The 119,553-nt window shown below is 39.8% G+C and overlaps 2 protein-coding genes across 4 annotated transcripts; one reads left to right on the plus strand and one right to left on the minus strand.

Annotated features, from left to right (window-relative positions):
* Positions 1-2,296: 2,296 nt before the first annotated feature.
* Positions 2,297-100,137, minus strand: khdrbs2 (KH domain containing, RNA binding, signal transduction associated 2). 2 transcript variants are annotated; one of them, XR_004500874.2, is made up of 13 exons: positions 99,723-100,137; positions 82,882-83,009; positions 62,440-62,556; positions 53,725-53,871; positions 38,394-38,521; positions 35,381-35,564; positions 19,499-19,581; positions 18,684-18,742; positions 14,006-14,102; positions 9,906-9,958; positions 6,303-6,391; positions 5,190-5,246; positions 2,297-3,077 (listed from the first exon to the last, which is right to left on the minus strand). XR_004500874.2 is itself a non-coding variant. In XM_033612812.2 (9 exons), exons 1-9 carry the CDS (start codon positions 99,811-99,813, stop codon positions 14,008-14,010), a joined length of 1,032 nt encoding a protein of 343 aa, XP_033468703.1. In that variant the 5' UTR covers positions 99,814-100,136; the 3' UTR covers positions 11,017-14,007. The 2 variants fall into 2 exon arrangements, 1 of the variants encoding a protein (XP_033468703.1); XM_033612812.2 differs by lacking the exons at positions 2,297-3,077; positions 5,190-5,246; positions 6,303-6,391; positions 9,906-9,958 and having other exon boundaries at positions 11,017-14,102; positions 99,723-100,136.
* Positions 100,138-107,296: 7,159 nt separating this feature from the next.
* On the plus strand, positions 107,297-116,555 carry LOC117248003 (isoaspartyl peptidase/L-asparaginase). 2 transcript variants are annotated; one of them, XM_078160851.1, is made up of 7 exons: positions 107,297-107,395; positions 109,208-109,404; positions 110,919-111,061; positions 112,942-113,105; positions 113,358-113,476; positions 114,737-114,847; positions 115,142-116,555. In XM_078160851.1, the coding sequence occupies exons 1-7, from the start codon at positions 107,358-107,360 to the stop codon at positions 115,348-115,350; spliced, it is 981 nt and encodes a 326-aa protein (XP_078016977.1). In that variant the 5' UTR covers positions 107,297-107,357; the 3' UTR covers positions 115,351-116,555. The 2 variants fall into 2 exon arrangements, with proteins under 2 accessions (XP_078016977.1, XP_078016976.1); XM_078160850.1 differs by lacking the exon at positions 107,297-107,395 and adding an exon at positions 108,891-109,007.
* The last annotated feature ends 2,998 nt before the right edge of the window (positions 116,556-119,553 follow it).

Here is a 119,553-nt window from a genome sequence, read left to right on the forward strand (position 1 = left end):
TTTGAACCAAACAAAATCTTGTGCGTCAAAGCAGCTCTGTAATTCTGGAGACGTTTTGTGTCCTCGATGACCTCATCAGTAGAAAACATAGTTAGCTCAGTTCACTTGCTGCTTTGTTTATCCACATGCACAAAGCAGCACAACATGTCAGAACTCATCATCTCTCCAAAAAACAGCTCTAATGAGCTGGAGGGGGCTGTTTTTGTGCACAAAAAGGGGAGCTAAGATCAGATATAGTAGTCCTGTCTACAGTAGCACATAACTTCTTTAAAACTGCAGCTCAAGCTATATATCCTCACCTTCTGTCACCTGGCTTAGATCCCAGCCTGCTGTCGCAAGGCGAACAACATGAGAATCATCAAAACACGTCAAGGACTCTGACTCTGCACACCATTTCATCACAAGTGCTACGCCGGTGAAGAGGCCCTTTTCGACTCGGGTGATTATAAGTCCTCATTTTCTATTCTGGCTCATCAAGCAGCTGTCTAAACAGAGCTGAGTTTGCTCAGGTACCCGTCCCTGGCTGGGGGGAAATGCTGTGTGTTAGAGTTATAACCATGCACTGTTTTGCATCATTGAACATTTCTGGGTACTCGCCTAGATCCTGACCCACTTTGGTGTCTTTGTGTTTCCAATACTTAGATCAAGTGATATCGAGGAAGATAAACGCTGCGCCGGCTGACAGGCTGCGTGGAGTGTATGTCATGGAGCAAATGAATTAAACAAATGCCAGAATCAGGGGTGGGATGTTTTTGATGAAATGAGTCTGCTATACAGTTGAGCAGATTCATGAAATCCCTTTCCACCCAAAAAGATAAGCAATGGATGATCTTCTGCCTCAAATCTGAGTCGTTAGCCCTGCAAGCTGTTCAAGTTGAGCGTGTTGCGAGGAGCTGAGATGTGCCCAGTTTACGAGGCCATCGATTTATTGTTTTGTAAATCGAATATGAACAAACAAATTCAGAAAGACGTGATTTGTGAACATTTATTTGAACAGTGGGATACTTGTATTGCTTCTATCAATCTCAAGTGTTAATCACTGCATACCATATGTAGAGATGCAGACGGCGCCATCCATTATGACTACCACTCAGAAACTGACACGAGGTGTGAGCTGTGTCTGGCTGCTGAAGTATATTCCGGCGGCACTGACGGGTTGGGCTCGTAAAGAGCTGTGACAGTTGGCCAGAACGCCAGCAGTGGGCTCGACTTGCTTAATGAACTAACATGTTCATGTTGGCAGCACTAAGTGAACCATTTATTAGTGAGCTGGGAACAGACACAGGGTGCACTCGGGTTGGTAATGACAGCAGCCGCCAGATGACAACACGGCTAGAATAAGGTGCAGTCGTGTTGAGATGTGCTTGTATATTTCCAGAGTCAAGTGCTTTTACTTGAGGCCATAACATCGTACAAGATACAAAATGTTGCGATAAATGTGAACATAAGTGACATTATGCTAAAAACACATTTCAAACATCAGAGGAAAATATTTTTTTTCTGCTGCAAGGACAGCATGGATTATTTGTGTGCTCCATTTGCACTGGGAAGTTGAAATTTCCAAGTTCCCACATCGATATTTCAACTGAAACGCCCCCTGAAGTCAGATGTTATGACACAGAAGGTGCATCAACAGTAGTAAAAGCTGCCGTAATACTGTTTATTAGCACCTTTGCCTTAATTGTATCTCATTTAAACAGTCATACACACAGTACTGTCCAAATTCTATCTCTGGACATGTTGCTGCAGTGTTTGTACGCACGAATTACAGCGTAGGCTAATCATGTGTTATCAACTGGAATTGCTAACAATAGCTAACATGGCTAGAACTGCTAATGCTAACAACATCTTGGTTTTTCGACCTCTTGTACTGGAACGCAGTCAGCTCAGGTGTGACGACATTACCAGTGAATATTTGCTAACCTGAAGACATTATTACAAGTCAAGAAAATATAACACTTAAATTCTTTAGCACAAGTTTTTACTTTTATTGGAACAGGAACAGGAACGCGACCTGTTGTTGTCTTCATAGCATTCAACAACCTGCAACACAAAAAAGAAAAGAGAAACATACACTAGAGCAACATAAATGTAAATATTTAAAAGAATAAGGAGACATTTTGGGGAAATATGCTTATCTTCCTTCATGTCATGGATTAATTGAGAAGATCGACGCCACTCTCGTGACTGCATGCTAAATATGAATCTAGATACAGGAGATGCTTGCTTTAGCTTAGCATAAAGACTGGAAACAGATAGCTTAGCTCTGTACAAAAGAAAATAAAAACTGCCTACGAGCACCTCTTAAGCCCACTAATAACACATTGTTTTATTTGATTAAGTCCTACAAAAATAGGTGTTAAAACAACAATTTGTGGTCCTATAAATGGTTATGTGATGGTTATTTCTTGACTATTCTATATGCTAAGTTAAGCTCCCTGTCTCCAGGCTGTAGCTCCATATTTAAAGGTCAGATCTAAATCTTAGCAAGAAAGCAAATCCAAAATGTTTATTTCAAAATTCTATTTATGTTCCTTTCAGTCTTTATAATAATCTGCAGACATATTCATGTGACAGGCATGTTGTCATCTGTCTGAATGGATTCTGAGGATGTATGACAAATGACAGTGTGTCCTTGGTGCACAGTAGTTTGTATATGCAGCGAGCCTTTGAGCCCCGAGTCTGACATTTTGGCTGGGTGTGCATCAAATGCAGTACAGTAATTCCCCTCGATCCACCGGCTGTCTCTTTATGAATCCCCCAGTTATAATCTGTCAACACTCATCTGACATCCAGGGTGATGTTCTGTATGGAGATGCAGCTCTTAGCCAGAGACAATCAGCTCGTCCTTGAGATGGAGATGGAAGCAGATAGACCTTCCCACTCTCACCTCCACCTTTTCAAATGAGCTTTTATTGTCTTGTTAAGAACAAATAGGTGCAATTATTGGAGAAAATAAGGCACTAACCATGGGAGTTGGCAGCCATCATTTATTTGTTCACACAGCCGTTGACTGAATTAGCGAGTACAGCGCGTTGCATATCTGAGTTTGTCTCTCCCCCTCTTCCTCTCAGCCACTGTGAACCCACAAGCAGATGGTATCATTACATGACTGCAGAATGTGTTGGTGTCAGCTCAAGTTGTGCAACCTCTTTTCTCAATCATGCATATTTATTTTTCTATTTTTCTTGTCTCATTACTAAGTCAGTGACAGCACCAGAAGACAGGGCTGGGCTGAATGTCTTCTATTCTCTCTTTCTTTTTTTTAACATTCAAAGCTTCTATTGAGGTTTTCGAATAAAGCTTTGAATGTCTTTTTTTATGTCATCACCCTTAAAAAACCCCCAACAAAATCCTCAATTTAAATAAAGCAATTTATCACATTGTATGAGTCAGTCTTTTTTAATTAAATCAACATTCTTTAATGAATAAATGTTAGTTATAGTGACGTCCTGTTAATACAGGTCTGTGCTTCCCTTTGTGTGCAACAAGTGGGAGAGCAAATGATTTTGAAAGACTAAACACCCAAAAATATGAACTGAAGCAGAATATTTAATTAAATTAAAGCATGTTGTGAATTTTGAAAATGATTATATCTATCTTTTGTTCTCAAAAATTTGACTTTTGGACTTCACAAATGTCTGGAGTTATTGGAAATGTTTGGATCACATTAGAAACAATCCTATGCTGCCACCACTGGAATCAAATAGTGTAATACCAATGATAGTGTAGTCTGATCTTTATCTGGAACTGTGCAGGAATACCAGGTATGAATCAACATGCAAAAAGCTGCACAGCGTTTGAATGTCAATGTGACGATTGAAACTTGAAAGCTTTGAAAGTATTCAGTACAGCCCTACTAGGAGAATAAGATTTAGTGCCATACTTAGGAGAGGTACTGTTCTACATTTTGGGAAAAATCTAGAATAATTCATGTTCGTCTAACTCTGCTTGCTCCCATGGGAAATTTTTGAGTGTCAAACTTAATTTCCTGCATTTCAGTGAATATTGATCTTCTCATCTAACCCCCCCCCCCCAAAAAAAGAAACCAAAAAAACAAAAAAAAAAATATTCTCTTGAAGTACAACCTTTTTTCTAATAATACATAGGCAAAGATTAACTGCATGTATGTTATTTTAATAGTCAGTAATAGGGCTTTCCCCTCATAGTTGACCAAACCTCAGTCAACCAGAAAGATTATTAGAAAGGCAAGATTTCACTGGTCACTAAGTCGCAGGAAAAAATAAATAAATCAAAACCTATATGACTAAACCATGTGGGAATTTAATTTGAATGGACAGACACAGACACACGTTTATTCCACAGGCTAGTTAATAACGTATCGGGCAGGAAATCCAAAGTGTGGGATCATTTTGAGAAGGTGAAGGACGAACCCAAGGTGATATGTAAACTCATCTTCATTCGTCGACTACAAACATGACGTATCATCTGAAACATGCAAGTAGCTACATGCCCATTAGCCACTTAGCACAATCATTACTTCTTTACTTCTCTGTAATGTAGCACAGTGTTAACAATGTTATTGATACTATTCTTTCTCACACCTTCAACTCAAATATTTGTGGTGTGTGTGTGTGTGTGTGTGTGTGTGTATATAATTAAATAAATTAATATCGGAAACATGTGGGCAACTAGTCGACTAATGGCCCTAAATGACTACTGTTGGTTGACTAGGAATATTTTTGGTCGGGGCAGTTCTAGTCAGTAAGCGATGTGTTAATTTGTATCAGTGGGAAGAATGAACATGAAAGAATTGGTCCACTCTTGATTCAAAGCTCTGTTATTACCGTCTACTTTTCTCTTTTTAGAGCGAGCCATGTGAAATTACTTTTCTGTGACTCACTTATTCTCTGACTGTTGTCTCTTGTCTCGTCTCTCCCGTGTGTTTGTATCCCACACACTGACTGACTCGAGTTGCAATGTTTATCACCTTGCACAGATTTAATTGGCTGAATCACATCATGTGAGATGTCAAAATTTAATAATTCTCAGTAATTTATAGGTGGTTCCATCTATTAGTGACCTCGAGGGACATGGCAGGTTAACAGGGGGGATGCATTTTGGTCATTTTAATAACGAGAGGGATGGCATCCCTCAACATCCCCCCTCAAATCGCCCACTGACTAACAGTGAAAAATAAGAGCTAATACACACAATCACCTCCTTACCTGCGAGTCATTTGTCTTTGCCATCATATTTTCATGTTCCATCATCTCTCCTCGCATCTGCGTTCAATACATAAAAGTTAATATAACCAGAGTTTATCTTTATTTTCCACAGGAACAGATGCATAAGCAGAGAGTATTCACTAAATAAACTAATGTGTATTCTATTAAGAGTGTTGTGGCTGCATAAACAACGTTGCCAGAGGTGATAAACTTGGCAAACCAACAAAAACAAACAGCTGCCAGTTTTTTTATTGCGCCCGAGGCTGCAGCCCAGGACTGCCTAATGGACAAGAATCATGGTGGATCCATGTGTGGACTAATGGCAGAGAAATGTGAAGACAGCTGCAAAGTCTTTAAGCACCTCGGACTCTATTCTTTGTGGAAAACAAGAGAAAGGCACAATGAGTAATGGATCCCCTTTTTGTAATCTGAATGTGAGAGTTTTATCAGTGGCATTCACTTTAAGAAACGCATCAACATCCGCAGCAGGCTTTGGGATTTCGGCTCTTGGCTGGTTTCGAGCTGGCGGCGGGCTTGTTATGAAAATGGATCTGAGAGTGCTTCTGGCAAAGGCTGCATGAACATCACTGGCATACACTGAGTTTCAAGCAACACTGATCACTTCCAACTCGTAGGTGCAAATAAACATGGGAGTTAGTTTTGAGAAAGGGTGGGGGGAACACTGAAAATAGGGAATTATAATTACAACTATTCACAATTATTCAATTACAGTTATTTAATCACCATCCTTTTAATTCTTGGCAGTTTTATAATATAGCAGTGGACTTGGATTGAATCACTGATGATCCTTAAATGACACGAATCTCTCCAATTAGCCGTCTGAGCTGCTTTGTTTTTCCTTGAATATGTTGTTTTCTTTATATTTGTTTATCAAATTGTTGATTTACAAAAATGCTACCTGAGAAAACTGCCCTGAAAAATATACTACATGATAGTGTGACATTTCTCATGAATCGCAAACTCTTTTTGCATCTTTGACTCAGCAATTATTCATGTAACCTTAACAAGTAATCTTTCACAACTCAGTACTAAGGCAAAATGCAGACAGCTTTATAGTTAGATGCTTTATGTAGAACAACTTGAAATACGCACCGAGTTGCTTTCCTGACTGATGAAGGGCCCGAACATGTCTGATGGCTGAGCACAATCTTCAGTCCTCTGGGAGCAGATTCCCGTGCCTTCTGCTCTGGAAAGAAGCACAAGTACAAGTAGAAAATGCTATTTTGCAGAAAGGCAAAGGGAGCATGATGTGAGTCGTGTTACAGAGCTGCAGAGTTAGGCTGTCCAGTAATTGTACTATACAGCTGAACAGCACTCCAGCTGCCAGTGCGATCTCAGCATTACTGTGGGGGGAAAAAAAACAAAAAACAAAAACCTCAACCCACTATGTGTGTCTATTATTTTGGCCACCATGTTAAAGCAACTGGCCCATCATTATATAATAATATAAGGAAAAAGTCTGTTGGATATAAATGGGAGCTGCCATGCTTTCATCCCAGTTTAAAAGCACGATTTGTTTTATAAAGTTTGGAGAAAAGTGCTTTCATTATATCTGAAGTTTTGTGGATTCAGACAAAAACAGATTGTTCCTCCTGAACTTGTTCGTTAATTAAAATTCTGTTTCTTTTGCAGAAAGTAATCTCTTTTGTTTCCCAAGCTGAGAATAACTCCAAAGTACACACGCTTTCTCATGAGACACTTGAGACTGTAACGTGTTCATGTTTGCAGCTGACTATTGACTGACTGACTGTCCCTGGATGAAGTATTTCCAGTGAAACCTGCTAGAAAACAAAAGTTCCCAGCTCTACATTTGTAAGCACATATTCAGGCATTTTAAGGGGGCCCTATGCGAAATTGAGAACACATGAGTCGTTTGAGTTCGACACAGTTCTCAACATGGAGGTGGCTGAGTCAGTGGCTAAGAGTTAACTCTAAACAGTGCTAAACAACCAGGCGGAATGGGGTAGTGGTGATGATGCCGTCCTGGTACCAACACATTCTCCTACTTTAACCTAAACAATAATTTTCAAAATAACTTGTATAACAAGCCCCACAACGACAGAAATAAGCTTTTATAATAGTCGCTTTTTTAAACATGTCGTTTAACATTATGAAACTGTTCGGTTCCAAAACTACCTATTACCTGAGTTTTGTCACTTACATCTCTGTGACGCATCTCATGTGACATACCGCAAAACTTCAGTTAAAAGCCTAGTCCCAATTAAACACCCAGTCCCCTTTACTAGCCCGCTGTGGCTACACATTTTGACAAATAAAGGCTTGTCTCAATTAGACGCCTGGTCTGGTTGTCAAGCAATAGAAGTTCTTCGAAGTTGTTGGCTACCTCAAATTATGTATCCATTCCTCGATTATCCTGTAAGTTTTTATATTCCTTTAGTCTGTTGAGGGTCCTTGGATCAAGAGAATCAAAAGGGTTCTTCATAGAAATTAATCCAAGTTCTGAGTGTTGTTTTAACGGGATGAAGTTGTGTTGTGTCGGTATGCTGGGTGCCATAATGCTCGAGTGCCATAACGCTCTCTTACTCTGATGCTCTGTCTGTCGGAGCTGGATCAAATGAATGTTTCATAATTAATATGTTATGTGAAGCCTTATTTTTATATAAGTAATATTCATACTGGTTTAAATAAACAATTTGATTGTATTTCCCATCTTTGCTGAGCAACGGTTTTGTGTGAAAGGAGTTAAAGGCCTGTCCCAAATAGAGGCCCGCTGATATCAGTGATTTAAGCAAATAATAGTCTGGGCTACTAATTGAAGTTTTACAGTATGTCACATAAAACCTGTCACTAGTGTAGGATGCTACACCTACTAGCATACTAGGCTACGTGTTATGTGAAGAAGTCAACGTTGACCCCTCTCACACAATATAGATAGAGATATTTGTATGTTATTCAGATTTTGTCACGTCGCTTCCTCCTCTACCTCTGTCACAATTACTACAGCCTTACAATAAATGGAAGTATAGGTATTAATAAGATACTCGCACAGTTGACCTATGTCTGTGTTTTCAGTGCAAGCAGGCTGTATAAAAGTAACCATCCTATGAGCACAGTGCAGAGTAGTGGCGACGAGCACAGTGTAGAGTAGTGGCGACGAGCACAGTGCAGAGTAGTGGCGACGAGCACAGTGTAGAGTAGTGGCGACAAGCTAACCTGTGGGATACACACGCACTAGCATGCACGCACAGTTAGGCAGGTTTACTACAATAAACCACAGAATAGCTCAGACTATAACATTAACAGAGGTAGCGTGACTTCACTCTCTGCTCAGGACGCCATGACTCCCCTATATCTAGTTTATGAATGTTACATACAGCACCTAAAAAAAACAAAACAAAAACAAAAACAAAAAAAAAAAACGGATCAGAAGCTATTCAAGTTAAATAGTTTGGAAAGAAGTTACTTTAGCTTTAAGAGGTGCCTTGCCTGTCTCAGTCAATCCTATTAATATGCTTTGCAGCCATTGCTACAGCCCATTAAGAGCGACGAGTAAAAAATAAATTATTTTAGGGAAAAATCATAGCGTATTTGTGCGTGTAACAAATGAAAAATCGTGATTTATTGCTGCCTCGCAGGAGAAATCTATCTCTTAACAATTAAGCACCAATATAAACAACTATCGGTGCTGTATCTTGCTCTTCTGGGTCAGCTTTGTTCATAAATCTTGTCATGCATTAACAGCACAAGTGTGCAATTAAGGTGTTATGCCTTTGAATACATTTTCCAAAAGAATTGCACCTTTGGAACAATGTCAGAAGAGGAGCATGAATTATGAATAGACCAGCAGGTATGGTATCTGTCCTTTGGGATTAAGTGTATCCGTGTTTGCACAGCTATGAAACACAGGTTGGGGTGAAAAATACACACAAATAGGATTTATAGCAGAAACAGCAGGAAGAAAAGATGCAAATAAGTGGTGCAGACGAAAGAAGAAAAACACATTTGTTTGACAGAAAAGAAGGTTTGTAATAATAGCTAATGTAGGTACAGTAAATATCATTAATGCTTACTAGCAGTTTGTTTTTCTACATTATGTGTGATTAATCTTAAAGTCCTCCACACTGCACCCCAGCTTCATATAGTCCCTACTCTCCTGTGTTAATCAGATGATTGATTACTTCTAAACACACTGCAGTTTCAGTAAGATTTCCTTTCCTTTATCCCTTTTGTTTCCATTATTTTAATTGCATGTCTGTGCTTTATTATGTTTTTAATGAGATGTCAGAGTTATGAAAACTTCTCACTGTAACACTTGTAGTTGATGTAAATGAGCTTTAATGGTGGATTCATGAGACTGTGCAGCGAGGTGGAAATTATATTTCACTCCTTTGACAGTGTGCACACAGTGAGACACAAGAAAGTATTACTCTTAATCACAAAACATAAAATGGACAAGTTCAGCTGTAAAGCAGGATTAGTAATAACACAAACTCATACTCATTAACACAAAGGAAGTTTCAGGCTGCTTTAAACTGTTAGCTGTGAGTCTTTGCTAATTGGTTGGAAAATGAAATCAATCAAGGAGGCGGAATGAGCCAAACTTGCTCATTTTCTGTTAATAATGTCTCATTTAAATGTTAAAAGTAAATGATTTCTACAAACCTGACCATGAGTACTGTCATTAGCATACAGTGTGACAATGTAAGAACATCTCTGGTGAATGTTTCCACTCACCTGCTCCATTCGTCTCTGCTTTGACCAAATCACACAATTGTGTGTTTCTTTAACTACAGAGAAAACAAAACAACATGTCACTCCGATGTATCGTCAATAATAAACAACACTGACAGACTGCATGCAACACGTAGCACACAACAGTCATTACATTCCATCACTGTGAAAAAAGTAAACCAATTCAAGGTGTTATAAATATGAAATTTTATGAGAAGTTTTGAGCAAATTTTTGGCATTTATTTATATCACTGATGTGATGTTTAGTTTGCCGGACATTATTTTAGTGTCTTTTATTATTATTCCTTTTATCACAGTTTAGCTGAATTCCTTATGGGCTATTTAGTTAGCGACATGAAGGGATTTTATTTGGGGTTAAAAAGGGCAGGTTTACTTTTTTTTAGGTGGAAGTTAGCATTGTCCGATTAAATTAGCATTATTATTAGGGTTACCTGCTTAGTGTTTAGTCTTCCTTTCAGTCCCGTGATCTACACTCTTAATGAGAGCCAGGCTTCAGGTGTACTAATCACAGAAGAGAATTCAAATGGCTAAAATGGACTTCAGCTTTGATGTTTAAAGCACGGAAAGTTGCAGTGCATATATATATATATACAGCTTTCTCAGGTTAAATGACAGAAATGCAGAAAGAGGTTAGCAGAGACATTGATGAGTCGCAGATAAAAGACACAGCACACTGAGTGCATACTATCAGAGGGTGAATACCAAGATCTAGTACATCCTGTATGGCCCATTATGCTCTTCACGAGCCAGCTTCAAACGCCGAGCGCATTATTATGATAATATATGAGGACTTCTTACCTCTTTTTACTCCATATCATTCTCAGAGTCAATCAGTGTCTGTTTAATGATGTAAAACGTCACAGAATGGATTAAGGAAAGAAATTTATTAGTTTCCAAATAAGAACGTGATGAAAGATTCAAGGACGATTGAGCAGGAATATAAATTATTTAACAAATGAGTCATTAGGGACCGGTTGGTGGGCTTTCTTTATGAAACGAGTTAGCTGTTACCTGCAAGCAGATGTTAATGTTAACAAACAAAGACCAATTTATAGCTCCATAGCCTCCTATTTAGAGAGTCTTACACACTGTGTTGAGGTTTATGTTGTTTTTATTAAATGCTTTATGTACAAATACAGATTACACACAGAACAAAGCACGCATTATAAATTACACACTGTACATTGCTGATTGCTTTCAACCCAAACAAAGAAAATTTTTGCACGATTACGATCTCACATCTTATATCATTTAAAGTCACAATATAACTTAGGCTAACTTTAGTCTGTGGTATCAACTCAGTTTTACCATGAAGTCATCAGAGGTTCATATAGCAGTCAGTTATGGGGAAACTCGAGGCTCAATTTAGATTTCTGAACATTAAACTTTATTTTTTATAAGAAATGTTCAGATCATCTAGTCACTTGGTGTTCAGGTCTTCAATCCTGGAAAAGTTTCCATTTGTTGCCTTTAATAAAGTGTATTAGGTCATTTGTGTTCAGAGCAGTGGGCATGAATCATGCAACAAGTTAAAGTCACAGTTGGAATTAAACAGGATGTGAAGCTTCTGCAGACCAAAACAGATCTGCAGACGCTCCGAGGGACAAATTATCAACCACGAAACTGCTCTTGATTTATCTTAACTAAGCAAAATAATGAATACATTTGCAGAAAACAATTTTGTCTTAAAGAAGTCAGTCTGAATCTCACAAGGTTAAATCTTCGCCATAAGTGTTAGTCTGGCAAAGATCCACTTAAACCAGTCAGCCCTCAGCCACACAAATCAGTGAACTGTGGAGAAAGGTGGTGCAGGTTGAGAAAAGCTCATTTTAAATTTTAAGTCACATTTGCTCTGCGGCTCTGGCTGGTTAAAGACTCATCCTGCCTGGAAAGTCATTTTGGGTGAACCACAATGAGCCAAGCCGTGTGTGCGCTATTTTCTTAAACTATGAAAGATAAGGGGAAAAAAAAACTGCCAATATGTTTTAAACAGCAATTAAAAAACCCAAGTTCATAAAAGTCATTTCTACCTGCTTTTCACCCTCACAAGGGCGCACTCTAGGGCAGTGGTTCTCGAATGGTGTGCCGTGGCCATGGGATTTTGTGATAACCACACATTATTATTGCAATATTAAACTGGGCCTATACAAAAAGCCATGAGTTGATTTTTAATTGACTGTATGTATCAGTATGGTATGCACACCAATTTTCTAATAAAGAGGCAAACTCTAATCTAAAGATGTAATTTAATTTTAAAAAAACCTTCAAGGGGAACCTATTTTTTGACGTTTGCACGGGGGCATTATCAGTGTGTGACACGTCACATTATCTTACATTGTCTCACTTTACGCTTTAAATGGATGGGTTATTGGTGCTTTGATGTAATTTTGAATCATTTCGTTGGTGAATATTTCATAAGTAGTAGTTGGTTGTCAATTGTATTTTGATATTAGTGAATAAACACTTATGTCGTGATTAGACGCACATTATGGAGGCTGTTGTGCACAGAAATAAATACAGGTGTGCCTTAGGATTTTGGCACGCCCTTTGGTGTGCCTTGGCCACGAAAAGTTTGAAAACCACTGCTCTAGGGTATTTGTCAAACTGCAGGGGCCACTCAAATGTAAGAAAAATTATAATTTTGCTTGTTTTGTGGGTCTTGTCGGTTCATCGTGAAAGACAGCTCTGCCCTACAAAGGCTAACTACAGGAGCTACGCTAACACTAAAAGTGAAAAAAGTGGCTACACATTTGTTTGCCTGTCCAGTCAAATGTGTTATAGGTATACAGTAATGTATTTATTAAATAGGTTTATTTATAGAGTAATATTTTTGTCTAAAATCTAGGATCAGTGATGTAACCTATAATCCCAAAAATGCACTAAAATTGTCAGTTTCACTTTAAACAGCTAATTAGGTAATGCAAGAGTAAAGTGCAGTGACTACAGTTTTAGTGTCTTATCTTTTTAGATAAACTGTTTTTTTTTTTCCAAGAGTCAAATTTGTATTTGTTTCATTTATAGATAACGGAGAAAATTTTAAACAACCCTTAATTATCATTTTGTTCTCGTCTTTACCTTCATTTCATTGGGTTTGACCTAAATTAAGATTACATAATCATCATTTTCATTGCTAATCTTGCTATGGTCATTGTCGTCATTCACATTCTCACAGTCTCCATTAGCTTAAATACATTGTGGTTTTCCTTGGCATGACAGAATCCCAAATCTCTGGGAACCCAAGGCAGAGCGCTGTAACTCCATTTACTGCGGTTTACCTTGGATTTTAGTTGGATTTTGGAGTTACTGCAGTTTTTGAGTCCTATTTTCTCTACATCAGAACAAGAAAGAACCAGGAAATTTGGCCACAAGACAGAACAGATATCCAAATGTTTAATTTCAGTCATTACTCATTTCTGACCAACACTGTACTGTCATTAGCCTTTGTAGGACAGGACTGACATGGATGTCTCACAATATCCTGACAAAAAGAAAATCATGTCAGAATCACAGTCTAACAACTGCAAAGATGTGCTCTGTGACGCTGACCCATAGGATCAAACGAATTAAAACTGTGAATGCCTGATCTGAGCATGTCGAAGGGCAAACATCTTGCTGCCGTTACAGCGCTTGGCTAGTAAGCTGTGATAATCATTGCATTAAAGACAATGAATGGAAACTAGTTTGTCAAAGTCTGATACATAATTTATAAAAAAAAAAATCTATAGTTTAATGTCAAAAATCTGAAATAACTACTTTTTTTTGTGGGGCAGCAGAGGGGGAATGAAAGGCATTTAAACAGCCAATTTTAAGAACAACCTTCCTGTACATGGATGAGCATGGGTGAAAGTCACTTTTCATTTCCTCACTGTATTTTTCAAAAAAATGACTCTTTCCTGAATGAATAAAGCAATCTGAATACTGCAGTAATGTTAAGGTTTGTGGTTTTATGCGCTTTAATGGGGTTATTTTTTATTTCAATTTCTGAAAGAGATGGAACAAAAGAAGCAAACGTTACAACATTTTATGAGGAATTTAAAAAATATATAAAAAGTTTGAAATTGGAGGTCACATATCTGGAGCACCTTCAGTATCTACCATAGGGATGTTTTCTGTAGCCCCCTCTTGTCAGCCGTAAAACTGGGGCTTTGAGACTGGGACGGGTAGTGGCCCACTCCTCCTCTGCAAAGACAGTTAAAAAAACACATTGTAGAAAGCTGCTGCATCCCCTGTGCTATCACAAAGTCAAACTGTGAGCTCAGGTATCGTATACTTTCCCTCTCACAACCCATTTAACCAAAGACAAGAAAACTCAAGCGAGCAAATTCTATCCCAGCGACTATAGAGGTTTCTCTCCACAGAAAATGATTTTCATAAGCACTTTGCCCTCTGTTGGACCAGTACGGAGATGTGACTGTCAGCAGCTCTTTCCTTAGAGCCAAATTACATAAAGATAGCCACCTCTGCTGCATGGCACATTGCACTGCTTCCAAATAAGAAAGTGTTTATGGAGCAGAAAATCAAATCATTGCCCCCTTGGTTTTTGGTTTGGTCCGACCTCAACACCCCAGTGCACAGTTCATTGTGCTGAAAATGAATGAGCCTGCAAACCGGCTGTGGCAACCAGCTTATCGCCGCCGTCATGTGACAACATTGTAACTCCACTCATGGTGATTTTCAATTTTTTTGCTGCAACTGAAGCTTTAAATGTTTTAATCAATAGTCAGATGCAATTTGAATACCCCTTTTCTTTTGAAACCTAACACAGTCTTTGGAGGATGGAATAAAACTTCCAAAACAGTAGGTGTTTTTGGAGATAGAAGATTGTGTTTACCTGACAGCAGTGTTGTGTGCACAGCAGAGGTTACTAAGCCAATAGTAACAGCTTTTCTGGAACAAGCCTACGAGGGCACATATCCAAAAGGCAAAACACTCCACCTTTACAACGGGCATCGGTTAGCCCCCTGAGCTTCCACTGGCACATTTACTGCTCTAGTCAAATGCAGCTCATGCAGGTCATGTGGTGCATGCAGGAGCTGCCCCCTGGGTGAGGATGATTAGAAGTGGGTTGGAACCACAAAGCTTTTTCCTTTTGTTCCTCTGCTTCACAACATCTTTTAAATATCAGTGCAGCAGCAGCCAGGATTGTGCGGCCAAGACTTTTTTTCTGGTCAGGAATGAATTTAAATACAAGGATGTTTTTTTTTTTTTTTTTAAAAAAGTCTGCTTTTAAAATCATACACGCTACAAATGTGACTAATTACCTCCAACAAAAGAGGCACATTACTGTTGCTTTTGTAAAAGTACTGGTTTAAAGTTTGGTACAAGGATGGCACTGGGAAAGGTTTTAGGAGAGGAGTTGTTGCTACTACATATTGTACAACCAGTGCTGTCCTTTTCTAAGTAGTGTGTAGAGCTGCAACTAACATTATTTTCATTTTTGGAAAAACCTGACAATTATTTCCTTGATTAATTTTGTGAAAACATTAAAAGAAAGTTAAAAAAAAAAAAAAAAATACTATTTCCTAAAGCCAATGGCAAAACCTTGTAATTGCGTGCTTATCTGACCAACATTCAAAACCCCAAAGATGTTCAATTTATAAAAAGTGTTTTCAGACCAAAACGTTCTGGGGACTCCCTGAGAAGAAATGCCTTCTGGAGAGCTCCCCTAAGAACAGGCGATATAGTCTATAGTTTGGGGTGTTGGATGGGTCAAACAAAAGCAAGACTATGACCCAGGAGACCGGGGCCTGCGTGTCATGTGAAACCAGAAGTTAGCATTGAGCTGTTTTAAGTTGCATACACCCATAACATCGCGCAATCACTTCATCACGTTGTCACATCACCATAATTCTTTTCCTATACCTAATCTAACTGGTAGGGGCACTAATTCATAAGATATCATACAAACTATGCCCTTCTGTGTGGAGTTTGCATGTTCTCCCTGTGTCAGCATAGGTTTTCTCCAGGTACTCCGGCTTCCTCCCACAATACAAAGACATGCAGGTTAATTGGTGACTCTAAATTGGCCGTAGGTGTGAATGTGAGTGTGAATGGTTGTCTGTCTCTATGTGTCAGCCCTGTGATAGTCTGGCGACCTGTCCAGGGTGTACCCTGCTTCTCACCCAATGATAGTTGGGATAGGCCCCAGCACCCCTAACCCCTAAGAGGATAAGCAGTTGCGGAAAATGAATGAAATGAATGTGTGCATGACTTTTTGTAAGATTTTACATGAACTGTAGTGTAATGATACATTGGAGAGCTACTTACCCTCAAGGGCTTATTTTTCTATTAATTCAAACAACCAATAGAAATGGTGAATTGACGTAAGCCGTCCTATGCCTGTTTTGCTTTGGTAAGTCAAAATCATGTATTTCCCCTGCTGCATATAGGCTTAAGGCCCAAACATACTCGGGCGTTTTTTCCTGTCACAAACAAACAGTTGTTTGTGTTTTGCGTTTTTAAAAAATGGTGTTTGCTGGTGCTGCATAGGGCTGTCAACGAATATTCTAAATTCGAATTTAAATTCGAATTTGAAAAAAAATGGACCTTCAAATGTGAAAATTGATATTCGATTGTGGAGAAAAAAAAAAACAAAAACACCATCACAGCTGTCCTCTTTGTGAGTGGGCGTTGGCCTGGGCCGCTGCACTGAACGCACTGCATAAGGCCACACCACCCACGGAGGTGCTGCTAAGCGCAGCGCACCGAAATTCTCGCACGAGCCAGAGCACTTCCGTTCACATCAGATGCGCATTTCTCCACACTGGTCGACAAGCGGTTCTGCTCTCAGCTGTTGTCTCCGTCACCCGGCTTGACACATTCGGAAATTGGCTTTGCTTCTCGGCGGTTCGAGGCTCTTCGCAGCACTTCCGCGGGCAGTGTGGCCTGATGAGTCAGAGAGGGGGCCAGCGAGAGGTCCGCGGCCATTTCTAACGTAATGTTATAGATAATTGTTTTATGTGTTTTAATGTGTAGGTATGTTAATGTTTTCAAAGACGTTTATGTTGAAATAAAAATACCTACAGGTAGTTATGTTTCCTTGTATTAATACATATACAAGTATTTTCCTTGTATTAGTTTGCCCTCTTGTGGACATAATGCGGAAAAAAAAAAATTCAAATGGTTCAAACCTATGAGTTATTTTTAGAAGGAATATTTGAACGTCATTTTTGAGCAATTTTGACAGCCCTAGTGCTGCATTGGCTCATGTGTTTGACCAATCATCGTACACTTGGGTCAATCGCAGTTGCACATGTGCTGGGAGTGTACCTACTCTGAAAAACTCCCTCAAAATGGCGCTTTACAATAATTCATAGTTCTTGCGGAGCAGAAACAAGAGAAAAGGGGGTTCTCTGGTCCAAAAATGCCTAATGATGTAAAACAAAGAAAATCTGCTATGCTCACAATTAAAGGGCCAGTGTGTAAAATGGGTTGAAAACAGTGACATCAGCGATCAAATTCTAGATTGCAGGGCTCACTCGCTCACCCCTCCCATCGGGTAAATGACGGTGGCCTCATAGGGACGAAAAGCCTTGCACAGACATGAGTTTTTCAGGAGTAGGTCTATCTAGCGACGAGGTGAATGTTTATTTAGAAATCTAAACCATGTTACGATATTGTAATGAATCCCTCTTGAGCAGGAGACCGGAGTAGCGTTCGGGAAAAAGGCCCGTTTATTTGAGCACTCCAAAAACTCCGGTAACACTCCAGGGGGTAAAAGACTCCGTCCCAAACTCTGACTCTTCTGGCGTAACACACACACTTCATACACACATAGTCGTTTACAGTACCTAGCGGGGCAGCCCTCCCCTCTCTGCTCCACCAATCTCCAGCCCGCACACTGACTGACAGCGTAGCCTGTAAACAGAGCTCAGCTGTTTATTTAGCCTAGCAATATCTCCGGACTATAGTAGCTGCAATGGACGACTTTGAACACGATTTTGAAGAGTTTCTTGTAGCGGACACAGATCCAGAGCCATACCTATTTGAGCCGGAGCATACAGATGAGAGCCGGAGTACACTGAGCGGGCGAGAAGAGAGGCTGAATCCTTCGCTCCCATTTTGCTACACAGAATGGGATTTGGTGCTACCATCATTGGGGAGATATATCATCAGGAGGAAAAGCGTCGCAGAGAGTGCATCACAAGGAGTGAAGTTGCGTCTTCTTTTCCTCGCAGATGACGGTTCGGGTTCATTCTCTCCTGTTGCGTGGTAAGTGTGGTCCATTCGCAAACTTTATAACTAAAAAAACTTTTCACTACTCTCCATCAACGAACTACTAACACTCTCTGCTGTTTCCTCCTCCTTCTTCCTTCCTCCCGCTGTCTTCGTTGGTTTATTAAACGCGTTCTCTGGTTCTCTGGCTTTTATAGCGATTATACACTTATATAAACATATTAATGGGTAGAATATTCAGATTCAGATTTGACAATAAACCATTCCAAATATTACACACTGGCCCTTTAAGAAATTGTAATCAGAGAATATTTGGCATTTTTGCTTGTAAGAAGACTTAAAATGGTGAATTGGTTATCCAGCTGCCAAATACTTTTCTGTGGAATGGCCCAGAATGATCAACTAATTGCTTTGGCTCTAATATTGTAATTATGACTGTTGCCCTTTTGCTACGATAGACAACTGACAGTGTGAGCAGGTAGAGAGAGGATGGACGACAAATGAAAAAGAGTGCGACTCATGTTTGGATCAGTGTTCAGGTCACAAAAACAATGTTCTGCCAAACAAAAAATAAGTTGTACTTACTGTAGTTGTTGTAGGATTCATCACTGGTTCCATGTCCGTATTCATAGTAATCTGAAATGCTAAATCAGACAGAGAGGAAGGGTAAAAATAGGCTGGCACTTTTATATGTTTCTTATCAAATACCATGTTTAAAAAGAGGTCACATGTATGTTTGTTTTTGTTTTTTTATTATATTAGAAAGGACTTTTTCCTGTAGCAGCTGGGCACTGTGGTTTATAGCAAACATTGCTCAGACCAGTGTAAATAGCACATTTGTTGGGGACTAGTTTTACAGTAGCTGCGGATGTATACACATTCGGTGCTCTAGTGAGTATTTACAGCAGCAGGACGATGTATGTGGCATTAACTGCAGTGCCCATGTTGCTCACTGATATGTTTTTAATAGTTCTTGGATGACAGTGGAGCTTTATAGTCACATATCATGATACACTATCAGGCTATGGATACACAGCTTGTTACATGCCACTTGTTAGTGGGATCAGTTCAGTGTTGGTTTGGTCTTTTTATGAGATTTGTTGACAGTAAGAAAAATAGAAATATCATCAGACTTGTCCTTTTGTCAAATTAGAGATAAAGGTGTTAATTCATGGTTCAGGTTAAATGTTGTGAGTAAACAAATAAAGTTAAGTGGATATCTTAACTTTTTATTAATGAACATATGTAAAGCTGAAATGTAAAGCAGGGATGGCCCATATGACAGCTGCTCACAGTTGACCCTTCACATGCTGTATTCTAGGTGACAGCAGACAGATGGTGATTAAAATAAAGTCCCTTTTTGTTTATCCAGCATTTGTGTGTACGTGTATAAACATTACCTCTTTGACTGATTGCTGTAGTTATCCTCATAAGCTTCGTAACTCTCGTCATCATATTCCCCACCATACCCATCATCATAGCCCTGCGAGGAAACACGCAGGAAGCATTAAAGTCTCCTCATCTCTTTGTCTCTTCGTCTAACTGGTTACAGATGAATATAAAAACAATCAATACTCGGCTCCACAGGCAAAGTCCATTACTTTGTGTCTATAATAGGAGAGGAAACAGGAAAAATTCATGTCCAACAGAGATTATTGATTAAGGCTTGCAGGGGAGCATGTCTCACTAGTGGAGCCTAATAGACACCTTCTCAGACTTAAACTGCAATATGGATCTCAACTATTGATAAGTCGCTGCTCGAGAATGAAGCAGAAAAAGCCAGCAAGTAACTACAGTCATGATAAATAAAAATGGCCAAGCAGCATGCAGCACACAGTAAAGACTTGTGAGATTTATGTACAGTTGTATAAATGCTTTGCAGAATGTCTCTCCTCCGACGTTTCCTCCTGTAAGTTTTAGTAACCACATTAAAACAATAAGCCTCCATTCTGTGCAGCTGTGAGGCAGGTGAAGCATCGATTTATTACCCTTGTTTGTATATTTCTCATAAACACAAAGCACTATTGTCCTTTTCCAGCACAGAAGGAAGATCCTTTATTGTGTTTGATGGTATCAGTTCTGCAGTGTACTGTAATAATGACAATAAGCTTTCAGGGACAGAACTGTCTGTGCAAGTAAACGTGATAACTCTTAGAAACTTCGGTTATCAGCAGATGTGAGGGACTCGACACTTGAGACAGTTGGCTTGAGAGGACTTGACATTTTTTTTTAGTAAATACTTGAATTTTTCTAGATATTAAAAAATTATGTTTTCTTTTTGAAACATAATTGGATGATTTATAGTGCAAACCTGGCAACCAGCAGCAAAACCAGTAGAGGCCAAAGCATGAGGCGGCTATCATGGAGGGGGCTAGTCTAAAAAATACTAAAATTTGGGTTCAATGATTCACTGATGATGGTAGTAAGATGAGGACAGCAGTGTGCAAGGTCTGCAGCTCTAAAATCAGTGACAGGACCACCACAACATGCAGCTTTATCCATCACTATAAATCCCACAAAGAAAGGCACATGAATCTACAGTATATATTTAGCTAGCTTATTAGCTTATTAAATCATCAGAATTTCATATGACTTGTTTTGCTTGACTAGGAGGAACTCAGTTTGCTTGATTCTCAATACACTAACTTGGGACTCGCTTGATACTGGAAGGTGAAGGGTGCTTTCACACCTGCCCTGTTTGGTTCAGTTCAATCAAACTCAAGTTCATTTCCCCCCTAAGCGCAATTCATTTGGGCAGGTGTGAACACAGCAATCGCACCTGGGTACGCACCAAAACAACTGGACCGAGACCTTCTTGAGGAGGTCTTCTCTACAAAGGAACTCTGGTGCAGTTTGTTTGTGGTGAGAACATGTTCCGACCTCGATCCGAACCAACTGCAGTCACATTACAATCTTTGCTTGGGTTAAACATGAGCATGTTACTGTCCTACTTGCACATGTGTGACTTACGCCCACCTCTGATGGTCAAATATTCTAGATAAAGCATTTTTTTGAGAGTGGTGTCAGTTTGTGCAGATCATAAGAAAATATATAAAAATAAATAAGGAAATTATTGGTAATATACAAATGCAATATGAAAATAATTAGTGCATTTACAAAACTGATACAGACGCCTAGTCTTTTAGAATATATAAAAATAAGTAAAAATAGAGAAAAAAGGAAAAAGATAAAGCACCCAACCCACCTTACCTAGACACCCAAAACAAAATTGAAGGATCCCACATTAAACTGTTAACAAGAATCTGCAAATGGCATTACACTGATATCTTCTCCAGATATTGGATAAAGGTTTGCCAGATGGTGTCAAATACATTCACCTGCTCAATTCTAATATATCTGATCCTCTCCAACTCAAGAGTACTGACAACATCATCAAGCCACATGTTCAGATTAGGGATCTTTTTACCCCTACACAACATCAGCAAGCATTCCTTAGCTGACAAAGGGAAATGGTTGATAAGTTGTCTTAGGATATAACAGTGTATTAGAGCGGCTAATACCATTTCTCTCTTACATGAGAAGTGTCCACCTTTTCATCTTGCACAGCTGTATAAAGGATAGATACCAAGATGCATGTAAACATCTCACTCCTTTCACTTTGTTTTGCCACCTGCATAAATATTCACATAATCTCATCAATTCAGGATCATCAGCTCTTTCCCATCACATATTAGACGCTGAGAAGATTGCTGCTTCTTTTCATCTTTTTTTTATCACTGGTGGACTCAAGGGTGTCATTTCCACAGGGTATATAGGGAGGACATGTCCCGCTCGATTTTCAATATCTATTTTTGTCCTTTGTCACTTTTTTTTTTTTCAGTTTGAGTTGATTTACTCCAAAAATCGCTGTAAACAGACCAATATCCTTTGACTGTCCAGCTGCCAAAACCCTGATCAGAGAGGAGAGGAGGTGATATGCTCGTCAGAGTTGCTTTCAATTACACTCACAGCAATTAAGTTTGATGAGCAGAAGTGAGCGCTGCGGTGTTTTTTTTTTTCTTTGAGATTTTAAGACACTTTCTGATTAAATAAAGGTTTAATAAAGAATAAAAATAAGGTGTGGAAAGCACAATAACCAGCTTCATCATAATTTGTTTTTACTAGATTAATATGAATGCAGGAAACAGCGAACACCTGACTTCATTTGATTCGCCCCACTGAAACTAAACCTATGCCCTTGTGTGGACTGATGCGTCCCAAGAAAGTACTCCACATAATATTCTGTTAGATGGTTTATTCATGACAGCGGGAATAATCAATCTCAGCGGACCAAAGGTGCACGTAAACAGCTTAACCTGCATAACACCTTAACTGGAGTGAGGCCAACACGTGTGCAGAACAGTAAGATTTTGTCTGCTCTTGTAATTGTTGGATCTCGCTCATTGAAAGATATTTAGTGGAGTTTAAAGTGCTCATGCGTCTTTCTCATTATGATCTAATCTTTTCTAATCCTCTGCGAGCTTGCTATTTCAAATCAAGCTGATGCATACAAGTGTTTGGTTAGAAATCGAAATCAGCGAAATGAAATGTGTGAAAGCTTCAGTGAAGCTGGTTCATGCCTGAAGTGACCTCAGCAGTGTGTTATTCCTGTCTGCCTTTAACAATAGAGTAATGTCATCTTGCTTTTAGTGTGGCTGCTATTGGAAATGCTTTGTGACACCTAGGCAGACACATCAGTGTGAAGGACATCAAGTGCAGCAACACAAAAGAAATTATATTTAAGGCGCACTCTCCCTCTCTTGTCGGGTAACGCCGATACAACCAGCTCTGGTTTCTGTGTGCCTCTATTTGTGTGAACATGAATTTGACTAAATTAAAGTTAGGGATTATGTCAGGGATTAAGTTGTTCAGAGGATCCAATACTTCTCCTTTTCTTGCATGAGTCTTACCCGACAAAGGCTGAGTCAGAGACCTGCGTATCTCAGTAATTGACTGTTTTGTTAGCAATCCCATATGACAAATCGCTCCACACTGGACCATAAATGTAAAGCAATCACTGGATTAATTTCAGTCACATGTATTATAAAAATAAACCTTCAGTCATGATAAAGAATTACAGCAATGAGAGGTCATGTAAAACTTGAGTTCCTCACAGTATACTTATTAAGAGGGTGAATTTGACCAATGACCTGTAGTAACATTCTGTGCTGCCTTAAGCGGATAAAGATGTTGTTGTCCTTAGATGTGAAAGAAGAACCGACTATATAAATGATAGAGACACTGAACTCATTTAAACCTACTGTTTTTCCAGCACATTGTTTGTAGCTGTTTGTTTACTGGAATGGTGTGTGTGTGTGTGTGTGTGTGTGTGTGTGTGTGTGTGTGTGCTCAGCTCACCATGAGCAAAGTATTGATAAAGTTATCTGTGTTGTGATGCTGTTCACACTTTATAACACAGCAGCTGTCTGGTTTTTACTTTCCCATCTAGAAAATGTTTAAAGTTAAACTATGTTTTTTAATAGTATTATTCGTGTAACAATAAAGGTTCTTCTGAAGAAGCTTTGTGTCATACTGTTGAGTTTACTGCAGGATATGTGACGGTCAATTGACTGTGGGCCTATGGAGCTGTAGACAGAGCAATACTTTGTACAGCTAAAATTTGAAGGGTGGTGTCTTTCTGAAACCAAAAGCATGCAAAACAAACAACAAACAAACAAAAATTTAAGGACCGATTTAAACTGTGTTTATCTGGTCTATTGTAAGCCATTATCACGCCCGGCAAAACAGCTGATAGGTCTACCGGTGCTCTGTCAATATGTGCTACCTATCGAGATGAGTTACTTAGCAGTTCTGCACGTTTGTAGTATTACATGTTGTAATATCAAATGACTCTGTAATAGGAGCATTATTGGATATTGGCCTATCAAAAAATGCTACCCCTGAAATCTCAAAGATATTATAATGGAGCGAATATAAGGAGGATTTTTTTAACAGTACACTTACCCGTGTTTGAAATCATTTTTCAATAGTACAGCATGAATCTGCTATTGATTTGTGCTTGGTAGCATTTTTCAGCAAGGCAGCATAAACCTACAAAACACTGATTAACTAGCTCACACTAACAGAACTAACCTTGCATTACAAAAGAACTTTGTGTTTCTTTGAAAGTCATGAGAATATCATCAGGTTGCTGTGTTATTAAGGTTACAGATTACGTTAGGAGAGGCCCCATTCAAGAACCACACATCAAAATTAATCCACAAATTTCAACTAAGTCACAGTTGGTGTTAATTAGCTGCTAGCCCAACGCTGTCTCCTCAAAATCACGTTTTTATGTTACTAAACTACTTTCTTAATCAGCTACGTAATCGCTGCCTGAATTATGTGCAGAGATTATTTTTCCTTCAGGTAATGAAACACTACATTCATGTGCTGTGTAGGCTTTAGAAGGAGGTAGCTTGGGAGAATGGCGGGCGTACAAAGTGCAGGACCCTGACACCAGTACCCTAGGTTCAAGACCAAAGTTCAGACCAAAGATTCGCAACAAGACAAGTTGAAACAAGCAGCTACTTGCAATACGCCGTTCTGCAACATTCTACAAACCTGCCACCAATGCAACTAGATGAGACAGCTGCATATAATTTGTAGCTTCTTAAAATATGAATGAGGATAGTGATAGTGAGATACTGGCTACAGTTGCATTTGTAGTAGTGATGAAACGGCAAAAAACAGAAACAGAATGAGGATCAGAATTGAGCAGAATTGACCCACCGTCTGACACAGGCACACCGCGAGGACAGGAACAGAGGGCTCAGTGGGGATGGAGGAACTGCTGCAGCAAGTGACACAACACATTTTGACTAAACCAGCCAACTTCACCACAAGCTGATTGGCTGTAGAAAGTGTGAGTGCTTTACGTTCTAAAACCAGCCGCTGGTGATTTGAGCAGCTGAGTTGCAGGGTACACCTTTGCAAGGTCTTAAAACAGTTTTGTCTCATTGTAAATCTTTGTTCTGAATTTGATTTTAAGTTAGGCAACAAAAGCATTTTGATCAAGGTTAGGGAAAAATCCTTTATTTGGTGAAATGTTAATAAAAAAGGTAATAAAAAAATACTGCTCGTCACTACAAGTGGATCCTGTATTGCAAGACTGCCTATTTTGGCATTAAACAACTGAAATACTTTGCCAGTAAACATTTTATTTGTTTAGTAGCAGATGCATTAATTAGAAACAGTTCCTCATCATGTTAATAAAAAACGTGATTCGTTCTGCATTTTGTTTCCCTTAAAATGTATTTACTGTTTCGAAACAGTTGTATATAAACACCATTTCTAGGAGTTGACTAGCCACAGCTGATGAAATCTTCTAGACAACCTGTTTTTGATTAGTTCTGTGTAAAATAATAGACTAATTGTTTTAAAAACTGGTGTATTTGAAGTGGTTAAGTGGTAAGTTGTCTGCCTGCTTTTTTGTCTGCAGCGCCAGTTTATTTTTAGCGTTGTGCTAACAAGTGCTGCATGACTTTTGGTCTTGCATCCATTTTTTAAAGTAAATGTCAGATAAATAAGTATAAGTATATGTTTATGCATGTGTGATCACACATTAAAGGAGCTATATGTAAGAAATCTAAAGCAAATAGTCGTAAAATCCTCCTAATATGTCACAGAGACTAAGGAATAATGTTCACATAACATACTGATCTCACCGACAACAATAGTACAGCCAGAATATTCGCATTTAAAAAAATATTTTACAGTCCGCAAATCATGTTTATGTTTTGAATTCGTGTTTTAGCCTGTTGCGCCACCCACCGCCGTCTACCAGTCACGCAGTCAGTAGAGTCTCAGCATCAGTTACAGTTACGACTGAGCTACAGCAGCACGGCAAGCAGCATTAGCAGTGTCCCAGTACATAGCATTAGCAGCCGGCTCCTCCTCAGCTGTATCCCGGCAGCAGCGTTAGCAGCAGAGAAGCCGGACTTGCTCGAACTGTCCGCTGGAAAACCGAAGATCAAGGACGCGGCGACGCGGCCCTGCCACGGCAGCCACCCGTGGGCAAACAAATCAGTCTCCAGCGTGCCGCTGTCCAGCAACCTCGAATCTGTAGGGGAGGGGGGGCGGACACGACTCGCGGCAGTATTTTGAATATGAGTGCAGTAACCGTTTTGGCCACATTCTTACATACAGCGCCTTTAAAGTGGTGGCATGTGTGATGACAACTGAGCTATCTCCATGACAACCAAGCAGCTGTCAGACTGAGGAAGACAATGCAGCTGAAAACTCAGAAAAGCTATTATAAAGGTTGGCCTTGAGTTACATTTATATTTTTCAAACTATATATGTATGGTTCTAGATGACAGGATTTGTGTTAAAATTAATTTTGAAATTGTTTATTTATTTGTTAAATTGTTTAACAGGGACAATACAGATAAGCATGGTTAGGGAGAAGCCATACAACATATGTAATGAATAATGAAGCCTTTAATACGATGTCAGCGTTCAACGTTCATCACACTCTTGCTTATCTCCCCCGCTGGCCTCAGTATTAGTTTGACCCACAACACAAGCTGCATTCATATTCGACAAGGTGCCGTGTGTAAATAGTCCAGCCCCTAATTAATGAGGCTTGATTCCTCCAGTTTGACTCTCATCTGTAAAAACAATTAACACTGGTCCTTTTTAACAAGGCAGAGGAAATAAATCAAATGTTAACACAAGGGTGGAGAGTCCTCGCTCAGTGTAATTAGGACAGCGAGAACCTAAAGGCCCTTAGCACTGTGCTTCATTATCAATTGACAACCTGTATGTCCCCTGACAGTGACTGATCTTCATAGGGAGCTGCCTGTGAATGCCTCTCCACGCTGCAGAATGGGGAGGAAAATGAGATTTGCAGCCCTTTGTCTCAGTGAATAGATGCTGCTCTTCACTGCTTTTACCTGTGCAAATTCAATCAGCAGGCGCCCTTTGTTGTCGGTTACACACTTAAAATATGAGTTTACTTTTGAATATAGCATTTAGTCAACTTGCGTTAGGGTTGAATATGAGAAAAGGACAAATTTCACCACATGACATAATGACAAGATTGAACCTTGATTGCTTTCAAGAATGTGACATTAAATAGTATCATGTTTGTCATATTGACTGAACGGAGGCTCAAGAATAAAATAAACTCCAGATGTTATTGTTGTACTCGGTGTGCTCATTGGTTTAGCATTAAATATAACTGCATCTGCTTTGTCCCTCACACACGGCTCCAGTCCCCGGTGATACGGCTGAGGCCATTATGCATTCTACCTGAGTTTTTCTTCTATTAAATAATGGAGTGGAAGTGTATGTCATACATCTGTTTTAATAAACAGGAGAGTTCTGCATGGAGAATTTCCATAATTAATCAAACAAATGTGAACTCAGCAGTGTCTGAGCCCATTGTTACAAAGCAATTACAGCAGATGTGCACAAAGGTGGCCTGAGAAACCGCTCTCCTTCAAGAAATACACAGAATCTCACAAATCTCACGCATCTTTTATGTTCATGAAATAGATGATATAGGGAGAATTTCCCCCCCGTTTCAAAAGGGTGTCCTTTTGCTTTTTCCACAGTAGATAGATCAGACTTTTTTTTTTCTTCAAAGCCTCCCAAAGCTCTGTGTTTAATCACATTATGGCATTTCCCGCACTGCCTCGGTATGGTTGCAGGGCTCAGGTTTAAAAACCAAGCTATGCGTTTCAATTTTTACCAGCAATTTGTACGACTCATGGTCTGCTGTCAGGGACCGAATTCTGCATCACTCCCCAGATTCCTCTCTTCTATCATCAGCCCTGACATTAAAAGATAAGATTTGATCCAGATGGGAGTTGATCTGTAACATTAAACTGAGGCCATGGTCCCAGTCTATACAAAATGCCATCAATCACATCTTTAATCTCCCTCTACTCTCCCTTTGCACTTCTCTCATGGAGGAACTTAGGCTGATGATTACAGTGAAATGTCTCAGTGCTGCTCTTTCTGGGGCATTGGCAACATTCCATCATTAAAGCTTGTTTAAAAGTCACAAAATCCTGGTTAACAGTGGTAATTTTAGCACCTTGGCAGCATCACAAACTGTGCAAAGCTAAAGACCTGCAACAACTGTAAGTACTATACCTATTCCAACTGTGTTTGAAGGCATAAAATACACACATTCTGAAAAGTCGTGCCACATCAGATCGAATACTGTACTTTGAGAGTTCAACATGAGAGGAAATTTAGTCTTGTGCAAATGTAAAACAATTGAAAATACAATTTCACACAGAAGAAACTGGCTGACTGCTGAGCTAGCATTTCACTTATCACTTGAAAACAGATGTCTTTTCACTCGATGACAGATCTGCTTTTCAAGCACTTTCACTGTCAGACAGTTAAGAGACAGTCTCGTGCTTAGGTGGCCCACCATGTGTTTGTGAAAATATGATGTGTTTCAAATTATTAAGTCCTTTAAAGGACTGAATTGAACATTTTTCTATTTTCATTCACATTTTCAAATTAGCCTATAATCAATTGATCCTTTATGGATTAGTAAATCACCAAAAGGCTTATCAAATTATCTGAAATGATAACATCTTTCCTCACAACTGAAAGCCTGACAGCAATTAAATTCTAGATGAGGTGGATTTTATATGACACCATGTGAAGAATCTCTTACAAAAGTGTATCAGCCCCAAACAATGAAACTAACACAATAATGCTGACTTGAGCTTATAAAAATATTTGCAGCACATTGCATGGAGGTGACACCTAAATTTATACCCTGCAATCCACTTCTCTTCCAAATCGCTGCTATCCTTTAAGAAGTACAGTAATGGTCACTGTCATTGTATTAGTTTTACAACACTGACAGTGTGACAGAGTCCATTAATCACCACAGTCTCCAGAGGAATCCCTGTTACATGATGACCTGCTCCACAGCAGAAACACAGGAAGTGTTTATGGGTACCTCACCTCAACTGTATAAATAGTCCGTCATTCATTCACTAAACACAATGACTGCGAAGATGCATGCGTTACTGCATGCGCCGGTTAAAGATAAGCAATCCTATGCAAATCGGAGTCTGGCAGAAGATTGTGCAGCCATGTTAATAACTTGTGTTGACTGCATAAAAGGATGTGGGACAATACAACTCCAAAATGCTGAACAGCGTCTGATGTTTCTTTTATTATTTTATTTGATAAAGTTAATCCCTGTTCCGTATACTGACAAAACCCAGTAGTAAAACATTATTCAAACCCTTATAAAGAAAAGCGAAAAGTGTTTCCTAAAACATGTATTTACATAAAGCTACCAGTGTTTAGATACATATAAGTAGAAGGTGGAAAAGCAAGATATCCTCCACTAATTATGGACTAATGAAAATTGTTCATGCAAAAAATTACTTATTGTTAATTACTGGTGATTAACTATTTACAAACTGCCAATTAGTGTGCTGTCACAGAATTTTAATAAACCCTAATTTACCTGATTCCTACCTCTCAATAACTCTGCTTACAGTGAGTGCCATGAGTGCTTGTGAGACACTGGTTGTCACCTTCTAAAGGATGTGGCTGGTATTGCTGTGTTTCTTCTTATTGTCAAGAAATCCAAAAGAGAGACCAAAACCATTTATTTACAAGTCCACATTTCTCAATACTTGGTGTATTTCCTACAATCTCCCGTGGCCCAGAGTCTATTGGTTTTTACAGAAAATGTAAAACTTCATATTTTGTTTTTTTGAAAAGGCTAAATAATTTATTAGAACAGCTAGGCACTGTTGTTTTTAGCAAACACTACTCAAACAGGAGTAAATTGTGTTTTTGTTGGGAATCATTTTCAGCTGTGGATTAACACACATTTGGCGCTCTAAAGCCCCGTTTCCACCAAGCAGTATGGTACGGTACAGTTCAGTTCAGTACGCTTTTTTTCCGCTGTATCCACTGTGAAAAGTTGTGGATGGTACCAATGGAACCGCTCTGTACCGTTTCCATTTTTGGTCCCCCCTCTGTTGGGGTACCTAGCACACAGATCTGGAACTAAAAGGTGGAGCTGTGAACACTGCAGTCTGTTGATTGGTCAATAGCGGATGGTCACTCTGCTCAGGGCTGAGTTGTGGCTGGTTTTGAGGCTCATGTAACCATTGTTCATATTGTGGAGAGTTTTATTAGCTGTAACTATAAAATGTTTTGCTGCCTCTTGCAGCAGCTGTAGTAAAGAGCTGTGAGAAAAATAATTCAGTGGACCGACTGCCGGCAACTTTTAAGGTGGAACATTTACTTGAATGTTACTCAATGCATGAGTTAATGACGTGAATCCATCAGCACACCTTAAATTTCAATGTGTCAACTTTGACCATTCCATTAGTTTTTTTTGTCTCTCTTGGATGGCATACACTTTTAGTAATGAGTGGCTCTTCAAGCATTTAAAAATATTAATTTCCACTGGGTTATGTGAATGGCATATTCTACTCCTCAGTCGGAGAAAAAAAAAGAGCATAGTGGATGTCTTTCTGTGGGCTCCGGCAACACTAAACCCCTGAGCTTGGGGGCGCTTATTCGAAAAATCGTCAAATAGTTGCCATGGTTTTCGAATAGTGTTTTTGCTTGTGCTGCCCATCCCTAGTTTGTGGTGGAAACGCTAGGGTCTAGGTGCTATGTCTGAAGGGTTACTTTAGGCTCCAAAGGTACCATACGAAAGTGTTTGGTGGAAACAGGGCTTAAGTTGCAACTAGTGTTGCACGGTATACCGGTACTAAAATAGTACCGCGGTACTAGAGTATTCCAAACGGTACTATACTGCATTTGGAAAATACCGGTACTTTGAAATTGATTCAATTCATTAATTAATTTATTTTACTCAATTATGCACACAAACACCTTTCTTGTTCCTATTGGAGCACAGATTGCGCAAGTGGTGTGTATGACAACACCTGAATCAACATTCGCAGCTGGCGCATGTGAAAAAAGACAAGAGAAAGTCTGCCTCGCAAAGGGAGACAACACGAGACAACACAAACTTGGTGGGACATTTGAGTTACCAAACCGTGACGTCCGTACTGAGGTACTTACCGAACCATGATTTTTTTTGGTACCGTTACACCCCTACTATTTATTGTTCTAAAGGTTTGTATCCAAAAGGACTTTTCCTTAGGAAAAGTACCAAAGAGTATCGAAAAGTATCGAAATTCATATTGGTATTGGTACCGAAACAAAGATTTTGGTATTGTGACAACACTAGTTGCAACAGTGTGGCTCACCGATGTGTTTAACTACTTTTTGGACAACAAAATAGACTGTAAAAAAATTAAGGACGTAGCTACCCTGATGTCACCCATTGGTTTGTGGATTCCTTGTTTGGCATTTCCTCTGTTGCCATCTTGTTTTTTTGTGTTAGAAGCAACCACACAGATGATTTTGGTTTTTCAATGGGATTTGTTGACAGCAACACAAAAATAAAATAGCCTTATCCTTAAACATCCATCAGATCTCAGTCAGTTTGGCCTTGGATTTTTCTTACAGTTTAATATAAAATAAGACTTGGGAGTGCGAATCTGTCCTTGCTTTTGGCAGGGCTGCTTTATGGTTTAAACAGTGTTGGACAAGTGAAGTCTCGCAGCATTCTGCACCTGAATGGTAAAGCCCACCTTCAGTCATTGCATAAACAACTTCACTCTGAAGGGAACGAATAAAACTGAGAATAAAGAGTGCTGATGTAAAGGATATAGCAAGGTGAGATTTGTGGGAGAAAGATAAAAGTTCCATTCATAAATTATAAAGCAAAAACGATACATGATAACTAGCAGCTTTCCATTGAAGTTTTTAAATCAATACCACCCTCGATTAGATACAATTATGGACATTCTCACAGTATCACTTTTATGAGACGGACTGACAGTTTGACAGAGTCCATCAATCAGCGGTCTCTGGAGACGGCGACATGATACCCATCCACGCTACTGTACTTTTTTCCCAAAGACAAATACAGGATGTAGCAACAAAGACCCATCAACCGCCGCTGATCTAATATTGTGTTTCAGCAGACTGTACAGTGCAGGATGCTTGTAGTGGAATAACAACATCTTGTATGCTCAGTGTTGAAAAAAACAAACATACCTGGACCTTTGTATAAAGAGGCCGTGCTACATTCTGGAAACATGCTCAAGGAAAATTATGTAATGTAGAAGAAAAAAAACTAGCAAAGTGAGATATGAGGGAAGAAAATGTTCAGGACAAACTCATCTTTCCATAATCCCCTAGTCTCTGTGCTCCCACCCTTCTTTCCAACCTCCAATTACAAAGAGAAGAAATGCCTCGCTTTTTACTCCTCAGAAATACACAGGCTCTACATCAGAACTCAATTTGGTTTGGTAATGAGACTGCGCTTGTGCATTTCCCCATGCAGACAGCCCAATCTTCAATTGCCAGCACACATGGGGGCTTTGCTTAGCAGGAAGGCTCTGAGGAAATAGACTGGTAAAAGTGTTGCTTTTTTCATTTTGATGAAACTTAGAGCTCACCTTGTGTAGTCTTTTCAAAATGACCTTGAGAAATTCCCAAGATCTGAGTACAGGCGCACTTTTAACTAGGGCCTTGAATATTTTTTGATATGAATCCGAGCGTTGTTTAAAGTGATGTGAACAAAGATTTTACAGACCACTGGTCAAGGCACTGACGACTCTTACAAGTGGAGTATTCTCTTTATGCATGTAAATGGTGCAGCTCTTCACAGTGCGGAGCCTCGTGGGTGTGCCATTACACAGAATAACTTTATATTTTTATGACTTTTTTCCTCAAGGTGACCTTTACTCATTACTCACAGCACATGTTTTATGTTTATAATACTTGTATACTTGTATAGTATTTGTTTTCTTTGCAAATCCCCATGGAAACACATTTCAGCCAGTGTGATTAAATAAACTGTAAATTAATGTAATACACTTTTTTTTTTTAAAAATAATGACGTAATACGTCAAAGAAATGAGAAACAATGCTAAGTCATTATTATGAGAGTTTTTATTACTTTGAGATACCATTGTTTTGAGATGAGTAAGTTATTTTTAAGATACTAATGTATTATTTTTAATATTTAGTTATTTTTTGGGTACTAGTAGTATTAAGTAGTATGATTTTGAGATACTAAGTCATTTTGAGACAAATAAGTCAGTATTTCTCTGAGATCCTAAGTCATTACTTTGAGGTAAGTCATTATTTTGATATACTAAGTCATTATTTTAACATTTGTGAGTCACTATTTTTGATATGGTAAGTTATTTTTGTCAGTTTTTCATCATTTTTGAGACAGTAATGCATTATTTGAATATTAAGTCATTATTTTGTGGTATGTACTAGTAGTATTAAGTAGTATTAATTTGAGATACTTAGTCAGTATTGAAAAACGTTATTATTTAAGATACCAAGTCATTATGAGATAAGTAAGTCATTATTTTAAGAAAGCGTCCCATTATTTTGACTTAAATACCAGTATCTTTGAGGTACTTATTCATTTTGAGATAAATAGGTCATTATTTTGAGAAAGTTTCTCATTATTTTGAGATCCTAGGTCATTTCTCTGAGATACTAAGTAAGTTTCTTATTTTTTTATTATTTCAAGATACTAAGTCATTATTTTGAGATAATTAAATTATTTTTGCAAGTTTTTCATTATTTTTGAGATACTAATGCATTATTTGAAAGTTTAGTCATCATATTGTGAGAAGGACTAGTAGTATTGAGTAACCATTTTTTGAGATACTAAGTCATTTTAAGATACATAAGTTAGTATTTTGAAAAACTTTCTCATTGTTTAAGATACTAAGTCATTATTTTGAGATAAGTCACTGTATCTTAAAGATACTAATTCATTTTGAGATTATGATATTATTTTTGGAATGTTTCTCATTATTTTGAGATACTCGGTCATTTCTCTGAGTCATTATTGTAAGGTAATTCAGTCATTAATTTTAGATACCAAGTCATTATTTTTACTCTAGTAAGTCATTACTTTTAGATAAATGTGTCGTTATTTTGAGATAAGTTAATCATTATTTTAAAAAGGTTTTCATTATTTTGAGATACTTACTAATTTTTTTTATACTTATTTGAGGAAACTTGTTATTATAATGATTCTCAGGAATTCATTATTTTCTTTATTTGTGTTTTTTGGCCACACTGGCAGAAATGTTCTTACAAACTATGGTCCCCACTGGCGTTTTGTAGGATTTAATAAACTACAAACCACATTCACTTTACTGCAGCTGCTACTTTTCAGGCAGCCATATTTATCCATTTAATTCAACACAGAATGAAAATTTACCAGCTATGAGCAAGGACTTTAAAGCTTCCCCCAGGCACTGGCATCTGGTGCAGGTGCAATTTTAATGCATAAGTGACCATATTCTCATCATACCAAAACATGTTTGCTCGTCAGTCATCCTATGGAGTTGACTCTCAGACTTCATAATGCAAATGCTTTGAGATTAACCACTGGCTTTTCAACTGCCATTTCACACCGTGGTTGTATTTTACTGTATCAAAAAGTTTTCACCACATCAAAAAGTGAGGTAACATTCACATTTACTGCATGTATTCAGATGGGCAGCTGTCAGAGGAAATAACGGACAGATTTGCCACAGCAAGTAGAGCTCAGAGCTGATACATCACAGCCCTCAGTGCAGTCGAACCTGCAGATTCTGCATTAGGACAGTGCCAAAATAAGAGTTTCTGCACAGTTACAAAAACTGCTATCGACACAGATACAGGAACCTGAGCCAAGCAATAAAACTAAACTCTGGCTCTACAGTGGAAGATATTGGCTTTCAGCTTTTTGTGGAAAGTGAGAGCTAGCTGTCCCACAACAAAGTGCCTCATCTGTGGGGCAAAAGTGGCAACTATGGTTTTAGAAAGTTTTAAAAGGGGAAGAGAAATTAATTCCTGCACGCAAGTACATTAGACTCAATGATACCCTAAACATTCTAACAAAAGAAGAAGATGATGTATCCTGAGCAACATTTAAGTCAAGTAAATTGATTTAACCTGATAGAATTGGAAACCAGTGGCTGCCTAGAAGATTCAAAATGATGATAAAAAGTATGGTATGCTTATAAAATCGAAGTTAATTAAATAAAAATAAATTGTAGTAATTTTCTGCTTGCCCTAATTTTTCAGCCCCGTGTCCCTGAATGCCCTACCTCTCCATGTAGAGCAGGACTCATCCAGATAACATGAAAGGGGATTAAGCCAAGTCATATTTACACATAGTTCAAGTAAAATTACTATCAGCTACACTTTTCAGTCTGAGCAAAGAGGATTGGACTTACATAGTCGTCATATGATTCATGTGTGACTGCTAACAGCGGGGGCCTGTACGCCGCGCTCCCCGCTGCCCCCCTGGCTCTGGGAGCTTGTGCCTCCCGTGTTAAAACAGTCGTGGGAAGTTTGCTGTGTGTCGCTGCCACTGTCCCCCGAGGCGCTGCTGCACTCCTTCCTGTGCCTCTGTGGCCCCTGGCAAAGCAAACAAGCAGACAAACATGGCGTCAATTTGCCTTAAGAATCTTTACTCCACAACATTTGCAGAATAAGCTGCAGTGATTTCAGCGAAAAAAGTGGAGTCAAGACATTAAGGGATGTGTTAAATCCCTCTTATCGCTGCATATGTGCGGGCTGCCTCAGCTGGTGGTTGTCGTACAGTGTGCTCGGGTGAAACGCAAGATAAGCATAACCTCCGCTGGCACTGAGGTAGATCTTGTAATGATCACAGGGCTCAAGAGTGTCACTTTGTGTCTTTCTCAGCTCTGCAAACATGCCTGTGGGACACAGCGTGGATATTTCAATAGCACGATGGAGCAGCACCTAGCCTGTGCTTGTACAGAATCACACCTTCATCTGCCTGAAGCTGCAGAGTGCATTCAGGTTAGTGAGATACAAAGACTTATTCACCACTGTCCAGTAGAGACACATTAAAGGCCAAAGGACTCGGGCAGCCACGAGGAATTTAAGATGGATTATTTCTTTTATGGAGGTGTGACTGTCCAGTAGCAGAACCACATGAACACCACAGGGATTGAGGGGTGGATTTAGTATCGTAAAGCCGTCTATTGTCTGCTAACTTAGCATTTTAACAGCAGCATGATGTAGGTGGGCTAGGATACCCTTTCTTCCTCTGGCACATCCTTCACTAGGTAGCAGCCCATTGTGATCCAAAAATACAGACACTCAAAGGGGAATTACTGGTGCATATTTTTCATGGAGATTTACAATAATCGCTTATCGTTGCGCCATAAGGAGAGAATCTAGGTAGGGAAGTGGTGGTGGTGTTGACTTAAAATTGGGAGCGTCCAATGTTACCGCAGGATTTAGCTCATATACATGTGGTGCCTGAATTAGGCCAGGCTGTCATGGAAAACTCTACCTGGTTACTCCCGAGGGACCGCCACGGCTCAGGTAGATTACAGACAATTTGCTCTAAAACTAACTTAAAAGGAGAGTGGAAGAGGCAGGCGTCTCACACCAGCAATTGCACGCATGGCTAAGCCAATCAAATGCTCTCTAACAGTGAGTTTTTTCTGTAGCTTGTCCAGCCTGCATCCCAAAATCCCCTTAAGCTACAGTACATGGAAATCAACTAATACTGGAGTTATGAAGGAGAAGACATAGCTGGAAAAACTGAAAAGGAACCACTGTTCGAAACTATTAAATTCAACCTGAGGAAGAGAAGTTAGAACAAGTTTATGTGAAATATTGAAGTGTTTGCCAGTGAACCAATTAATCTGAAAATTCACCATGACAGTGGCCACTTCCTTCTTTATTAATAAAATATGTATTTGTAATTCACAACACTGCACACCAAGATTTAGCTTTAGTATGCATCACATTGCAGTGAATCACAAATGAGTGTAAAGTTGACTACAGAACACAATTAAAGGGACATTCCACAGAGTCAGTATATATTAAAAAGGGTTGCCAAATTTTGTCTTACAGGATCCCCTCAGAAAGAATCGGATCCTCTCAAGCCTAATCCACTGCAGTATCTCATGAATCCATCTATCATGAGCAGGAGGAGAGGAGTGCGTCCATTTAAGGAGAATGAGTTTCCTAGCAAGTAAAGTGGAAAAAGTAAGGATTTGTTGTGCTATAGAAGCTTGGGCATCGCTATAATTACACCAGGGACAGCTTTTTGTGCTATATGTTTAAGCAGAAGGGGTCTGCAGTTAGGTTTAGGCACCAAATGATAGGAAAAGATTGTTGTTTATGCTAGTAAAGTCACAAAACGACATAACAAAATAACACTGCTGAGGTTTTGTTTCACACAGGACACATACACTGGTGCTCTGGGTAAAAGTCCTGTGTTTGTTGGAACCATCCACCTCCCCGCTAACCTAATTTCAGTTTCAATTTGATTTTAAATTTCATTTTTATGTATAAAGTCCAATATCACACGTCACAATTGGCCTCAGAGAGCTTTACAGCATACAACTTTCTTCTGTCCTTGGATCCTCACAGCCGGAACAGATCAAGAGAGAGATGCACGGCAAACAGTGATGACAATAGCTATAATAATGTTTATTTAGTAATGATATTGTAATGATAACAGTAATTTTGGTAGCATATCTTGTAAGTTTATTTAAATATACATATGTTAGTATATGTATGTGACAATAATAATCATATGTGGATAATAGTAGAAGTATGACTAATAATAGCAGTAGTAGTAGTAGGTATCAGGCAGGACCACGGCAGCAGCACAACCACGACCCTTTGATGTACAGGACAGTTAAGTGTGAAAGGGAAAGAGAGAGAGGGAGTGACATGCAGCAAAGGGCCACAGGCTGGACTCGAACCTGGGCCGCTGCGGCGACAGCCTTGTACATGGGGCGCCTGCTCTACCACTAAGCCACCGGCGCCCCAACAGTAGCAGTTTTTGATGCACTGGGAGTGAGACCAGGCTGTGAGTTTGCACATTTAGATTTGTGGATATAGTATTTTGCCAATATTATGATTCAGTTAATTAAATACATTTATTGTTAGTTTTGTTTATCATCATAATTGTTCTTTATCGGCAGTAAAACAATTTTAAAAAGGAGCTTTCTAAAGTCTGAGAAAATAACCCCGGTGATTTTTTTCCATTATGTAAACTGCAATTATAACTGTAAGTTGTCTTAACCTGCAAGACAAAAAAAAATTATTCAAAAGTTTCAAAATTTCCATTTTTTTTTTTTTTTTTTCAAAAAACCTTCAGAATTTAACTTCAAGGAGCCCTGATTATTATATTCACACAAAAACTCGACCTCTTCAGAGCCCTTTCCTTTCATGCAGCTGTATTTAGTACTTCACCTCGTGGATATTGTGGTTGCTGGTCGTAAGCTCCTCCCCGGCGCAGTCCTCCCTCTGCTCGACTCGTCAGAGCCATTCAGCAGGGAGAGCTCTCTCAGTTGCTCCTGTCTGATCTCGTCATTATAGTCCTGTGGGAAACAAAATACAGCATGTCTCAAAAACAAGGACATTTGTCTTCTGACTGCAACAGATGCTCCGAACAGCAGTAAATGTCATCTAATCAAAATTATCTTGACGCCCACAGGAAATGTGCGGCATTGCTCAGTGTTGAATGCTCAATAAAGAACGTCTTGTTTTGCTTATGTTGAGACAAAAAATGCAGGGAAGAGATTAAATACAAAAATATTTATGAAAAGAGCAGTGGATTCAGTTTGTGTGATAACAAAAAGGGAAAAGAAGAAAAACTATTTTTCTGATAAAAGACAAAATAACTAACAAGATCAGAACAAGATTTCCAGATAACTTCCCAAACCTGTATGCTGAGAAGAAAGAGGACATAGAAGGAAAACTAAATCAAAAACCCTTCCTCTCACTTTAAAGCAACATAAAAAAATCCTTACTTTTTCAGCACACACGGCCCATAATTGACAGTTTCCACAACTTTGTGTGGAATATCGTTATCTTGTGATTACAAACCATTTTTCCTCAACCCATTATCAAACATGATACGGATCATTACGAAGCAGATAAGGGAGTGGACAAAGCAGTATTCATTATCTTGTCATTGCTGACAGATAAACAGGCTTATTTCTCAGAAACACATGAGCAAAGCCCAGAAGATTTGGTACCCCGGGCAGAGTGTTTTTGTAATGACAACAAAGCAACAGAGGCAGAAACCGAATTCTTTGGTTATCGTCTGTGTTTTGTGACAGCCACAGTTTGTGACTTTGTTTGGCTTTTCTCTCTCTGACTGTATGACTGGGTGTCAGTGAACTGAAAGGAGAGCAAAAAGCCCAAAAATCTTGTGTCATCCAGAACAGATTTTCAAATAAAAAGAAGTTCATATCATTTCAACTTAGACCAGAGGCCTGTATTGTGATGCAGGATTTGGAGTTAGCGAGGTAACATCAGGGTTAACTCTGGGTTTTCAGCACTATGAAGCTGGCTGTCTTTTTACCGGGATAAATCACCATGGTAACTTGCTATCATCGGATCACAGTCTGTCAACACCCAGACCTCTGATCAAGCTGATCACTGAAGAAAAAAGTATCCATTAACAAAAGTCTCAGGTAAAAAAAGAGTGTAGTCTATATACTGTTATCGGTCAGCAGTGTCATTTCATTGTTCCAGGGCTGTATTTCCACTGGTTTTAAAACAGCTTCTAACAAATGCAGAGATCATTTACAACACTAAACAAATTATTTTAGCTTCAATTTAACTTTTGCAAAGTTTATTTTAGTCCACAGTGATAGTGTTGCTATTTTACACTCTGATTCCATCACTGCAGCTCAAAATTACACGAGACACCTGTATCGTGAGAACTGGAAAACAAGGTAATACTTTATTGCAGAAATAATTCACACACTGTTAACTGGCTCCCGCTATTATCAGTACAACATTTCAGTCAGATAGACCTCATCAGGCTTTAACTTGGCTACTTTTCCAGCCTTTACTTCGGTAGCAGAAACAGTGTGGCATTACTTTAAGTGTTTTATGTGAAATATTCATAATTATTCAACTATACAGCAAAAAATACTGTGTCAAATGTCAAATATAGCCTAGTGATACCTAAACGTAATTTAAGTCTCAGCTGACGGTGAATTTCTGGATGGTATTTTCACTGTTTCTGCATTTTCCGATATAGGATTACAGAGTATCTTTTACATCCCACGCCACTGACATTTTACTGTCTCACACTCCCTATCATATGAAGTGGCCTCCTTCATTCATGGTTGAGATGATGTCGCTTGTAATTACCACCCCCGCCTCTTCAACACATTCTCACTCTGACCTTGTCACATATTGACGTTTGGTCATGGACTTTCCACGTCCACATACGACATGAAAGGTACCCTGGGTGCGTTGGTTGTTGACATTCTCGGACGCCGTGTCAAGCTCTACCTGTAACATGCATTGTCTTCTTTCAAGATACACTTCAGTTTTCACAGGAACTTTAAACACACTACGTCAGTACAACAATGCGAACTGATGGGGGTTTTTTTCCCTCCAACAACAAAAGCACGTGGTTGGGTTTAGGAAAAAAGAACTGAGTTTGATTTTATAATCTTATGGGACACGAACACCTCTCTCCTGGGTGAAGTCGTTAAACTATAATGGCAACTGGCCATGTATCATGCAGACATTAAAGGACGGCTTTTCTGTCAGTGTCTGATGCCGTGAGTCACTGCCCAAGCACCGGATTTCGACAACTATGAAGCGAGACCGGCCTCACTTATTTCACATGAACGCGCTTGTGTCAGGATAGGAATAACCAGAGTTGACTGAACTAGTTGATCACCAGCTTTCCAAACGGCCAATGTTAGGGTTAGTCAAGCCAGAGAAGATAAATAGCAAGCTCCTCCCAATGGCACATTTGTCTAGTGTGCCACTAGGTGCACACACTCAGTGTAATAATTCATCATCATCACTGTCCGTGAGATATGACTCTGTGTAGAGTGCATTGCTAATTAAGGACAGAACATTAATGGGTGTGCAGGCCCTGCATGAGTCAGATTACAGCTCACACATACAGTATAATCTCTTAATCTGGTGAATTGTGTCACCTTTGTATTATCCTTACACCATTTTTTCATGCTTCTATTTCCATTATGTTACATCTATAAGCCCACCTACACCACACCACTAAGTCGTAAGGATATCACAGCAGAGTGTTTGCCCACTCTGTGATTTGCATAGTTTTGACATAGAATGTAATCAGATCTTCAATAAAAGCCTATTATTAGATTTGAATTATTCCGTGGGAGCAGCAAAAACTGTGTGAAATTCATTTATTGCCTAAATATGTGGAAAGTATAAAATTCTTGTCGACTCATTATCAGGCGACAACTTTAGCAGCCAAATGTGCAATCACACGCTTAGTGTAATAATTCATCAGTTTGATAATGTTGGTGGCTTGTTACAGCATCAGCTGCTCATTTACAACTTTTGCCACGATATCTCAAAAAGGTTAAAGTCCCCCTCCACTCAAACATGATTTAACTTTTTTGCTACTTCACTTGGATGTTTGACCTTAACTGTGCCAAATGATTTTCACTTTGACACTTGAAGGCTGTTTTCACATTCATGTGCTGAAGAGGGAGAGCTCCTCTGTGATTACCTTAAAGGAACAGTGGGGTTGTATGGGGTACTTATACAGACAGTATATTACATACAGTAGATGTCAGTCAGCACGCCCACAGTTTGGAGGAGCAGGCAGGAGTCCAACACAGAAACTAAGCAATCTACTGCTGTGGAGGGGTCAGCAATAAAACGTATTTTAGCCTCCTAAAAAGAGTCCAACTGAAAAAAATAAATATCAGTATAAGTGTGCCCTATTTTGAGAATATTTTCAGCGCTTTACCTTGCACTCAGATGGCGATTTCCACAAGAACATGAAGCTGTTATATTGCTCTCTTCAAAGCCAGACTGTGAAGGGCAGCAGGGATTGGTGTGATGTGGTTGCGTCTCTCAGAACAAGTTAAAGGTTTTGTAAGAGTTGGAATCTTTGGATGTTTCACCTGCCGATGCCAGAATAAAGTACATTACAGTAATCAAGTCTGGAGGAGATAACTGCCTGGATCACCTTTTCTAAATCTGCAGAGAAAAGAAATGCCCTGATCTTTATTAAATGTCTCAGATGGGCAAAGCAGGACTGCACAACTTAAATCACCTGGGCATCAAAAGAAAGTGCTGAGTCAAAGATGACTCCCAGGTTATGGGCCTCTTATTTGATGTTATTAGATAGGGCACCGAGACTACGAGATATATTGGTAATGGTCATTGCACTGGGACCAGAGGGGGTAATTATAATTATTCCAGATTTAGAGTCATTTTATTGAAGCAGGACATAAAACCAGAAACATTGGTGGTGTCAGGCTTTAACAGGACGTACAGCTGGGTATCGTCTGCGTAGCAATGAAAATCTAAAGGGAGGCTAAAGTATGTTTTATTGCTGACCCCATCCACAGCAGTACATTGCTCAGCTCCCGTGTTGGACTCCTGCCTGCTTCTCCAAACTGCAGTCGTGTTGACTGACATCTACTGTATGGAATAAACTGACTATAGATAAGTACCCCATACAAACCCACTTCAAAACATCCGAACTTTCTCTTTAAACCTGAGTGTAAGTTGTGTACATAAGAGGATGATTTTGTGACATCAAAACTAGTTGGGTAGCCAATTACGTTTTAACATCTGAGTGCGATGTGGAAACTCGCCCCCCCATAGATATAGAGTGAGATTGGACTTTTCAGTAAAGTAGGAAACATCTTGTATCCAACAGTTAAAGGCTCGCTGTGGAGTTTTCGACCACTATGAATGCTATGGAGAAATGTTTTTATGTGTGTGTGTGTGTGTGTGTGTGTGTGTCCACCGTGGCAAAAAAGGCAGTGAGAAAGAAGCCTGCGAGCCAGCAGACTGGATGCACACAACGGTTTGCAAATGTTTTATGAGGATGGCAATGCACTCAACATGTTTGTTTAAATCTCGAGGAGACGCACAGTGTGTTGTGACTAACGCTGAATGTAAACAGAAATTTTGTTTGTTTACAAGAAATCTCTGCAGGGCACCTTTTAAATTTTCCATATTTTAGATTCAGAATGTTCACTGAGGAAGAACTATAACTGACAAATTACTGCAAACAGATTCATTTCAAGCAGATATATGTCCTAAAACATGCCTGGAGGGGATTTTTAAGATCTCAGCTTTGATCGTGGACTAGATGATACCACAACGGCATATTTTTGGAACTTCAACTAGCCATTTAGAAACATTTGTACATGTGTTTCAGTTCATTTTATTGCCACAGACAGTTTAATATTCTGCTACACAGAGCAGAATCATGGTTCAACAAAGCCAAATTATTCAGGTACTAATAAAGGAAAACACTTAAAGTATCATTTCATAAAATACAGTATATTTTGTCACATGAATATATTCCAAAGTGTTTTTTATCCAGTAGAAATGTAGATACGTAAAAGAAATGCTGGGCGTGAGAGGGGAAATGAGAGGTCCCCAGCTGGAACCAAACCAGGGACATCAGAGTATACTGTATGTGATCTGCATCTTAACCACTAGTCCACCACAACGCTCCAAGAACTGCATATTTGTGCACCATGCACATAACACCAAACTTCATCATCATTTTCCTCATTCTCCTGTCACGTTGTCGCAGCTCTCCATTTACAGTAATAGGATATGTGTCATACAGGCACCATATGAAGAACAGATTTTGACACCCACATGTCACAGAAGAAGACGACGAAAAAAAAACCTCCCCACGGTAGATGTCTAAAACACTTGACACATTGCACACATGTGCAGCTCTTGTAAATAAATTAATAAGGTCTACAGTGTTCTGATGGTTTGAAGGAGACTGGCAGGGCTTTTAATTGGAAAGCTGGCAGCTTATCCAAAGCACAACAAATCTGCCAGAGCTTGTAAAAGTTGACTGTTGACAGAGGCGTTAACATGAGTATACAGAGATAAACCCCACGCTGAGGCTTCTCGGGTCAGGCTGTTTACTCACTGAGATTAATTCTGACCATGCATGACCTTGTACACACGATGCCCTTCACAGAGCTAAAGTTAGACTCTAAGGGGCCGGCACACGCAGTATGGTGATACCAATCATTCTTGTGTTTGGGTCTACCTGCTACACGTCTCTGTTGCTGGCTGCGTTGACTGATTTCTTGCCTTGTGCATTTTATCTTTCATTTATCTCAGCGATACGAGTGTGTTGGCTACAGGACCATTTATGAAAGAACTGCTACTATATTCTCAGACATTTTTTCTGGCCACAATGCCACATAAAAATGAGTTCAGAATTTTTGGAAAATCAATCTCCTGTCTTGATCTCCTCCGAGACCTTCAGACATCTAGTGACATGGTTTTACTGGGTAAATAAATCTTCCAATGGAAACAAAATATAAAGGAGATAAGCAAAGACAAAAAAATCCATCCCAGTTTTTGAATCGGTCTTATGGCCTTTGTAGGACTGCTATTACGCTTAACTCAAGGTAGCTGCAGGGGCAAGGACATAGGTTTCCTTTTAAAATTTAGGGGGCACATAAGAAACACAGTGTCTGCCAGAGAATTTTGGCCCTTGATCACTTAATTTCCTGCTTTCCGGTGAATTTTTATGCAGCAATTTGTGGTGTAAATATCTTTTAGCTTGTCAAAATAAATGTTTTCTGCTACTTTTTGACCCCAACTATTAAAATCACTATACTGAGATCACTAGAGAGGATGTCAGATGGATGTGTGTCAGGAGATGCGTTGGTTTCTTTGGAGTTCAGAGTTAAGAATTCAGTGGTAACACACAGCATACTCAGAGATTCAGATTTATGGCACCTGCCGATGTGAATGAACCCATTTCAATTTCCAGGAGCTGACAAAATGTGTGCTGAAATGTATCTTGTGTTAGATCAGCAAACGCAAAGGACTCACACCATCTCCATCCGTCTAGATGACCTCACAACCCTCTCATATCTCATAAATGGGATGTTTCAGAAAAAAAGCTCTCACAAAGTGTCGTGTTCGCACTGCTGGATGGGCAGAATTTAAGTGTGTGATACATCATGCTCCCTTACACAGCAGGCACACGGGTCAATTTGCAGGGACATATGGCTTTACAAACATGCACTCATATTGCAGAAATGGGCCCCTCGGACGATGAGTTTGTTTCACAACCACCCAAAAATATTTAATCTGCGTCAACAGGCCACATTTTATTATTTATCAGAAGACCAGTGCATGGTGAGTGTATTGCTTTTAGAATGAGGTGTAAGACAGATGGTAAAATCAGATTTTTCACTTCACACCTCTTCAAAACAATGTAAATTCCTACAGCACATGCTGCGTCTAAGCACTATTTTTCTTTTTTGAAAAACCATTACAGTACATGCTGTCCTGCATAACAACCTACTGAAAGATGTTCTTCTCCTCCCAAAGCACATCAAGCCAGTTGATCCAGAGGCACAGAAGCAGCTGCAGCAGCTGTTAATCTGCATCTTGATATAATGTTTGTCAAGTTTTGTACTGAACATTTTTCAGCATGAGCTACTCACATCAGTTCCTGGGTGCAGATCAGGACTTTAATTCTGTATTTAGTGTTACCAAACTTTTACATTTACAAATGGTTATTACTTGGGCCTCTGCCTGTGCATTTCACTTTATTGTGCAGCTTCATGGCCATGGGTGGCTTAGTACTGAATACAGAGAAGACTGAGGCCTCAGTCAGTCAGAGTGCATTTTGTAGGTTACAAAACACAAGGCGCACCGCGCTGCCTTTTTGTTGAAGCCTGCACCAATCATACACAGAGCTTTTTCCAGTTTGCTGTCTTTTTTTATTGTTGCTAGGCAACCATCAAATCACCTGTCCTTAGCTTAACTTCTATTTTGCTGCATGGATCTGTACCTTAAAATCTGCATTAAAAACATGGACAGGCAGAGGGCACTTGGAGACTGAACACAGGGAAACAGAGATCTGTGTGTGGAAACATGAGACCCTCAGAAAGAGGAGAAATCCTTGAGAGTACCACCTGCTGGTCCAGGAGCTTCGCCTGGATAATGGGGGGTATTTTAGGATGAGTTGGGGACAGTTTGACAATCTGCTGTGAATCATCTGGCCTAATTACAATTGGTCAAACATTAGAACCTAGTTGAGGCTACAATTTGTTCAGATATGTCTTGCAGCTTGCCCACAGTCATGCTGAAAGTGAACTAACGTCAGCTTCACACTTGTCATCATAGCCACCACAGAGGGCTCACAATTCATCTAACTGGATAATGAGGAGAAAAAAGTTGATGACGTCAAGCGCTTTTCTGCTCTGAGTTACAATTTTTTCAACACAAGGTGCCCTTGCAAACATGCGAGGCACTCAAAAATGCAAAGGCGGCGAGCAAAATGCCTCACTATTGAAAACAATTACAAAAAGCTGCCCCAAGCTGCTAAAATGCACTCTGTCTGATTGGGGTCTATAGTAAATGCTACTGTCGAGGTCCTGATGCAGCAAAGCATAAGTAAATCACTACCTACACCTGACAACTGCATATACGTACAGTGTGATGCACTATTATAGAAAAAAAATAACTATTTCATACTAAAAAAATGTGCTCTTTCGTTGACTTCTTTCAACTCAACCTAAATTGCACCTACCTCACTTCCACAGTTGAATTGGCCCTGCATTGTTAAGAACGCCTGCGCAGTCTTGATCTTTGCTGAAGCTAATAATGCAGATGATTGTACATAAGTGCATACCTCCGCAACACCAGGCTAATCTGCAGCGATAGTGCTCAGACTCATTCTTTGGGATCACATGGATCAAATAGCTTACATTAAATTCAAACACAAAACAGTCAGTTTTAATGGCATGAATATTTCAGCTTGACTTCACGTTTGACTTTATGCAAAAACAAATTACCACCACATGTTGTTCGAGCATCTGTGTCACCCTCTGTCTGCCAAAATGCAATGCAGTTTGGCCAGAGATGAAGGCCACAAACTCATCCAGCCAAAAGCAGGAGCTTGTGTCCTTCTCCAGAGCTTCTCAGCCTGCATGTATAGTATTCCACTGATTAGGTTCCTGTTTGCAGCTTTTTATTTCTTTCCTAGGGTGCATAACTGTGAGCTGACAGCGCTGACAGTATTTCTGTAGTCAGATTTTGCTTCACGGCAGATCTGAGGGTTTCCGTTCAGACAGGCTTTCTCTCCTCAGTCGCTTCAGTGTCTGATAAAGCCCACAGACAGACAAACTGTACTTCTTGGCGGCCTGTGTGTTCTATTTCTGCTCAGGAGGACTAAATGAATAACACAACATACACTAATTATGCATGTGAAATTGTAATTGGAAATGGTCACAAAGTCTGCTTGTGTGATTGTGATTTTTTTTGATAAATGTGATTATATTAGATGAGATGTGCACACACCACATACGGGGAGTTTTTTATATCAGAAGAAAAGAAATCAATATTATTTTTTCCTGTTTTGCAGATATGGGCTCAGTGGGAGGCAGGTTTTGTTAAATTATAGGGCTAAGACATTTATTTTCAGACGTCACAGGCGTGATGCCACATTAAAATGGATTTTACTTTGGTGGGAGATGGAACACATTTGAGATGTGAAGGATAGATGAGAACGGAGAGGAGTGTAAGTGAAGGGAAAAAATGAGAGCAGTGTACAGTCACTCACCTCAGCTCACATGCTCTGGTACATACTTAGATTTTCAGCTGCAACCAGCAGCGTAAGTCACTTAACTACACATGTGGCATTGTGGGAGACAGCTACCCATCTCTGTGATCCTGCCGACCGCATCACTTTGGTTTCTGAGGCATAATGTCACACCAGCAGGGGTAGGCTGGCCACAGGAACAGTGCTAGTTTTCCTGGTGGGCCGGCAGAGAGAAGCAATAGTGTTGCACACCAGCTGGCTTGAATCAGGCATGTTTATATCTGGATCATAAATTCAGTCCATCTTTCCTCCTGGGCCACTTTTGTTTGGTGCATTCTACATTTCACATGCCGAGCTGACAGCAAACTGATGTCTTGTACATCAAAAAAAGTGGTGCACCACTTTAGAATTGCTCTCTTATAACGTTATCGAACTCATGATTAATCAAACACATTCTTTCATCCTTGTCATACCTTTTGCCTATATTTCCCACCATGCAACTCGACTGCTGGAGGTTTTGGAGTGCAGTGTGTGGCAGTAATACGTTTCTACTTTTTCCAGTAACAAGTAGGGTAACTAATTACTAATAGAATTTCAGTGGTAGTATTACAGTTACTCCAATACCAGACAACTCGTTACAACACGTTGCAATATTACAGCAGGCACACCACAAAGCATTAAGCTAATTAGGAGGATGGAAACTCTTATCTTAGCAGCTGCAAATATTCCCCTTATACATTGATTTTGTCGGGTGGAAAGACAAAATCCCTCCCATCTGAAACACCTACTACGACCAAAAGCACTGCAACGTGAAGCTCCAGGAAATATACCCCAGCAAAGATGAGCTCTCCTTGGCAGCAGTCGTTGGCCATAGACCTACACAGCTGCAGGCTGCAAAGAAGTAATTAAGCTTGTGGCTGGACATTTTGTGGATGGAATGTTTTTCCATGAGTGACTCTCTGTCTTTCAGGCAGAGCCTTGGGAAAATACCTGTCACAGGCAACTAAAGGCCTCCAGGTAAAGAATAAAAAAAAAAATAATAATAATAATTTGCAGCCTTAGCTACACTTACCGGTGACTACCCTGACATTCATACAGAGGCAAACATCTGCATTCTGGGGAGATATGCAATTACCAGTTTTATGGGGTGTAACGGAAAAGAAATATAACAAGTAGTGTAACAAATTATTGTTTGCCGGGAGTAACAGGTAAAGTAATAGTACTTTTGAACAGAGTAATGAGTAATAAATAATATATTACATTTTTAGAGTAACAAGCCCAACACTGCCGGCGTGTTAGCCTGATACAGAGATGAGGAGCGGGTTACAGAAGTCTGGTTGGTTTACTTCTTTTAAACACCGCAGGCTTGTGGCCTTCACAACCAACCGAGTGTCATCACTTGAGGCAGTTTGTCAGACTTCACACTAGGGCAGTAGGATATGAGGAAATATATGATAATATATTTTACTCCTGATAAATAAAGGATTATCAAAGTGTGCTCAGTTCTTAACTCTCCTGTATCCAAATATTTCCAGATGGCTAATGTGCCATTTTTTTAGGCAACACTTCCTCTCTGGCATTTGCACTGTTTCTCAAAGTCAAGTACGAGTCCTTCCAAGGAAGGATGCTACAGAGGCAAGGCAAGAGTCCCTCCTAGCATTCAGTGAACACACATTGTAACAGGCTAACGAGTGTTCCCAGGTGTTCATCATGAACCCACAGCAGACTAAGAAGGGTTTCAGGATACTGATAATTTTGGCACTCTATAATGTCGTTGTACAATTTGAACAAATATGAGCAGTATTTTCAAAGTCATGCAACTTTGAGGGAGAATGTATTTCTGGATTATACTTAAAAAAAAAAAACCCAAGCAGATAGGCTAAATGAAACTTTTGTGGCACTGCTGTAAATTATTAATTTAAAAACTTTTTTGTATTATCTTAATCACAGTATTTTATTTTCTGCCAGTAATTTTTTCATGCTTATATGATAATCACTCCTGGAGATATTAATCCAAATAAATTATATATTTAACTAAATCCTGCCGAGTTCCAATGGCGCAGGTTTTATTGGAGAGTCCCCGCCTTCACTTCCAGTAAACTGTGGGTACTTTATACCTGCTGAGGACACACACATTCATCCTTGAAAATTCTCTGAATGAAGGACTCAGTCCTTGGTAGAATTTCAAGGATCCTCGACATTGGAACAGTCCTTCGGTGGGATATGATGTCGTAGCATCCTTTAAATTCAACCATTTAAAGGATAACTTTGGTATTTTTCAACCTGGGCTCTATTTCCCCATGTGTATGTGTGCGTATGATTCATAGGTACAACTCGTTCTAAAATTGGTTCAGTATTGAGGGAGGCGGATGCAGCCGGGAGCCACGAAACGAGCTAAAACAGTAACGGGGGGCAAATGTGTCCCGTATTAGTTTGCGCATCAAAAGTGCTTTTTTCGCCACTAACCAGTTCAGATCGCCAGTGCTATCTCTGTAGATAGCATACTAAACGTTTCCCTTACCCTTCACTTGCTCTGGGCTGTGACGTCATCTCACGAGAGCTTTGCTTGTTGCTGGAAGAAAACAGAAGAGCCATGCAGAGCGCTGCTCCGAGTGGCGCTGGTTGTCCCGGAGTACAGCTGAGAGTTTTACTGCATCGATTGAAAACAATGGTTCGTGTTTGTGCTTATCCGAATTACAAGAACAGGATGTCGCCCAACACCCTGTACAGCTTTCATAGGCTGCCTTTGTCGGACGGCGAGATGCTGAAGTTGTGGCTAGTTGTGCTACAAATGGATGCTAACACTCGTGTCCAGACACTGCGCCTTGCAGACCATCAGGTCTGCAGTGCTCACTTCTCCCAAGATGACTACTGCCAGCCGTAGAAGAGAAGACATCCAATCCCGAAACACCTCTTCCTCAAGAAAACAGCTGTCCCACGAGTAGAGAGAGCTACAGACACAGTGGAGCAAAGCTCTCGCGAGATGACGTCACACAGCCCAGAGGTAAGGGCAACGTTTACTATGCTATTTACAGAGATAGCACTGGCGATCAGAACCGGTCAGTGGCGAAAAAAAAACACTTTTAATGCGCAAACTAATACGGGACACATTTGCCCCCGTTACCATTTTAGCTCGTTTCGCGGCTCCCGGCTGCATCCACCTCCCTCAATACTGCACCAATTTTAGAACGAGTTGTACCTATGAATCATACGCACACATACACATGGGGAAATAGAGCCCAGGTTGAAAAATACTGAAGTTATCCTTTAAGGATCATTCCTTGACTTTAAGAAACACACCTTGTCACACTTTCCTCCTTCAAACATCCAGAGTAGTACAGCAGCACTCGTCTAAAATAGCTCACTTGCATGTTCAGATTCTGACCAATCAGACAATGCCTAATGCCTCTGGCCTCTGTTTGACTGACCAGAGAGTTAACTGCTTGGTGTACATCAAAAGAAAAAGCTCCTACACACAAAATGTGATTTAACACATTGTCACAATATTCAATATTCGTGTTTATTGCGCCAGTTGATGTCACAGTGAAGATAAAAAACAACTTTTTTTGTGCAACCCTACTTCACACATCTTCCTCTGGAGCCACAAAAGGCTTTATACATTTTTTTTAAAATATATATATGCAGTAGTACTCCTCAACACCAGCAAACTGACTTTGATGTATAAAAATGGTGGAGTTCCCCTTTAATTACAATCAAAGAAAAACAACTTTACATTATTCTGCCTTTTGGAAATATAAACATTAGCAGCTAAATTAACAATATTTACAAGTTGTTAAACCCATGCTGATTATTATTTTCAACCAAACCAATTCCCAATAGCTATTCACTTGAAGTTGCGCTCTGACAGCACAGTAACCATCTCTGCTAATACACACTGCAGCAATAAAAACAGAATAAACAGCAGGACGCACTTGCCACTCTCCACCAGAGGCAGGAAACATCTGTCACTATGGATACTGACAGATGCCTGTTGTGATACATTATGTGCAGTTTATTTGCAAATCCATAAGATCCCTGCGGCAGCAAGCAATAAAATAGACAGCATGGTCTTTATTTTTTATGTATTTTAATGGATGTGGACATGGTATAGGCTGAATTTAGGGACAAAGGCACATTTCCCATTTTCTAAAATATTCTAGGATTTCATCCATACTATGAAAGACAAGGTAAGGAAGGAGATAAAAGATCTGATTAAGCAGCAAGATAAAAGTTAAATCAATGTGATGTGTGTGTGCCCCCCCCCCCCCCCCCCCCCCCCCCCCCAGTATTCAGCACCTATCCTCGCTGTTGGGATTAGCATTTATAATAATATGTCAGCATTTGGAGGGTTTATGGTCCACTTCCACCTGTCACTAACTGGTTTTCTCCCCAAATATGGCAGACAGTGCATTCTCATCCGCAGTAATGATTTTCAGCCCTTTTGTCACTTAGTTAAATCTCACTGAATCTCTTCCTTCCTAGTCACCCTGCATCATTAGTTCTGCTGGCACATTTTCACAAAAGACTCAAACTGTCTAGCCTAAACTGTCTGTGCTCACTGACTGTGTGGACCTATTTAAAAAGAAATGTATTACAGCCAATCCTGTGTGTTCACTAATTAGAAAACCTTGCACTGTTATTAGAATAATTCAGAATACACAATACCTCAGCTTTTCTCAAGGTACTGCAGCGAGGCGAGAGCTGAGACTCTGCCAGCAGTATATTTATATTCTTGGAAAGACTGTGTGCGTGCAAGTAAAGCGTCGTATTTACTGCAGTTTATACAGTTACTTTCCCACCACCGCCAATACATAAAAGCCCCTGCTGATCTGACCCTTTTATTACTAGAACAGGCTGGTGTGGATCGCAGAGTGCAAAGCGCATCAGAGCAACTGAACAAATGGGACGCCGAAGCAAATTAGCATTTCTGAGAAAATGTACACCTGGTGGGCATTTACACCACCGATCTGCCGAATGTTACCTCAGCATAGGATTTCAGAAAAGTTGCTTCAACATACTGTATGAGCGTGTTAACAGTTCCAATATGCATTCTGGATGCATGCATCATTGTACAGCAGGGGCTTGTTCTGTTTGTCAGGCCTGACTTCTCACCATAATTGTTTGCACCAGCAGATAATGATGATCATGAGTTGATGTTAGGAGAGGCATGAAGGCACTGAGGGGTGGAAACAAGAATGGGGAAAACTCGAGCGAGTCTGATGGTGTCAACATTGCCCTCATCCTTGTTTTCACTTTACTACAGTAAATCTAAACTGTCTAACAGCCTGCAAAAAGGGAAACTAATATGATAACTATCCTTTCTATGAAATATTTGCCATCTTATTGAAGAAAATCTGATTGTGGAGACGTGCAGTGATTATATAGAGTAATACTCCTGAAATCTAACACACAGAAATATCAGGAGTAGATTAATAACCCTGTATTTCTTCCTGCTTTTTGGCAGACACTGTTAAGTTATTTGTATTTTGCAGGGTATGAACTGCTCAGTGCAAGATGCAGTATCATCATCCCCCCCAGCCCAATGCTTGTGAGAACATCGTTGCGAACTAGGAAGAAGCATGAACTCCATAAAGTAGACTCATGCAGCACAATTCCTCTATTAGGCTTGTCACATTTGCAAAGCTTGATTAACATTTACAACTTAGACTCAGCAAGAGTACACAACACACACATTAATTATTGCTAAGTTCTCCAGGCTCTAAGTTGCTGGAGTCTTCCAAGTTTTTCCATACTGCACTTTAATTGCTGAATACATTATTTTTGGTTTGTAAGTGAGAGGATGTAGTGCAGGGTAGTGGTTGTAGTGCAGAGAAAAATGTCACATTTATATTTTACTCTTATGTTAACAAACCTTGGATACTGTAAAGTCTTTGTGTTCATAAGCCTGGTGGAGAAATGATCAAGTCAGCGGTAATGTCTAATGTTCATACACCACACAGGAATGAAAATAAGGGGGGGAATAAGGTGAAGTATTAAACTTACTGGAACTAGGAATTTCTTTATCTCCTCCAAGGCGTGACTCATGCGGGAATAGGCTTCTCCAGGTGGAGCAAAGACTTCAATTAAAACATGGAGATCGTTACTCAGATGGGCGTATTTGGCCTCCCCGCTTTTCCTTAATTCTTCCTCCTGTGAAGCAAAGAAAGCAAGTGAAGGACTTGTATTCATAAAAGAGAAGCGAAAGTACATGTTGTTTGATATTATTATGCAAATTTTAACAGCAGCGCATTTCACACTTGTTTGGATTAACTTGTAGCAAGTACAGTAATGCATAATGATATATCAATGAGGTATTGATTTGGAAGTCAGTTTTATCTTTTTTGTAAATTTCAGGTTGTCAAAATGAAGCAGGTTATCTTTGCTAATGACTTGTTTTTATCTTCAATATTTCTACTACAATAGCTAAACATATGATAGATAATTTCATATAAAGCTACAGTTGATGACTTTTATTGAAAAAAAAAAAAAAAAAATTAAAACAAAACATTTGCCGAAACTGTCACTATCTTCATACAGCACTAAATGAGACAGATACATTCTCTTTTGCCACCTCTGTTGCCTGTTAGCACTTCTAATTGCCTTAATGCATGTGAAAGGGAACCACCAATCGGAGCTGAGTAGTCTCTAAAGCAGCTGTCAATCATGTCAGTCACTGCTATTAAACTGCAGTCAAACTGACAAACTAGGCAGTGCTGATCAAATATGTATCTGTAAATGCATTGCCTCACATGATTTCAGAAAGATATTTTAGTGTACTGTTTAGCTGTAAAATGAGAACATTTGTAACCATGTTGGATACAAGACTGGAGTACCAAGCATTTCTCATTTTACAGCTAAACAGTACACTAAAATATGTTTCTGGAAACATTTGAGGTGAGAAACAGGCAATGCAGTAGCAGAATCTTGATTTAGATTTGATCAGCGCTGTCTAGTTTGACAGTTTGACTGCAGAACACAGAGCAATTGACATGATTGCCAGCTGTGTTAGAGACTCTCCTTGGATTTGATTGGTTGGTCCTGCTGGTCTGTGGTCAGATTATAGCAAATACCATTAGAGGCAGTGGGAAGAGGAGGAAGGACATGATTTTTTTTCAGGAACTATCAGTCTCATGTACTTCTTTCAGAACAAAGGAACATTTCCAGAAAATATTAACCAAAGTTATTCTTTTTAAAGTTACTGACTCTAGCTTTAATTATGTGCCCATATAATGTTTAATTATGCCTAGAGACAGTTTGGACTAATGTTCTTTGTTCTACCTACTGAAGGTAGAGGTGTTGCTGGGTTTGATTCTAACCTGGGGACCTTGCATGTTGTACCCCTCTCCCCCCATTTCCAGTCTGCCTCCTCACTGTCATCCCTCAAATAAAAAAGAAAAATGCCCAAGAAATTGGCTAGATGTCCTTTTCCTTAAATAGACAATACAGCTTTAATTTGAAGGAATACCACTCAAGTTTCAGAACAACACTAAACCCTGGCAACACTAAACCCCTGAGCTTGAAAAGGACTAAATGCACAAACCTGTTATTTTAAAATATCACCTTAGGAAAGTAGGTTTCACCCTCTACCATGGATGTCTGCACAAATTTCACTTCAATCCCTCCAATAGTTGTCAAAGTATTTGAGTTTAGACCAAAGTGGTTGACTGCCCAACAAACAGACCGTCACTGTCAGAGCCATGCTGCTAGCTTGGTTAAACACCTACATTCAGCCGATTTAAGTATTCCTGCTCTAAAATTTGAATGAAGACATTTTGCTGTGATACCCAACACTGCCTTTTTTCCCTCTTTCATCATAAACATCTTTTGGAAAGGCAGAATACAACAGAAACATTTTGATTTAGTTTCGAGACAAGGAGACACTTGAGCGATCACTACATTCATCACCGGAAGACACTTGTACCACACACAAAAACATTTCTGAATGATATGTGGCCTTTCCCTCACTTGTGTAAGGAATAACTTAACTTCTACAGAATAATTACCGCTCATCTGACAACTGCAGAAAAAAATAAGAATAACAGACTAGATAGTAGAGCTTGGCACCAGTGAATGTTTTTATTTTCAGACAGAAATTGCATTTTGTGATTTGTTGTGAAGAAAGTCCTGCAGGCTCTGCTCCAAATCATCTCCCAGAAATGCTTAAATGGATTGACATCTGGTGACCCAGACATGGCGTAAGCTATGGGCTAGTTCAAGTAATCTTGATGGTCAGTGAATGAATTGGTGACCGCCTTTGCCAAATGGATTTGAAGTTCCACAAGGGCAGATATCAAACAACAAAATGACAAAAATAGTGCCCTTTCAAAAGGCTTAAAAGGGACATCCAATAGACAACAAAATTAAAGTTCTGTATCACAAACAAGTCATGCAAACGGTAAGAGAAGTCTGCAGTCAAGAATATCAACTATACATTCAAAAAAGACCAACAAGGTGCAGCTGGGGAGGCAGCAGAATAATTAGCAGATAAGGGACAGGTGTGCAAGGAGACACACTGAGGACACCTGGTGGACAGGTGAGGCATGACAGGTCTGATAGATAAAACAGCTGACACACACAGAGATCCTTCTGTCTGTGTGGGAGACAGAAGAGAAAGGAGAGGGAAATGATGCAGGTGTCACCATGACAGAGACAAACAGCAGGTGCAGTGTGATTTCTCTTTCTACATTAATTATAAAACTACTCTCTCTACATCACAGAAACAAAAGCATTGAGAAAAAGTTTGGCGAGGTTTACAGGTTCTCTTTATCTGATTAGAAATTCCTTAATCATCCCCACAGATGGTGCTAAACAAAACAAAACAAAACAAAAGCACTCTATAAAAATTGCAAAAATAAAACAAAAGAGATTTTCAGTCAAAAAAGAGTTTCTGACTGGCTGAGCGTCTCTCGCTGCTGGATTACTGTTTTAGTGCAACTCCTGAGTTCATCCTTACATTACTGTGTGGTGCACGGGATAAATGGTTAAAACACAGAGCAAAAAATTAGGAATGCAAAGAGGTGACTGCTCTTGCTGGATAGGGGGCATTGAGTTAAAGCAAGTCTACAAGAAACCACTGAAGTAAACAAAAGATGTCGATTCAAGCTAGTCATGCAAACTGTTCCAAAGTCTGATGACAAGAAAAGCCCAATCACCCTTCAGTCTTAACCCAGGCCCTGAGGGGGCCCCGGCCTGAGGCTTCACACTGGCTTTAAAGGCTTAAAAGATCTGTAATATAGCTCGAAGCCAGTCCTAACTGTGTTTTAAAATGAGCCAGTTACATTGTAAAATCAATTCTACACTGAGCAAAAAATTGGAAGTGATGTCAGACCTGCAGTAAAGACGTTTTGTCTACTTATATTACAAATGCAGCTGCTACCCATCTAACAATGTATTGATTATTTAATAATCTCCATATATATATTCTTTTAACGTGCGTTCATTTACTCTGCGCTGTAACAGTTGGGGGCTGAGTGCTTTGCTCAAGGACACCTTAATGGTGGCTGTTAAGACAGGCGAGAGTGCCACTCACCCAGCCAATCTGGGGATTCAAACTTTTGTCCTTGCATCACAGGGCCATTCTCCACCCTCCAGGAGAAATCAGCTTTAATTAAAAAATCACTCCGAAAATTTCAGCAGGCTTCACAGTCACTGTCAGGGAGCCTAAGTCATTATGGATCAGATCAAAACGTCCATGTGGGCGGACGACTGTGTCTCTGAGTTGTTTCAATAGTTTGTTACTGAGATGTTTGGCAAAGTTTGACAGCAGGAGCAGCACACACAGAGCTTTAGACCAGACCAGCGTCGCCGCCTTTTGGGTGAAAGAAACCAGCTGTCACATCAGGAGAGAAACAGAAAAAGGCCCGAAAGCTGTTGTGTGTTGGGGTAACCAAGGCTATCACACTGAGATTTGAGGCATTTAAGGATATGAATACTCACTGTCAGTGTGGTTAATCACTAAATGGTGATGCCGACAGTTACGACTGACGGATAGCTAGCTTGAAAAGGAGGCTGCTGTAGTACAGTCACCAGACTGTCACCTGTTCTCCTTCCCAAATATTTGCCACGGGCGACAGATGCCATATATAGCGTGGAAAAACTCCACATTGTGTTGGATGGGTCAAACAAACATGGACTTTCACTCAGGAGACCGCTGTTTGTGTCCCATGTGGAACCAAAAGTCAACACTGTTTAAACATAACGTTACATAGGTGTGTGACACATTTGCATCACGTTACGTTCTTTAACCTGAAACATGATGTTTTTAACTACTTATTACATTGTGTTTCACAAAGGAGACAGCTGTGCATCAAATACAGATGCCAAAAGATGACTTGTGCATCAGTAGGAGACGGGAAGGGGGCGTGACAAAGTGTATATGATGCCCTGGGAATGAGATTTGCAATCTCAGCCCAGCCTAGATTAAACAATTGGCTGGTAACAGGTTCCTTGTTTAAAGACAACACTTGACCCAACAATACCTGGCGATTCAAACAAATATGTCCAGATGTCCAGATAAGCAATATCCCGCCACTGTGTTGGGTCACTGACCCACCTGGATGAGGGAAGACTAAAGGGACATAACTACGATCAACCAAACAATTTTTAGACATGTCCAGTAATGAAAAACTAATAAAACAAATCTTTGTTTAAGACAAGAAATGCACACAAACATGTTAAAATTATAATCCAAACACATGTCAAATTGTATTGACATCTATGGAATCTCTGTTTTCTATCCCACAAAGAGGGGATACAGCCTTCATGTTTTCCGTTCTATACATCAGTTTCCATGGCTGCAGTATGCCCGTGTTTAATCGATCAATATTAGGTTTGCTCACTTTGCTGTAAGGACTTCAAGAACTCAGAAATAAAATTCTCTCTAACCTTGCAGTGTTTCCTTTGGTAAACAATCTAGAGTCAGAGAGGTGGAATAAGGACTCTCTGCTTTAGTGCTATGACTCAGCACCATGTTAACCAGGCTAATATCTGTGCACAAGGTGTTATATTGAGCATATGGTTTAATACGTGTGGGTGGGCTGCTCTGATATAAAATTTCCAAACCTGAGATATCACCCTACGGCAAGACAGATGCACCCCGCTGACGAACTGGATGAGATGGCAGAAATGTGTGATGACAACTTTTGCTTCTAATGGGACTTGTGCAATGTCTGTACCTCACTGGTACAGCCCAGCTGCCTCAAGTGGCAGGCAGCCTTTCAGTCACGACCTTTAGGTGTCAGTCTCATCACAGAGTCCTTCAGACTTGGCCAGACTGTACACAAAATCAATATGGCACACAGAAAACACCGAGCTAAAGCAGATCGTTACATGGCCGGCATTTTGTAAGAAACTGTGAGGGGTCTCTTACTTTTCTTTGTGCTGCACACAGCACTATGATTCTCCCTCAGACTGACACTCCAAGTGAAACAGACACCATTGTAGTGATAGTAGTACCTAGTAATTGATTTATTAAATATTAAAAAGTCATGCTGTAGTGTACAGTGCAGTATCATAACCGAAGCACTGCATGCAGGTAAATAAACCATTAATTTTGCATACATTTTAGTACCTCTTTACTTATTTTTACACACTGCAGACAAGTGAATGCAGCACATGAGTAAACTGAATGGACTTAGTGGCAGGAAGCCAAAGTTTTAAATGAACTCTAGCACCAGCCAAGGCACATTCAAAAATGTGATGGTAAAGAAACATCTCAGTGCCTTTCGTCTTCGTCAGAGCCTCACAATTAGGCCTGGATGGAAATCCATGTGAAAAAGGTATTACCAGTAATTTCTAATTACAAAGCCGTACAGTTGTTGATGAATTGGGGGCTTTATTAAGTTGCCTTATACAAAAGCTTAGTCATCCAGAAGATTACATGGCTCAAAATTGCACATTTTGCAGGCCAATATTATGGGATGCTGGAACAGATTTATAACCACAGTACATAGCAATTACAGTAATAAACTACTGTACTTTATCACTGTACATATACATCATTAGCCTACTGCACCAGCTTTGTACTTCTATGAGAACTTCTCCATCTGCTGAGGAGAGGCCTGTTATGTGATCACAAGCTGCAGAAAAACAACTGAATGGACCTTGAAATTGTTTTTGTCATCTGATGTTGAAGTTCAAGAATGAGCTCTCAGTCTCACTTAATTATTAATGAAAATGGTGTTTCTTACTGTCTTATATTTTGTTTCACGAAGTGTCAAAGATAGAAATAACTGGACAAACTGTGTATGCTGATTAAAATCATGTGATATGGTTGAAAGCTCCAGAATAGCAACTAAAGCCTCGTTTCCACCGAGCAGTTCAGTACGGTTCAGTTTGGTACACATTTTTTCCATCTCCAGTGTGAAAAGTTGTGGATTTTGCCACTGGGACCGTTCTGTACCATCCCTATTTTTGGTCACCCCTTTTGGTACCGAGCACACAGATCTGGTACTAAAAGGTGGAGCTGTGAACACTGCAGTCCATTGATTGGTCAATGACGACGGTCACTCTGCTCAGGGCAGAGTTGTGGCTGGTTTTAAGGCTCATGTAACCATTGTTCGTACTGTGGAGAGTTTGTCTTGCTGCCTCTTGCAGCAGCTGTAGTCTGAGAAAAATAACTTAATTCACTGGGCCGAATGCCCGCGACTTTTAAGGTGGAACGCTAACTTGTAATGTTACTCAATGCATGAGTTGGCAACGTGAATCACCTTACATTTCACTGACAACTTTGACCATTACTTTAGTTTTTATGACATACACTTTTAGAAATGAGTGGATCCTCAAGCTTGCCGAAATTGATAGTGTATATTAACTTTGGCAGGGTTATGTCAATGGCATATGTTCTAATCCTCCCTCAGAGAGCAAAAAAGTGTCGCAGAGTGTCGTTTCTGTGGGATCCGGCAACACTAAAGCCCCCAGCTTGCCTGAGAAGGACTAAATACACAAACCTGGTATTTTCAAACATCTCACTGAGAGAGACTCTCAGTGCAGCCTGTTTTATTTTGTTCTGAAAATGTCGGTGTGCAGCCTCATTCTGTGGATGATAAACGAGGTGCAGACTTCCATATGTGCCACCGGTAATGAGGAAATACAGTGAGTGCTGGACGGAGCAGTGAGTGACGACAACCCTGCCCGCATTTAAGAGTTCTGTTTGCGGTGGAAACATTAGGGTCTAGGCACCTTGTCTGAAGGGTTACTCTTGATTTCAGGTACCATACCTAAAGTTTTTGGTGGAAACGGGGCTTAAAGGCTTAAATTGAGATTGTTTGCTCAACTTGATTGCATTTAATATGTACAAATGACCAATATACTGACATGCAGTAACTGATTTTTGTGGCCACTTGAGGGCAGCTGAAACAAGTTATGAACACAACAGTAACACAGAAACATTATGGTTCATTTGGAGTTGTCTTTCTGTCAATCAGGCGAATGTAACACCAATATCCACTCTCTTTTAGCTCTGGTTTTGGTCTCTACCAACTCCTGAGGGAAATATCTGGCTCTTTAGCTGCTAAATGCTCCACTGTGTTCACTAGCTAGTCGTTAACTGTGTGTCTTCAGTTTGGTGTTAAATAGGTAGTGTACAGTATAGTTGCAGGACGTGTTGCTGAACAATGAGCCAGACATGGACTTGCCATCAGGAAGTTTCTGGGCTCTTTCTTCCCCTAACTCCGGCATCATAAACATTTTCTTCTCACCTTGTTTTGAAAACTGTAGTCACACGTCTATCCCTTGGCTTACAGTCTGGGTCGTATGAATGCATTTACCATGAGTGTCAGTATATGGGTGCACTACAGTTGTAGCGTTGGCTCATTTGACCACAGAGATGCAAGTGACAGCTGACTTGACCGAAGTTATTTTTAGAACATGCCCTGTGGGCGAGTCATTGGCTCCTTGTGGGCCACCAGGCGATTTTTAAATTAATGATTCGTTGATCCACAAACATGTTGTGTCAGTTCAAATTTGTTGTATCAAACTGGGGCCTCTTGACAGCAAATTCCCAGCTGCTCTTTGTTGCCAGTCCGCCCCTGTAGTGAGCTGAAACTCACAAAGCTCTGTAAAGCTGAGGGGAGCTCCAGATTTGGGTGATAATTCTCTGAGGGAACTCTGTCACATTGTCAGCCTGATATATTTTTATCATAAAAATATTTATTACAGACGCTTTAAAGAAGTTGTAACAACCTCCGCATTATTTTACCTTCATCATATTCCTGATGTATTGAAATGCAGCTCCAGTTTCGCCAAAGAGGTGGTAACAGTTGAAGTCTTTTGTCATGTCTAGATGTCTGGATTGGAGGCTACAGTAATGATAGCATTGTAACTCTATAGCAGCACACTGAGACCTGTTAAAAGCGTGAACAGCAGACTGTCTGTGTACACGCTCGGATAAGTTTGGCTCCAGGGGACCACAAGTCAGCAGGATAAATGACTTTGGCAAAGAGATTCATTACTAGGCATTTATAATTGACTATTACAGAATATGCTATTAAACAACACACAGAAAAACATTCCCATTTTCTGCTACATATGTTTGTCAACCGAAAGCTATTAATTCTACTCTGGTGTTATTCATCTCAGTTTCAGCTTGGATATTGTTGAATAGAATATTCTTCTGTGCTTTGGTGGAACTTCAAGCACTTCGTTCCTGTAAATATTTCCATTTGATCCATATCTTGGACCAGGCCGACGACTATATTTCATCACAAATCAATATCTTACCTTGCCTTTGTCCCTCATGGACCCTTTGCCGAGGATGGACATCTTCACTCCTGTCTCCTCTTGTAATCGTTTCATGGAATTTCCCCGTGGTCCCAGCAGCTTCCCGACAAAATTAAACTGTGACACAGGAGGAAAAAAAAAAGCAATCAGATGCCTTATCAATGCTTCCAACATATGTAAGAGGACAAAAAATGAAAAAGCTCACTGATGTGTAAAGAGAAATCTTTCTGAAGACAGTCTTTATGTGTCGGATGTTTAAGGAATTTGATCCGTTTGAAGAAAAGGTTAAGCATGAAAGATGTCGGCTGGCTGTTAGTCATTATTATCAATATAATCTCACATTCCATTCACCATTCATCATGTGAGGAAAAGCTGTAATGTAGCCTGTGATAAATCAATAGAATCGTGCTCTGTATGTAGCACATTAATGGTGAAAGGGACTCTCAGCTGCGGCCCGGCATAACTTACGCATCCATCCATTTGCTTGAACTGTGACCTTCCTAGTCATGTGTCTTATTGGCATTTAGGGTCATTCATGTCGTGTCGAGAAAAAGGGAAAAAAAAGGGAAAGGGAACATGGGCTCAAACCAATAACGTTCCTGAGACTGTTCCAGAGGTCAGTGCTGAGATAAAGTCAGAAATAATGAGTTTCTTCCCAGTGGGAAATTAAGTAATACTATCCAGATGACAAACTATCAGATTCAAGCCTCGGGGCTCTGACTATCATTTCCCTCTCGCTGTGCACCAGCTAGTGTTCATATTGAGAAAAGTAGCTCTGGGTTGTTGAAGGCGCAACACAGCTGAGATTAGTGGTGATTAATCCATGAGGTAAAACTCACAACTGCAGTCGAATGGGTTTTTTCTGAAGAAAATATGAGCCGAAGATCAATTAGAAAACAAGAGCATCTTCCGCTTCTTAAAATAAGCACATAAAGGCTGCTTAAAATATCTCGCACACTACTTTTTTAATTGTAATAAATGGTTCGACCTTCAAATGTTTGCTGCTGGATGAGATGATAAGAGACCACCTCCAGAGCTGAACAGGTGGTCAGCCGCCCACCACAACACACTCTGGCCAACCCTAAAATGATATTAACCTTTTCACAAAGCAGCTTCTCCCACTGTGGCTGGGCGGATAATAACTTCAGTGCCAGCTGTGTGGCTGCTGCAACTCAACTCCGACAACTGCACACTCAGCTTATTTCATGAGCATCATTAACATCACGAGTCAACGCCATATCTCAGGTTAGGGAGGCGCCAGGGGACGCAGAGATGAGACTATCTTTAAAAAAAAAAAAAAAAAAAAAAAGCAACCCTACTGTCCTTGCCTGTCCTCTGATCTGAATGATTAAGGCACCTTTGTGGATGCCTTTCTTCACAGGGGTTGCTTTGACAGGACTATCCTATAGCTGGCAGGGAGCTTGAGAGCAGATGGTCGTTGCGGCTAAGTCGAGAACGCGCTCGCTGGGCGGTAGAAGAAGAGTGGCCTGTTTTCATTAAGCTAATGAATGTCTGGAGCCACTCTGCAGCTCCATGGCGAGCAATTTGGGCTTTAGAAAGGGGCACGGTTCGGTGTTAAATGAGGTTTGAAATGATGCAATGTGCCCCCTGCAGTCTTAACACTGATAACTATGCAGATATTAGATGGAAGGGTGTTGTGAATACGACAATTGCGTACAAAGACGTTTCAGATATTGGAGAAATAGTGATAAAGTGGGTGCAGTGATCTTTTCTTTTTGTATTTCAAAAAAGTGTAATTCCTACATGAAGGGCACATATTTAATTGAGAGCTTTTGTGCAGGATGAATTCTGTGTGAGTCTCCATATGAATTCTTTAAAGTCATTTTTGTCAGGTCCTGTGTCGTACAAGTCTACAGGTTTTAAAGCAGGAGTTGAAGGTTGAGTCAGGTCACACTAATGTGAGTCTGTAGCGCTGCTAATGAAGCTGAGCAAAGAACTTTTCACAAGACCCTCAGTGACTGAGGCCTGTCCCTTAATTGCACTTCTGATGAAGATTATCAAGATTACAATGATCTCTTAAAAATCTCCTCAAAACTGACAGAAAGTGGCCTTACAAACTCAGTGCACTGCAACTTAAAGCAACAGTTCACACACAGAATGATTATCTGTACATCAGTTACTCTCCCCATGTTTTACTGAATTCATGAATCAAGCTTTGTTTTTCTCACACGCCTCCACAGTGAACTAAGAATTCGAAAACTAAGAAAACTTTTGATGATTTGGAGTAAATGGGGGCCGCACTCAATAATATCAAAACTACATCAGAACATCTGTTTACAAACTCACACACAACTTGTGCAGTATAATCAAAGGCTCATGAATCCAGTGGTATGCTCAGTACTTCCCAAACATTTTTTCTAAAACCTCTCTATTTAAAACACTTCTGCATACAAGTAGCAGGCCTGTTCAGGCTGAGCATATGAGATCAATGAGACTTGGATCAAACAGCAAGAGTTGTGAAAGAGTTTGTAAATGGCTGTGTTGATATAGTTTTGCTGTCTTTCCTCCACTTGACCCTTTACTAAGTCCCGCCCTCAGACGCAGACTGGCCAATCATAATGTAGCATCGGGATGGCTCAGACCAGGGTCCGACAACAACACAGCTGTGCTCCATTGACTCTAATGCAATCGTTTCAGATTCCCTTCATTTTCAGGCTGGTTTTGTGGATTTGAAGCTAAATGTTGTGCCTGGGGCACGTCGTGTATTAATGATACTCGTTACCTGGAGAGGTTGGAAAAAGACATACGTTTCATCCCTGTTCCAAAACCAAAATCAAACCCTGAAAAGTGTAGGGTTAGCTAGCTAGCTACTGAAGATATAGCCTACTGAATGTATACACATGCAGCTTTTGCTTTTTAATCATTATAACAGTGAAAAAAAGACCGACCCTGCTGTACAGGAACCAGTGAAGGGAAGAAGGGAAACTTTGCTGATATTCAACCAGCTGTGTGTCATCGCAGTATGGACGAAGTTTCCCTTTATATTCATTGTCTTGTGTGGCGATCAGCAGTGATGTGGTGGTTCACTTTTACACTGTGATCTGTAGCCTATAGTTCGGCTTTAGCTTCTAACTATCTTTGTCTTTTTAACCTGTTGTTGCTGCTGAGTCAGTTTGACATCCTGGATAGATCCTTCAAACACAGACTGTAGACCCCTCTGTCTGCTTCTCTCTGGAATCACTCTTTCATTTTTCCAAAAATATGATAATATTTCATCAGGGAGTGCAGTTAGTTACAGTGTGGGCTACATGCTTACTCCGACAGCTTGTCGGACCATCACAAAGAGGCGGGGCTTAACAAAAGGTCAATTCATCAAGACTTCTCTCTGATTTTGCATTCTTTGTTCACTGCGGAGGCATGTGAGCAAAACACGTTGAACAGAACGTGGTGAATACTTGGTACACAATTATCAATTTGTGGGTGAAGAATTCCTCCAAGAAAACACATGCAAATAGACAAAATGCAAGAAAATTGAGAAACACATTCACCAGTTTGACAACACTTGAATGCAATGGGATATAACACAAAGCAGAAAACAGAACCAAATACAAAAAACATACAGAAATGCCATGCTCATAATCTACAAGTGAATATTTACACAAAACTGTTCACGTTTACACCTACAGGCAATTTAGAGTTGCTAATTGACCTCATCTGCATGCATCTTTTGCATGTGGGAGGAAACCAGAGCACACAGCAAAGAGAAACGCTGCCACAGGGAGAAAATGCAAACTCCACATTAAAAGGCCACAGCTGGCCAGCAGGTATAAACCCAGAGTCTTTTCCCTTTGAGGCAACTATGGCACAGTGTTATAGGAGTGCAGTGCTAAATCGGATGAGTACTCTCTTAAGGTGTAGTACATTTAGGTCTCAAAGCCACTGTAGACAGGACCTACTTTGAGCACTGGAAACAGAGTGCAGCTTTCACATGTGGGCAGGTACGTCCTGAGTCAGTATGTGTAACCCATATGTATCCTCCTACGCTGGTGTCTGGCTTCTGTATAGCTAAATTTGAAATGAGTAGAGGCAAAATATTTAAAGATTTTGGCACAAACGTCTCTAAATCTTGACACGGGACTCGATATAGCTGCCACGAATACACATAAACCATCTTCTTCTCAGTTTGGAAACCATGGTGACTGACACACACTCAGGTGACCCTACTGAGCTCAAATAATGCAGTGTAGCATAATGTCGTTCCTCCACCATGCACGATACTACATGTATACAACATCCCTCTTCAAAGGCTTGTTTGAGAAAAATGTAGAAGCACAGTGACTAATCTTTTTATGAAACAGTTTTGCACCCCTTATGCACCAAAAAATCCACGAGTGTGAAGTTAATATTCATATGGATTTTGGTGAGTGAAGTCTGACCACATGTAGCTTATCAAACATTAGGAAAAACAATACAATCCCTGTTGTCTATAAGAGGATTTATTTGTTTGATGAAAGAAGTTTCTGCTGCAGGCTGTTGCATTTTGTCTTTATTTCATACCACGTCGCTTCTCTGCCCTACAAGACCTGAGATCTCCATGAACACACAGTCCAGCATCCCGGCTGGGTGTCAGAGCTGCACACAAGAATATTTTTCCATACATTCAAAATAATGATACTTGTAAATATTTTACACTCTCGTGGCCCTGATTCTATAATGCTGCAAGTAATAAAAGTCAGAACATGAGAGACGCTAAATACAAAAAGCAAAGAACAAAGAAAGCATGAGCATTAATAAAAATCAAAGCAACCTCTGGGTGATTTTATGCACCAGACTAGCCTGTGTTTCGCAGCTTCAGTATGAGGTCAGCTCCATGTTAAGCATGGAAATATAGAACATTTTTGCAACTTGTCAAGTGGGACTGCAGAGCTAATAACACAAAAACCTTTTCGGCTTTTGAGTTGGAAAATGTGCATGGTGGTACCCTTTAATGCAGTGCACTGGGGCCAGGCAAGATTTGCAGATGTCCTGAGGCACTTACTGCCAGGTTAGCGAGCTGTGCTATTGGGGAAGTCCAGGTCCTGTATGATAGCAGGATTAAAGCCTCAGGTAGAGGTTTATGCGTTAATGACAGCTATGGATGACCGGGCTGTGAGCGTGTCAGAGGAGTGTGTTCTATCAGCTCCACAAACATTAAAGGAAGCAGATGAGTGGTTGTTTAGTGGGAGGGAGGAGATTTACTGTTCACCTGCTTCAGTGGTGTCAGATATTGGGATATGAGGATGTTGTCTTTGGTCAAAACATTACAAAAACAACATCAAAACACATCAGTTTTTTGAAGAAGAAGAGGAGGAGAATGAAAGAATGAAACCTGTTACAATTTGGGTGGCAAATTGACCTCAGTCTTCCCTTTCCTAATGCAACATCTTCATCACAACAAAGAGGAGCAGAATGTTCTGATAAAAATGTAACAGTTCCCATTAATATGTACCGTCACCCAGATGGTTCCCCCTCTCCTCTCTCTCTCTCTCTTTCTCTCTCTCTCTCTCTCTCTCTCACTCACACACACACACACACACACACACACACACACACACACACACACACACACACAGTAAACACAACAAATATCATGATCCCTGTATATTTTAACAGGTGACAAACAACTTGAGCCAAGATCAATACAGACGAGCAGCCAGAAATGCCAAAGTGCCGCGACGCTACAAAAGCTGTTTAAGACCATGAAACTCTTCCAGACAAGCTGTGTTTTGCTGTCAGAGCAGCAGCTACACAGCCTTCCTGTTGGAGCAAAGAAAAATCAATTTATGCAATCTTTCCCTGCGAGTCTCTAACAAGCTATGGCCTTTAAATGAGTAACAACAAACACCTTTTAAATTAAATCTCTTCCGCTTTTACAGCAAATGGAGAGACAGAGCTTTATACATCCTGCTGAAAATGCAACGGAAGAGAAAAATATAGTCAACACTGTTACTGCATCTAAAGTTCATGCTTTATATATTGCTATAATATTATTATGTGTACATCAGTACTAATACTAATGTACCAGTTTTTATGTTTGGCAGTTAATATACAAGAAATACATGTACTTTTCATTGATACCAGGCATGTGCTCACAGACATCAAACACGACTTTAAAAACTAACCTCTCATTTGGAGACTTAAAGCAGCATCAGTTGACTATTGGGGGAATTTTGGGCATTGGAACAAGCTGTAAACACAACATAAGGGTGGGAGATATGGCCAAATCTTCTATTGCAGCATATGTAACTTTATATCACGGTAACAGTATATATCCTAATATGGTAATTGTTCTATTAATTCAATTAAGAAATGGTTAAAAAAATATACTTAGACAAACTGTAGGTGCATCATCACCACATTGGATTATTGTCTTAGTATAGGGTTAGGTTAGGATAAAAGCGCAGTGCTCTGAAGGGAGCACTCCAGGGGGCTATATGTATCCACTAGATACTTAAAATGATTTTTTGTTAAAAACCAAATGGGTCCTTAAAAGCCCTGCTAAAATTTGTAAAATGCAAAGTAGATTGGGCCACTGGGCAGTTTGGCAGTGGGAAGTAGGTTTTACACAAAGTACTCCAGCTTCCCAGGGTCTCTAAATTGACATCTTGGGGTTGCTATCAATTAAAAGGAGCAAGGTAAAATATTATAAAATAAGTGCTAGGATTGGATTAAGAAAGCCGACATAAAAGAAGGAAGGTTAGTAAGTGCTAACATAAGGTGCATAAAATAAGTGCTTTTAAAAAGTCAATAATAATGCATAGAACAATAAAACCAGTAAAAATCAGGAAAAGGAATAATAAAAGTTCATGAAAATTCATAAAATATAAATAGGTAATCTTAAAACATGCAATTCTTAATGTCGGGTAACTTATGTGTGTAAAATTCCAACCCCCAATATAAAACTTGCTCTGGTTGATAAATATTGTGAATAAAAATAGCTCACCCCAGATTTTCAAAGGAAGTTTATTAAAACAGTAGAGGTTAGTAGGGACTCCAGCTGCGGGCAAAAAGCTGGTATAAAATCCTAATGCAACAGATAAAAAATGAATGAGTTAATAAATAAATAAATAGAATAATTAAAGAAATAAATATTAATTGAATAGAGTAAATAAATAATTCATTAATAAACAGATAGATAATCTAAAAAAAAAAGTTAAATTCATATTTAAATAAAATGCAGCTTCCTCCACCATGAATAAATAAGTGCTATAAGAAATAATTTAAAGTACACACTAAAATTCATGAAAAGGGTTAGGGTTAAGGTTAACAACACTGAAAGAAAGAAAAAAAAAGACAGTAAAATTAAAATTCTTTCAAAATGGAAGTTTTGTAAAGTGTAACAGGTTTCTGTATTTACAACTTCACTCTCCACCATGTCTGCCCAAAATCACATTACATTGCGAGGCAGCTGGATTGGCGATATCATGAGATAACAAAACCACGATTACGATCAAGATTACATGAGAATACAGCCCTGATTTGCCACATATAGCCTGCACCAAATAGCTCCCATGGTAGAAACTGTATTGCCAAATCTCTATCGTCCCCTGGTAAATACCATAATGTAGTCAAACCCTATATTATAAAGTTGTTATGACTAACCAAGCAGACACTAAGCAACATTAGCATGGGTTTGGAGTCATGTTTGTGTCTATGTAATGAACATAAGTCTAATTTTGACTTTCCTTTTTGCTTTGGTTTGGTCTCCACCAACTCCTGAGAAAGATATTTGACCCTTTAGCTGCTAACTGCCTCACTAGTTGGGTTTTCATCCAAATGTAGTGCAAATTTTAACAGAATTTTCAGAAAGTAGGCAAAAGAAAATGCTAATTTGTGCACTTCTTCATTCAATACTGGTATGCAAATATTGGGAGTTGGTTCACTGAGATAAGCAGTGGGTGGTGCTTATTCTCCAGTCAGGTGCTATTATACCACAGGACAATGAAAATAGATTTATGAACAAATAATATTCCAGCTATGTGCCCTTGGAAGAGAGTTGTGGAAACATGAAGAGAGCTTGCAGTGCATGTCATCATTTATTCTCTGAATCTGTTTCCATTGCACTTACATTTTGCATCTACCTTTAATCAATACACCAACTTTTCCACCTCCCCAGGCGTTTTGTGATATTATGTGATTTTTTTTTTTTTTTTAAATTGGCATTTCCAATCAGGATTTTTTGCATAAGTTGTAAATGCGAATAAAAACAGGTGGATGGAAATGCACTTTCTATGTTCACATTTAGCCTCTAACTTTGTCTGCTGTTTGTTGCTGGCACATAGCACAGAGCGGGTTTATCAGCTAAGTGCTGCAGCTACAAATGAGGGTGATGAGAGCCATGAGAGTGAACCAAAAAAGTCAAGTTCTGAGCCGTAAAACCAAAACAAAGAGCTGAAAAACACTGCAGAGTCAGGTGATAATTCTCACTCATTTTTATTTTGTCTTACAAACTTACATAATTGCATGGACCGCGGAGCGCATCTGAACAAGGGGGGGCCATAATTTCAAGTCACGCGGAGGGGGTGGGGGGCATATGCATTGAAACAGACAATATTACTGATGTATTAAATAACGTTGCAGAGCACTTTTTTTATTCCGACGCCACACAGTCACATCTACAGTACACGCTTGAACACGAACACATGCTTGCTCAGATTAACCCCTCTGATCCCACTCTAACATTCACACACAACAGGCCAAGCCTATTTACACATAAAAGCACAGATGAAACTATAGCAAACAACAAAGTACATCCAGTCCACAACCAAAACTCAACTTGCTGCCCTGAATCTAAATCAACATCCTATTCATTATCATCACAAGTCAGCACTCATATCAGACTGATGTGCAGAGCCACACACACACACACACACACACACACACACACACACACCCAACAACAAAACAAGCGCAGCTGCGCAGTTACTGAAAAGTAACTAGAACCCTGAATTTCTGACCATTACCGCCCGCAACCGCAATGTGTGTCACTCCCGCCCGCTCCCGCAGAACTCTGAGAAGTTATGCCCGCACAATAATAGAGATGCATTGATTTTGTGTCTTCTCCCGTCCCGCAGGAGAAAACACGTCATTTTATAGGATATTAATAAAGAGATTCATGGGGTTGTTTGTTTCGTTTCCCTGGCCTGCATATCTTTTGACACACTGGTCAAGAATAGCGCTCCTATTTCGTTGTTTTCATTTAGTTTTTAATGAAATAAAGGCTGTTTCATATTCTATTCTCCTCCTCTGTATTTATTTATTTTTCTACCTTTATATAATCACGCAGTGATTGAGGTTAAGGCAAGCCTGGCGCCAGGATGAAGTTACTGAGGGAGCGGTTAAAAATTACGAGGGGGCAAATCTTTATTATTCAACATAGGTTCACACAGTGAGTTATAAAGAGCGCGCAGACGTGCGTAATAGTCGTGCGTAATGACAGCTCGTCGCCGGTGAAACACAATAAACTGCACGTCTTCTTTCATGTTTGTCTCATGACAGACAGACAGACAGACAGACAGACAGGTGGAGCAAGCGGCAAATTGGTATGAAAGCTGGTTCAGGGCATATTCGTCCATTTATTAATAAATATGGAGTGGAAACGCTCATGCATGTGCACCAAGTTCCTGTGTTGACATCCTGTCGCTAGGCTACATCTTCTTCTTTTTCTTCTTCTACTGTTTAATGGGGACCCGCGGGACCCGACGGGACCCGACGGGACCCAATCCCAATGCAGCCCTCTATGTCAGAGTACAAAAGTTACCCGGGCCATGGCCTCATAATTATGCATATATGCATAATTGTGGGGGCCATGCACTCATAATTATGCATATATGCATAATTGTGAGTGCAATAAACCCTCCACAAGGAAAAATAAAAAATACATCTGTTTAGCACCGTTGCTAATATTACGTGTGTATTCTTTATTCTTTCTAAACTTCACTCAGTATTGTGATGTCAGGAATAAGATTTATTTTATTGACATTTTAGATTTGTTTCCAGTGAGATATTGGGTTTATATTGTGACTTTGCTGCTTTAATGTTACTGTTGCTGCTCTAGAAGCATTTAGTTATAAAATATTCAGTTTTATTCCTGTTCTGAATTTATTCTTTTTTAAAAATAATTGCTTGTTAAGTTTACAGTAATAGTTCTCTGAGAATCTCTTTCACACACTAGCAAAAATTGGTATTGTAACTGATCAATCAGTATTGAATCGAATCAGAAATCAAATTGAATCGGGACCTTGTGAATCGAAATAGAATCGATTGGGGAAATCAGTGACGATACCCAGCCCTAGTTACATGTAGCCACTTGATCCATTGTTACTGACAGGCACAGCTTTAATAAGGAAGCCAAATCCTTTTGAAAACATATATTCCTTTATTTTTGTTTCCCTCAGGTCCTCCTGTAGCTCTCTCACCAAGAATTACAATTGGCTTAATTTTCTCCGGCTGTGAGCAGCTCCTCCATTTCTGTTTTAAACTGCATCGTGGGACAATAGTGTCAATCAACAGCACACTTAAAAATCAAGTGAATATATGCCGCATGCTGACATTTAACAAGACTCTGGCACATTTTCAGAACGAATGGACTACATACAGAAAACCCTGTTAGAATGATTATCCAGTGTAGAGCTGGGTCACTGTTTGTGTGGGGCAATTTTTAACATGGGGAGGCATTTTAATCATTATTATATCTCATGAGCAGCATTGTGGCAGACAAAGTCATCACACAAACACACTGACTCAGTGGAATCCCAGAGTGGAGCTGTGATGCTATCGTACTTAATTTTAATTCACACTCTGTCCTGCCTCTACTGTATTCAGCACTTATCTAAGCAAAACACCTTTTCCACATGATAGGCCTTTCTTTGGGACACTGACATCTCTGGGCAGACAAAAATGGAATTCCTCTTTGGGGAGAGCACAGCTGCCGCACTATTTAAAGGTCACACAATAACCCAAGACTGATAAGCTCAAAATTGTGTCACCCGCAAGGACAAAATACAATTTAATGTGTACTGTATGTACCTGCAGAATGGATAGTTAAAGCATGTACCCAACAGAGGTAATACTATCGAAACAAGTTTGTTTAAATGTGACAAGAGTGGAAATATGTCCATTTTGTTTCCAACCAAATCAAAGTGCTGCTAATTAAAAGGGCAGAAATTATTTTACATTCTCATACACACACACATACAGAGAAGTCCCAGCACTGGACTCAGACACGCAGACAGTATCAGCCATTGAAAATCCATTTCATGCCCCAAGGTTATGAGATGCTAATCAAGCTGTCTCATTAAACAGCAGAGGATAAATTCTAGTTAAGCGATAATGAAAATGACTATGCTGCTTAATCATAGTTTTTGCAGAGTAAATAGTGATCTCAGCGTACAATTCCGAGGCTTCCAAAATCACGCTGTGAGCGTATCATTTGTTCAGATGTCAAAAGAGGACAGGTACAGATGTACTGCCTCTTCCCCCGTTAACCGAGATCAACTCTGTTTTCAAGGTTTCATCCCCTTTTTTTTTCCAAAGGAGATTAAAGAAAGTGATGGTAAGGTCACTGGAGCAAAACGCCAAGGCCAACTATCTTTATCTTGACAGGCTATAAAACGACAACAGACCTAATGTAGATTTTACAGAGAGTGGTGCACAAAACACACAAGTCGTCCCCTGTGAATAATGCATACAGCTAGGGCCGCTCTGTAACAAGATGCATCATCCCTCCAGGTTTTATCCACATAGATCGGAGGCGTAGTAGCTGCAGCTTTTGCAATTCTAGCCCAACCAAATCCATACAACAAAACACACTTTAGAAACACAAAATAATAAAACTATTAACCTTTAATTTGAGAAATACTGTCATACGGAGTTAAATATGGTTTTACTGGCAGGTTAGGTTAAGCATTGATCCTATTTTGAGAAGACACCTGAATGCTCCTTGTCAACTCCTAAGCATGTAGCTAACGATGAATTTCAGATGCTGACAGCTGAAATTGAATTTATTATTCAGCGAGGCAATAGGGACGCCCGCATGTGAGAAATTTTTTTCTAGTCATCAAAATTTCACCTGTTTTCACAGATGGAAACAGGTGAAAATCATTACTTGGAAAAAAAAATCTATCTGGCCTCTCAGGGCTTCTGGAGGGTAATGTGCCATGTGCAATCTAATATTGGTTTACAAATGCCTTGTAGCTGATTGGGGGATGATTTTCTGAGAAAATACAGAGTAAAATATAATAAACCAATCATGACATTACAGTGAAAACCCTAACACTGACTTTACAGTATATTCAATTATATATTAAAATGATTAATTATGCTTTTTTAGTTCTGCATTTGTGTTGAGTAAACAGGATAATGAGTGCGCTGAGGTTCATAGTCGGGGTTAATTTGATTTTCCCTGTCAGCTACAGGAACTTATATCCATTTCTAATGCCTGTTGTAATATTAATAGTATTCACTAAAACTGCCCGTTAGTAATGTTTAAGCTTTTATTGCATCATGTGTTGCTGGCAGCTCCTGCCCATGCAGAGACCATAAATGAAACTGAGTCTTTAGCTATATTTGATGCAATAAATGTGTGAATTGTCCCTGCTAAGTAAGTTAAATTAAATATTTTTACAATATGTTTTGTTGGCATACGCTTAATAGTTTTGTCTGCTGATGCCAAATAGTAATATTTTAACTGCTTTTAAATGGTAAATGGACTGCACTTGCGTAGCGCTTTTCTAGTCTTCCAACATCTCAAAGTGCTTTCACACTGTGAGTCACCTTCATCCATTCACACACTGGTAGCTAAGGCTAACCATTCACACGCATTTGCACACCAATGAAAAGCCATCAGGAGCAATTTGGGTTCAGTATCTTGCCCAAGGATACTAAAACATGCAGACCAGCAGAGCTTGGGTTTGAATCCCCAATCTTCTGATTAGTGGACAACCTGCACTACCTCCTGAGCTGCTCAGGACGCCGAGCCACTGTCCTCCTGAGACCCTGTGTCGTTATCTGAGGACATTACATTTTGGGTATACTTGACCTTATAATTCTACTTAACTTAGACCTGTTGTCCTCGGTCGTGGACATTTGTTGGTGCCATCTAGTGGTAGTAAGAGCACAATGCACAAATCTGAAAAGAAGATGGCAGCCATCTGTGCCAAGTCAGTCTGCAGCCAATCCTGACACAAAAATGGACAAGACCAAAACCTGATCACATTTAATGGCTTGATTATTCATGATGAATAATGTTTATAGTTTGATATGGCAACAGATTTGACCAATTTTAGTGTCAGTATCAAGCTAAGACACTGTTAATTAGGAAGTACTCGTTTGAAGACATTAGGACTTAATCATCGTCTCATTTGAGGACATTGGGACTTTATTATCGTTGACAATTAAAAATGCATACCAAACAAAAGTTTGTGTGTTAGGAGGCTATGGTATCATATATTGTGTGATGTCATAGAGTTTCTCTTTCTCTGACTCAAAGCTTAAAAAAGTTTCAGTCACATAGTTTGTTGTTTTGTAACAACATTGATTAACTTCTCAGCACAACTGAGATATTTATGGGCCTGGAGCTTGTTTTGTTGAAAATCACCATCAATAAAATTCTGCCTGATACTACGTAGCATCACAGAACAGGACTAAATTGGGCAGACTTTCTGACATGTCGTTACAGTAGAAGCACAGGAGGAACTGAAGACATTAACAAGATCGTACATGAAGGTGTGACAGTAAACCAGCATGCATATTAATAGCCCTGTAACTGGCCAATTAAATGCAGTCTTCATTAATGTTATTAACACACCTGCGCCTTTCCTGCTATGACATGTCTTTACAGGCGACAGTATGCGTCTGTCCGTGTACCATAAAGAATGATTTCATCAGTACTGCTTGTTTCACTGCACGACATCAATCTTCCTGTGTCACGTCGTCAAATCCGAAACCATGCAGAAGAATTCTCACAAGTAATAATTTAATTACTTTGCATTTAATTACGTTGCAGCAAGATGGCAGCTGTAGGCACGAACAAGCACTATTAAGCTGCTGAGACGTGAAAGGACAGATTTATGACATTTTATACTTTGTCACAAGAGACAGAAAGACAGACTGGACATTACTGAATAGTCAGCGTTGGAAAATAGCTGTGACACAAAGTGAAGTAAAATGTGTTTGTGCCTCTCAGTGGGGACAGATGTTGTCAGAGTGAAAAATCAAATATATAAGTCAGTGAATTCATATCTGTGTGGCAACAATGTACAAACATTTTTCACAGCAGCCCACTATTAATGTTTATCTGCTCTAGCTCAAAAACAAATGTTTTTTAAAGCGCTAGAGAAAACTGATAGAAAAAGTAACTTGTGATCTTTGATCTGTCATGTAGCTGTTAAAAAGCGTCTTGCAGGTGTTTATGAATATGTTAACATGCATTCTCACACAGTATTATCAAAAAATCAAGATATAAATATAGTAATGTTTCTGTCTGAAAACATCTGTCGGGGTCAATTTGTGTCAAGTAAATCTCTTTTGAACTTTTATTTGCTGCATGCTTCATCTTACTCATCTTTCTAAGCTCTGCGTTTCTTGTCTTTCCTCCCATCCTCTTTGCGGGCCGTGCACTCGATCAAAGACTTGCTTCATGTGGCTAATTACCATTAACTGAAAGTGCAGTGTTACCAAGATGTTTAAGATAGTGACACTGCAGTGTCTTGTGGGGTGCTGACTGTGCAATTAGGTCACAGAAGTTGTTGTTGGACAACTGCTCCGTCCCTCTGGACTGCACTGCTTTGCTTACTTTGCAGAGCCGACACCATTATGTTCATTACAAAGAACCAGGACTTTCAGCCTGTGGATTGTGCCTGTGAATTTTCTGTTCATGATCATGAGTATATTATTTAATACATTTTTTTTATATCTCCATTATCTAGCTCAGTGGTTCTCAGGGTTGGTTGTTTTTGGCTCCACTGGTTTTCATTAACCATCTAATCAGGAACTGACTCACTTATAACAGGACACCAGGTGAGTGCAACAAACCAGCAGGCAGGATAGAAAATGGGTTCTCCACTATTCCACAATAATTTCCTTTTAGTCCTAATTTGTAGTCTCTAAGAGGAAAATGGGTGTCTCTGCAAAATCAGTATGCTGACTATTTGCCTAAAGTACAGGGACTGTATGTGTGTATACCACTTGTACTTCATATCTATCCTTACCCTAACCCTCTGAGAGTATGAACCATACCAGCCAGTCACCAGAAGACAGTGTTGGCATTGTAGGTTTCTGCAAACCACAGATGTTACATTTGTATGTTTCAAACATATCATATCAACATTTCTAAAGTGACACATTCTGATTACATGTACACTCACCAGCCACTTTATCAGGGACACTTGCTAGTACCGGGTTGGACCCCTTTTGCCTTTGAACTGCCTTCATTCTTGTGGCGTAGATTCAACAAGGTGCTGGAAACATTCCTCAGAGATTTTGGTCCACATCGAGATGATAGCATCACACAGTTGCTGCAGATTTGTTGGATACACATCCATGATGTGAATCTCCCGTTCCACCACATCCCAAAGGTGCTTTATTGGATTGAGATCTGGTGACTGTGGAGGCCATTGGAGTACAGTGAACTCACTGTCATGTTCAAGAAACCAGTTTGAGATGATTTGAGCTTTGTGACATGGTGCGTTATCCTGCTGGAAGTAGCCATCAGAAGATGGGTACACTGTGGTCATAAAGGGATGGACACCGTCAGCAACAATACTCACGTAGGCTGTGGTATTCAAACCATGCTCAGTTGGTACTAAGGGGCCCAAAGTGTGTCAAGAAAATATCCCCCACACCGTTACACCACCACCAGCCTGAACTGTTGATACAAGGCAGGATGGATTCATGCTTTCATGTTGTTTATGCCAACCCTACCATCTGAAGGTCGCAGCAGAAATTGAGACTCGTCAGACTCTATTGTCCAGTTTTGGCGAGCCCATGAGAATTGTGACCTCTTCTGCATACCTTGGTTGTAACAAGCGGTTATTTGATTTCCCCATTCTGATGCTCGGTTTGAACTTCAGCAGGTCGTCTTGACCATGTCTACATGCCTAAATGCATTGCATGCACGTGTTTGGCTATTTAGCTATTTGTGTTAACGAACAGTTGAGCAGGTGTACCTAATGAAGTGGCCAGTGTGAGTATATGAGCTGACTTTGTCAACAGTAGGTGGAGGGGGTGGTGGATGGTGAGACACCTTTTTTTGCTACACATTGGTGGCATTTCCAGTGGCAACTTTGCCAGCAAAGGCAGGTGTTTTTAGCGAGATATCAGCAGCAATTTCCTGCATTGACTGTACCACCACAAGGTTTTTTTTCCAGCAGTGAGTGTGCCATCAAAACTGGGTATTTTAAGCCAAAACACGATCTTTTTCTGACCATAACTAAGTGGTTTTTGTGCCTAAACATAAGCACACTTTAACCACAGCACCGATGAAGAGTAAAGAAATGCAAGGTCTCATCATTTCCACGACATAATAATGTACAAATGTTAAATATCCGTAATTTGTAGAAACTTATAATATAACATTTATTCTGAAGACAGTTCAGTTCAAGGAAAACTCAGTGTTTGCATTTAGAAAGTACTGCTGAATGAAAAATGGTTTTATTTTTTTGTTCAGCAAATGCACTTAATGAGGCAGAAACACAAGGACGGAAAGATATCCCTAAGTCATTGTGGGTCTGCTGTTCCCAAGAAACTATCTCAATTGGCATTTTTTTATAGATTCAAAATCTATTTAATAGAGTGAGGAGTTCCTGAGCACAGCTTAATTACTTTCTCAACACTGATCCTGAGGAGGAAACAGCAAATTGATTTCTATGGAGTGTCCTGAGGGGCTCACTGGACTAAAGCACACCGCCTGTGCTCCTGAGGTGCAGTTAAATGTTGCTCTGCCCTCATGACATCGTCTTTTCTCTGGTTCGTCTCTAATGAGACAGACAAAATTGGTAATCTGCATTTAAAACATCATAAGACTGAAATGAAATCGCTGTGAGATCATGCAACAAGACATTGGGGGTAAGACTTGGGAAAGGAGAGGGACGTGACTCGCAGGACAAAGACTGAAAAATGGACGTGGTCAGTGTTTTGTTGACGATCTCTTCCCCATAACTCCTTTACTGAGCACTCAAAACCTGCAGCGACAACAAGAGGAAAAGTGACCACAAGTGATTCATTTCAAATGACTGCTTGGAGACAAAAAGTGTCAGAGTGTGGAAGCAGAGAGCTGAGCAACAGTCGGCCATATATGTTTGAGATTTTAAACTGACAGCGAAGAACAGATCCTGCAGGTTTGGTATGATGGGGGCGCCGGCAAGGTCACACCAAAAACCTATGATCAGCAGACAGAAGTTTTAAAGAGTTTGCATCCTCCAAAACAAGATGCATCAGCACAAGATTTTTTTGGCATACAGAAAATGTTGCATAGACAGTGAAACACTACCCAGGGACTCAACGCAACAACACAGGAGTTGCAGTATTGTTTTATGGAACCTTAAAATTAATAGTCTAAGCTACTCATGGATGCCAAGTGTCCTTAATCATAAATCCTTATTTTCATTAGGCTACCATGTAATGAAAAGCACCTGCAGCGAGCATCAGTTAACTATCCTGATACACTCACCGGCCACTTTATTAGGTACACCTGTTCAACTGCTCATTAACACAAGTAGCTAATTAGCCAATCACGCTGCAGCAACTCAATGCATTTAGGCATGTAGACATGGCCAAGACGAACTGCTGAAGTTCAAACCGAGCATCAGAATGGGGAAGAAAGGTGATTTAAGTGTCTTTGAACGTGGCATGGTTGTTTTGTCACACACAACCATCTCTAGGGTTTACAGAGCATGGTCCGAAAAAGAGAAAATCTCCAGTGAGCAGCAGTTCTCTGGGTGAAAATGCCTTATTGATGCCAGAGGTCAGAGGAGAACGGCCAGACTGGTTCAGGATAATAGAAAGGCAACAGTAACTCAAATAACCACTCATTACAACCGAGGTAGCCTATGCAGAAGACCATCTCTGAATGAACAATACGTTGAACCTTGAAACAGATGGGTTACAGCACAAAATCTCTGAGGAATGTCTCGAGCATCTTGTTGAATCTGTGCCACCAAGAATTAAGGCAGTTCTGAAGGCAAAAGGGGGTCCAACCCGGTACTTGCAAGGTGTACCTAATAAAGTGACCAGTGAGTGTAAATTATTTTCAGATGAGATTTAAAATGGTTTGATTTAAAAATAATTTTGTAACATTGTATAAAAGCTGGACACAGATATACTGCATTTAAAAGAAAAACATGATACATACAATAAAGCCCAGAAATAAACTACTCCCTCATGATCTGTCTGTGTACCTATAGTTCCAAAGTGAATGCAGTATAAACTGTACCTGCAGAGCGGGACAAATAATCAATACACTATATCAAAATATGTTTTGTTGCAATCTATATTGCTACACTGATGTCATTATTCTTAGCTGCCTGTTGCATGACTGTGTGAATTCAAACTCAGTAGAGCAGGTTTCCTTGATTACAGTGGCAGTAAAGCCTTTTGGTTCCCCACAAGCAGCTGCGTGTCGTTGCTTAGCTGCCTGATGGAGCAGCCTCATTAGGCTGCGTTTCAAACTTTGTCACGACTGACATTTCATAAGTCAGAATAAGGCGTACTGTGTCACACGGTGATTTATGGTCATTGTTCTTCACTGTACCCTTGAGTGCTTTAGTGCACTAAAAACTTTGTTTTTTTGATGACTACATGAAAATAAGCAGACACTGCCTAGTGACTTTCTATTAGCCTGTTCGAAGCTCAGTGGGATTTTTCAGTGCCAAAAGTATTTGTGCAAAGAGGTGAAGCAGCAGAGCCCAGATTACACTAAGAGGCCCCGTTCCCCAATTGACAACTAAAATTAATGATAAATTATTTTCACAGACACACTGTTTTTCAAATGTGGCCCTTGCATAATGTACCTTGACTTTCAGTTTGCAGTTCTGGTCATTTTAAAAATACCATAAATTTCCATTTCTGGTCACTTTTTTTTACAGAAAATAAACTAGATTTCCTGCCTCGTGGTTGTATGTCTCCGCCAACCAGCCATGTTGCAGTTTACATCAACGTCTGTCCAGACTTATATTTAGCCATGACAGTAGACGGCACAGTGGTGCAGTAGTTAGTATCACCACACAGCAAGATGGTTCCTGCTTTGAACCCGGACATGGTTGTAAGCCTGGGGTGTGGGAGCCCTTCTGTGTGGAGTTTGCATGTTCTCCCTGTGCCAGCATGGGTTTTCTCCGGGTACTCTGGCTTCCTTCCACAGTCCAAAGACATGCAGGTTAGATAAATTGGTGACTCTAAATTGGCCGTAGGTGTGAATGTGAGTGTGAATAGTTGTCTGTCTATGTGTTAGCCCTGTGATAGTCTGGCGACCTGTCCAGGGTGTACCCCGCCTCTCACTGGGACAAGCTCCACCCCCCGTGACCCCTAACGGGATAGCAGTTACAGAAAATGAATGAATGAATGAGTAGATGATGCTTCAAATATAAATGCTGCTGCAAAGAAGTTACAACTTCTAAAATGTTGTTGCTTCACACACATCTTCAACCCGGCAGCACTAAAGATCTATACAATCACCCATGGAGGTATTACTGAACAGGCCATATGTCAGGGCCTGGACTTCACCTCCAAAATTCCACCCAAATTAACACTTAGCGACCAGGAGGAGACTCAAAATGACCACAAAGAGGTGCAAATAAACTGCAAAGGGACACAAAATAAGTACAAAAAGGGCACAACAAGACACAAAATGGCCTCAAAGAGACACAAAACCACAAGATCTGCCTTGAGGCAATGGGGCCTTTTTTAGATCTGTGCTCAGAGGCCCATTGTCTAATTATCCCCCCATGCAATAAGCACAGTTTCAAGGTGGATACCAAACAGAAGTGTCACCAATTCAGTATCCTACAAAATTTCTACCCCTTCCTGTTCCTGAGTTATGGAGTTGAATAATGCTCAGAGAAGTGTTCCTGCAAAACATCATGATGTTACAGTGAAATTGACCTTTGGCCTTTTGGAGATTATATGTCATCACTTCATTTCATCCTATTAAATGTGTGTGAAATTTTGTCAAAATTAGCGTATGAATTCTTGAGCTATGGCCAAAAACATGTTTGTGAGGGCACAGTGACCATTGACCATCAAATTCTAATCTGCACATCACTGAGTCCAAGTGGACATTTGTGCCAAAGTTAAAGAAATTCCCTAAAGGTGTTCTTGAGATATCACAACGAACAACCCAAAAACATAATCCCTCCAGGTGTCAGTGGCGCAGAGGCAAAAAATAGGACCCTAAATAGGAGCTAATAATGTGCTGTTGTCAGAGCAAGACGTGGCTGATGTGTCTCTTACCTTTGGATACTGCTGGATCGGGATGAGAACTCTTTCGGAGAGCTTGATATTTTTATTGCTGATGATATCTAGGTATTTCTTCATGTCACCATCTTTTCTCAGTTCGTCACCTTCATTCTTTTCAATCTCTGCAGAAAAACAAAATGGATAAAAACAGATAAGAAGATTATTAGTTTGTAATGTAATTGCAAAAACATCACTCAACATCTTCATCAGTCTGCAGCGGAACAGACAAACAAACAGGCTGAGGACACATCCGGAGAAATTTAACTATGCCTTGCATTACACAGTAAATATTTTGCTGATTATTTTATGTCTCAGCTGTAAATATGCTCACGCTGCAAACTTTAATGATATGAGATTATCCCTCTGACTCCTGATACGTCCTTTTACATCGGGGCCTGTAATCTCATGATCCAGTAATTCCAATCAAAACAACAACAGAGGCAAACAGTCACACTCAGCTCGCTGTGCTTCACTTCGCTGCAAACTGAGCTCTTGAGGGCTGTCAGCAGTCTCTGGTCCCCACACAGCACGGGACTCTCGCAGACAGCGGATTAAACATGAAAAAATCACTTGATGTTATCGGGTAAAAGTCAACTGGGGTGGTAAAGATTGGATCTGTGAACTCTCACATTAAGATCATATTTGCAGATCGTTGATTCCAATCAAACTGCAGTCTCTCCTAATAATTTGCAAAAATGGGCAAAGCTTGTGTAAATTGGGCCAATAGTGCTCTTGTGTCCCCGGCCTTAATGCAATAACATGAGAGATGAGAGGTGGATATTAACTGTCCGGCTCAGCTCGACAGGAACACCCTGGACACTGCTTTTTCTTGATGGATGCATTTTATGGCACTTGTGCTCAACTACTGGCAATACATTAAGTGCTCTAGAAATTAAGCTATCTGTTGTCCACCTAGCGGGGATCCTCCTCTGCCGCTAATTAATACCCACCGGATTTACAATTATCAGGCTGCAACACACTGGCTGGACAATAAAAGATGTTACCGAACAAGACCGAGAACAAGTCGCAGACCGCTCCTGAGCTGCTATATTGAAACTCAAGAGTTCATTTAGAGAGGAGCACTTCACCCTTATCTGAGCTGTCAACCACCAGCGGACAAAGCTGTGAGGTTAAAAACATCCCCGACCAATTGGACGTTTCATTACGGAGCACAAGTTTGGACAAATAGATGGCTTAAATGTGTTATCCCTGAACAACGTATTAAATTTGAATGAATGCATTTCTCTGTTTTCTGTTCACTAAGGCAGGAGATTGACTACGGATGGAAATACGTCCTTATAAGCGGTTAAATCCACCTTAAAATCCATGGCACATGTATCAGAATTTGACTAGTTATCAGTTTGTGGTAATGATATTGCTTTGTTGGAACAGCATTCTGCAGCAAAGGGTCCTTCTGAGACTTTTCCTTGACGTGACCTTCTGGACGTTCATAACTCCAACTTAATGATCCCTTTGTTCCAGGCAGCTCCAGCATTCACTCACTACACTTCCTAATGGCCTGTGGTTTCTATTTTACACCATACATTAAGGTTCATTTGTTTGATATTGCTATTGTCTGTGAAATCACCAAGACAAAACTCCAACAGCTTGAAATGCACAGATTTCCTCCAGCGTGACACAGTCTCTCTGATTGTGCCTGATTGTCCGAGGAAGATGGTTTAAATTGGAACATTCTGTCTCTGCTTTTTTTGTGAAGCTTCTCTGTGAGATGACTTTCACCAAAGCTGCAAAACTGCCAAAAAATGAGTTTGTCAAAATGGGGGTGCGTGTTTAAAAATGCCTTTTTAAGTTTTTAAGTATGTCAAAGTCAGTGCCAAATGGAAGAGCCTTAACTAAGATTTACTTTAGAAAGTTTTGTGCATTACTTACAAAAATACACCCTAATAAGTGTATTTTAACTCCCCACGGTGAGGCCGTAACAGAAAGGACTATATCAGGTAAACTCGGTGAACTCTGACACCACCACCGTCTGCCTCTGGGTACAGACTGTGCCTGAAAACTCTTGCAGAATCACAGATTGAGAGACCCCTCCAACCTTTTATTCCTATCAACAATGCTGATTCACACTCGCTTATGTGGCACTTTACACAAGACAGCTGTCCCAGGATAGCAGAAGCTTACAAAATGCACCTTTTAAAAATAGCATTTATGTATTCTTGCCTGAGGAGGTAAATCAAACACAACCTGTGGTGTGCAAACACATGAATATTTTGAACTCGTTCTGTTCTATATACAGTAGATGGGGTACTCTGTGGTGAGTAGCTGAAAATATAACAACAGTATATGTACATAAAAAAGAATGTGTATTCAGCAAGGCACTGATGGGGCTCTGGGGATGTCGAAGTCTGTCAATAGGTCCATCACAAACTGTATTTCTCTACAACTATATTATGGATTGCCATGACATTTGGTACAGACATTTGTTGTCCACAGGGGATATAATGTAAGAACTTTAGAAATCCCCTGACCTTTCCTCCATATTTTGGGTTATGACTTAATACCTGCAAAGCTATTGACTCTTTTATCAACCTCAACTGTTAGCATGGCTATTGACAAGACTCTCCCCCCAAGAAGGACAGCCCCAGTCATCTCTGGCAAACACCCCAGAACAACATGTTTTTATTAGGGGTTTAAATCACAAGTTTAATCACAAAACAATATTACATCGATTCTTTGGACAACGATACAATCTTTGTCGATGACACAAAGTCTTACACAGTGGTTCCCAACTGGTTCAGCCAAGGGGTCCAGATTTCTCCTTAGTCATTAGTTCAAGGTTTGCACAGTTTAATATATTCAGCGTCATACTGGCATTTGGCTATGTCGTCAAGCTAGTTTGCTGTCTCTGACAAGAAGCTGTCCATTCTCTTACTCACTCTACAGCAGGAAACGGCACTTAAAAATAAAAGCTCTGTGCCAGAATTTCACTGCACTTCAAAATAAAGTGTGTTTTTTACAAACTTGACATGTTCACAAGTCACATGTGGTCCATTCAGAATGGACTGCGACCCACCAGTTGGGAACCACTTATCTAACACAATGCAACTTTGATTCCATTCAATTCAGGGCCCCGTGATCAATGTGACATAATATGAGTAAATGTCCTTATTGTCTTTTTCATTTCTGCTCGCCATTGTCTGCCTGGTGCTAAGCGACCAGCATTGTTTGAATGTTTCGGAACAAGGTGCACTTGGACGGAAATTGTGACACAGACGTGCCATGGGAATAGTCTAAGTAAAGGTGTATCTTACAGATGATGATTTTTTGCAGCGTTTTCACTTTGCATTGATGGTACTGGATCATTAATCACTAATCAATGTATCATCACGCCCCCAATTTTTATGTTCAAGTGACAAAGCCTACTAGCAGCAAGGTGGGAGTAGTAGTAGTGACCTTGTTATAGAGCCACAACGTCCAGAATAACATTGGATGGATTGATGGGTCAACCAAACACTGGACCTGAGACTTCACATCAGAACACTTCTGTGCATCATTCTATTTAATTTTAATTTATTTTACTTGCACCCACATTAGACTGCGTACAGTCCAGATAATGAAATACAAGAAATGTCAGGAGTGGTCAAGAGGGTCTTGGTGGCAGTATACAACTGACCGCTCCTCAACTTATGGAGAAAACAAATAATAAAAATAAAAAAAGAAGAAGAAAATCAGCTCACATCATTTATTAATATACAACAAATATGTGACAACAAGAAGCACACAAAATGAGCAGAAAAACGAATCAATCAGTAGACAACTTCTTCTATTCAGTTCTAGAGGATGAGTCATGTTTTGTTCTTCGATTCCAAGGACTTGTTGCCTGTGAAAGTTTGGGTCATTGAGTACATTTTCATGTGTGTTTTGTTAGTCGTTTGGTTCACAAAGGTTGAGCTTCACCTTAAAAACTGTCCTTTGTCTTCTTCTATGGTGCTGTATTCAGGCAGAATGTATTGTGCAGCAAAGGATTCGCACTTAAAGAACAAAAGCGATTCAGACTAGAGTTTGTATTTTAAATGCTTCTTTTACATAAGGACTGAACACACAGTGGAAAATAATGTGCAAAAGTGCAAACGTCTCAGTCGGTGTGTCCTCAGTGCAAAATGAGGCATGCATGATGAATCACCCTATATGTGGATTACTACATGAGTGCACCTATAGTCACAGCATATGATGTTAGTCATGCCATCGAAAAAAGCTCATTTGGATTTTTACTGATTTTAGTTCCAGGTTTCATGAAGCATTTGTTTCTCGATTTCCTCAAAGATCAGTTCCGGTCTCCTGCATGTGAGAGGGAATTTGTTTTAGGCTATGTTTCCATTGTGAAGTGCCTCACTTTCATATCATTTGAATAGAGAAATGATGTTTTTCTAGCCCGTGAAGATGATTATACTCTGGAACAGTGCATAATGGGAAACACCTTTATTCTGGTCTGCAGCCTGCCAGTGAACTCAGAAGATTGTGTGAGGAAGAGAGGGAGGATGAGAGATGGGGAAAGGGGGAGAAGAAGAGGAAAATGAGCTTACAATGTATAAATCTCTGGAAACGTTCACACCAATATCATCGTTGTCAAATATGTGGCAGCGAGCGACGTGAGCCTAAACATGAGAGGAGCGAGAATTTGCTTTGAAGGTCACTGGTTTCATTCCTCACACAGGATGAAAAAAAATCTCATTGGGAGAATTGAATGAGTAAAACACTCTCAGCGACTATTCTGGTGCTCTCGATCCCCTCTATTGCACTGCCAAACTGCTTCAGCGGAGCCGCTCAACGGCCAAGAATGGACAAAAAAAAAAAACAACAACTGTGGTTTAACTGGGCAGCTAACAGATAAATGTGTGCAACTGTATGAATTCTGCTGAAAAAAGAGAAAATGTGCTCAGTCAGCCTGCCATGGCTTAAGGTTAAATACATCTGCTTTGGTCTGTATGCAGCAACACAGAGCCTCAACACAGACCGAGAAACAGCTTGAAGTTCACTTATCCTCGACTCCAGCGAATTGTCAATAAAAATACACAAAAGGGTTTTCAATTACAGTAAATTAGGTTCTATGAGAAATTCAGACATCAGATTCAGAAGCATTTTGATCTAATTTTAAGAGGGATCTTTGGACAAATAAGGCTCCTTTCTGTCGTCAGTAAACCAGCTGCACCACCGCAAAACATTAAGATACTAAACAGGGTATTCTTCATCATTTTGCCATTGAGATTTGCCTTGAATACATTTCTGAGGGTTCCCATGAACCCCTAAAAAGTCTTAAAAAGCATTGATTTAATTAACCCAAAAATAAGGCAATAATTGGCATTAAAATGATTTAAACCAATATTTCAAAAGTCTTAAAAATACTAAGACACAAGAAGTAGGAATTAATGAATCTTTTTTGTGAAGTTGCATTATGAAATCCTAAAATCATTCATTCATGTTCCATAACCACTTATCCTGTTAGGGGTCACGGGGGCTGGAGCCTATCCCAGCTGACACTAGGGGTGGGAATCACCAGAGGACCCACGATACGTTATTATCACGATACTTAAGCCATGGTACAATATTATTGCGATTTTAAACGTGTTGCAATATGCTGAGAATTGTGATAAAATGTATTGCGATTCATTTACCTTTTTTAAATAGTAAATTATGTCCCCGAAGGGAAACCTTGTCAGCATCTGTTTTTTTCTAATAAGGTAAAGTTCTCAATCTGTTCATCTCACTAAAAGCATTTTATTTGAAGGGAATGTAGTTCGAGGGCTGGAAAAAGCAGTTTTCAAATAGGCTACCTAAAGTTTAATTTGTATTTATAATTGGCACTGTGTGATGATACGATATTCATTTTTTAAAATTCCTCTTGTATTAACGTCACACAGATCAGGATGGTGGACCCATCAACAGTAATGGAATTGTAAATGGACCTGTGTTTGTATAGCGCCTTTCTAGTCATCTGACCACTCAAAGTGCTTTTACACTAACATTCACCCATTCACACACACATTCATACACAGGTGGCCGAGGCTACCACACAAGGTGCCACCTGCTACTCAGTTTTACACACACACACACACACACACACACACACACACACACACACACACACACACACCAATGGAAGTATCGTCGAGAGCTCTTTGGGGTTCAGTGTCTTGCTCAAGGATACTTTGACATGCAGACTGGAGGAGCTGGCGATCGAGCTGCTAATCTTCCGATTGGTGGACGACGACCTGCTCTGTCTCTGAGCCACAGCCGCCTGGTCATACTTTATTTTCTCACTCTGAGGTCGTCGAAATCCGGCACTTGGGCAGTGACTTGCGGCGTCAGAAACCAACCAAAAAAGGCTTCCTTTAACTTTGCCATTATAGTTTAACGGTGCCTGGCAGCATCAGGGGGAAATGCAGCAGAACAAGGACAAAAGTTAATGCGGTGAAAGTTGGACTGGGCTGGGCAGGAGGAGTGGAGGATGGTCCAACAAACACCGTCTTTCACCCGAGTGAGCAGTGTTCGCATCCCGCGATTATAAAGCCAAACCCTGTTCTTTTTTTCCCAAACCTAACCACATGCATTTGAAGTTGAAGGGAAAAAAATATCAATTCAGTGTTGTGCTGTTGTAGTGCATTTATTTTGAAAAAGACTGTATGTAAACTGTAAATTTCCTGTGTATTTTGAAAGAAGACAATGCATGTAACAGGCAGAACTTGACACGGTGTCCCAGAACGTCAACAACCAACATACCCAGGGCACCTTGCGCATTGTGTGTGGACGTGGAAAATCCATGACCAAACGTCAATATGTGACGAGGTCAGAGTGAAAATGTGTTGTTTTTCAACTGGGATGCTTCGCACAGATGATCCACCGTCTGCAAGCTGGCCTTCACTGTACCCTGCACAACATGGGGAAGAGCAAACTCAACTAAAACAATTTAACCAGCATTTTCCGCCATGGCTCAAACTGGTATGAAGCAATGCGTGCAGTGTATTTAATGCAAAATGTTTTTCAGTCTCAGTGTGATTGAAATCAAGGTGGTGGATTCCCACATGCAGAGTGAGAAACACAAAATCGCCAAGAAAAGCTGCCAAAAAAATGCCTAGGTATTTCTACTTCTGGTCATTTAGGCGATTTGACCCTGAGTAACTGATGTCGATTCATGGTTGGGTTTTTTTCTGTTTAGTTTTGGCTTCTACAAAATTAGTCCTTAGTTTGATTCCGAGTGGCATTAAAAAAGTCTTAAATCTAACTTGCCTTAAGCTGTGGGGTTTATTATAATGGGTTGTGTTGCACTGATCGAGTGAAGTCTTTCACTGCTTACACGGACTATAATTCCAGCCATATAAAATTCACTTAAAGCTCTAGTATAGTTTACTAAAAAGAAAACATGAATGCCCCACAATATCTGAACTACTTTCACTGCAAAATATTGGAGCATGTATGCAGTATAGTAACATCAGAGGAAAGGGGGAATGGGAGCTGCACCATTTGTTGGAGATAATATGTTTACTGCTCGGCTGTTTATCCTCACATCATAGCTTTATTGGATTTCAGCTGTTGTTTGTCATACAGTCCATGCTGCTAAAGCATGCACGTTGTTGCTGAATAGGAGCTGTTTGTGAAATGTGTGCTTTCATCACTGAGATGATGTTGGCGAGATCAAATTGTCTGCAACACTGCTGGTGGGTTTTTTCTGACGGGTCAAAGGAGAAACGTGGATGTGGAGAAAACTCACACACTAAATGAACGTGGTACAGCGATAAAACAGGTCACTATAATAATTAAATCCAATTAAAATTAATTCTTCCAACACAGGCTTGATTAATCCGCATACCGTTGGGCTGTCGTGCCACTGAGGGATTTGATGAGATAAAACAGAGCATGAAGATGAACCTTATCACACCCAAGAGAGCAAACTCAGGATGTCCCGATGTCTGGCATGTGCTCTGTGTAGACAAATAATGCACACAGTAAGCATCCTCCCCATCTTTCTTTTCACTCTGCTCACCTTTGATTTTGCAAAGCTGGCTGAAAGACTGGAAACCTCGAATAACCCGCAAACTGATGGATGAGCATTAAAGAAAAACTGCAGATAGTAAATTGCTGGAAAAACAAAATCCTCACTTCTGTCAGGTTTAGATGCGGGGAGTTATATTTTGGCTGTACATTTCTGTTTTTGATAAGATACTCTTGTTTGTTTTTATGCTTCCAATAAAATCCCTAAGAATCTGTGAAAGCAGTTCATTACTGTACGTTTAGAGAGTCTCTATATTGCTGGTTGATATTAATATGCTCATCCAAAATGTTTTGATTTACGCAGTGCTGACGCAGTCAATACTGAATTGAGATTATTATTTATATGCTTTATTGTGCTGCGGGCAGTTACTGCAGTAAGAGGTCAGAACACAAAGGCTTGTTGAGTGCTGCCATTAGCCTTTAGACAGCTAAATTATTCACTGATTTCTTCTACCTACTGACTGGTATATCTACAATAACGACCTCGCAATGGGAGCGAAAATGAATCAATCTAATTACTCTGCAATACCTAATTGCTTGTTCACATCAAACACATAAAGAGGAAGTAATAACGTGGCGCTTAGCAGAGTGGACCTGGTGGGGGGAATGGACCACAAGATGTGCAATTAGCTTTTGTCCTTTTTCCACTCCGGACTCATGAGTGTAAATGCACGGGGTCGGAAATATGTGCCACTGCTTGGCCACATGCTGTTTATGTGTTTTTAACGGAGCTGCACCAAAGCAAAAATTACATTCAGCCCGTTGACATGGTGATAAAGTATTAAATCTTCAATCTAATTATAATGCCATCTTCAAATTCTCTGCTGAGTGTGCGATGGACAGTGAAGTGAAAAACTAATTACTATTCATACAAATTACATATTAAAAAGCAAGCAAATTATACACATTTTAATCATGATGGTGTTTTAATAATCATGTATTTATTACAACTACTTACAAGGCAGACAGGATGGAAAACAGTCCCAACATTCAGCTTTGGTAGACAACATGGTCCATGGTCTGATAGGTACGATATACATTATTATATACATATAGAATCTGTTTCTCTTTATCATATGCAATATTATATGTGCAGCATAGGGTCTGTTTCTATTTTGTATATACAGTGTGATATATGTCATATGTGTTACTGAAATACACATATGATCTACACCTGTACTTTAACTAGTATGCTTTATTATATCTGAGGACACATCAAATGCTGCAGTTTGCTTCAATAGAGTGTTGTATTTGTGTTAAACATGCAGCATTTTGGCTGTTATACACATATTTTATTTATTTATTTACAATTAATATGAGTTATTATTATCATTATTATTGTGCCTATTCTATTATTATAATGTATGTATTTATTTCTGTATATTGTGCATCACAGGGAGTTTGCAATTTCATTGTCATATAATGTCATATTTTATTTATTTCATTTATTTATTCAGTTCTTATTCTTGTTCTTCTTATTATTATTTTATTTTATTCTATCGTGTCTTTATACTTTTGCAATGAGTTTATATTGTTATTACTATAATTATTATCATTATAATTTAATTTAATTTTTATTTTATTTTACTTTATTATTATTTTCATTTTATTCTAATTTGTTTTATTATATCTTTATACTTGTGCACTGAGTTTATATTGTTATTACTATAATAATAATTATAATTATTTTCATCATTATTTAATTTAATTTTTTTATTTTACTTTATTATTTTTCATTTTTATTTTATTTTACTCTATTCTATTATGTCCTTATATTTTATACTTTTTGTACTGTGTTTCTGATTTTTATTTTAATATTTACACTGTTGGTTTAGTCTCTAGGTGCATGCTGTATATTCGCACCAATGTGTACTTATGACTGTGTTGGTATAGAGTGCATTTTTTAACATTTCTATATGTTGTATGCTTGCTTTGACTAAGTTTTTTGGCCTGTGGGCATTATAAAGAACCACAGCCACTCTGCTGTCTGTTATTTGACAAGTTTTATTTATTCCTTTTACACATTATCTTACAGTTGGAGTTGGTTGGTGAGCAGAGTGAAGGCATGGCTTTGATAAGGAGCAAATGGGCATAAGGTAGGCGGTGGAGAAGGGGACAAAGGCGATATATTTTTGTTTGGATGAACACTTGGTGCTGTTGAATTTGGGTAAAGAAAATGTAAAAATATTCAGAGAGAAAGACAGCATGGAGCATGGCAAAGTATTCTGATGAGTGGTGCATGCTTTCTCTTCAGCCCTGTATGTTAGCTGCCAATTTCAGCAGAGAAACATGAATGAGATATATCTGTATTTGAATGTTTGACATGTATGTTGTTGGATTTATTTCAGCTGTCTATTATAGTGTATTATTTTGTTTGGTATAATTAAATTCACATATTCTACATAATTATTAGTAATAACTGTTAACGTTGTATATCATTGCACAGTTGTGATGAATATTTGTGCAAAAAAATTTACACTAATGATTGACTGATGTGTTCATGCATTTGCTGCTTCATGATCAGTATGTATATCTCTCCTTTTTCCAGTCCTAATTGTGTTAGCTTGGCATCCTGCTCCCTGCAGCACTTTATTTCCTTGTCTGAAGGGACAATCTGTGTAAATTTAATTACTGGTATGTTGGATGAAACAGCACATTAGCCTCTATCAGCATGTAGCTCTTTAATGATTAGGAAAAAAACCCCTGAGCAGAGCCGGAGTAGAAGCACACCTGAAGAGACAAACCCTAAGAATGAAACCAAACCACAAATCACATTTTACAACATAATAATTGATAAATTGGTAGTTTTTTCTTCCATTTGTCCTCCACACTAACATATTGTGTGACGATGTGATTAAAAGATCAGATATATCTTGCTCCAGTAGCTGGCAGCTACTTCAAATCAGTCATGACTTGCAAGTGAATTGAAAGTAATTTTACCAAACACATTTCAAAGTAACCACGGTAACTGAAAGGACTTGTTTTATGAGCACCATAAAGACAGTAATATAGCTTCTCTACCAAACACCTCATGCCAGTGTTACTCCTGTACTTCCCCTTGATTTTGCTTGTTTTGACTTTAAAAAAAAATCCCATTTCTATTTCTTTATTTAGACCATTTCTTTTATGTGTGAAAATTCAAGAGGCGCAGTAACATAATCTGATACCTCATATCTTTTGTCTGAGTGCTGCTGCTTCGGCTCATCCACTCATTTCAGTCGCTTGAAATGCTCACGACCTTGGAGTCTAATCTTATTCGACCCATGCACTCATTGTAAGTCACTCTCGATAAGAGCGTCGGCTAAATGCCCGAAATTTAATGCAATGTCTCACTTTCCCGAAATGTAATTTTTGTGTCCTTTTGATAGGTCATACCACATGGGCTGTTGTTTATCTGCCGCTATGAGGCGGGTCACTGCTGGATGCCGAGCGGGGCATAATGGATACACTGAAAGTGTGAGCAACAATTTATAAAGAAGAGAGAGAGAGATTAAATGCAAATCAATTCTTCGAGAGAGAGAACTGCACTCTGAGGTGAAGTATCGTCCGAATCAATTGTAAGAACGTGAGACTTAATAGAAGTTTTCTTCCTGGACTGAGCATGTGTATGCATGTGGTGAGGAAAGCCTTAGTGTTATTCTGCACCATGCAAAAGCGGTGACTCTTTTTGCATGTAAAGCCTCATATATTCATAGTTTATAAGATTTATATCTTCTTACCAGTCACTCATTGAAGCTTACTTTATTTAATTATAGCTCTTCATTACCGGCTAACTGAAACTAAGGCTAAAACGGCTGCAGTGCATCACAACGGTTCATGCATTCTCTGATACATTTTAATTAAAGTTAAAGGGTCATTGCCCAAAATGTAGTCTTGATTGAGCATTTTCATCAGCCTAGAGTATGTGGCGCAGAATTTACTTGTACATATACAATGTTAGGAAGCAAAACTGACCAGTGCTGTAATTAATTGCTGGTTCCTCTCTTTCTGAGAGTACTTCCTCCTGTGTGTACACATGAAAATCACAAGAAAGTGCAGCTCAGTGCTCAAGTTGGGCTCAAACAGTTGGGCCAAACGCAAGGAGGATATGAACATGATGTACAGAACTAATATATTATGTGGATTAAGTGTGTTTTGAGCTCAGACAATGGGGGGTTTCAAGACAAAAGCAGTTTAAGCTCCAATTATCTAACTCCATAGGCATTAAACTGGCACGATCAGGCAACAGATGTAAGGATTTTCCTATGTTCTTGCTCTCTTACTTGACATGAGTCATGGTGTTGGTCCTCCTCCATATCTATACTCATCTTTTATTCAGAGAAGCCCACATCCTTCAAATCTATGCAGATTTGTTTGTATTGTCACTGTGCCTAGTAGCATTTGTGAGGGCATTTGATATAGAACATACCCTGTCAAAATGCTTAGTGACAATATAAACTAGATCCTGTGATTGCACTAGCGACGTGGAGAGATGTCCGCTTCACCCTAAAAATGGAAACATGGCGCACACCTGCCTTTTGTTTTTCTCAGCAAGCAATGTTGTTGTTTCTCTTCTGCCTCTCTTTCTTTTCACCTCATTAGGAATCCCATTTTGTTTTCATGGCAGGGCTGGGCTACGTGGCATGTGGAAAAACCACTGGGATCTATTAAAAGCTTCCTTTTCATGACTCAAACTTCACCTCACTTTTAAATAACACTCTCTTATACCTAAAAGCAACAGAGCAGGATGGTTCCCACTGACTTCCAAAACAACCTTTAAGATCATCCCCAAAATAACCGTCGCAGTTTCAAACACGTCCTTAATCTTATGAAATGGTCACAGTTACATTATAAAGCCTCCTGGTCAGGGATAGGTAACAAAGCTAGGTGGTAAGATTCAGGAAAAAACATCATGGTTTGGCTGTAAATAAGTACTTCTCTTACTAACCTAACATTACATGTGCAGCACCCCCAGTTGACAAGGGGCGGAACAACACAGTCTGTTGGCCATTTTACCATAACTAATGGTCCATCTGAACATTTATTTTAAATTTTGTACAGCAGGTCCCTGTTAGAAAAGATATGGTAAAAATATATATATATTTTTAAATTAATTTCCCCAGATTTGACATGCCAACATCATCACGTCAGGTGAGGTCAAAGTGCCATCTAAACTTGGGGAGTGATTTGCAGTGGGGAGCTAATCAATAGTGCGGTTAGCAAAGAGACAACTGGATGTCTGACACCAGGAGCCTCAGAGAGCGACAGGAGGAGAATGAGAAGGCGGAGGTAGAGGTGGAGATTGACAGGCAGCTGGACCAATCCCTGGAGACCAAGTCTAAACAGCACAACCTGACCACAGTCAACACCCGAAACATCATCCACAAAGCGATCACCAACAAACACGTGGTGACCATGATGAAAGCTGCCATCAACAAGACCGAGGCCGTCCCTCTGTTTGAGCCAAAAATGACTCGATCTAAGTTTAAAGAAGTCGTGGAGAAAGGAGTGGTGATGCCAGCCTGGAACATTTCTCCCACCAAGAAGGCGAGTGAATGGTTTCGAACAGCTGATGGAACCACACATGTAAGTACGTCTGAGCAGTAAGGGGGTGCACATACATAGTCATGCACGCACATTTACACTGTGCAGCACCCCTCAGCAAAAATATGTTCTCCAGCACATGGTTATACATCACACACATCATGTCACATAGGTCACTAGCATAGTATGCAACACATATTAGCACACTAGGCTATGTTGTCATCAAATGAAGTCGACCATGACTTCAGGACATGAACACCAGTCTCCTGGGTGAAAGTTCATCTGACCCATCGACCGCACATCCTGCCCAAACTACAGCAGCTTCTTAATATTTGTACATCACATAGACTTTATCGCTTTTACGCTACGTCTCATCACTTCCTCCTCTGCTCCTGTAATAATTACTACAGCCACTTAAGGGTGCCAGCTTACAATAAATTTAAGTATGGGTCGTAATAAGCTGCCTGCACATTTGACCTATGTCGTTGCGATTTTTTTTTTAGTGGGAGAGGGCTGCAATGTAAGCAACTGTAAGGCAGGTTTCTCTCTCCTGTCTTGCCTATAAATTTACTACTGCCTGAATTAACTATCAAATGGCTGTGGGTGAAGTTGCACGGGGGACAGCTTCTCTGGGTAACTTGATCCACTTTAATGTCCAAAAAAGAACAAAGGACAAGTTAACATTGACAACAATGGTGGCATCTTACAGCTTTTATATATATGACTCTGCCAAACCTAATCCTAACTCATTACTTGCACATGACTGCTTGACAACTAATACACAGTTTTATACACATTCTTTTTAATGTATATAATTCAAAGTTTTTCAAATTATCTTCTCTGTTTTATCATTACTTTTACAATCAAAGGAAACAAGGAGCTCACACACCGCTCTAAAGGAGACTTATCCCCACCCACCCCCCTTTGTCCCACACAGCTTTAAATCTGCTCAAAGAAAGACAAATGATTTTTTAGGCGGCATCATAATTTAAACACAGACTCACTTCGTAAATATGGAGCCGTCAGCTGGGACCATGGTAATTCCATGCTATGCTGTTTATTGTGCACGATGTGAATAATGCAGGATTACATACATGATTTCCTATTCAGTGATAAATAGCTGTGAATCTATAAATCTGGCTGTTTTTCTGGCTGTGTCCACTGATATGTATGATTCTGCATTATCCATGAGCACGGACTCACAAAATTGATAACAACTGCTGGAAAGTGGTTACAATTATGAGCCGAGTATTAAACATGCTGCCCACGGATGACTGTGTTGAACATTTTCAGAGTTGACAGTCTGAACTGACAGTTTATTATACTGATTGTGTATGGTGCATGCATACTCTTTTGAGTTGACCTTACAAACAGAAAACATACTATTATACTGCCATGTATTACTAGCTACTGCAGCCTATTGAATTTTTGTATACAGTATTATACTGTATTGAGGCAGACTCTACAGTATTGTATACTATGGGGAGCTGCAAATGAATTGCAAATAAGAAAATAAACATGAACAACAAGGTAAACACACAACACATTTTAACATGCGAGTTGCTGCCGATGCGATAAAGATGACATTTTTTTTTTGTTTGTTCCCCGGCTTTGTGAGTCAGCCTTGAGTAAATTTGGCAAAGTGTACTGTGTGACAGATGATCCCATCTGCATCACAGTTAGCGACAAGAGCAGGACTGTCAGGTGTCTCATCAACACATTTCAACAGGAAAGCTCAAGGGGCAAAAAAGCACCAATGCACAACCTCCCCCCAGTCCAATCAGAGCATATTAATCCAACACACAGTTTGACTGAATCTCTTTTAGCAAACATGTCAGAAACGGTTAGAAATAATCGCTCAGGCAAGATTTTGGTGTTTAATTTGTGCGCATAATAAAAATGATTGAATGGGCTCAGATTGTTCCTTCAAAGTGTGCAAAATGTTACTGAAAATGACTGATTAATATAGATTACAGTAAATGTTTACACTGAGTAAATGATGTAGCAGGTTTACAGTCACAATATGAAAGCATCCTGTGTTAAATGTGGTCATTTTACATCTGATATTATGTTTTTCCACAACGATACAGCACTGTTTGTTTCCTCTCACTCTGTATGTAATGGGAGTAGTGTCCTGCAAGTCCATGTGGACTCCGAGTACCTTTGGGTCTATGACACTAGAATAAAAGTACATCCATTCGTCCGTTCATCCACAAAAGCACATCACTCAAACCTTCAAAACACACAGTCCGTATTTGCACAGGAGGAATGCAAAAGTTACATCTGCAGACCCAATGATATGAGCAGAGCCGAGTTTCTGGTGTTTGCTTTGCGACGGTGAGCTTCCTATCAAAAGTGACACATTCTCAGCATGTGAATGACACCAAGGCTACCTGCAGTATGAAGGACTACTTTATATGCTGCAGGTGGAAGCTGATTATGCCGCCCAGTTAGACATACTGTAACATTAAATCAGAAGAGAAACTGTAGAACATCTGTCTCAATTGAATGGAGTCCCCTCTGTGACCTTCATGGCAGTTATCAGTTAGTATAAATAGTGATATAAAGAAGAGGTGAATGTCTTATTAAACTACATTCATCTACACGGTGTATTAAACAGTTTTCTTTGCCATATTATGATCTATGACTCCTCAGGCACTCAGGTAGAGTTCTTCAAAATATCAGACTGAGATATTAGATCAGAGTGCTTATTTTTTTATCAAGAAAACTCAGTCCTTTCTGACAACATACAGCGTTTGGGTCTGATAAATTCTGATTTCACTTTATACTAAACTAATAAATGCTGGCACTGGGCTACACAGTGCATATATAAAGATTAACAGCAGTTTAAATCCAGTCAGTCATATAATTAAGGCAATTAGTCCCTTTTATGCTGGATAACTGCTCTGTGTACACTTTCAGTTTGTTTCCTGCTTGTGTGCCAGAGCTTGACCTTGGAGGGCAGTGGGTTACAATAAGAGGTGCTGACTCTCTGACTTTGCACACACTTTACTTTCTGTGCTCGCTGCATTTCCTCCCATGGTGGTAGAATCCCTCAGAAAAGTTCTGCACTGGAGCCAAAGAGGAGCTCCCTCCATTAAACACACCGCACAGTGAATCCACTGCTCTTAAGCTGGCATTAAGAGTCAAGGGCAATGTGTTCAAATAAGCTCACATTAGGTCACTCTGCTCCACCAGAATGCAATGCAACGGTGCTCCCAGTTGCAGGGGAACATGGTGAATGCCTGTGATAAACAAGTCCACAAAGCTGAGAGTAGATGAGACTTGAAAAATACCTGACTTACCTTCTGCAAGCAGACGCACCGCATGCACGAAGGAGGGGTCCAAGCTGTTTTTCTCGGCCACCAGTTCAGGTAAGTACTTATCTGGATGCATTATCACCACAGCGGACCTCTTCACCGGCCGTGCAGGTGGGGCGACAGGAGTGCTGAGCGTCGGAATGCAACTGTAAACCTTCCTGCTCCTGCTTTCTGGTAGCTTCAGTCTACCAGTCTTTATAATAAGCGCCACAAGCAAAACCCCCTCCAAAAAAAAAAAAGAATTGTCGTCCCGGGTCTCCGAGATGCTTGACTGGAGGTTGAGATGTGATTCAGAGGTGTGAGCGACTCGAGGTTGAGTTGTGATTCAGAGGTGTGAGCCCATCTCCGCCACCGCTGCCTGCTGCCTCTCCTCGGCACCCCGCCAGACTCTCAGACTCAGTGGGTCTGCAGCCCGCGCTGCTCCCCGCCCCTCAGCATCATTATTGGCCATATTCTGGAACTGGCACTGCTGGAAAACAAAGACGGTCCCCGCTGAGCGCATACCAATTGGGCGATGTGCTCGGAGGGAATGGATTAAAAAAAGTTGTGGTTGTACTTGGTCGGGGCTGACACTGGTCCCTGCAATAATCTCACTCCAGTATAGGAGATGAAAGTTTTCTGCAGCTTATAAACAGTCCCTTATGAAAAATAAGTAAGGAATGTATTTGGGAATGCAATATCAATGTTGTGTGGCTTCGTTTAAAACAGAAATAGGCTTATAGGTGCATCATCACCGGCCACTGTAAACTCGTTATTCAGAGCCAGCATGGATAGATTACTAAGCAGGTTTACCAGGCACAGACCCAGGCCCTAAGAGTCAAGGGCCCCCTTGCCTTCATCTGCAAAATGTCACCTAAAGAGACATGCACTGACTTGAAATAGACTCAGAGTGACCACAAAGGGACAGAGAAAGAGATGCAAAATTATGCAAATCCAGCTGGACATTAAACACTGATATTTGGTTGAATTTAGTTTGTGACATCAGGCGACCAAAATTCAATGTCAGGACAATGTTTAAATGCCAGTGTTAATCAATGTAGAATACTGGCAACAGATGACCTTGATATTTTGTTGGTTTTAAGTTGTGTTGTTGAGTAATCAAAACCCAACATTCTCCAAATGTCTCACGCCAACATCATCTTGACATAGAATACACATTTAGTTGCAAGGTATGGAGAACAAAACATCTGCACAATGTCCTTATGGTAACATCCACACAACATGAAGTTCTAACATCACTAAACATTTTTAAAAAATTGACAACCCGATTTTCATTCCAACCACAATTTGATGTCTGTCTGACATAAGAGTCTGATGTCTTTCTGATGTCAATTTGACATCCAGCAAGCAGGGAAGAGACACAAAAAGACTCACAATGACTAGGGTAGTTGTACAACAACTACAAAAAAAACACAAAATGACTACAAAGAAACACAAAATGACTACAAAGAGACACAAAATAACTTCAAAGAGACACAAAATGACTACAAAGAGACACAAAATGACTTCAAAGAGACACAAAATGACTACAAATAGAAGCAAAATGACTACAAAGAGACACAAAATGACTTCAACGAGACACAAAATGACTACAAAGAGATGCAAAATGACTACAAAGAGACACAAAATGACTTCAAAGAGAGAAAATGACTTCAGAGAGACACAAAATGACTACAAAGAGACACAAAATGACTACAAATAGAAGCAAAATGACTACAAAGAGACACAAAATGACTACAAAGAGATGCAAAATGACTACAAAGAGACACAAAATGACTTCAAAGAGAGAAAATGACTTCAGAGAGACGCAAAATGACTACAAAGAGATGCAAAATTACTACAAAGAGACACAAAATGATTTCAAAGAGACACAAAATGACTACAAAGAGATGCAAAATGACTACAAAGAGATGCAAGATGTCTACAAAGAGACACAAAATGACTTCAAAGAGAGAAAATGACTTCAGAGAGACGCAAAATGACTACAAAGAGATGCAAAATTACTACAAAGAGACACAAAATGATTTCAAAGAGACACAAAATGACTACAAAGAGATGCAAAATGACTACAAAGAGATGCAAAATGTCTACAAAGAGACACAAAATGACTACAAAGAGATGCAAAATGACTACAAAGAGACACAAAATGGCTACAAAGAGATGCAAAATGACTACAAAGAGACACAAAATTACCTCAAAGAAACACAAAATGACCACAAAGAGATGCAAAATGACTACAAAGAGACACAAAATGACTTCAATGAAACACAAAATTACCCCAAAGAGACACAAAACAACTACAAAGAGACAGAGAATGACTACAAAGAAAGAAAAAACCACAGAGGAAAGCATAGTGGCTACAAAGAGAGGCAACAACGACAACAAAACAAACAAACAAACAAACATGCATGCAAAAAATAGGCAAACTCTTTAAAGTCAGCATATCTTGCTAGTAGAGGTGGTGGGGCCCTCTGAATGTCTGTGCCCAGGGGCCCAATGTCTCATAATCTACCTATGAGTGCCAGTCGCACTGCTTGAATCATAGCTTATGATAAGTTTAATTACTGCTAAACCAGTAATATCATACTAGTAAGAGATAGCACCTTATCTCCAAGAAAAACATTTCTTAACTTATTTGTTTTTGGATTCAGCCCAGGAAAACCTTAATGTATGGTGGCCTGTGAGTTTCTGTTAGAGTCTCTGGCGTAGCTTGTACCTGTAGCAAAGTGTGAAAACTGTAACGGTGTACAGAATAACCTGAGGGACCATAACACTGTGTGTTGCTGTCCATGGTGCTGAACACTGCCTGCAGTGCTGGAAACTCTGGCTGGTTGTGCAGATGTGGTAATTTCTGAAGCCATTATTTTCATTACATGTACTCTAAATGAAAGCATACCACGGGTGTATACAACATAAAGCAATTTATTTCTTTAATTAGGCACTCTACGGGTCATTCATACGGCTCCCTCTCACCTTAATAATACTGCTCTTGTGTCGTGGAGGCCTTTGGAGAACAACATTGTTCACCTTCATGGGTTACAAGACCTGAACTGAAATCTGAATTTGACTGTGTTAATGTAGAATAAATCACTGTTTGGAATGTTATTTGTAAAGCTCTGCAAAATTATGCCCAGTAGTTTGTTTTTGAATTGCAGCATATGCCATATGGGAAGGGGAGGGAGCGATATCAATGCTGTAATGTCTTGTTTCCTGTTTGATGTGGATTTGACTTTGTATTTGAGATTATCAGTCATTTGTTTTTCCACTCTGCATATATATTAGCTATACAGAGCAATGCAATAAGATGTTTAACACCCTATATTTTTAAAGAGCAGAGCTGCAATCCTGAAATAAGAGTGAGAATAAAGTAAGATTTCACTTCACATTCTTTCAGGGACTCAAGGCAGTCAGGTCAAGAGGAGTCTTCTCATCTTAAAGTGAATTATAGGGCACTACTTTTAAAAAAAAAATCCAATGTCAAGTGAATGCTTCATTAGGTCTTTATGAAGCATGCATGCGTACACTGCCGGTGTCAGCAATGCACCTCATATGAAACAGCTCTCTTGTCCCGTAGCTGTGATATTGACTGGAATCCTAAAGTCATCGGCGGCGCAGCGTGCAGGCAGCTTTACTTACTCACTATTCAATTTGAGCAGGAGAGGCTGGTGATTGTCCAAGTTTAGCTCCACTTGACCTTTAGAGTTGATTCTCACGGCACTGATAAGAATCATAAGGACTGTGGGGGGAACTACAGACACTGGTGTAAGGCCAGAGAGACAGTTAATTTTTATGTCATTCATGTTTCTTTTCCCTTTATAGGCACCGATTTTGATGAATTAGTTACTGTTAAAAACAGAAATAATATCATAAGACAGTAAAAGAGCTGCGACTAATGATTATTTTCATGTTGATTAATCTGTTGTTTATTTTCTTGACAAATCGATTAGTTGTTCGGTCTATTAAATGTCAGAAAAGGGTGAAAAATGTCAATCATTGTGTCCCAAAGCACAAGGTAACATCCTCCACTGTCTTGTTTTGTACGCAACCCCAAGATATTCAGTTTACTGTCATAGAGGAGCAAAGAAACCAGAAAATATTCACATATAAGAAGCTGGAATCAGAGAATTTAGACTTTTTTTCTTTTAAATGTGATCTTATTTGGCATTACAGCTCTTGCTAATTGCTATTTCCGCTCATTTATGAAATGGCAACCAGTCCTCCAAGGAGCCAATATTGATCACAACTTGCATGTCTTCACCATTACTTTTTTTTATAATTAACGATTAATGTCTCTCTGAAATGAGGTGCAATTTTATTTTTCTGCTTGAAATCCTAAAATACAGTCAGTAACTGGGCCCATTTCGCCCAGTACTGTCTCTGTATTTCATGCTTGCTGAACCTTCACTGATTTAATTTAATTCAGTGAAATGATTCATGACAATGATGATGATAATCCCACCGCTGTTACACTGGCTACTAATGGTGATGATGACTATGACTGTTAATGTGGTTTAATCTTGTAATCCTTTAGTATGGTTTTGCATTTGGACCAAAGTAGGAAGGCTGAGATTTGTCAAAAAAAACAGACATAAACGCACAATGTGCTCCTTCACCAAGACGTTACAGGAAAGAGGGAAAGGAAATCTGGATTGGGAAATAGTTTGTACGGTGATGTTTATCAGTGCAGAGAGAAGACTTTTATCAGACTGCTGCAGTGATGGACAGTTGATTATAACTTTAACACTCTGTGTCAACACTGAAACTATTCAGTGTTTCGACTTGGATTTTATGCATTCTTGCAGCTCTCTAGTGGTCAGAGTGCAACATCGCATATTTCACTGCTGCATCTGATGCAGATTCAAGGATTTCTTTATTTTAAAATATTTTCTAAAACAGTGGGACCACAGGTTAAGTAATAATCTTTTCTTTAATTAAAAGAGGATCTTAAGGCCATTTTATTTTGTGCTGTCATCTAGTGTTGTGTTTTTTTCCTGTCTTTTCATTTTCTATATCCGTATTGCCTCTGAAGGTGTATACATGTTCAAATCTCTTTTATTCAGTATCTGTTAATATATACAGCTGGTTACTTTTATAAAAAATAACATAACTTTTTGTCATATTTGCAGTAACTGTCACTACATCCACACAAAAGTACATGAGAGGGATGATAATAATAATAAACTTTATTTATTTGGTACCTTTCAAAACATAAATGTGCTATACAGTCAAACGAAATACAATTAACACACAAAAAGAATAAAATAAATAACATCATAAAATGTTGTCTAGCAAAAGATAAAATAAGGAAGGCCAAAACTAAAATCAAAATAATAAAATGTCATTAAAATCAGTAAGATAGCAATTAAATAGACACACAGCTCAGATAGAGTCAGGATAAGCTTTCTGGTAGAAGTATATTTTTCGGAGAGACTTTAATGAAGCCAGTGACTCAGACAGCCTTATATCCTCAGGCAGGTCATTTCAGAACCTCAGGGCCCTGGTGGCAAAAGCTCTGTCCCCTTTGGTCCTCAGTCTGAACTCTGGGACAAGAAGAAGACTTCAAACTACACAGAGGTTCACAAGGGACTAACAGGTCTGAAATGTAGTCTGAAGCCAGGCCATGAAGAGCCTTTAAAGTAATTGATAAGATTTCAAAATCGATGCTTAAACAATGAGTGAGTCTTTTATTTGCAATATTTGTTTGCCTTGTGCATTTAATAAAAGTCTTTGAGGGATATTTTACACCAATACACTTTATTTACTGGTGTTAATATGCGTGTAGATGAAGATTTATATGACAGGAAAGGTGATGCTAACTTTGACTTTACCTGTTTATACATTTTTGGCACATTTAAAGGGTCGGTGCTGCTTGGCTTTGCAGGAGTTTGTTGTGTATCACAGAATATTGTGGGAAAATACAGTTCAGGTTAAAGGTCGACTGAGAGAAGGTTAGCAAACTATGATGGCTACTTTATTGGGAGGCAGGTAAACATGCATTGAGATATAACAAAATGGTGCCCTCGAAACAGCACTGGCACAAACAGCACAGCACACAGTTTAGTTTTGTTGTTTCTGAACACCAAGTTTGCCCAAATTAAGTTTCCTGCCTAAAGCTTCAGACACAGATCAACAATTAACAAACCCAACAATCTTTTGTTTTAGGCCACAAATATTAACAATCCCTCTAAAATCTGCCCACCCTAGAATATGAAAGATAACTGCTCTATTAACAGGATGGTAGTGATTACTAAGTGGGCAGCAATGTTGTAAACATGCCTGTATTCCTATTATGATTGCTTGGCCAGTTGATAAATCCTGTCCTCTCTCTGCCCCCTGTTAGCTCCACCTCCATCAAGTCAAACACAAGAATCCCAAAAGGGATTCAAACTTTGCTTTCAAAATAAAACTATGTAAAACTGACATACAAAACAGAGTGGGGGTACAAACTGTAGATGTGTTACACAAGACAATATGCATGTAACAGAGCTGTAGCATCTACGCTAAAGTCAAGTCAGAGGAGGAGGAGGGAAATATTAGGAGCACTGATCAGCTCAGTCCACTATGGACACACAAGATCATGTACACTATTCAGAAAGGGCAGGTCATTCTTCTAGATGGTAGTCATGGTGATCATCCTCATCTGTTCTTCATCTACCTGAGATAATCCTTCATTCACCATGTTCACGTGACTCGTGGGAGTATACTTTAACTTGTGATGTGTATGTCCATCACAAGTTTGGTCTTTAATTTAATTAAAAGTTGTATTTAAAAGTCTTAAATTTAACTTCTTTATACCTGTAGACACCCTGTATAGACACATCCCCACATGCAAAAATCTAGATTTGAATTCTCCATTATATTGAACAACAAGGTTATACACTCAGTTGTTGACTGTTGTATTAGACTGCATTCATTTTAGCCACAAGTACCTAATACACTGGCAACTGAGTGTCTATCTGCACTCTAATCATTTGAAATACATTTTAGAAAAAGGTCTTAAAGCCACAACTCTTAGCTTTTATTCATTCATACATCAGTTTAAAAAGCCAAGTCCCACGTTTCCCCACAGAAGCCCATCACTTATAATCACTGTCCTCTTTATTAATTCAGTTGGGTTTATCTGAAGCTCACTGTCTCCATCTGCTGGTGGCAACACGGACATACAGCGTGATGATGGTTAGCAGGGGAGGTTGCTGTCTGATTATGGGGCTCATCCTCATAATCCAACATAAATCCCAGATGGAGTCTCAAGCAAAATCTGTAAACATGTAAAATGTGTTATACCCTCACGGTGATGTGACAGTAGATACAGCAGGTTTGAAAAACAAAAACTTAGATAGCCATAGATTTCACCACCAAAGGTATATTGCTCTTATGTTTGGTATATAAATTTAATAAGTGTGCTGTCAAAAGAACAGCAGGAAACAGAAAGTCCATTCATCTGTCCACTTTATTTTAAGATTGTTATTCTTACAAGTTTTATTAGGGTTTTATTTTGAAAGGTTTCACCGGAAGTCTCACCTTGACTTGTACTGGACTTGACGTCAGTGTGCAGGCGCTGGTCTATGGTGGGAATGTACAGGAGCAAAACACTTCACAAATCCGACGAGTCACGTGAACATGGCGGATGGTGTCTTGAAGCCAGGAGACCGGGAAAGGTAAGAAAAGTCCAAATACTTCATTAAATGTTGCTACATCATGTTTTTCAACCGGATGCACAAAACTATGTCAAACAATTATTGTCTGCTTAGAGTAATCAGTGTGTCCGAGGAGGCTGTGCACACACACACACACACTGCCTGAGGGATCAACACGTGTCCTACAGTTTAGTCCTTAACTCAGATCAACACTTGAAAATATGTATGGATCAGCTGAAGGCTGCATCAGATGAATGAATGAATGAATCATCCAACCATAGAAATAATAAAAATTTTTATTTGCACCCAATACGCGCAAACACACAGGTTTAAATGGCAGAAAGCAGAGGGCAGTTACAGCTGTATTGATTTATTATAGTTTGTAGTTGTTGCAGCCACTTGAATAAATATGTTATGCAAAGATAGCTAATACAGCACGGTACAGTGATTCATCAAAGTAAAGTATATGTTTGCATTTTATTTACCCAGGCAGGTAAATTATGAACAGTAAAAGCTTAACGTGGACTGGAGAAGAACATCAATAATATTGATGATCAGATCCCTCTACTGCACACATTTTGATGGTACATGCTGAAAATTATTCAACATCATTTACTGATTCACTTTGGGCCCTTTTATTGAAAAAAAATAATAATAATAATTCATAGATCATAAGACAACAGTTAGAGAGCAATAAAAACATCAGAAAATCTTCCAAAAATGTCAACAAATTATGCAACAAAGACCTGAAAAACACTTGAAACGTATTTACATATATGACTTGATAGTCATATTGATTCTCATGTATAATATATAATAATATATAAAAAGTAAGCTCTCGATGCTAATGAAAATACAACCAGAACATCTACAACTATACTGTCTGCGTTATGAAATTAAAACCCTTTTTTTCTGTTCTGCTCAAACCTTTCTCTCCACTCCACTCTACCCCACTGTCATTGCTGTCTGTGTCACTGTCCTCACTGTCAGATGGGAAATCCCTAACATGCCGATCCTGCTCTGTCCTCCCACAGAACAATCTTACGTCCATTTTTCTGTCAAAATGTGTTAAAACAAGTAAGCAGCTAGTTTTGTGCACAAATGCATGAAATAATGATGATAGTAAAGATAATAAAGAAGTACCTCTTATCGCACAACGTTGCCCTGAGTTTCTGAGCATGCAAAATAAAAATACTTCATAAAACCCTCTCTACAACTTCATACACACACATGTATTTTTATTTACACTTCATGTCATTTTAAATATGATTACTAGGGCAAATATTCTTCCATTCTTCTCACAGCGTGTGCTCCTGTGACCATGTGTCAGAAAAGGATGCCCTGCTTTCAGATCATGCTTGATAGTGAGTGACTCCCACATTTTGTTGGACTGTGGAGCATGACAAAAAGCTCAAGGGGTTGACCTGGCTTCTAAATTTCCCCAGTCCCAATCTGCTCAAGGATTCTTGTGATGTGCCGGATCCCAGATGTACCCCTAATCTAAGGTGGGGCCTCCTTGGATTGGACTTGGCTCTGACCTGTCGAGGCACGGACACAGGATCTCTGGGAGTGTCCTGCGGTATCTGGCACCAATGCGTTGGCGGCAGATTCATTTAGTCCAGTGGGTTGAGAGGTGGGTTAATGGCACGTACCACAGATGCTCATTCAGACTGGGATCTGGGGAATTTGGAGGCCAGGTGACACTTTGAGGTCTTTGTCACATTCCTTGGGCCATACCCTGAGCGATGTTTGCAGTGTGGCATGGTGCATTATCCTGCTGGGGGGCCACTGCTACTGGGCTCCATAAACCACTTCCTTTTCTTTTTCCTACAGGGACTCAAAGATGTCAACCATCATGGTTGTGCACGGTGGAGCATGGGCCATACCGGATGAGCTGGCTGAGTCCAGTGTTGATGGAGTCAAGTTTGCAGCATGTGAGGGGTCTAAGGTGCTGAAAGGAGGAGGAAGTGCACTTGATGCTGTCGAGGCGGCTGTGAGGTCTATGGAGGATAACACTGAGTTTAATGCAGGTATACTCTACACCAGGGACACTCAGCTAACAGCTCATGCTTAAGTGCTGTGTGACTATTTTCTCATTCACAATGAAAATAAACTGATTCACACTGATTTAAGCTTTGACTGTAAACAAGGTGCCAGAGTGCATAAATAAGCATCAAAATAGAGTTTGTTTATCAAAAAGAAGTGCCAGGGGAGGAACCTGGGACCCCCAACAGCCCCAAATGTCCTCAAAGCCTAGAAACTTCCCTGCATACACCTGAAGTGTGCAGGGCTGCTGCAACTGGATTGACCTCTTGGCAAAGTTCAGTGATGACAACAAATGTTCAAAGGTTTAAATTGGCCAAGTCAGTAATTAAATATACTGATAAATATTGTCATTGTTTCTTTATGTAGTGGCCCTTGCCATCTGATACAGGAAGTTGAGTATCTCTGCTCTACACAGTTATCCTTACATTTATTGACCAAACAGCAGGGTGGCCACGGGTCTCAATTGTTTTTTTAGTCACATCACAAATGTAATTTTTGGTGTTGGTGCTATAGGAAACATAATTTTAACAGGAGGGAAACACTATTCGACAATTTTACCAGACCTCGACACGGCACCTGTATGTGTGCAAGGCCCCTTTTTTTGTCCCTTCAATGCACTTAGATCACACAATGAGTCTGCATTGAGGGTCTTAAAGCCACAACTCTTGGCTTTTATTCATTCATACATCAGTTTAAAAAGCCAACTCCCACCTGTCCCCACAGAAGCCCATCACGTATAATCACTATCCTCTTTATTAATTCAGCTGGATTTGTCTGAAGCTCACTGTCTCCATCTGCTGGTGGCAACACCGACATACATGTACAGTCAGAGTCAGAGTGATGATGGTTAAAGGAGGTGAGGTTGCTGTCTGATTATGGGGCTTATCCGCATGATCAGACATTGAGCACAGATGGAATTACAACCAAAATCTGTAAATCTGTAAAATGTGTTGTAACCTCATGGTGATGTGAGGTGGTGTCTGTTCACTGGCGCCATGGCTCACATGGACACATAGACAAGTGTTTTTCTACAGTAAAGCTACATTAAAACTAGATTTTTAACCTTTCAAAGCTTTTTAATTATACATGAACACCCAGAGAATCTTGAAGGTCTTATTGTGCCTGCATTTTAAGTGCCAAACAAAGTGAACCACAACCGATATGTGCTCTTTTGCACTCTTTTGTCACCACCCTGTGGACTTGTGATGATGTAGCAGGCAACATAAAACCTGTGCACACAGAGAAGGAAGGAAATCTCCAGTGTGTCCTTCTTGCACTCCCTCTGTCTACTGTTGTTAGATTTAATTTAGTTTCTCAGGGCTGATTAAGGCCGTCCAGTTTACACAGGCGCTCACTGAACACACCAATAGTCCACCCTACAATATTGTTGCAATAATAATATCGAGGTATGTTGTCAAAAATATTGTGATATTTGATTTTCTTCATGTCTCCCAGCCCTCGAGCTGCTGTATAAGTAAGTCACTGGTTGTGATTGTAGGGCACGGAGCAACGCTAAATGCCGCTGGAGAAGTGGAGATGGATGCCATTATCATGGATGGAAAGACGCTTTCCAGTGGCGCTGTGTCCGCAGTGAAGAACATTACCAACCCTGTGTCACTGGCACGGGCAGTGATGGAGAAGGTATCGTCTTAAAATCTTTGTTTTTGTCTCTCTTTAAAAGAAACAGTCAGAGACCACTGATTGGTTTATAAATGTCTCTAATGGGAAGCAGCATCTGTGTGCAATAAACTGACTTACAGTCCCTGACAAAAGTCTTGTCGCTTATCCTAGTTGTAGGAACAACAAATAATAACCTGACTTGTAGTTGATCAATTGGGATCAGAAATAGCTTATATGAAAGGCAAAGGCCTTTAGATTATGCTTATTATACCAAAATAAAGTTGTGTATCATTCATTGAGTTTTATCATTTAATTAGGACAGAAAGGTCAGATCTTGCTTGGACAAAAGTCTTGTCGTGTCTTTAAACGATTCAACCAATCACAGATTAGAGCTCCACCTGTGACAAATACTGTAATTAACACATTCCCAGGTGTGTATAAAAAGAACCCCAGCACACTAGACCTTCATGTGAAGTGCAACCTGACCGCTGACAACATGCCAAAGATTCAACCACAGACCAAAGTGCTGATCATCAAGAGCCTGAAGACCAAGTCTGCTGCTGAGGTGGCAGACATCTTCAGTGTATCCAAACATCAAGTGGAGAGGACAAAAAAAAAGATTTGAAGAAACTGGTGACGTTCATGACAAGCCCAGGTCAGGCAGACCCCATAACACAACTGTTAGAGAGGACTGTTTGTTGCTTCGGCAGTCCAGGGCCAGCCCTTTTTCAACTGCAGCAGAGCTACATCAGAACTGGTCACCAGAAACCCCTGTATCTACCAGAACAGTTTGTCGAATTCTCTCACGCAATGGTCTCCATGGCCGAATTACTGCTCACAAACCAGCATTAAACAGAAGACAACAAAAGAATCGTGCTGCATTTGCCAAGGCCCACAGCTTGCAGAAAGGATGGACAGTGGAAAAGTGGCAGAAGGTTGATTTTTCTGATGAATCATCCATTGAACTGCATCCCAATCGCCGCAAATACTGCAGAAGACCTGTTGGAACCCGCATGGACCCAAGATTCACCCAGAAAACAGTCAAGTTTGGTGGAGGAAAAATCATGGTTTGGGGTTACATCCAGTATGGGGGTGTGCGAGAGACCTGCAGAGTGGATGGCAACATCAACAGCCTGAAGTATCAAGAGGTTCTCGCTGCCCATTACATTCCAAACCACAAGAGAGGGCAAATTCTTCAGCAGGATGGTGCTCCTTCTCATACTTCAGCCTCCACATCAAAGTTCCTGAAAGTGAAGAAGGTCAAGGTGTTCCAGGATTGGCCAGCCCAATCACCAGACATGAACATTATTGAGCATGTCTGGGGTAAGATGAAGGAGGAGGCTTGGAAGATGAAACCAAAGAATCTTGATGAACTCTGGGAGTCCTGCAAGACTGCTTTCTTTGCCATTCCAGATGACTTCATCAATAAGTTATTTGAGTCATTGCCGAGATGTATGGATGCAGTCCTCCAAGCTCATGGGAGTCATACACGATATTAATTCTTTTTCCCAAGGCACCATGACTTTATGTTCTGATGTTATTGGAGCATGTTTGTGTATTCAACAGAAAGTATCATTTCTACAGTACATTATTTTTGTATGCGACAAGACTTTTGTCCAAGCAAGATCTGACCTTTCTGTCCTAATTAAATGATAAAATTCAGTGAATGATGCACAACTTTATTTTGGTATAATAAGCATAATCTAGAGGCCTTTGCCTTTCATATAAGCCATTTCTGATTCCAATTGATCAACTACAAGTCATTATTTGTTGTTCCTACAACTTGGATAAGCGACAAGACTTTTGTCAGGGACTGTATATTACCTGTCAATAAAAATGTCTTAAAATCCATTTTCCCTCTGAATTTTTCCTTACATGTTCGCTGCCACTGAAAACTTCAGACCACCAACGTCAACTTGACGAGCAGAGGTGCAAACCTGTTTGCAGAGAGCATTGGCATGGCCACGGTTCCCACTGACACACTGGTGTCTGTGTATGAGCGGAAAGAGTGGGAGAGGCACAAGGCTTATGTTACTGGAGTTATGGAGGATTTCAACTCTCAGTGGTGAGTACCTGCAGTGTTTGACTTTATTTTGACCCCTTCAAGTCTGGACTCAGATTTCCTCATTCATCTCTTCACAGCATCTTTTCAGGCTTAATAACCCAGTGTGACTCTAACCTGAAATAAAATAAATAGAAACTCTGGGGCCTGCTTGGTAGAGAATGTGGGTGTGTGTGTATTGGAGAGTGAGAGGAAATGTTAGCTACATAAAAAGTGAAATATGTTCACCTTTATCACCTTATGTTCTCATCCTAGGGCCCATGATACTGTTGGGGCAGTTGCTTTGGACTGTGCTGGTAATGTTGCATGTGCAACATCAACTGGAGGGATCAGACATAAAATGGTTGGCAGAGTGGGAGACTCTCCGATCATCGGTATGACCTCATTTCTTACTCTGTCTCAAATAGCATTTTTTACACTGTGAGCTGCAGTCAAAGGCTAACATCAGTGTTTCCAAATAGACCGTGTTTTCCCATATTTTTGTGTCTACATGACCACTGAGAGGGCTGCAGCTGTAGCAGCAAAACAGGCTCCGATGTAACCTCTTAGGGCATATGCACTGTTAATGTATGTCTTCTAAAAGTGCTTGTTTTGCCACTGACGAGGTTAAATTGTTATTTTAAGTGTCATTATGGAAAGGATCCTTACAGAGACAGACCTTTTTCTTAAAGAGTAAGATCCTTTTTGTTTAACCAAAAGCAGCCCCGAAATTGCTATCGCCAAACCCCAAGACTCCATTTAAATAAACAGTAATATTAGCATGTATAGAGCCAGTATACACTCACCAGCCACTTTATTAGGTACAGCTGTTCGACTTGCTAGTCAACACAAATAGCTAATCAGCCAATCACGTGGCAGCAACTCAATGCATTTAGGTATGCAGACATGCTCATGACGACCTACTGAATTTCTTGCACAGATTTTTAATTAAGGAACATGATTTATTGTAATCCCTCGAGGCAATCACACACCATCAATGTATGTTTCTCAAAGTGCGTGCATGTCACTAACAGGTTTAGCTTGTTACTTTAAGTATCTGATAACGTTTCGGATAGAACTCTACAGAAAGCAACCTTTTTTAGAATACAATCCTTATGGTTTCATAAAACACAGCCCTGAAATTTTTTATCACCAAACCCAACAAACTCAATTTAAATAAACTGTAATGTTAGTGTGTTTAGAGCCAGCATATTATCACATCTGATGAGGTGAGTTAAGGGTTTATTTCAACCAAACCTGAGTAGTGATTGTTGGAACAGTGGAAAGACGAATCAAGATGGCTTTTTTAAGTTTCATTTTGTTCCTGTTGACTTTGAATAAAGTGGGTTTTACAATGACAAAATTACTGTTTGTTTAAATGGAGAGTCTTGGTTTGTCTTTCCACTATTCTGACACTCACCAACTCTAGTTCGGCTGGAAAAAACCCCCGGATTCATAGAGTTAGATGTAAAGATATGCTGGCTCTATTCACGCTAAAATTACAGTTTATTTAGCACTTCTGTTTCCTGATTATAATTTAATTTTTCTAGTATTTACGGACACCAATGTGTGAAATTGAGCAACTGAAAAAAAAAAAAAGAAAGAAAGGAAGTTGATTAATGTTGTGTTTTTCAACGTTCCCTCATGTAAATAAGGCTCTGGAGCATATGCAGACAACTTCACTGGTGCAGTGTCTTGTACCGGTCATGGAGAGTCTATCCTTAAAGTCACACTGGCCAGACTCATTCTTTCACACGTTGCACAAGGTGAAGTATCACACTTTGAAATACTCTACATCAAGACAAACCGCATATATCTGACTTTATTGAGTGAATATAATTTGATGTCTGTTTCATGCTGTAATAAATAATAAACATTAATTAGATACTTTAGGACAGATAGAATGAAATGTGAGCTTCTGTTTACTCCAAGTTCCCACTTTGATTTAAATGTAGCTGTTTAAACAAGTTTTTAGGTCTTATTTATCTGAAAATAGCATTTATAGATTTCATTTATTGCTACTTTCCATCTATGTCCATGTTTCCTCCTCTCCTACGCAGGTAAATCACTGGCTGATTCTTCCCAGTTGTCTCTGAAGTACATGGGAGACCGTGTTCAGGGTGCAGGAGGTGCTATTGCAGTTTCTCCGTCAGGACAGTGGGCAGTCGCCTTTACCACAGTGCGAATGGCTTGGGCAGCAGTGGATGGTGATGTTCTGTGTTATGGATTAAACCCAGGCGAAAGATTTAAAGAGCAGTTAGCCCAATAACCATTTTAACACTGTTTTTAATCCCTGAATAGTGTGAAGCCACATAATAGAAAACTATATTTCTACTAATTTACTGTTCAATGAATAGTGTTTTTTTATCTTGCTAATCTGTGATGTCACAGTTATGTATTTTATGAATGTACAGTGAAATTTAAACTGTAAAGATGGAGAAGGTGGAAATATATGAGTATAGAAGTTTCAAGATCTCTGTAATTTGAGCAGCTAGCGCATACATTTAACTAGTTTGCCTTATTCCCTAAACTCTGGATTGTATTTTATATAAGCTAATGTTGGATGTTTGTCCTAAGTGCTTTATTTTAGGCAACTGGACTTGCTTGAGTTTCTTGAAGATGTGTTTCACCTCTCATCCAAGAGGCTTCTTCAGTTCTCTTCTCTTCAGTGAACTGCAGAAGCCTCTTGGATGAGAGGTGAAATGTCTTCAAGAAACCCAGTGAAGTCCAGCTGCCTACGATGTAGCACTTAGGATTGCCATGACCTGGGTGACTGAGAATCTTCACCAACATATTGGATGTCTGGTTTATATTTTTTTTTAAATCTCTCTGGGGTTGTGTTAGTTTATTTCTCCATGTGTGTTTCTCCACCCAAAACTGTCCAAGGCACCTTTCTGCCTTGCTTGACAATGTGCTTTACATTTTGCCTCTCACTCACCCATTCACACACTTATTCATACTCCAATGGTGGTGGAGCTGCTATACGAGGCGCAGGCCTGCCTTTAGGGAGTAACTTTGAGTTCAATGTCTCACTCAAGGACACATCAACATGTGGACAGGAGGAGCTGCAGATAGAACCGCCAACCTTGGTGATCAAAGGACAACCTGTTCTGAGGAGGTCTCTGGACATCTCGTTTTTGAAAGACTGCATTAAATATATATAACCTTTATCTGACTAGGAATTCACATTGAGATTAAAACATCTTTTACAAGTGGGACCTAGTCAAGACAGAAATAAAACTAACAAGACAATAACAAATTACAACAGCAACAAGTTTAGAATCATGTAAAGAGATAAGGGTTTTGAGTTTGAGCTTGGCCTGCAGATCATTCCAGGACTAGAGACTGTAATAGGATGGACTTGTTTTGCCAGATTGTGGCTGCAAGAATAAAGCTAAAGAATGTGGACAATACAACTACAACAAATGTGAAAGTATTTCAAGATGTACAGTACAGGCCAAAAGTTTGGACACACCCTCTCATTCAATGCGTTTTCTTTATTTTCATGACTATTTACATTGTAGATTCTCACTGAAGGCATCAAAACTATGAATGAACACGTGGAGTTATGTACTTAACAAAAAAAGGTGAAATAACTGAAAACGTTTTATATTCTAGTTTCTTCAAAATAGCCACCCTTTGCTCTGATTACTGCTTTGCACACTCTTGGCATTCTCTCCATGAGCTTCAAGAGGTAGTCACCTGAAATGGTTTTCCAACAGTCTTGAAGGAGTTCCCAGAGGTGTTTAGCACTTGTTGGCCCCTTTGCCTTCACTCTGCGGTCCAGCTCACCCCAAACCATCTCGATTGGGTTCAGGTCTGGTGACTGTGGAGGCCAGGTCATCTTTCGCAGCACTCCATCACTCTCCTTCTTGGTCAAATAGCCCTTACACAGCCTGGAGGTGTGTTTGGGGTCATTGTCCTGTTGAAAAATAAATGATGGTCCAACTAAACGCAAACCGGATGGGATGGCATGTCGCTGCAGGATGCTGTGGTAGCCATGCTGGTTCAGTGTGCCTTCAATTTTGAATAAATCCCCAACAGTGTCACCAGCAAAACACCCCCACACCATCACACCTCCTCCTCCATGCTTCACAGTGGGAACCAGGCATGTGGAATCCATCCGTTCACCTTTTCTGCGTCTCACAAAGACACGGCGGTTGGAACCAAAGATCTCAAATTTGGACTCATCAGACCAAAGCACAGATTTCCACTGGTCTAATGTCCATTCCTTGTGTTTCTTGGCCCAAACAAATCTCTTCTGCTTGTTGCCTCTCCTTAGCAGTGTTTTCCTAGCAGCTATTTGACCATGAAGGCCTGATTGGCGCAGTCTCCTCTTAACAGTTGTTCTAGAGATGGGTCTGCTGCTAGAACTCTGTATGGCATTCATCTGGTCTCTGATCTGAGCTGCTGTTAACTTGCGATTTCTGAGGCTGGTGACTCGGATGAACTTATCCTCAGAAGCAGAGGTGACTCTTGGTCTTCCTTTCCTGGGTCGGTCCTCATGTGTGCCAGTTTGGTTGTAGCGCTTGATGGTTTTTGCGACTCCACTTGGGGACACATTTAAAGTTTTTGCAATTTTCCGGACTGACTGACCTTCATTTCTTAAAGTAATGATGGCCACTCGTTTTTCTTTAGTTAGCTGATTGGTTCTTGCCATAATATGAATTTTAACAGTTGTCCAATAGGGCTGTCGGCTGTGTATTAACCTGACTTCTGCACAACACAACTGATGGTCCCAACCCCATTGATAAAGCAAGAAATTCCACTAATTAACCCTGATAAGGCACACCTGTGAAGTGGAAACCATTTCAGGTGACTACCTCTTGAAGCTCATGGAGAGAATGCCAAGAGTGTGCAAAGCAGTAATCAGAGCAAAGGGTGGCTATTTTGAAGAAACTAGAATATAAAACATGTTTTCAGTTATTTCACCTTTTTTTGTTAAGTACATAACTCCACATGTGTTCATTCATAGTTTTGATGCCTTCAGTGAGAATCTACAATGTAAATAGTCATGAAAATAAAGAAAACGCATTGAATGAGAAGGTGTGTCCAAACTTTTGGCCTGTACTGTATCTGTGTAAATGTGTTAACACTCCACTTTGATTGACTGTCAGGTTACACTAGTATTCATAGACATTTTATATGGCTCCATCTGATCATAGTGTGTCTTTTAAATTCAGTTTAAACACCTATGATTAGTGTTTTTTAGTGCTGCCATCTGTGAACTAGTGGATAGGATGGCAAGCTATCCTGCTCCTATTTTAAGAATCATGTTTGATTGGTTGTTATTTACTAAAATGAGCTCTTACAATGAATTGATATAAATAGTGTTTGTCTCTGAAATGTATTTGACTCCTTTTTTCAGTTTCATCAAAAGTTGTTTGGTTTTCAGGGCTTTTCAAGCACCTCTAGTAAAAATGGACTATTAGGGGCTTGTTAACATAACAAAAGCCACATTCATGAGCTGCCTCCTCATTTGGCCAGCAGTGTTGTTGGCTTTGCTTCATCATTTGAAACAATGGCTGCTCAAACAGAGACATCCACTCTATATAAACCTGTTCCTGAATTCTAATGATATGTGCTCCCACTGTGATTTAAAGGGTAACTTTGGTATTTTTTCAACCTGGACACACAAGTGACCAATGGGACCAATAATTTTGAAAGTGGCCCAGTTTTGAGAGAGCCCCTTCAAACATCATCATGGCATTTGCCACCACCAATTTGTCTACTAAGAGCTTGTTTTGCCACTTACTGGCTCAAATTGTTATAAGTGTCTGACCCTACAGAGATAGACCTTAGGCAAACTTCCAGCCTACAGTACCATTGCACCCCACTGTGTGTCAGTTCTGGTAGTTAGCAGCTACACTCCTCCAGGTGGTTGCTTTTCAATGTACCCCAGGTTTTAACGAGGAGGGTGTGTCTGCAGACCTGGAGACTGCAGATTCAGACCTGCAGATCTGGACCCGCAGTTCTAGACTCCTTGTATTTCGCGACAGCGCCCTCTATTTCATTGGAAGCCAACATACTATTACAACTATTGAATATGGCCGACGACGATCCAAGTGTGAGTATTGAATGTGAATCATTTTATTTGTTTAAACTATTTTGTTGACTTGAATTAGAGAGCGAATTTCATGTTTTACAGTTATACGTTTAAAATGATATGACTGTCTTTACCACGATAGTCTGAAAGGCACGTCAAATATGGGTTAAAGTAGCAGGTAATAGTTTAGCTTGTTAGCAATGAACTGTTTGACCTGCACATTTTGTTTCATGAAACCGAAGCGCGATGACGAATAATTTTAGCATGTGCTTTAAATTAAACATGAATAAATGATTAAAGCAATGAAGTGGATGATATGAGAAAAACGTGTATAGGCTTACGTTTTCATACAAGCATGAAACTGTTTACATATTGGCAATTAGTGTACTTTATGCTAAAAGTTAATTTTGTATTCATGTTTATCAT

The sequence above is a fragment of the Epinephelus lanceolatus genome, chromosome 17, assembly GCF_041903045.1.
Source record: "Epinephelus lanceolatus isolate andai-2023 chromosome 17, ASM4190304v1, whole genome shotgun sequence".
NCBI lineage: Eukaryota > Metazoa > Chordata > Actinopteri > Perciformes > Serranidae > Epinephelus > Epinephelus lanceolatus.

Coding starts and splice junctions, on each gene's coding strand:
- LOC117248003 (XM_078160850.1), top strand. CDS start 108,967: ATGCGTTGGCGGCAGATTCATTTAGTCCAGTGGGTTGAGAG. Junction 109,405..110,918: donor TAACACTGAGTTTAATGCAG/GTATACTCTACA, acceptor TTGTGATTGTAG/GGCACGGAGCAACGCTAAAT. Junction 111,062..112,941: donor CACGGGCAGTGATGGAGAAG/GTATCGTCTTAA, acceptor TGAAAACTTCAG/ACCACCAACGTCAACTTGAC.
- khdrbs2 (XM_033612812.2), bottom strand. CDS start 99,813: ATGCATCCAGATAAGTACTTACCTGAACTGGTGGCCGAGAAAAACAGC. Junction 83,010..99,722: donor GGTGCGTCTGCTTGCAGAAG/GTAAGTCAGGTA, acceptor GTTTTTCTGCAG/AGATTGAAAAGAATGAAGGT. Junction 19,582..35,380: donor ATGAATCATATGACGACTAT/GTAAGTCCAATC, acceptor GTTTCCTCGCAG/GGCTATGATGATGGGTATGG.